The sequence below is a fragment of the Cygnus atratus genome, chromosome 4 (genome assembly GCF_013377495.2).
Source record: "Cygnus atratus isolate AKBS03 ecotype Queensland, Australia chromosome 4, CAtr_DNAZoo_HiC_assembly, whole genome shotgun sequence".
NCBI classification, from domain to species: domain Eukaryota; kingdom Metazoa; phylum Chordata; class Aves; order Anseriformes; family Anatidae; genus Cygnus; species Cygnus atratus.
The window spans coordinates 24702715-24840949 of NC_066365.1; the positions used below are offsets into that span (position 1 = coordinate 24702715).

Sequence of the window (138235 nt, forward strand, 5' to 3'; positions counted from 1 at the left end):
AAGACAGAAGTTTTCAAATCAAAACTATATAGCATTCCTTCATGAAGGGTAAAGACTGCATTCACTTCCGTCTGATAAGGAAGTCTCAGAATGTAATACAGGCTTATTTGATCAAATAAACATTTATACCAAAAATAAATCTCAAATTATTAGCACATCTGGAACTTACTAAAAGAAACAAGGAAGTAACAATGAACTAAAACTCCTGATGCAAATTCTAAAAGGAAAAAATAGCCATCAAGCCTCTACTTTTTAATTAAAAAAAAATGCCCCAAACCAAATATTGTATTTTTTCCAGTTTCAGTTAGCCTGTATTAAAACACATCTGAGGGTTTCATCTGTGCAGGAAGAACAAGTCCTAAATATGTTTTGGAAAGGTTTCCTGTAAGACTTCCCCCCAAACTTTGGAAGTCTTCCAGAAAGCAAGAGAAAGAGCATATGTTTGATTTACAAACAGAAACACCCGGAGTAGCAGTAGGTAGAAAGATGAGCTAAAGGGAGAAAGTAAGCTTCATTTTGCACAAAGATTGTTTTGAAACTTTGTCTTCAGTTAAAAGTCTTGACATAATTCCAAGACTTAATTTATTTTGCCTGGGAGATCATCATTTTAAGACAACTGTTCCAGTTCTTAACGGAAATTTAGCCAAAAGAAAAAATAAATATTTTAAATTAGAGATGCTTATTGCCAAGAACATAAAATGACAAGTAATAATCTAGACTCAAATAGTGATCATTATTTGTAATGAACATTCAGTGCTATGGTTCTATAAAATACAAGCTTATTTCTCAGCATGTCCTTAGTCTCAATTTGGAATCTTTTCAGGGGAAAGAATAAATATTACACTTTTTTCACTTATAATCCCACATGAAAGACCAATTCATAAGGCATTTCCACCCTTCTGTGACATTACAATGTTAATTTATATTTTTTAGTGCCTTGATTCAAGGAAATCTTTGGGAAAATGTACATAATCCCAATCACCACAATAATTATGGTTCTGTACAGCTTGGGAACCTGAAATTGACTTGTTTTATGCATATCAAAATCATATGTATCAATTTCATTATTGAGGGAGCAATCCATGCAGTAACTAGTCCTCCTACTAGTTTACTTAAATTAAGGGAGACTTGATGTGGGAGGCTAGGCCTCTTTCTCTTGTTTGGGACATAAGCTTTGCAAACAGAAAACTAAAAATAAACTTCATTATAACTAATATCTGATTTCCACTGAAGTCTTCCATACGAGCCTAATCTTTAAGGGTATAGCATTAGGTATGTTCTAATGCTGTGGCTTTGGGGCAGGATGGGGTTATTCTGACAAATAATGATTTCCTTCCTCCAGCATTGAACTGCTCTAAACTTTCTACAGGATGATTCTCCAAGCTTGAACTTCCCTTTTAGCCAAGTCTATTTGCTTTGCATCAAGAGATGTTGACAGTTTGCAGCTCTGGCTCCAGAAGTGCAGATGGTTCAATGAAAGTGAAGGATAATATCATATGACTTACTGTTTTGGATTTTTTTTTTCCTCCAGTGCAAAAAAGGAACAGTTTAATGTCAGGTCAGATCTGTAATTTAAACTGATAGGGACAGTAAACACAGAGTTATGCTCTTTCTTTGAAGGGGACAATAAACAGTAAGACAATGGGGCAGGTAAAGACATATAAGAAGTAAAAGTGCTAAAAGAAAAAACAGGCCAAACCTAAAACACATCTTTAAAATAAGCAGCTTAATTCCACTGTGTATATAGAAAGCCATTATTCTGAACTGCATACCAAATCTAAGCTCAAGTGTCTTCTGACTTGTGTACAGAGACAGTCTAACATACTATTTTCAGGGATTCAGAGGATAAGATGGAGATCTTGAGTAAAAATAAACCTTAATGAAAAAACTTAACCACTTTCAAGCAAGCATGCTTTAAGCAGTGAAGCATTCACAACTTGTATTGTAAAGGACCTGTATTCAGGTCCTTTAATTATTCATAAACTCTGTGCTAATTCACGGCTGTCATCTGCTGGGCAAATCTGATGGAGATTATTATCACTGAAGAGGCAGAATTGATTTCTTAGTACAGAATTGCACTTTCTCAGCTTTTACTTTCATCAGAGGGTTTCTAGCCCTCCTACTTTCATCCAAAAGAGAGATCACTCAGGGAAGGAAAGTCATCTGCTGATAGGTCTGACACCTGGGCCAGGATTTCTGGATGGCTTAAGGCTTTAGATTTAGCCTTGTGAAGCAGAGATTTAGCATAGTCATATCCAAGCGGAATGTAAAAGATCCATCAGACACTCTAATCAAACCCTTGCCACTTCCCTTTCTGTATCTTTCCACTGGACAACCATGAATACGAGCATTTCAGCGAAAAGATAAGCTCCAGATATACCACCACACAACTGCCTCTCTTCAGCAGTCACCAAGAACATATTCTCCCCATAATCACCCATTTCACTGATTTCAGACAAACTGAAGGGCCATTTTTTTAGCTCACATGATGCTCCACAGAAACAGCCCAAGATACTTCATTAGCACTTTTCTTTGTGATACATGTTTGTCTGAGCAGCCACAATCTTGAGAAACTAAAGAAAGAAGAATAGGAAACAGGGATCTCAGTTACACGTCTTTGACCTTTCACTATAGCACATGAGAATAAGCACACTTCTGCCTGCTTTCAGAAAAATTGCAAAACCAACTTTCAGTGCACTTTCCCACAGCTGCAAACAAAACCTACAGAAGAGAAGAGGAAATAAAGATATTTTTAGAACACTGGAATTTAAAACTTCAGAAAAAGCTATATTTTACCTCATCTAGATATTTCTATTTACATAAATGACTAAGAGTTCAGGATGTTGTACACCGTCTGACTTTGAAGAGGTATTGCAGCAATTAACATAGCAAGTAGTTAACCTTATATACACATGAATGCTGCAGTTCAAGAGACCCACAGGTGGGCAGAGAACATTGAAATCTCTGCCACTTACTCTGGTATAGCTCTTATAAAAGTGAATCAGCTTCCTTGTATAGAATCCTTCTGGCAATTTCACTTCAAACAGATATAGTGTTCCTTTATGGAGCTCTTTTCTTCTCTGAATTTGTAAGGCTGTTTGAATACATTGCCCTCAGCCATGCTTACAAATTAGTTGCACTTATCAAAAATATTCCGTTTATTTTGACTGAAGAGAGTTACTTTCCTTGGTATGCATTAACAAAAGGCTAGAGAAAATGAGGCTATGTTTTCACACATGCCCGGTGCTTGAAATGAATGTTACATCAAGCACTTCATCTTAAACTCACCTTTTCCTTGAGAAAGAACAGTACATATTGACATTTTACAGGGACTACCACGCTTTCATTTTTACACCTTCAGTACATGAGTGTATATTACATACATCTCACCACACATATTTGTATCTACATAACTACACACACAATAGAAATTATTTTTGTATTGGAGCAGCATACATTATCTATGCATGTACCTGAAGCTAGAAACATTTCAAAAAGTTGTAAAGCATTATTTTTCAGTGACATTCATCTGCCAGATGTTTGGTGAAGTTAGAGAATACACTTAAAGCTGTATGAGCTGCATTTCGTTATGCAAGTTTTATCTAGCCAAAGTCTAATTTACAATTTCATGTTTCTTCTTAGTTCTTGAATTATACCAAGATTAGATTCTCTTTAATTTAAACATTTTCCCATTAACTGACATAAAATCTCAGGGATATATATACTATGTCAAAAAATTCACCTGCTAATATCACCTTATCTGTTAGAATATCTTATGCATTATTTATGCTTATTATTTATCAGAAGTGGATCAATTTCACAGTCAGTGAAATTCTTGTGATTCTAAGTACTGAAAACTTCCCAAAAATTTCACAACAGCCTTTGTGGCAGGAGGAATTTACTTTATTCCATTTTTTTTTCCTCCTGTTTTTGTCTTAGCTGCTAGTATTACTTTATGCTCATGGGGAAAGAAACGTCATGTGGGGGCATGTAAAAACAACTTCCCTTTGAAAGCTACTCACCCAAAGAATAATGACAAGTAGAAAAGCAGAAGAGAGCCTACATTGCCATCACATTTATTGAACAGAACAGCCCACTGAACACAACAGCATTTTGCTTTAAAAAAGTTAGCGTTACAACGTGTCCAAACCCAAAAATATAGGTTCTTTCATGATAAGGAAGCCCACCTCAGGGACTGTGTTGTATTTTGTGATTGAAAAAATGATTATATGAGTAGTGTCATTATTCCTCATCATTCCTTACTTTGCCTAACACATCAACCATTCAAAAACAAATAGAGAACAAAACATTTCTGTTAATTACAAAATTTGTATAACTGAACAGAATTGAAGAAAAAGAAAGAGCTATTTCTTTCACGGTAGATATTTGCCTATGGTGCAAACTCTGTGGCTGAAAGAATTAGACTCATCTGTCTGAGCGACAAATAAAACTGTCTGTATACTTACTGGTATGAATAGTAAGGTTGCTTTTGGCTATTAATTTCCCCTCACTTTTTCATCATACCATAAACTGTTGGAAAAAAATAGGTTCAGTAATTGCTCTATGCTGGAATATTCAAACTTAATTTCCAAGGATAGTTTTTCAAAACATTTGATCATGAATAGCATAAATGCTAAGGTAGCATAAATGGAAATATAGGGTGCAAAAAAGATCTGTGGGGTCTGTTTAAAGGATATGGGGATTAAACATTTATTAGATTTTATTAACAGCATTTTTATTTAGTGATAGCTGGAAAATCAGTCTGTTAAATAAACTAAATATATTTAATTCCTGTAAATTAGTGTAGGCACCAGGCCTTGGTGCTACATTTACAACAAAATATTTTTGTTTTAAAAATAAAATGGAACTTGGGCATTTAAGCATTTTGTAAAAATATCTGAATGCAAAGCAGTTCTTAAAATGCATGCTCAGCTGCAGGCAAATGCTTATATCCCATCAGTTTGTGAGACCTTAACAAGTATACTAGTCAACTGAATCTGTCTAGATCTGTGCTATTGACAAGAAGTCATGTATTATCATACAGCACCAAGACATTAACTACATAAAGATCCTGAAGGCACAAAACTCCTTTTTGCCAAATATTCCGGTGAGGACTACGTGTTTTGGACAGCACTTGTAGTCAGGGAAAGCAAGAACTATGCAAAAATCCCCACAAAAAAAAGAATTTTCTGCCTCACTCCAATGCCTCTTGCACAATATTGCTCTCTGTGTCCTGGAGAAAAGCAGATTTTGTTAGCTGTTTTGTTCAGCTTTGCCTCCAGCTTCCTACAATTTCTGGATTTTCAGAGAAATGTTCAAAGTGTGTTTTTGTTTTTTTTTTTTTGGACTATCCCCAAAAAAAACTAACGCTCATCTCAAGATTTATTGGGTCACAGCTTCTGAGCTGCACAAGTCTGGAGAAAATGCAGATGAAAGGGTTGGCTTACATGGATCTACGCTGTAAATAACAGTACACATCGTTCCAGAGCACAAGTGACAAACTGTCAAGATTTGCTAATGGTATTTAAAGACATGTAGAAGCTGAGAACTTGGGCTCAGTTTCTAAACAAAAATACCACTGTCACACTAAACTAACTGCAAATACTTTGTTCTCCAGGGACAGGTAACGGAGTCTCCAGTCCTAGAAGTACTACAAACAGTATTCCAGAGGAAATGAATAGAAAACCAAAGAACTTTCAAAATTATTTTTTCACAGTCACAGGTACAGATTAACACAAATCTACCTACAAAGCATTATAGTATGAAATCATCCTAAACTTTTGATATTTATAGAGATTTGCTTGAGAGGGCTTGCTTGCAAAATTTTATGTTAGCAAAGGTATCCTCAACAAATATTATGGCTTAACACTCATTTTAATCAACCTCTAGAATATAAATGCATTTTAAACCAGCAAATATCAGTGTTATATATTAACAAGCATCATGTATACCCCCTTTTGGAACACAGCTACCTCTATAACTTTACAGCTTTGTGGAATGATCTAGCCTACAGACTGTTAACTATTAGCTTTTATTTACCTTTTTTTCTGCTTTTTTTTTTTTATATATAATTTTAAAAATTCAGAATGTGTGAACAGGCCTCTAAACATCCACTAAGCAACCTGCACCAACTACTGGATCCTCCAAATTTGTCTGATATTAAAAATCAGTTTTTGCAGTTGATTAACAATTCTGGCAGTGGCGTTTGGCAGAGGAGCTGGAGACTAAGTCCCAAAGCAGAAATGCAAATTACAGTAATGTAGAATGAAAATGTATTTTGATTCACAAATCTTTGCTTTGGATTTAGCATGTACTCATGTCTGATTAAAACCCAGAGACTGAAGTACAGCTATTATAATTGGATTTCTAAAGCCTACTCTAATTTTTAACTTATTAGTAATTCATGCATTTTGATCGTATTTTCACTCTCTAGTAATTCTTTAAGACATATCTTTGAAAGTGAGCTGCATAAGAAGTTCTATGATCAGACAGATTCAAACCAATTCAGTAGCTTTGTTTATAGGGCAGCTGCCAAGACCTGAGTCACTGAGTCAGCCTGTAACATGCCCACTTGTATAACTTGTGTTCTTTGGCAGCCTTTGAGGGTTTTGTATATCTGTCATTGGATACACAGCTCTACTCACATATAAAAAAAAAAATGAAGTGATTTTTTTTTTTTTATATAAAATTAGTTTTTAAACCGCACTCATTAAATTTAGTGGACATCAGTGCACCACCTTCTTACCTGGTGGAGGATCAAAGGAGAAAAACTTGAGCCTGGTAAAAGCCATAGCTCTTGCTATACATCACACTTTTGATCAAAAGAAGAGCTTTAAAACCCACTAGGATACGGTATCTTCTGTGATAGCAGAACCTGACAGGTATACCAAAAAAGCCAACTAAATCAGTTCATCACAAATACCAGCAACTGTAGCCTGCTGCAAACCTGTAGCCACATGTGCAGAGAGCAAAAGCACATTCTGTCTCTCTCTCTCTCTCCTTTTACCTAATCAAATTAGGGAAAGGACAGGCAGTGAACTTCAGGCAGATTGTTTTGCTTTTTAAGCAAAAGTTGGATGTAATACCAAATACAGTAATATTTGGTCTGCACCATTCAGAGATCTGTCCCACTATTTTCCTGCAAATTTCACACCTCTGGGAGTTGTTTCCTAACTAAATGGCCCAAGAACAACAAAAAGAAAAAAAATACATGTTTTTGAGGGATGATTTGAAGGACTTTAGAGTTTGATTTTCTTCCTCTAAAGTCGAGAAAATGTTTAGACTTTTTAAACCTTCAGCTTTTAGTCTCAGAGATAGCACTTTGGTTTTGGACCATTAGGGTTTCTAGTCAACAGCTGTTATTTTTTCCTCCTAAAACAGAGGTTTGTTTAGTGGAACAACCAACTCTTATCAGTTTGGTAACTCTGCTATCATCTTTAGGTGGTATAATACAATCCAATTTCATATCTGATTTTAAAGCTTGTCAGAGCTTGTTTAGCTGTTCCTATTTATCTTTCTCTGGAAAAGAAAGGAAATGTTTTGTTTGCTTTCTTGTCTCATTCTGCCTTTGAGGATTCCAATGGGTCAGGTTGAAATCCAGAATATTAATTACCTTGCATACCATTACACCAACACGATCTGGAGGAAACAGATTTTTCTTGGTTTCCTGTTCTAAACTGATGCGGGTTCGGGTCAGACAGAAAATTTGATAGCTGAGGACTGGGGCCTCTCTAAATGCAGTTCATTCTTCCTTACCTCATACAATATTGATTTCATGTTATGTTAGTGTCAGGCCAAAGTTAAATTTTTCATATTTGACCTTTCCACACCTAGAACTTTGTGTTTCTACACTTTGAGAGAGGGTTGTCTGATGGTCAAGGATGAAAATATGAAATAGCGGTAGCCATTAAGAAAGGAAAACTGTAGACGTTGGGGTCACGTTGATGGAAACAGAACCTGAAGGTTCTCCCCATATTTAGAATCAGACAAGTATTGAGTTAGTTTCAACGCATTCTGGAGAAACATGTTTACCAGATGACTAAATAGAGAACAATTTGAAGACCAGTGTTTTGAGACCAGTCCAGAGCTGGAAATGAAGTGTCAAAATTCTTATGGAGAAAGATTCCACCCAAGCTACAGGAAAGCCTCATCAGAGACATCTTGTCTGGGTCAGAGTACTGTATGATTTTCTATGCATTTCTTACTCTTTTAACATCTTCTGAATCGGCATGGTGCTTCTAAAGTTATTCATTGCACAAGACTGTTGCATAACACAACTACCCTGAACTCTAATCTGTTGACAAATTACTCATGACAGATGGTGGTAAGCAATGGCATAAAGACCCACTGTACAGTGGACAGCTAGGAATTTGCTTGCTAAAGGAAAAGACAGTTCTAGGCTTTGGGTCAGAAGGAAGAGAAAGGCAAAATCCATTTTTGGATGTTCTCGATTTATCTTGCAATCACTGAGTGTGGCTGCAAAGTTCCACTTCCTACGTAAGTGTAGTGGGTTTACATGGCAAGGTTTTGGTAGCAGGGGGCCATAGGGGTGGCTTCTGTGAGAAGGATCTAGAAGCTGCCCCGTGCTTGGTAAGGGCCTTATTGCTGACCAGAGCTGAGCCAGTTAAGTGATGTTGTTTAGCACCTCTGTGAGAGCATATTTAAGACAGGGAAAAAAAAACGCTGCGCCACACAGCAGCTGGGAGAGTGAGAGGAGTGAGGAACAGCCTTGCAGGCACCAAGGTCAGTGAAGAAGGAGGGGGAGAGGTGCTCCAGGCGCCGGAGCAGAAGTCCCCTGCGGCCTGTGGTGAGGACCATGGTGAAGCAGGCTGTCCCCCTGCAGCCCATGGAGTACCACGGTGGAGCAGGGTTCCACGCTGCAGCCCCTGGAGAAGACCACAGTGGAGCAGGTGGACCTGCACCGATGGAGGCTGTGGCCTGTGGAAGACCCCCGCCAGAGCAGATTCCAGGCCAGACCTGTAGCCCGTGGAGAGGAGACCTCACTGGTGCAGGTGACCTGGCAGGAGCTGCTGCCTATGGGGGATCCAGGTTGGAGCAGTTTGCTCCTGAGGGATGGACCCCATGGTACGGACCCATATCTGGAGCAGTTCTGAAGAGCTGCTGCCTGTGGGCAGCCCACGCCGGATCAGTTAAGCAAGGACTGCATCCCGTGGGAGGGACCCCACGGCACAGGGGATGAGAGTGACCGAGAAGGAGCGGCGGTGAAGAAGCGCTATAGACTGACCATAACCCCCATTTCTCCGTTCCCCTGCGCCGCTCGGGGTGGGGGAGGTGGAAGAGGGTAGATGGGGGGGAAGGTGCTTTTGGTTTCTTTCCTTTGTTTCTCACTTCTCTAGCTTGTTAGTAATAGGTAATAAATCTTACTATCTCCCTACGCTGAGTCTGTTTTGCCCGTCACAATAATTACTGTGCAATCTCCCTGTCCTTATCTCAACCCTTGAGCCCTTTTCATCGTATTTTCTCCCCGTTCCTCTTTGAGGAGGGGGAGTGAGAGAGCAGTTGTGGTGGAGCTTGGCCGCCCACACGAGTAAAACCACCACAGTAAGATGCAGAGGTTTAGAAATTATACATGGAAGAATAGGCTTCATGTTTTTATCTCATACTGAGCAATTGATAACAACAGTGCTAACTGCAAAGTAAGAGGGGAAAAAAAAATATAAAAAGCAGAAACAACCAATACCAGCTATGAGGTTGGCCACTGACTGAAATGTTCTGCTTCCATATGCACATCCTGCTGTGCTGGGGAAGGAAGGGAAAATACTGTTTATGGCAGAAAAACAAACAAACAAACAAAAAAGGTTTTGCTAGCAGATGTCAGAATGTCAGAAGCAATGATGACATTGTGCATGAGTTACCTTCTGAAGTGGTACCCTTGACAGAGAGAAAGCATATCTAAATCAGGCTGAGAAAGAGAAAGGCTTTTCTTCTAAGCTGCCCTGGGGACAGCTGTGTAAAAGGCAGTATCAAATGGCTTTGTAGACCCTTGTACTGCACTAAGGAAACTCCAGATTTGACAGACAGGAGTGGAGTAGAATAATCTGAATGTCTATATATCCCTCTAAGGGGTGTGCCCAGGAGGAGATCTGGGGACATTACCGTATCTGCCTCCCTCCCATTTCCTTGGCCTATAAACTGGCAGGAACTGATCAGCTGATCTGCAACAAGTGCATCCCTTGGCTGACACCTCTGGTCCTGATTCTGCAGCCTGGAAATCAGGGACAAAGCACCACTGCAAGCTTACAATGAAGGCTGGCAAGAAGGACTGAAAGACACTTGCACTCATAGGTCCCTGCTGCAGCACAGAGTCATATTTGGCTTTGCAATGGCAGACAGTTTTCAAGATTGTAAACAAATTAACTGGGATTACTTTTAGTAAGGAAGGCTTCCTCACATAAAAAGATCAAATTGTTAATTATTAAAATATTTTCATACTTCTAACTTCCCTGTAATCTCTTATTTCTCTGAAGACATTGTTGGCTGTGCTAGTATCACATTCAAAAGGCTTAATATTTTACTAAGGTAAAAAGTGAAAATTTCATTTTATCCAAATGATAAAAAGTGCTTTACATAAAAATGTTATTGTCAATGATAAACATAATCTTAATATTATTTTTTTTGGTCTATTTTTGAGTAGGAGTATTAGATGGACTTCTATTGTTTTTCTTGACAGGTAGGAAAGCTCAGGCAAAATACTTCCTTTTTCAAAGATAATATAGAATCATAAAATCATTTAGGCTGGAAAAGACCCAAAAGATCATCAAGGCCTGTTACATCACAGAAAATATCTCCAGTACTACCAACGTGAGCTTATATCATTTACTCTCAAAAATCTCATGATGAGTTTGAAAGTAAAACTCACTTTGACCCTGTGACTAGCCTATTGTGTATGAGTAGCAATTTTGTTTCTAAACTAGTAAGTGATTTTAAATATGACTTTCCTTTTCTCATGAACACTGACTGTCATACATTTATCATAATACATTGCAGAGAGATTAGGCTTCAATGTGCAATATGTTTAAAAGCAAAGAAACTGATTGAGGAAAGAGATGAAAGATAATTTATACTTATTAATATTTAAAAACATCTACATAAGACTGCAACACAACTTATTCTCTGTAAACACTTAAGATAGCCAGAAAGGTTTTTGAAGGTCACTTTGCAGCTTTGGTGGTCATATTTATATATGCAGATAGGGCTGAAATTTAGGATGACAGGTTAAAAGAAAAAGTAGTATCAAGAATCCACACTGCCCCTGTTCTGTCACTGCGAGACATTCATCCCATTTGGTCATGTTACACGTTTTCTCAATGAGCTGTTCTGTAAATAAGCCAGTTGCTGATAAAGTCACATAAGTAATCCACAAGATTCTCCATGGTATTTTGTACCTCACAATACATCACTGACTCAGCTTTGAGAAGGCTGAGCAAGTTCACACTACTAGGTAGCACCACCATCAGCCTTGGTATGGGATCATGGAGGCATGAGGATGACTTGCAAGACCACATCCTGACCACGCAGGAAGATGTTTACATGTACGTGACCAGGTTTATATGTTCTGCTTTTCTTTCCTACACTCAGCCTGAGGAGGAAAGCCTACTGGATTAACTTTTAATAATACTTAATTTCCAAACCACAGAGGATAGCCGCCACTGCAGAGCTGCTGAAATTTTTCAGGAATTAAATTGTACTTTTATAATTTTGTCTCTCTTTTGACTTCTTGATTTTGACTTGCACTGTGAAATTCTTACTTCCTGGGACATTTCCACATGAGAGTCATCTTCAGCAGAAATAATACAACATAAAATCAGTAGTCCTAACTTAAATAAAAGCATCTGCAACAGTAAAAAATTAAGACTCATTGTATGTGAAACCTGACTTCCTGCTACAAGAAGCCTTGCTGACCTTGATCGTGAAATTCTTTCTCAATCCAGCCATAGTAAAGACGAGGAACCTTCAAATGATAACAATACTCAGCAGCTTCTGTCTGGCATTGGCAAAGGGATTTGAAGATCAAACTAGAAGACAAAGAGTGAATGATGAAGACTATAATAAATAAAACTGAAATTCCAAGTAACACAAAAAGTTACAGTAGAAACACTACACAATGTTTTCTGTTTACATCTCTCACTCACCACTTGTATTGACATAGACCCTAAATATTTACATGACTAATACCACAACAAAACCAAAAATCTTTCTCAAAACACTTACGTAATTTCATATTCTAAGAACTTTTGGTTTGCATTTTGAAGGAAAAGTTTGTCAAATGTGCAGACTGTTTATCTCACCAAACCTTTATTTCTATTAACTCTGGAAGCTACTTGTCTAAATCAAATGTGAAAGCAATTGCTTTGCCCTTACTGTTTATTACCAATAAGAATGGGAAATGAATTAATTTAAATGCAGAATAAGAAAAGAATATTTACAGATAAAATTTAGTTTTGTAAAACATTCGGGAAAAGTCAGTAAGCTGCAGGAAACATGCAGCTGGAAAATGAGATGTCCAGATAAGCAATAAACTTATTTGTTTTTGATTTTTTTTCTTGAACATGATACAAGTTTGAATTTGTCAGAATCAACTGTGAAATACCACATGAAAAAACATGTGGTTGAGTCAAAAATCCAACAGTAAGATATTTGACAACTGTATCACCAAAAAAGACCTTTTAAGAAATATATTTATAAAGAGATTAAAGAACGTATGTATAATACTCAAACATAAATATTAATGAAGTACCCTGAGAAAGCAGTGAAAACACTGTTGGTTGAACTGTAAATAAGTGCTGAAAACCACCTATTAACTACAGAAAATAGCACATGTAGAGATAAACATATGTAGTATTTGACCTGTATTAAAGAAGGTAAAATTCCAGAGATTAGATTGTTTTGATTCATTATCTCAGCAGGGTAAAATTGTTTCATATACAGTGTGTTTGTATGGACTTTTTAATCAATCTATATAGCCCTCCAATTAATTATTAAAATGCCTAAAGCTTCTACAGGTACTTTTTGTAGTTGACGTAACAGAAAGAGAAGTGAAGAGGTTTGCTTGTTTTTATGTTTGCTTTTTTCCAGTTTTGTTCAATCCTATGAACAAATATTCTTTTCAAACCAAAAAAGCAGGGTCAGCCAATCACATCAGTTAACTGTTAAGAAAGGATCTACTGTTAAAAAGTTATGTAATTCTGTCTCAGATGCTGGTGTACTAATGGCAACGTCCAAAAAAAAAAAAATTATCAGGAGCTATGAATTCATAAACATGAAAACAAAAATCACTCACCCTTTCTTCACCCATTCAAAAGCTCTTCTTGTGTCTTAATATGGGGATACCTCCATCCTATTGCCCAGAGACTTCTACGATCTTTCAGTATTTCCCATCCACTCTACCTACAATCACCAGACTTTTATTTTTATTTTGTTCCTATATTCAAAAGGATCCAGGAGGAAAATTACTTCCTGCATTTATGGCCACAACTCACAACAGCCCTAAGCTATGTTCATAATGACATTCCTTATCCATTGTAATCTTGGCTTCCTTTTGTTTGCTGTTTCTTTGGGGAATACTTTGTATAGTAATTAATCTAATCTTGGGTTGTCATTTTTGTTTGTTGCTGTTTGTTTCCTCTAAAATACTTCCACATAAAAAATGTATTAAGACAGGAAAATTAATTTACATTGCAAGAAACAAATCCAATAAACTATGAAAATCTAGACATATGTGAAAATCAGACATTATAAACAGGGCAGAGCCTGAACCCCAGAACTGGCTACAGTCAGGCAGATGACATAAATGGGAACACTCAGTAGCGGGTTTACAGTGCTTGTTTTTTTTTTTTTTCTCAAAACAGGAAAAAAAAAAAAACAGGGATAAAAAATGTTATGAAAGCCCCAAAAGTAGGACAAAATAGACTTTTCTGGTTTTACTGCCTACAGGAAGAGGAAGAAAAATATCAATTAAAAAAAAGTTACATCTGAAATGCATGAAGCTTCTCCTGCGTGTTTTATGAACTACTCCTTTGGCACACAGGCTTTTTATTCAGCCTTTTTGGATCTGTTTTCTCCATTAAAACTAAAAGCAATGCAGAGGGAAAGTATGCTTTATGTAAACACAACAAACATATCAGAGTACACAGGAACTTGCAAACTTCCATATCCTGTCTCTGATAGTGGTCACTATCACTGCTGTAGGAAAGCAGGAGAAGACCCTCGAAAAGCCGTTTGCACCATCTGAAATCAATCCATGCCTAAAGACCTCTCTCTTTAAAATAAATGAAAAGAACAAAAAAAAAAAAGAAAAAAAAGTGAATAATCCTGCAACTCCTGTAAAGAAGCAAGCTGTTCTTTAGCCCTTTGGATTTCATGTTTGATCAAAATTCTTGACTTTCTGGTGCATTTCCAAGAAGCATCTCATTTCTCCATCACAGGACAAGATGTCATCTCTTGCTCAATTCTATTGCCTAATGATAGAAGACCATTCTTTTCACCAGCTAACGGACACAAACTTCAAGTGCAGGACTGTCAACAGCAGCAAACAGAACCAGGGAAAAATACCACGCCAACTGTCCTAAGTTTCTTTACACTCACAACCACCCTCAAAGTGTATCAATAAGGTTCAAATAAGGCCGTGGTTTTGATCACCAATAAAATTCAGATTATTACACAACTTTCTACAGAAACATGCTAACAATATCCAAGCAGTTTCCCTTATATACCCTGCCTTATCCATGACTATCTACAGGCCTTCAGTGAATCTAATGCTGCTTCTCAGCAACAGACTACCTAATTTGGCAAAGGCATTCTGACCTTCCTAAAAACATCTTTAATTTTTAAGGCATGCTCAGAAAACAATCAGAACTACTTCACTTTTTTCCAGTGCTTTGGCACTCTATCTCTAAAAAATCATGTCTTCTTCAAAGATCAAATGTGAACTAAAAAAGAAAATTGAAACGGGAGCTTTTTCAGGATGAGTGTTTTATAATCCCTGTGGGCAAACTGAAAGGGAAATTCAGCATAAAATAGGTTTCATTGGCCTTTATAGTATTACTCTTTGTAAACTCATTTAAATTTTCCATCAAGAACTTCAAGAATGTTATTCTCTGTTATCTGAGGCCACAAATTCCATTTTTTTTTGGAAAAGTCATAGTTTTTAAAAAAGATAAGAAGTAGCAATGAAAATGTGTTTTTGTAGTGAGTGGGAAAGTCAGTGAACTGGTAGTAGGATTTAGACAAACCTTTGGAGTGAGTTTTCATTTTGGAGTTCACCTTAATAACAGATCGTATTTCTCTTGTTGCTGGGTATTAATTCATCATAAAATTAGAACATTAGTATAGGATTTCAAAGTCAACTTTTTTTCCCTTTATCCTTGTCATGCAGTTCCTTTCACATATTCATATCTTAATTTTGTTTTACATATTTTATCCTGTTGTATTGGCTTCTAGCTCAGCAGACCATACTAAATAATTCCTCTTATTCTTTGTATCTGTATAAGCAAAAGATAAGCAGTTACAGCAACTTGTTTTTTGCCTTCTCTTCTTGTCTTTTTCTGCCATTTTTATGAACTAATCTTTATCAGGACAAAGATGTGGGCCATGCCCCAGCTGGGTGTGAAAGAGGGACAGCAAAGAGATAGGCCACACACTGCTCTTAGTGCAAAGGGAAATAGCTCTCAGTTAATATCAGATACACTGGGACACCGCATAAATGTGCAAACTTCCCAAATTACTAACACTGCCAATGCCAACTATTCTTTTTAATAAATAATTAGTAGCTGACTGACTTACATTAATTTTCCACATTAAAACAACAACAAAAAAACACAATGTGAAAATTTATTATACAATGGAAAGAGATTGAACAAAAAACTGTTCAGTCTTTTGAGATGTTGGATACCTGTGTTATTTTCTCCATAAATATTTTGATTAATTCAGGATCCCCACAAAGGAGAGCCTCACTATGAATCACCTCGAGTTTGGCTGGCTTTCTCAAGGCCACAGGAATGTTCCCACTCTGAAACGTACATTTAATTGGAAGGAATTCATCAACTGTTTAGAGTAGGAAAAAAAAAAAAAAACAATAATCTCCATCTGTTTGAGAGCAAAGTACTTTTTAGTATACTTTGCTCAATAGTAAGTTATCTTGTAATTTTTTGATGATTTCTCTACCTTACTAAGAACTTGAAATATCTTCAGCATAAAGAGAAGTGGATTCTCAACTCTTTTCTGTTCTTCTTTCCCTTTTCTTCTCACTCCACACTTAACAATGTGAACCTTCTTGCATATATAGAAGCTGCTAACTATTGTCTAAGAAATTTTTATTCATGAAGTCTAAAATGGTTACAATTTATTCAATTATTCAAGCTGTAAACTTTCCAGGAAGGGGTGTTTCTACCTGACAACACCTATTACTTTCAGAACATGAATGGGTTAAACTTTAATGTGTTACGATGGAGTCCAGTACTGCAGAGCAATCTAGTCATCCCACAATGAAAAAGAACACCACATTGCAACACAAACGTTTCTGAACAGCCTGTACAATTGTCAGTTGGTATCACGTCAATGCTAATTAAGGAGATTTGACACAGCTTTTGTAAGAGGGTATGGAGAAAGACATCTCAACTTGGGGAAAACTAGCATTGTTTTCTTGAGTAATATTCAGTTTTAGGAAGTATCCGATTTATATAATGCTTACCAGATCTACCTGGAGGGAGGGATTGTACCCAGCTCTGAAGGGACAGGCAAGTTAATCTCCTTGAATGCTTGATGTCTTGCAATATCCATTGAATAAATGGATATTGCGAGAAAGAAAAACAGTATTTCTACACAGGAATTGAGCTTACGAGGTAGAAAGATTCCTTTGTGCCTATGGTAGACAAATTCACCAAGATTGCACGTGTCATTGTAATAGTGCCACTCTTTTCAGAAGAGTTGTTAGATGGGATGTAACCACTTACGTACCTTATTGATATAACAAATTCTGCAACACTAAAACATAAAAAGATGGTAAAGTTCCGTAACCACTTAGTTGATCAAAAAAAAAAAGCAATACTTTAAACTTATTTTAAACAAAACAATATATATATGTTCCTAATTCCATCCCTATTTTAGATATCTCCTTTGTGATATCTTAAATGGTAGATACCCGTACAGTGTCATATTAACTTCTTCCATATGGGCAGATTATTCATTTGAAGCCAAGGATTATCCACTTTTGAACGAGTAAAAAGAATAGATCAATAGATCAACTCCCATGCAGCCCAGTACTTCCAAGTTCATTAAGAGTGCCTGGATAAGAAAAGCTTAGAGCAAGATAACACACACATCCCCACAAAAAAACAAGTAATGAGAACAAATAAGAAAAAAGTGTGCCCTTGTGGCCAAGAAGGCCAATGGGATCCTAGCCTGCATCGAGAGGAGTGTGAACAGCAGGTCGAGAGAAGTGATCCTTCCCTTCTACTCAGCTCTGGTGAGGCCACACCTGGAATACCGTGTGAAGTTCTGGGTTCCCCAGTACAAGAGAGACATAGAACTTCTAGAGAAATTCCAGCACAGAGCCACGAAGATGATTAACGGATTGGAGCATCTGTCCTACGAGGAAAGACTACGTGAGCTGGGCCTGTTTAGCCTAGAGAAGGGGAGATTGAGATCTTATTAACCTCTCTAAATACCTGAGGGGACAAAGTAAAGTGGATGGGGCCAAACTCTTCTCAGTGGCAGCCAGTGATAGGACAAGGGGTAATGGGTATAAATTGAACCACAGGAGGTTTCATTGCCATATGAGGGGGCACTTCTTTACAGTTCAGGTGACAGAGCACTGGAACAGGCTGCCCAGAGAGGTTGTGGCGTCTCGTCTTTGGAGATATTGAAAACCTGCCTGGATGTGACCCTGTGTAACATGCTCTAGGTGACCCAGCTTGAGCAGGGGCATTGGACTAGATTATCTCTGGAGGTCCCTTCCAACCTCAGCCATTCTGTGATACGCACTCAGCATCAGCTCAGTCCAATTTATAAATCAGGTTCACAGAAAGACAAAAATCTGAAGCAAGAAGGATGGAAGTAGTCCATCAGAAATAAATATCTACACAATATTTCCTAGTTAAGGAAAGTAAACGCTAGTCCTTAGCATTTGATACTCTACGGCCTTTTTTGGAAAAGGATTTTTTCCTGTGAAAGCAATGTATGGACACAATCCAAACAGCTCTCTTAAGATCTTATGTCAATTGGATATTTTTGGAGGGGAGGGATTTAGTCAACGTTTAACATGTTGCATTTGAGATATCTGAGCATTGAAAGCGATGACAAATCGCAACTGTACTTCTGAGTTCAGATATGAAGGTGTTTCCACCATGGTACAGGAGAATTCTCTTTCTAACAAATAGAAAAAACAATAAAGATGTTGGATGGTTGTTGACCTAAATTGTGACCTCAAAGCAGGTACAAGGTCACTGAGAAACCAGTAATGAAAAGGATGAATTGCAGTGCAAATTACAGCACTATCTTTCTTTTGGACAAAGAGAGAAAGAAAAACACAGCTTAATAGCATGCACTGAAGACATTAATTTTACAATGACCCAGACAAAAAGAGCATGTGTGTATTAAATAAAGGGAGACGTGCAGTGGTTGACAAAGCATTTTTTCTGGAAATGTTTGTGAAGTAGGTCTTTGACCATTTAAACACCTGATGGTAGAATAAATAAATAAAATTAAGGACATAAACAAAGCCAGTTAGGTTATTCTTGGGGCTTTCATCTGCTTCTAAAATAAATGTAACATACTAGTTCACACAACAGAGCTATTTTGGCTGGACAAGGGAAGAACAGTGGTCACCATGGTCAGAGGCACGGCACAGACAGCAAAAACAACAATTGTATGTACATTAAATAAACCAGGAAAGGATTACTGTCTGTGACACACCAGGCTAGCTTCCAATTTGAGCAATGTGTAGGGAGGTTCATAATCCCTGAGGGCAGAAAGCTCTGTATCACTTTGGGAACCAGTGGGAGTGTATCAAGATGTGCTCAAAACAACAGTGGTGGTTCTCTTACAATATACTATGCATCTCTAATTGAAAGCCTTCTGAGCTTTTCTACATGCTCTCACATGGCTCACGATATTGCTTTTTCACAATTCTGTAATTTAACACAAGCTCTTTTCTTTATCACGGTCCTCTCAAGTCTGTTTCTGACCTCTTTCCTTTGATCAGATAAAAAGAACATACATATCATCTGCAGTGGCAAGAATGCAGAAAAGCTCTCTTACAAGTGGACGAGCCAACAGGGAAGACAAGACATGGTCTGACAACTGAGCAAAATAGTGTCACACTTATTCACCTGAAGCAGTGAATCCTCCACAATCTGGAAGCATGTTGGGACAGCAGCTGGGTAGGATTCAGCATTAAATTGTAAAGACAACTTCAGTGCAGTAGGGTTGTGCACTGACAGCCACTGCAGGCAGAGGAGCATGAGGTCCCAGTCAAAAAGTTGGCAGAGAGACAAAGACTGCTGCAAGTTGGAGGCGCACACATGCCTACTCCCTGTAGAGCAAATTTCTTCTCTAGTCCAGTGAATCTACTTTAAAAGTGGTTTTCCTCTTTTCCAAGTCCTTTGACACTTTAAATACTACAAATTAAGCATTTAACATCAGCTGTTAAGAAAATTCACTCAGTATACAGTAATTTAAGGAAACCTCAAGCATAAAACAACAGAGTGAAGGACTGGAAAAAAGGTCCGATGCTGCAGTAGCAAAACAGTACAGTTTGTCACTGTATCAGCACTAGAGAGTGTGAATACTCACAGCAAGGAAACTCAATGTGCATTTACTAAGTCATCGCTTACAAAGCAACTGTTGGTATGATATTCTCTCAGTTCCTTGTGCTGCTTCCCCAATATGTACAGCAAATGCTGGCACACTGCAAACAAAACTGAAAATGTCTATTAATGTTTATTAGCAGCTTCTCTTTATTTCAAAGGATGAATCATCTCTTGGCTCCCCGAAACTCTGAGCCACTCCTGCAGTGATTCATATTCACTATTATTGTTATAGGAACTCCAGTGAGATATGCGAGTCCATATTAACATAACACATCTGATTCATCCCAAACAGCTCACAAACACTGAGCACAGTAATGATGCCAGGATGTACAGGACAACAGAAACAAAATCAGAAATCTTAATATTTTTGGTAAAGAACTAGTAACTGTATAAGGCTCTGGATAGCTGTCAGCAACATTCTGCTGCTCAAAAGTGTTTTTTTTTGAAAGAAAGATTGAATTATTATGTACAGAGCCCTATGAGGTCTTAAGGCAACAGAGGAGGAAGCCACTTGTACGCAGGCAGGGCATCATTGACTGGGAATTTCCTCATTTGTGCCCTTGCATCAAAATGCATGCTGACCTCCAGGAACCATTTTGATCATTCAGCTTTCTCCAGAATTTTGAAGAACCTACCAGTAAATGTGTATATGTATACCTGTAATTCTCCACTGAAGGATTTTGCTATAAGCATACCACTACCATTGATAGGTGCTTGTAACAAGATACACTGCAAATCAGGACTGACAGAGCTCCCTGTTCAAGTCTTCGCAAATTCAAAACTACTTTACTAGACAAAAGTAAAATAAGAGGAGCAATTCCTTAAGCTGCTTATTTAAATTCCTTAAACAAGCAGTTGTTAAGAATTTCATCGACAATAGAAGTAGCAACATAGCAGCATGATCCCTTTAATGGATAATTTAGCTTCAGGTTACAAATATCCTGCTGCGACTCCTATCAGTAACAAGTTAGTATTCAGGTCACAGGTAACACAGCCTCAGCTCTCAGCCAGCTCCATTGCAGATTGATTACAGGATCTACTGTAAAACAGCCTCCAAGTCCTGTGGAGTGTTTCTTCCCTCAGGTGACCTTTGCCTTTCCTGTTCTTACCACTGAGAAACTGAATAGGACAATAATCCACAGGTCCATCAAAACACAAGATGACAAGATCATAAAACGTACACCTGAGCTTGTTTTGTCTGGAATGCACAGACACCTCAGAAGTGTTATTCTAAATGAATGTATTAAATAACAAAATAAACCAAAATGTCTTTCTATCTAAATTGAACATAGTGTTGGGAAGGCTAAGGCAGAGAGGGAAAATAACTTCTTACTCAATTGCAGAACAAAACTTTACCCTACTTCTCACACTTACACTTAGTACATAAAATGTTAAAAAATTGGCTAGTGAATTTAACACAAAATGTGATTATCAGACAGAATGCTTCACCTGCATTATTGAAGTCAATATTCACAAACAATTTTCTTAGATGATACATTTAATTACTAGTAATCATCCCTCTTCCCTCTCAAAATCAAAGTCAGACTTAATTTTATTTTATTCTAAGAAATAATCTTCACTGAGTGTGATGTCCTGTTCTGAGCAAAGACTGTGTGCATGCCCTCTCATGTTCTGGATCAATCAATAATCATTTACGCTCAGTGTTCTTTATACTGTGCTGAAGGCTAATACAGAAGAGAAGAACTGTTCATGCAGACTTCCTAATTCAAATTAGAAAGCATGTCAAAAAGAAACCATGATATAGGAGATTTAAAGTTACCTTTTGAGCCAGTAATCTACACAATTAACTAAGGGAGAATCTTTTTCAAAACAGAGAATATACCTGTGCTCTAAAGAAAAGATATCTCAGGACCTCGGCTTTTTATTATTATTATTTTTAAACCTTCTTTGGCTCCTAAAACTCATTGACAAATGCATCTGGCTTTCTAACAATTTTAACATACCTCTTATCTTTACTTTTTTTCCCACCACACAATAGCTGCCTGTCTACAGAAAAGGCTTTCTAAGACTTCCTTATCTGCATTTTTCTGTATTTCCTATTTTTATTAACTATTCTGATAGCTCTTCCTCCTACTTACCAGTTCTCTTCAGTTGTTTCCTTTTGTGCTTTTAAGTTCACATCTTCAAAACTCCCAGTAACACCTGTTCTTTGGTGCTTTTAATGTAAAATTCTTTTTACAAGGTCTCAGGACTAGGACGATTATTGCTTCTCTCCTTATCCAGCACACAGCTTCCCCATTGAAATTCTGCTCTCTTATTTGCTGTTGAAGCTTTTGCCATCTGAACAAATGGAAAAGCATACAATGTTGTATAACAAAATTGAAAAGGGCTAAATGAAACAAAACAGCAAATGTAAACTCAGCCAAATCTTGCAATAACATAGCCTAGTAGACTATGAATGTGAATATTACTAATAAAGAAAAAAATAAATAATTCACAACTGATGTAAAAAAGGTGTGAAAATCCAGACCAAACAGAGGGTGAATAAGGTAAATCAGGATTTAGCCAATCCATCTACCTAATCCATTTTCAAACTTCAAATTAAAGAAAATGACTTCATTACTGACTTGATGAAGTAAAATGTTTTGAAATAGAGCAAACTGAGCACAGACTAGGCTGACACTGAGCTTGCCAGGTTATTGACACACTATGATTCAGCTTTGAGACCAGGCTGTTGTTGACCTAATAAAGAGACCTAATTCCAATTTAATTCCTCTTGTATTTAAATATTTGAATTATTACAGTTTTTCACTGGCTCATTAATACTGGAATGCAAGGTATATGCTATCTGTCACGCCTCATGTGTCATCTTTGGCTTGACTAACAAATTTCAGCCAAGTAAACTCAATGTGGGTTTGTTATCTCTAGGTATCTTTGATTGTAAATACCTCAGAGCAGTGACTGAGACCTCAACAAGGTACTGAAGTCTACTAAACAAACATCAGTAGTTAACCTGTACAGTAAGTTTCCATGACTTCACTGATTGCCAAACGCATTTCACTCCAACAATTACCAGACAGCTATGGAGGCTCCTGAACATGGTATTGACATCAAAAGTTGATTTAAAATTAAGCAAGGTATTGAAACTGTTCGATAACCAAGGTAACATAACATAAATCCTACTGGCATCAAAATTGCAAATATATTTGCAGCACATCTTTTGGACTAGCTGTTGGAATTAGCCAATCAGATATTTTTGGTTGGCTACCTTCCATACACTGGCAAGATATTCTTTCCATCATAACTCAATACACTTATTGAGATGCGTAGCACAAAAAACAGCTGTATCACTAATCAGTAACATACCTGTGTAAAGCACTAAAAGCCTCAACACTTCCCTGAAACCCATACAGATTTGGCTGTGCCAACCAGATAAGATGTAAGCCAAAAGGAGAAAGATAAACAAACTTGTTATTCCTCCAAGATTGTAGCATAGTTTTCGTGCACTGCTACAATATGGCAAGGTAGTCAGTACAGTTAAGCAAAATTAAATTTTACAAGGTGATGATAGATGGCTCTTTCTCGCTTAAGCTCCCATCAGATTTTTTCCTCTTTCCCATGACTGGAGTCAAATCAAATTGTATGAAGCCTAAATTGGCACGTTCTGGCTTCCCACTCCCATTCTACTCAGTAAGGAACAACACAGCCTAAAAACGAATTAATTGCATTGTAAGAGCACATTTGAATGTCTATCATGCTGTTAGGTTGCACTCTGTAGTAATCACCTGTTTCCCACCCATTCCTCAAATATACATATATATATATATATATATATATGTATGTATGTATGTATATATTTTAACTTCTACTTCATAGATTGTTAATAGATAATTCTACAAACTGAAATTTACAGAAATAATGCACTAAAGGTTCAATATTTTCTTGTTGCCATTCTTGGGCAAGGCATACTGACCATGGTTTGACCTTCCTTCTTTTCCAGCTGTATGTTTATCTGTTTAGGTACTGGGGAACATTTTTGGGTGGTGGCAGGGCAAAAGTTTTAATCAAAGTCAAGAAAATGAATTACCAATATTTTGCAAATAACAAGATCACTTATCTTAATTGAAAAGTCTCAAGTACTGTGTGTGTAAAAGCCCTCCAGAGTACATATCAATGGACAATTTTTATTTCAGATTACAGTGAAATATCATTGGATGCAGTATGCAGAAATTCTCAGATGTCTCATTACTGAGATAATGGCTTTTTTTCCCCTGTCTGCTTGCAGTTATTTCAAGTTCCCTCACCATCTTCCAAAGAACTGGGATTATGCAACTGCACGCAATTTGTAACCCTATATTCTCATAAAGTGTCCTTTTGACTGGAAGAATCATTTATCTTTCCTGCTCTAAGACAAATCACATATTGATATTAGCATTCACCACATAACTGTAATGCAATGTGTAGTGTTTTATTATGTAGACAGTGAGCTAGAAAATTTCTTTTAAGTGCCTAAAGATGATATTGTGTCCAATTTTCTTAATTGCTTATTTCTGACATTTCTAAATATTCTACACACAAGCATTTCCAAAGCCCTTCATTTTCTTTTAAAACTTTTGCCCCGGTTTTGCAGAAATAAATAAATAAAAAAAAAAAAAAAGAAAGAAAGAAAACTTAGATCTCACTAACAAACTACCAAGTAAATTAAACTACATTATTTGGCCCCAACAGAAAAAAAAAATCACTCTAATGATAAAGGATTTAAAGTTTATTTCTTGACCTAAAGATGTACTATTTTTATTGAAAAACATATCAATCCAGCAGTCATTCCATTATATAAAGGGCAGCAACCTACTGGGCTTGATTGTCTCAACAACATGATGCACATATAAAATGTCCATGAAGGAAACAAGTTATTCACAGACCCACCTTCGACAAACAAATGAAATACAGAAATTTGCAGACACTTTTTCCCCTGACTTTTCACATCCCAGTAAATGCTGGACAAAACCCTTTGTGTTTGGAATGTCCTATAACAAACTTGAAACTTTGAGAATAGCTAAGAATTTCTTTCAAAATAGAGTATTTTAGATTTCCTCTCCTAAGAAAGAATCTGGGAGGAATGGTTAGTGTAGACCAGGCTTTGTGTTGATATAGCCAATGCTACATTTTTTTTTTTTCCTCTTTTAAATAAAGAATAGATTTATGCAGTTCTCTGGTATTTGAATTTGCTTACTTGCTCAGTGTGGTTCCATAATTCCTTTTTTTTTTTTTTCCTACCAGCCTCAGATAACTTTTTTGTTTCATGACTTTGCACAGTTGCATTTAAAATCCCCATTGCATTTCAGACAGATGTCTCTTCCACAGTCAAAAATTCAAACAACTTCTTCACTGTTTATATGTTGTTTTCAAAGTCTAAAGATTCAGAAAAAAAGATAAAAATGCAGTGTTGCACTAGAAGTGTAGGGAAGATTAATTTTTGCATTAAAACACATATTCCTAATTTTTCCTAATCAACAGTCTAAAAAAGCAGTCTAGCATACAGGCCTGAAAAAATATGGCATTTGGATGCCTCTCAACTCTGTTAAAAATAACACATATCTGCACTGTGAAAGCCCTCCTTGCTAACTCCTAGATCAAAGAATCTCTCAGATACTCTATCCAGCTCTTTCTGGAAAGCAGTGCTAACAGCCATCTTCAAAAACCCTCCCAGCTACATTTTCCAGTCCTTTGCAGATGCAGCAGTTGCTCCTGTATGAAATGTGAAGCTCTCAAGAGACATCTACTGGACATCCTCTAAAACATCATATCCCACCCCCCACCCCCCCCCCAAAAAAAAAAAAAAAAAAGAGGAAAAAAAAGAAAAATATTTTTTGTCAAAACAGTTTTATGATTTTGGTGTTCTCCAAGCCAGATTGCTATATGAAGTACAGACTTCCTAGCGCTTCCTTATGAGATTTGTACAGTACCTCCATGATTAAGAAGTTCTAAAAATCAGAAATTGGATTTATGGTGCACATGAATTCCACTCCCCAACAGGCCTAAGACCAATCAGTCCTGCTGAATTAAGCACATTAGAGCAAAATTCATACTAGTATGAACACTTATAATAGGCACCTGGTCAAACTGAGCAGAAGCATTAGTTAAAACCCTCAACTAACTTTTAAGAAAACAAACAAAAATTGCACTATCAGTCTCATCTTGAGAAAAACATGGGACAAATAAAACAACGATAATGCTGTGGGTATGGGGCATTTTGTTCCTCAGTATCACACTCTCTTCTCCAGAAAACCAAGATGTTTAGTTTTTTCCTTACGGAAGCTTCTACTACATATGCTTTGATGACAAACATTAGCCCTAGTTTTACCTTTAGGCTAAAAGATACAAAGGTTTCTCATCATCTTCATTATAGGTGTTTCTTCATTATACAGCACATAAATAGCCATCGCATTGCTCAGAGTGCTTATGGCTTTTAACTACAAAATAAAGAAGGCAAGAAAGTAGTTATATATATTTTAAATAAACAATTTTTAAAAATAATATTAATGGAAGTTACTAAAATTCTGTATCTCTCAGAATTAGACTAACTGCAATAATACAACACCTACTCAGTAATTATTTTAGTTATAAATGGCTAAGTTATCACAACACCGTGTTGTTGTTTTGTGTTTGTTTGTTGTTTTTTTTTTCAGAAGTTTATTTTAAAGCACAAAAGTTTAAAAAAATGCACCTATACTGCCATCTTGTGGAAAGCATGAATTTTGCATTGATTGTATATTTTCTGCTGGATCAAACAGCATTTCAAAACAGAATTGCCTTTTCTTTTGGTATGATGCTTCTCCCTATTGAAAATACGTGTTGGTGGGCAGGGAGGGTTGGTTTTTTTCTTTTAATTTGATAGTACATTTTAACTTGAACTCATTTTCATATAAGATGCAGAGGATGAGTTAGATACTGCACTCAATTTGCAGCTTTAAGTATAGCTTGCCTGAAATCAGTAACTTAGAGACAAAGAAAATGGTATGTGCTGTATGCACCTCGATGACTGACTCATTGGACATTCTCATTTTCTACAACCTCTTTCAACCACATCCTCTCCCCTACAATTTAACCTTTAGATGTTAGATGGCTCCATAAGGTCCCCAGTAACACCTGTATAATGTTTCTTGCCCTCAGAGGAGATGTCACTCAGTAGAATTCACAGCCAGACTGGGAATGGGACCAACTCTTCAGTGAATATGAAGGAAGCACCTGTGTAAGAAGTTCTCCATCACCCTTTATGGGTTAAAAAATAGAGTGTTTCTCCGCTATGGCCTGTAACAATCACAGTGTAGTATTTTTTACTCAGGGCTGATGCATAACCTTTTAAAATTAGGGTTATGTCAGCCAGACTCAGTACAAGGATAAGAATGCGTGATTTTCTATCTACCTGAATTTCATTCTGTTGATACTGATAATGTTGAAGGAACCATCCATCAAAATTTAAAAGCCAAAATACTACAACACGGGATACAAACCTTTGCAGCATGAACTGTAACTGCAACCAAACTAGAGGTGAGATCTTAAATCTGAAGTTTTGCAAATGTGCTCCAATGCCTCTTCTTTTTATGACCTGTCAATTTGATATATTTAACAAATGTGTCATTATGCCTTCCACACAATCTCCTGGACCTATTCTGTCTTCAGTCTAATCCCCTTAAACAATCCTTCCACCTCCCTCTCTATCACACCTTTACAGGCCACGAAGTAGGAATACATCTTGGTGCATGCTACAGTCGCCCCCAAATACCATGGCAGTCTTGAGGTGCTGAAGACCATACAATATTTTCTTCAGGCAGCATTTCTTGTCAGTAGGAGAAAGACTACTGAATGTTAAGATCCTGAATGACACACAAGAGGTCATTTTGGAATTGGTTTTGGTTTCCCCCCAAAACAGAAACAAACCTATGTTGATCATGTCTGGGGCAGAGTAGTGGGCAAAGACAAGGAGCAACAACACTAACAAGACGGAATGCATTTTTTTGGAGAGAAAACTTCAGTAAATGATGAGAACTCTCCTCACTTAAGATGAACTACCTAGAAAGACGAACAACCATTGTTTCTACTCAAGACAATATATGCCAGTTATCACTGGAAAAGCAAAGAGAATCCAAACGTTGGTAATCTAAGAACGCACATATGTAGCATTAACAGTTAACTGTTATGATGCAGTATTTTATAAAATAGACTTGTAGAGACATTATCAGAGTTATCAAGGTTAAGAGACCTTGAAGTCTTAATAAAATTGTCTACTTCACGATGGCAGACTTCAGAATTAGTCATTGTTTTTTCATTCATTGTATTTTGTCTGAAAGCTGTCAAGGTTCTTACAGTTAAAGCTGAACATAAAAATAAAGGTACACTCATCCTTATGACACATAGAACCACATACCTGGAGGAGGAGTTCAACTTCCAATCACAAAAAGCAGTTATGTTTTACTGCAGTCATATACAAATAAATAGAAAATAAACATATTCCATATATATATTGGAATATGTTTATAACATATGCTTTAAAACATATTTTATAAAGCATATTTTTATAACATATTCCATTTTATATAAATAAAAAATAAACAATATTCCATCCACAAGTGGCTAGTTGGATTGGGAACTTCAAAGCATTCACTTCTTTCATAGTGCCTAGGTTGTGCTGGAGATTGCATGAGCATGAAGCAGTTATATAAAAAAAATACACCTTATGCTATGGTCTCATCCTACAAATTTATCATTTTTTGCACAGTGTATGAAATCTGCCCAGCCTTGCATATCTGTTAAGATGGAAGTGTCAATGCGCTTTAAAACAGAGTGCTTCCACATACATGTACTATATTAAAGTTTTTAGAAGCAGTAAGTACAAAGATGCTTACATATTCACAGTTATAGGAGAAAATTCTAAGGCTTTGCTAATCTAAGGATGTGAATTAGTTCCTACCCATCCTGGACTTCTTCCTTCCTGCCTCCTCAGGCTCTTCCTAGCTACCACCATGACCCAAACCATTCCTAGAAGCTGCAGCTCCTCTTCATGTACAGCAACACCACAAGCATGTTCTTGGCACAATTCAGAAACCCTCATTTCCACCTGCTGCAGTTCCAGTCATGGAAAACAACAACAAAATTAGTAAGAAAATTATGCATATCAAGTTTATTTCAAGTAAATAAATATCATTCAATGAATATGCCTGATACTCTTCAGCATCTAAAGAGCATAACTTATTTACTCAGAGACCTATCCAGGGAAGGTACTGTTGACTAGGATAGGTTAATATTCATAACAGCATGCTTTTTTGGTGCAAGATAGGAAAGAGAAAGGGAAATAGATATCTGTGGAGTTTCAAACAAAAATAGAATAAAGCCAGGTAAAAGCGTATAAAACTCTGGTAACACCTGTATATTAAATTTCAATGAGTGATAACAAACATTAAAATAATTATTTTCAAATATGTGTACAGAAGAAGGTATGCGTACACAGTAAGTGCAGCAAGTTTAATATCAAATATATATTCTGCACCTTAATATGCCAGCTATCTCTGTATTTCATCAGAATCTGTCCTGACCAACATATAACAAGTTCTAGTAGTGTACGTAAATAAATCTTCAGTAAAACATTTCCACTTCAAACACAGAACTTGGCACAATATTGGTAAGATTGGCAAAGTTAGACACTGCTGTTTCCTGGACATGATATAACATGTATTGGATACATGCCTGTTAAATAATTCTAGCAAACACATCGTGGACAGACTGAGGTACCGCAGGCATTTGCAACATGCTGCCTTGAGCTAATTTAATTTTTACGATATAAATTAAAGGAATACATGAATCAACAAAAGTTAAAGTTTGAAGCTGCTAAGTTTGAAGCTGTATGACCCTTTGACCAACATCAAACTAGTTACCCTTATTCATGTTGCCATATGATATTTTCTTATTGCATTATCACAAAATAAATAACATTTTAAGCCTATTCCAAATTATAATGATGAAATTATGGAACAGACTTGTGGTAATATTTTTGTCGCGGTTTCATTTTTTTAAAAATAGGTACATAACATGGAAGGAAGGAGCATGTTATCCCTCATTTGCTGATATGAGTAGACTTGTCTCTCACTTTTTATTCCAGGTGCTTTCATTTGGAGGTGCCAAGCACTACAAGAAAATCAGCACCCTGGAAAACTAGAACAGGGCGAATTCACCAAAACTGACTTCACTGTCAATTCTTAATAGTTCTGTATTGTTCACTACATTGTCCTTAATTTAATATTTGAACAGCAGAAACTATGCTTTTCTGCGCGAACTTAGACTGCTCTACCCTATGTGAGTTTGACTGTAGAGAATTAGAACCAATCAAACAAATGTTTTGAGATGATACTTGAAGTCTCTTGCTGCAATAATACTTCCTAGTCTCTCACGGTTACCAGGATAACTGAATAAACTTGAATACATATAGCAAAGTCAATTGGGCCCTAAATAATGAATCATTTACAGTATACCTCTCTAAGGCCTCTGCTGTTCTCTGCAAGACTCTCTCAAGTCTATCAATCAGACCGCTTAGCTTTAGAGAATACTGAATATGTTGTTGTTCCCAGGGATTACACTCCTCTGCAGTTGCCTGCAAGAAAATTTATTTAATTTTAAAAAGCGGGTAAGAAGCTTCATGTACCCATTTTTACTTTCTAATATTTTTTGTCAAAGTATAACCTGGAAAGCTGATACTATACTATGAATGCAAGATGAAGAGTAGAAGGCCTTCAAAATCATCTTGTTTCTCACCTATTTTGGAAGGAACAAAACAAAACAACAACAAAAAAGCATACCTCACAGTTTTGACAAAAATGTTTCAAATAAAAATACTTTTCTACCCTCATGCTATTCTTTTTTTCTGTTCACCATTCAATCAGCCAGAGACAACAACAGAGTGGGTTTGCCATGCAAGAAATCTACTTTTAAAAAAATAATTAAAAAAAAAAAAAGTTGTATTTAGGTTTCTGCATTGCCCTTCTTCCAAAGATGAACATCCAAGCAAGGATAACATCACCTGTTGTGATGGGTTTGTCTTCCTCCTACTTTGAAAACTAATTCAGGGCATCTTTAATGCTTTCCTTTAACTCTGAATAGAATTTGGTTGCTGTGCTAAGAAGAGCAGTGACAGGAGATTGTGAAGCCACCCTGCAAGACGAGCCCTACCTGCCATGCTTGCACTCAGCACTGAGGTAGGCTGCTCAGAGCCTGGGTGAACAAGGGCTTCGGTTATGCAGTCTCCATGGTCTCAAAGCTGCAGAGACGTATGTGCAGCACTGAAAAGGGCAGGATTGCAAATATGCAGCACCCTCCTGATGGCCATTATGATGCTAAAGCCCCAGTCTTCATACATAAAAATCTGAAGATCTATTTTTATTGCCTTAGAGCTAGACATCAGAAATCACTTGAACATTTTGGAGCTGTCAACTTTGCTTGGCTGTAAAGACCGTGGCTCTACATTCTGTTCAATAGAGAATTGATATTAATTTACAATTTCTGTGTATCATTTAAACATCCACCTTCAGGAGATTTTGTGCCCCTTTTCCTCACAGCATACTTGTATAATTTCTCACAGATTCTGCAGGACTCACAAGTTGTAAATATGTGTATTAAGATGTGAATAACCACCTTCAGGTCAGTAAAAACAGAATCTATTCTGAAAAGCTGTAGACATCAAGAAAGCTAAATATTTCTGGGCTCCTTTAGGGTCTTCACTTTGCATCTCAGGAAAACTACTTTTTTAGCACTGCTTATGAAGTGGCACAATAGTACACAATTGCTCCAATGGTATACTCTTGGATACTGAAACTTTCTTAGTCTGCAGAGATCAGGGATGTTCTTTAAAGGATTTATTTTTAAAGCTTTCCTCCTAAAATTTATGATTTTGTTGTGCTCAGTTCCATAATTACAGCTTGAGCCTTTAGATACTCCTAACAGTAAATCACCGCAGTGCTTAAATAATCACAATTTAAAGAGAAAATGAATGGTTTATTCAGAGTCAGCAATTACTGCACAAGATAGCATTGGCACTGACTTAAGTGGAACAGTATCAAGTCTCACAAGAACAGTCATTCCTGTAGTCTAGGTGACTTCTAAGTCCAACTAATTTTACTGGTAGTTTTCTTATGAATCCGTCATTTTTTTGCACATTACAGAATGTTTATATTACTCAAAGCATTCATTAATGTAATAATCAAGTATATTCTCTGGTAATTTTCATTTAAGTAACAATCTTATTTTGTTTAGATGGTGTTTAAAACACAGATAGGAAGATGACAGTATTTTATGCTCAAGACATATTTAAATTGTCCAGCCAAGATTAAAGCTCATAAAAAAATGAAGTGACTATTCTTTTAGTGCATACATACTTATCTATTTATCCATCTTCTTTTTAGTGCAACTTGAAACACCACCAAGAGCTGGGAATGGAGAGACAAGAATAGGTCAAAGAGCAGCTTTAATTCTGAACCACGATCACCACCCCGAAAAAAAAGTCTTCCCCCTTTCTCCCTCTCTCTGATGAAAGTGGGTTATAACTTCTGCAGGTGGCCAGAAAATGGATTGCAGTGAACATCTGCACATCTCAGTCCGTGAAAAAAAATTACAAACATGCTCACTGTCTTGCTAATGCTCTTCCTTTAAGCCAAGGATATTCTCATGAAATAGTGATATATGTATCAAACAAAAGGGTAACAAAAAGAACTCAGTTGAATTAAGAACTGTACAAGATCCTTGAGACTTTAAAGAAAACCCAACAAACCATTTCCTCAAGTAACATAACTTTTAATTAATATACTCTTAGATACCCTTCACTTACTGCACAATGACCTGCCACAGATATCACTACACATAATAAAAGAAAAAGTTAAACTGGTGAGTACTGGTACTTAAACAACCTTATACATGTGTGCAAGACTAACATGACCATAAAAACCCCGTTCACCACTAATAAATCACTCCTTTTATTTTAACAACACTAGCATAAATCCAGAGGATAGGTTACTGTCTAGATTTACAGTGATGTAGCTGAGGTCAGTATTTGGTTACGTATGTTTTAATGCATGGTTATTTCTATGTAAATTTAAAGCTTTGGAATTGTATAGAATTGATGAGCCTGCAGACAATGTAAAGTAAAAGTTCTGCTTTCAATTTGCCTGTACATACAATACTGTTATTGTCTGTGCACAAAGAGAAACAGGTTTCTATAGCAGACCTAGTTTGAACTTTACATTTAAAGATACGTATTCGGCACAAGAAAAGCAAGTGCACAGTGCAGCAAGAACAGCAGTTTCACAAGCCACCACCAAACTGACTTTCACTACTGTCTTGCTCTGTCTCTATACAAGAAAGATGTGTAGTTTCAAGAGGTCTCATGGAAGAGAAAACAGATGACCCTTTAGATCAATTTTGGAAAGAAAATGAAACAGTCATATTGAGTACAGACAGATCAATTTATACCACAAACTACAAAATGTTGCAGAAACACTATAATTGAATGTAGCAAAAAAAAAAAAAAAAGACTTTTGAACGAAGAGGTGTATTTCATTTCACATGGATAGGGGAAGGAAACAGAAAATAGGGAAGGAGACCAAGATAGTTTTTCTGTCTGTACTCTGCTAGAGAACAGCGGACATGTCCTCTAGATTACTGACTGGAACAGTCCAGATCATGTCCTTGAAAAAGCTTCTAAAAAGATACCTGTGTAAATTATTTCAGTATTCAGCATTGTACTGGAAAGCACAAATCAAATAATTTTAGAATCATGCTGCTGTGCCATAGAGATGGTCCTTCTCCTAGCAGTTTACTGCCTATCACGTTATTACAACCAACTAATGGAGATAGAGATCACAACAAAGAATGTAACTGATTTTATCATTTTCAATCTTTTTTTAAATTGTAAAGCTTGTTTTGAGAACATCTACCTTTTTATTATTATTATTTCTGTATCCATAAAATGCATTAACTTGTGTGTTAACTGGGTTCTGAGAACACTCCTGGAAGGATTTTATCATACATGAAATTATGATTTCTAGAGTCCTTGTTTTTGTACCCAGAATTTTCCTCATATAGCTAGAAAATCTCTGAAAATACAACTCTTGCAGAGATAATGTGTCAGAGATAAGCAAAAGTCAATTGCTTGCAGGAAACATTTTTAAAGGAAGATGAAAGGAAAAGAAAAGGTGTTTATGCTTACACATAGGATCATGATATGTCCAAAAGGTTTTGTATGCTTCAGTGTATCGTACCTCAAATTTGAAACACTGCATAAAATACTTTTACCAAATGGCATTCTCCCCTTTCTTCAGCAAATATATTTGGTTTATGCAGGAAAATAAACCACTAAACTCCTACTTAGCCCTTCAATGCTCTCCTCATGGAGCTCAGATGCACCCTTATACACCAGCTTCTAACAAGCCAGAATGATTCCAGAGAGCCTTCAATGAAAAAAAAAAAAAAAAAAACACAACCTTTAGAAGGAGGCCCTAGTTAAAGTATTGGCAGCACATAAACTTGTCTTTTTAATGGCAACCACTCTACATTGTTTAGCACATTTAGCAGGATTTAAAGGTGACTCTAATATAGCCACAAACTCTCAAAAAAGCCTGTGAGGTGGAGGAAAAAAAAATGGTGAGAGATGAAATACATAGTCACTGCCAGCAGGTCCTGGGCAAGCGCTGCATGAGCAGGTGAAAAAAAAATCTAGTGACTGTGAAGAGCTTGATGACAGCTCTGGGTCCACTTCCCTTATTCAACTGTTTCCACTTATATTCACTTCTGCATCTGTTACATATTTAGGGGTGTTTTTATTAGTAGCTTTGGATCCCTTGAAGCAGGTGAGCATGTGTTCAAAAGACAACTAAAAAAAAATGAGGAGTTAAAAAGAACACATGAAATGGTTCAGAGAAAGTAGACTAACAAGGCATGCTCTCTACAAATAACAGCATACACATTTTAATTGGTTTTATGCCATTTGAATAAAGTGAATAAAACAGTTTTATTTTAAAGTAAACCAGGTGAAATTAACTTGACTCAAGTAATCTCTCTTGCCAAATGTTTCCCAAGATAAATAATAGAAAATACATACATAATGCTTGCAAGCATCTTCCATACAATGAGCTTTCATAAGCAATCTTTCGCCCCCACCTCTTCCCACCCTTCTTTTCTATATGTTATTTAAAACCCTCTTTATAATCTTACCTGTTTTCCTCCGTATATATGTGTCGACAGAGGTCCCAGTCCAGGAAAGCACCTGGTATGCACTTGGGGTCCAAGAGCATAGTTGTAGCAAGAAAATTAATTCCAAACAAAACACTCTTCCTGAACAAGAATATTTTGGCCAGGGGTGATGCATTTATGTTTTTGTTTTCAAGCTATTCTTGCAGAAAAAGACAAAAAATTATCATGCAGGCTGTTCTCCAAAATGCTTATCTTTTGGGTTATATGTAGAAGTTATTGCTTTGGGGCAGTTATCTTTGGATATATATGTAAAAATATTACGATAAACTATAACAACAATGAATTTCCTTTGTACTGTTGAGATCTGACCAGAATTGTGTGGGACAACACAATCCAAAAAAATTATATTTCCATCTCTAAAAAGTTTAGAACCTCTTAAGCACTTGATCAGCTCCTCCTTCAAAGGAATACAAAGGAATCCAAGCATCTGTATGAAAGCGTAGTTACATGATACATCGTCTTGGCTACAGTCAACAAAGCCAGTTTAAGATGTTCCCATGCCTTTTCTCCCTCAACCCAGTTGCTCCTTCCTTCCTTTCACCTGCTCCCTGAAATAAGCCTATCACAGAAAACTGTTATGAAAAATAACAACTCCTTTGGAACTTTGGTGTTTTACCCACAGTAAGACATCTTTGTGAGGAGCATAGATCAAAACACTCTTCAGATGATAAGTACCCGGATGCATTTTTCTCTTTTATAATACACAAGGTGATGATGTATAAAGTAATCCAGAGGAAATTGACTGGGGCACAACTACAAAACCAAATAAAAAAACAACAAAACAAGCAAAACAACAACAACATGAAACTCCTCTCTGGCAGTCAGAGAGCTTGCAGAGACAGGTGACATTCTGGTTGTCTTCCCAAGAATGCATACCTTATTACTGCAGTGTAATAACTGTGAAAAGTTACAAGTGAACTGTTACTGAAGTAACTGTTGCAAGAAAAACTGGGTTTATGTTCATTTTTGTCACATATTTGGCAAATTTTGGCAACTACCTCTGGAATGTTAAATCAGTGAGTGGCCAAGGAAAATTCATACAAAACAAACTAGATAAAAGTGAACTTATTTTGATGAAGTACAAGAAAATTATTCAGAAATTCAGCTTATTTTTGCTTGCAGAATGCCAATGCAGATGTAGCCATTCCTCTGTAGCAATTTCTCTGCACCTGTTACTGAACCTCAGATCATTGAAGGTTTTAGTTTTGTTTATAATCTAACAAAATTTGGTTCTTAAAACTATAGAAGGTTTATATCTTAAAATTGTTCACAAGCCACTTGCCTAAATCTAAATATCTGGAAGCTTGTGGGGGGGGGTGGGTGGCAGATTTAGAATAAGAAAATTATTCAAACCACTCATTTTCTAATTGCTATTCAGTTATTTAACCAAGCAAACATCAGCTAAAACATGAATTTCCAGAGCAAAAATTAAAAAAAAAAAAAAAATTATGAATGATTTGAATAGGTGAGAACATATTCAAATGTTGCCATGTAACTGTTATTCAGGTTACCTGTTAAAAGAGGTATGGTTTAAATCTTATACAATTTATTTTCCTATATTAGAGGGCTTGTTCATCATTCCTTATTGCCCCATCCATATAGGGCGCACACTATATGATCAAATACATATGTGAAAATAACGTTTAATTACACTGGTATTCATAGAAAAAAAATAAATAAAAAGTCCCACTACCCACCCAGAGTGTGGCAGAAACACAAGGCACAATGATAGAAAACTCTGAAGCAATCTACCACAGAAAATGTCTTCTAAGACTAGTTTCCCCCCTCCCTCCCAGTATTGTTACCTTATTTATGTGCTGAAACTTTTAAACTATATTGCTTCTTCCAGACTTAATTCCTTAAAGAACTTACTAACAATGATGAATTGCTTATTTATTCCACAGCAGAAAAAGAATGTATTTCATTCAGTTTGAACTATTTCTGGTGCCACATTTACATGCACAATTTGATCATCTGTGTACACTACGTTGTGGGTAAGTAAAAACATTACAATGTAATAGATGTGGGACAGAGAAAGCAATATTTGAGCTTTCCTACAGTAATATAGCATTATTAATCCTGGCTGAGAGCAGTCTCAATTTTGCACTTAGAAATTACAGATACCATATGAGCGCCTTTACTGGTCAGCCTAAAATAGGTACAACTCCAAACTGATTCTGGAAGTCCTAGGTTTCTCAGTTAACAAGACATTTATCATAAAGCCAAAACAATAAGTGACACAAAAGATAACTTGCCAGAAGCCCACACTCACGAAATAATTTTATGTGTATTAAGCTCAGAAGTGCATGCCCATCATTTTTCTCATAGGGTTCATGAGTATATTTCCTTACTAATTTCATTACTTCAATAGTTTAAAAGACCCAACTTCTCTTTAAAGAAAGCCTTTTAAGGTTTAATCAAAACAGGGTTCTACAGAAAATGAAAATTTGCTAAACTTTGTAAATATATACCAATTTCAATATTCTTAAGGCAACACCCTATTTGTTGGACAAATACATGAGTTCAGCAATAATGTTAGGATTTACACAAGCTACAGATACTTTTTCCCAGCCTGCAGAAGACTGTAACACTTCAGATCAAGACTAAACTGATCTCCCTGGTTTTCTTTAAGGCCTTTAAAATTCCTGATGCATTCTGAAAATAATTAAGCAATTCATTTATTCTTTATAAGTAGTCAAGTCAAGAACATAAACTTATTCATAAAACTACACAGAAAACAGTCCCATAAGACTACATTTTGTTCCATCTCTTCTGCCTCCTTTTTCTCCTTAAACGCAAGTGTGTTCTCCCTTCCTCTAATATTATTCAACCCCCACACCATGAATTTCGGTCTTCTAAGGTTCTTTACACCTAGCATTTTAATCAGGCATGATTTGCAGAAGCAAATCTCCCTGTCGTCTGCATTTACTATGCTTCAGTTTGCACCACACAGAACTCCCACAGTTCATAAAGTGAGCTCTAGGGAGTGGCAGCTAAAACATCCAAGCAACTATCTATGGGACCAGATCAGAACTAATCAAAAGTAAAAGATGCACTGTGTGGAACACATTACCAACAGTTTCACTTCAGAGATCTAGTTTTACAGTGCAAGAGAAAAACGTGAGAAAGACATAGCCTTACATCAAAACACACCTCCCCCCTAGCTACAAGACTTCTTTTTTACCGTAATGTACTTTCTGAAACACATTCACATTTAATTTTTTACTAGTCTGCCTGCCCAGTGCATCTATAGTCATCCTACATGTTCCAATTCTAGGCTAACTTACAAGGCAAAAGTCAATATTAAAGACTTGAACTAAGCACAAAATGAATTAAATATTTATACAAAACAAAAGAACAAAACCGGGTTTGTGAGGAAAAAAAAAAACTTCATACTTGTCTGGACAGTAACGAAATGAAGTTTTTCAATAGGTTTTGAATCTATGCTCTGAAGTGGGGTACAAATGAGCAAGGACTGTTTTAATAACAGTACCGAAAGACTTACATGTCACAAAAAGCATTTAAAAATATTTGAAGTAAACAAAATAAGGTTTAAAATGCATATCAGTTCTTTAAGCCAGAAGCAGAGCTGACTCACATCAGCTGCAAAGAATAAGACCTGTATTTAATATATAATAAATGAGTCTAACTGAGGAAAAAGATACAGGGAGGGGAAACAACAGTATGTATGTGTCAGAGCTGAGGATTTAAGGAGCAGAAAAGATGAGAGCATGGCCTATTTAGAGAAGGATTTGTCAAATTTTGTTGGTTCCCTCCAAAACTTGAAGAAATTCGGTTTTCTCCAAAACGTATTTAGGAAGGCAAACAGGAATAATGCACTACAATGTCATTACAAAAACAAATGAAAATTAAATACATCATTTTAATTAAATTTTAGTGATACTTTATCAGAAAAGGTTTTACCCATTTTCAAGAAAAATTACAAAAAATGCTTTTGCTGATAATCTATTAGAACTTGCTTGCTGCTTTTGTGAAACCATAATTGATCACCTTCATTATTGCACGCAAGACGTTTCACAGAGCTGTAGAAATGCTGGGAAACACTTGTTGCTTTCAAGTTCCTAAATGTTCTAAATATATCTCAAAACTCCATTTCACAGAGAAAATAGCTCGAACAGAAGAAATTATCCAATATATTTGTTTCTCATTCAGGCAGCAGTAACTAATCTTCCTCAGTAAAATATCCAAATACAACAATGGACACCACTAAATGGTGTTATTAGAATTAAATCCTCAATATTCTGCTGTTTGGACAGACTAGCATTATATTCTTAACAGATGTAGTGTTGAAACGGTTTTATACTCTTCAGAGAAATTGCATAGTGTGATTTATCACCCTAACTCAAGTGAAACTATACTGAATGGAGTGCTGTCAGTGATAAATGACAATTCCAGCTGATTGAAATTTACTAAAGAAAGCAAAAGTTGGCATTATTGTACTATTTTAAAGCTCAAAAAACAGTCTGGAGTGGTGAAACTTGCCAGAGTTTCCTATAACTAGTGGCCATGCACTATCTACTTTAAGCAAGGGAATTATACAGTGTAGATTACCGGGCCTGAGGCCACACACAGTGTAATTTTTGTCATCTCTGAAGAAGGATTTAAATATCAGTACAGATTTATGCAGACACAAATTTTCCAATTGAGATATCATTGGTATACAAAAGCACTCAAAATTTTAAAAAAAAAAAAAAGCAAATAACTTTTGCCAAATTCTTGCAAACTGGAGCCTAGATTTCCAACATACTGGGACAGAATCTCTCTGCTACACACACACACGCACAAAAGCTAAGCAAAAGGTAACTTTCACTAAAAATGACATTTTAATTCTTTGAGAGATAAATCAGTTTTCCAAGTCTCTGAGTGGTGTATATAAACTGTGAGGATTTAAAGCCTGCACATTCTTCTTCCACTGAAATAACTTCCAGGAGAACTTGAGGTCTATTTTGGATGGCCAAGCCAACACAAAAAGAAAAAAGTCCTGTTCAAATTACTGCAATGTTCCTCAAATGACTTTACTGATTTTTTTTTTTTCCAAAAGAATAAAAGAAAAGTCATTTCATTCATTAAAGAGATCAGATATTTAAACCTATTGCCCCCCTTGTTTTTAAAAACATTTTGACCTTAATATTTCAGGTTTTGAAGTTCTAGTCAGCATTGCATTAACTGTTGCACTAACAAGTGTTAATGCAGTTCCTGCCTTTCCTCTAAAGAGCCATAAAACCACAGTGCTTTCAGAATTTAGGTAAGGATATAAATCTTGGCTCCAGGTGTTTCTGAATCACTTTCCATAATCTGAAATGAAACTGGTCTTGCCCAACTCTGACTAAATTTCTGAGTGCAGTTTAGGTTCGTACTAAGTTAAACTATCTTAAGAATGACTATGTAAAATAAACCAAAACTTACTGACATATTTACTTTCTGGAAGGTATGTTAAATGAACTTTAAAACCAGATTTGAAAATCCAGCTGTAAAAGGGGTATGCAAAAGTGATAAATGAGGGCTGAACACCATCCAGATCACATACTTTGTTGGAAGAACTACAGTAAGCAAGTAAAAATTACACCCTAGAGTAATGATTCAGTTTAAATTAGAATTTGCAGTTAGTCTTCCAATTAAAGTCAATAACTATCCTGTGTTTTGCTATACATCAGAAAAGGGTGCTTAGTGGGTGTAAAACAGCCCAGGGTAACCAATATAAACAGTGAACTTTTCAAACATTCCCAAGCACAGAATGTAAAACTTCTTCACTGCCAGCCCTAACAGAAATTCTCTCAAGCCTGTACCTACTAATCACGTTTCTATTTTCAATGAGGTTCTGAACCTCTCCAATGAAATTTTGAACCTCTCCCTTATCCCTCCCTCCCTGCTTACTAGATAATCCTCCCGCATTATCTTGACTGATTAGCAAGCAACTCAGTCACTCACATTATGTTCTGTGCTTCAATCCCAGGAAGGTAAAGGTTCAGTGATATACCTCTGGTTTACTTAATTAGAAAGAAAACTAACCTAAAATGTTCTGTGAACGCAGTGCTGAGGTAGACTGCCTGAATAATCCTCACATATAATTTGCACCAGCCAAGACCTTTCTTGACCACAGACTGCATTCTCTACATATTTCTGGAGACATATTTCTCTATATATTTATCCCAGAACAACAAACGGGTAATGGAAATTTCCACCAGAAATGCTGGAGTTTAAGATTAGAAGCTAGTAAAATATCCATTATGTAATATATATCCATTATAAATATATATAATTCATATCCAAGTATGAAAACTAGTCAACAAGATTGAGTCCTGTGGTAAACCTGACACCTGTTATTCACATGACTCAATCACAGGTGTGTACCACAAGGCAAAGAGTGTCTTGCAAACCTATGGTAAATATGTAAAATATATTCTTAAGAATATAGTAAGGACAATGCTATACAGTAAAGGGAGAATGTTGGATTACTGTGCATCAGTAATTTGATGGACTATTAGCAGTTTTTCAAAAAAAAAAAAAAAAAAAGACCAAAGCCACAGAAACAGGCTGTTGTGGTGTTCCATTGTTCTGTTATTTTATATATTTGTACATTAGAATATATAAAAAGATATGAACATGCTTATGGTAGTCTATTTTGTACCTTCATTCTGCTCTATATTTGGAAATGGATTTACATATCCCTTAGCAACTATCAGAAGTGGAATATTTTCTGTGAGGAAAACATTTTATGTTGAAAAGTGACATTTTTCCATTGCTTAAAATAAAAATGTTATTAATGTGTGGGGAAAGGTGACAAAACTTACATGTTATTAAACTTACATATTTTGCATCAGCAAAGATATAAAGCATCATCTACAGGAACAGCTGCTCCAAAAAAAAAAAAAAAAGACGTTTGCCAGACACTCCACAGTTATCGGGTATTTTCTTTCCTGAATATAAAGGAGATTGGTAGTAATTCTGAAGTCATATGAAATATGTCAGCAAATGCTAGCAAGTATTGAATAACAACCGAATATAAGAGGTCAATGTTAAAACAAGTTTTAGAACAGGTTAAGCTACTTCTTCAGCATGAGTCCAGCAGAACAATGCAAAACCTCTCAGTGCACAGAAATACACTTCATATCCAGTTTAAACTTCATGTAACTTTCTAGCATGAAAACCATACAGAAAAGCTAATTAAAATTACAGTTAATCAAAAAGCCTGTATAAAATCCATAAAGGTTTTTAAAACACTTTAAAAAGTTGTTAAACTCAGACGTGTCTTAAAGCGTACCTCAGGTTATCACTAGAAATCATAAGCATACGTGTTACGAAGGGTCAGGGGAACCAAAACCAATACAAGACGACATGCAAAAATGAATGTTGGGTTAGAAGCATCGGGGGAAAAAAAAAAAATCTACTGTCTACACACAGTCAGTCAACAATTCTTAAGGGCACTCACTTCTCCTTCAGGGCCTTAGTACCAAGAACATGGCCCTACTGTAGTCAACTCACCTTCCAACATGGAAGAAATATGTTAGTGGGGATTTAGGAAGTACACACAAAGGGAAGATCCTTGGAACAGTGAGGAACTACTCGCCATTATACAAGATTTTCCAAACCATCTCACCACTCTCCACCTACAAAAAAAAAAAAAAAAAAACTTCCTAAACTTCCTAAACTTTCTTGAGGAAGGTGGCCTTTTCATCTAATGCTAGTTTCAACAGGATTTGTAACTAAGGTTGAGAAATTAAGGAACGTGGTTGAATTTACTCACTTCCAAAAAAATATCCTACCTTGTGATAAATTCCTTAAGCAAACTACAATTTAACATGTTCTCAACAGTTTCTAGATAGAGGTTGAAACAGAATCAGGGATCCTCACAGGAAGACAACAAAATAGGAAAAAAAAATATTTTGAAACATAAGAAATCTAATTCTGAACATTAAAATAAACAGTGGTATAAAAAAAATCAGATTCAGCATTTAGACATTTATTAGGCATTTATTTTAAGCTTCTTAATAGTAACACTATTTGAAAGTAGAAAAATGAAGGTGACAAAGATCCTAGTTTTCTGTGTGAAAGATTTGGAATTTTTTTCCCGATGCAACACTAACATTCAGGTAACTACAAGCAGAATAAAACTAATTATGAGATGCTGTATCACACTATGCACAATGGTAAATAACCTTTCTCATGCTTTCTCCAAGTGAATGAAGTATCCCATCTTTAGTCAGCATCAGCAGTTAGGCTTTCTACTGAAGCGACAACTATCATCCACTACCTTGCTAAAAAGAACCCTTCTCCTTCCCTGTTCTATTCCATTTAGAAACGCAATGTGAAATCTTAATTTTTCTTAACTCTCAACTTTTAGATCACCCTAAGCTTTGAAAAGTCTCTAGAAGCAATCAAAATGAAGGTAATTCTAATGGGGAGAAAAACAAACAAAAAATCAGCTCTTTGGAAAGAGGTTGGAATAGCAGGTACTTGCATTAAAGTAAAGCAGAGGAGGGAGCCACAGGGAATATTATGAGTAAGTAGTGGAATATTTTCAATTTTAGAAAACAGAAGAAGCGACTTGCTACAGGAAGGGAAATATAAAGCAGGTCAGAATGTTTCTGATTACAGATTATGAAATACTTAATTGCTTTAGAAGTAAAAACTAGTACAGCAAGTTTGAACAGTTTTAAAGAAATGCACATTGATACACTTGTATGCAGATCATTTTAAGAATCTGAAAATAACTAACAAGGTAGCCTAAGGAAGAAGAGTTGAACTGCATGTATTGTGCTGAACAGATTATTTCTAGAAAATTATTTTGTCACAAATGTGACCTATCTATACAGCAAAGAAGTGCTGAAACCTCATGTAAGCAGAAGCAGTTTGGACCAGCTGTCCTTCATTATGGGTTTCTAGCTTAGCTGAGGGTTAGGCCCTGAAGTCTCTGCTGACAGATGTTTGAATAATACTTTATTTGGTTGATTTTCTAAGAAAAGGCTGGAATGACTGCCTTTGCTGACAGGAACCTTAATAGTAACTTGAATTTGCAATGGTACCTGTTCCTCACAGGTCATCTGATGCAATTTTAGCTATGTAAGTAAGTAGCTTTGAAACTTCCTCAGTTTCAAAGAGATTTCTAAGTAGCCATAAGGTCTCAGGCAGACAAGTTGCTGAAACTTAGTTCCAGTGAGAGAGCCTCAGAAATCTAAAAGAAAAAGCCTCAGAAATCTAAAAGAAAAAAACTGCATAAGGTCTTCCATATTAAACATACATCATGGTTAAGGGAGTTGAGTGGTCACAGTTTTTCTCGTTTAAAGGTGTTTATCTTTTTAATAGGAATTTACATGCAAAATCATTACCCCTAAGTTAATGTTGCTTTTAAGTGCCAAACACTAAGTTATGTTACACTGCTGAAGGTACGAGATTAAGTTCCTTTTGAAGGTTGCTGCACTTAGTCTAAATCTGCAATTATCTGTGAAGTAAGCACATTCCTAAGAATCCATCAAGTTTATCTATTTGTCTTTTTGCACTTTGTTGTGACAATTGCCTAATTTTCTCCATGCCGTATAAACATTAGATATGCAATACTTTCAAAGGACTCAGCAAAGACTCAGCAGTAACTTTCTTCTATAGCATCTTCATTTTAAAGGGATATTTGAGTGAGACTTTATATTTGCTCCCAATATTCTATATACTATGCTACCAATATTCTTCATTAATTGATGAATTGTTCATCTACAGCTAATATGACAAAAAGAACTCAACCACTGACACAAGAAAGGAAAAAAAAAAGAAAGTGAACAGGTAAAATTATTTCAGCTGTATAAATCAGAGAGAACAGGTAAAGAAATAGAAATATATGGAGGTATAAGGCTGCAATTTGGAAAAGATTCTGAATATAAATTAGAGGCATTCCCGAATATTTATTTTTTTATTTATTTTTTCTTTCAGACAATCCTCTGAAATGTCTAGAGAGCCTATTTGGTTAAGAGTCAGATAATATACCGACAGTCTCATTGTTTTCCAGCAGAAACTTAGAAAAGGTAGTAAGAAACAATGCAAAAGACAACACAAAAATAATGAAGTAAATTTACAAGAAGGCTTGGGACTGTTAGGATAAAGATTTAATGTGTATTATCTTTCTTACTGATTTAGCTGAGCAGCCAATGTTATAAAGTAGAAACATAACTCCAAAGGCATTCATAAATGTTCTTGAAGATAATATCTTGTGAGACATTTTTAGCTGATAATATTCAGGTTGTTAAGATGAGAAATACTGAAAAAAAATACATATTGAAAATACTACCCAAGTGGAAAAAAAAAATACTGACAAAGTTCAATGCTGACAAATATAAAAATATATATGACAGTTCTAATTTTGCAACAATGGGTTCTCAGTTCATTCTGCTTATTCAAAAACGAGATACAGAATGCACAAATAGGTTCAGTCCCTTTTGAAAGTCGCAGAGACATTAAATTTTGCTATGAAGAATTTTATTACCCAAACACAAAGTAGAAAATCCAAGATGAAAATATGGTTTATAACGAATCCTAGACTTACCTCTACAAATAACATTGAAAATGCTTGTGCTAGTTCCCAGCTGATCTGTTTATGTTCTGACAGCATTGTTATCATACTTGGAAGATTATTGTCTATGTCTTTACTCTCTACTGTCTCTTTCCAGTCATGCAATTTACACAAATATAGTTACAATTTTACTAGAATGCTCAACTGATATATTTCCCAGCATTACATTTTCTAGACCTCTTTCATGGTTCATGTTCTGGAATAGCCTGCAGAAAATCCATAGCGGTTTCCCTTTTCTGAAAAATATCCTAAGCAATAATTTCCACCGACACAATAGGATGAGGTAACAAAAGCAGCACTTTTGCCATAGTAATTGACTGACCTTGTCTGTTTTTTTCCTCAATTTCTTCTAGATATACTGGAATGCAAACACCATCACATTGTAACTGCCTCTTTCTGAAACGCAAGGCATAAAATAAAGTATTTGGAAGCAAGATACTAACACGTTCATTTGATACAGTAATAAACACCATAAATAATTTCTTTCTTACTGAAGTAAAAAAACGGGTTAGCTTAAATGTAATGTTATTCAAATAAGATGATGCAAGGGGCAAGGGTTTAAAGTAATAGGCATGCTCAGAGTCATATTAAAATAATATTGCTGGAAACTATTTCTGGCATTTCTTAAAACTTTGGCTTTTAGGTTTCTCCCTCCTCCCAAATAGGCATAGAACAAAGATACAAGAAGATAAAACCAGAAGGGAAAATTGACTTTAGTACTGGTAGTAGAACCAACAATCTCGTTCTTCTCTCTCTTCCCAGACACATATTCCAGACGTTAAATCCAAGAAGCAGTTTCTGAAACAGAAAAGTGTATCTTTACTTTTTAAAGAAGGAAAATATTAACTGGCCAGGTATAAGGAAAGTAGTAGAGAGGAAAGGGAAGGCTAATAAAACTCACTTTCAGCTACAAAATTAGTTCTACCTGAACTTGAAGACTATGTGATTGACTTGCTAATACTGATAACAAGAAAGCTGGAACTAACTGGGCCCATGCACCATTATGTGCAATCATATTCATCACTGACATCAGGAAAACATTTCTCATCAGGGGAGTAGATACACATTTAGAGATGCAAGAAATGCAAAACAGCAATTTCTATAGAGCTTTTAAGAAAATATTCTTGGGCATCAACCTTTAAAATTTACAAAAAATTAAATCAAATTACTAGTTTTTTTGTTTTGTTTTGTTGTTTTTTTCATAATACTGGCTCAGTGTTATAAACAAGTGCTCAAAGAATGAAAAATGAACATAAAATCAAATTTCTCTTAAAAAGAAAATCCCACAATTATGAAATATTCTCTATATTGCAGAGAGCTTTATAATTTTAAAGTTTAAGAACTTAAATTTTGTGTACTAAGTAAATTGTATAATTCAATATGTTCATTTAATGTTTTTCTGGAGTTCACATTTCTAACCTATTGAGAATTTCCATGAGGAAAAGACAGACGATATTGTCAGCTTACTGGGAAGGTCTTTAGTCTTTAACCTTTCCTGAAACACACAGGCCCTGCTGCAAACTCACACCATCGCGCCATTATTCAAAGTTGTTATCTTCTCCATGACTTACAGAACCGTAGCTAACCTTTTCCCTGATAAGACAACGTTGGCTACTGTTATCTAAAAAAAGCAGCAAATGTCAGTCTTATATGAAAAAAAGTACCTTAAAGACTAAACTGTTTATATTACAGTAGACACTTCTGTCTACAACTGCCAATAAACTATACTGAAATAGAAAACTTGTATCATAATTTATATGTTTTATTTAGATGAACATGCTATATTTCCATGGTTCTATTTGCTGTAAGAGTTTGTTTTTTTACCTTGTATAATGACTAACACTGGAGCAGTAACAACAGAATGATCTTTTAGTAAATTATCTGACTTAAAGTTCAAATTTAGGACCATTATTCCTGCATGGATAGCAGGTTTACTTTACATGGAACAGGGTTTTATTACTTAGATCATTCCAAACACAGACCCAATTTTATCAGGAGAGTACTAAGCCTATTTTAAAATAGAAATTTTGAGTTTGAATACATTCTAGGTTAGCAAAAACCCATTAGTTTTAACGTGTTACGAAAAAAGAAAAAAAAAAAGCAAGAATTAATCCATAGTTGATCATATCATTTCTGTTGCAAGTTATTATTTAAATAAATTGTTTTGAATCTTTTTCTTCACATTTTTGGAGGTATTTTTCCTTTAGTGCCCGGAGGAAAATACATAAAAATATACACATTTTTAAAAAAAATGAAAAATACAGGAAGCAAAAAGGATTAAAATTGCCTCATTGTTTATGTATGCTATTGGAATATACACATCCTTACAGGAATAATTTCTTTCTCATTTCACACAGAAATCTAAAGTTATACTTGCACTCCTCAAACTGAGAACTTACCTTAAGGGGCTCCTCTCACATAACTCTTGTGGGATACGTGGGATACTACAACTACATAGCGTGAGGTACTGGGAACACCACATAACTTTAGATCCCCCATTCAGTTAATGATTTATATGCTGCTGTCCATGTTGTTAAGACTAGAGTTATCAGACTGGCCTGGTTATCAGTACAAGGAGAGTTCCAGCAACACAAGGACTGCTGTGCTCAGGACCAGACTTCCTGGGTCTCGCAGTCCATGCTGACCTCAACATTACCACTCTGGTAACAATTCAGGACCTGTGCTACCTTATTTACTCATAGCATGAGTATGCTTACATAGGCTACAATTACAATTTTATTTAAATGGACGGAGTGAGAAGACAGATTATCTGAGCTAGCTTACTCTGCTGAGTGTACCTGGGCTTTAAGTATCCACATTAAAGCTTGCTCTGGCAGACAACAACAACAAACTCCAATCATTCTTCCCAACCTTCCAAATACTACGTGTATCAACGTAACAGAAATAGTGTTAGCATATCTAATGTGACTTGTACTGTGAGAAAAATGCAAAGACACAGCAAACAAATGAAGAAAGAGATAAATGAGTCCAGAAAACTTAACTGAGCTGAATTTCTTTAGAGCTAGCTATCGGTGTGCTGCTGAGGGTCAGAAATGAAAGGTCTGTTATCTAAAGTCTGAAAACCCTCTCTGACATCTATGCAATTTTAAATAACACGTTAAATTAAGTCATCTACTCTCATTTATAGGTCTGTGACTTGTACAAGCTTACTCAAGATAGCTATTGTCTCATTTTGTCCTCATAGTGACTAAAGGCCTACAAAATCATTTGTCAAGACAATATTAAAGTCCCAGTACTGGGACAGGTTAAATAACCTGTAGCACTTTAAAAGCTTGCAAGGAAATACAGAAACAGGTTTATTACACACTTCTCCTGAGGTCAGAAAAGGCACAGGAAAGCAAGAGAAAACTTGCAGTCAACCATGATGAAAGGATCTTTAAGCAACACATATCTGTTACATCAGTTAAACCATATGGTCACAAGCCCCTAAATAAGAAATGGTTGGAACTCCTTTTGCTGTATCTCAGTCTTGAAAATAATTCATTTTATGTACTAATCACTATTTCTGAAGTGATCTTCTTACTGTGCCAGTGTTTGGTTTACTCTAATCTGTTTATTTATTTATTTTTTCACTGCAAATTCTAATAGTTTGGAAAGCATTGGAGGGTATTTAATGGATTAATGAAAGAGGCTGAATATTACCAATTCACTGATTAAAGAGTTTTGAGTCTTACAGAGCTAAGAAGAATGACAGTATTAATTCTGTTACACTTCCTACTACATTGTTTTTATTGTTACACAGCCATGTAGTCATAGCCATCTTTTCAAGACAGGAAAAGAAAAAAGATACAGACTTATACCAGAACACACAATTCTAGCTGGCCAGTAACACCTAAGAAAAAAAAAAAAAAAAAAACAATGTTTTAGTTTTCATTGTATTCAAGGTGACTGTGATATCTGTTACACTAGGCCTGACCTCATATATATCCTAAAACATAACAGCACTCAAAAAGCACACTGCAGACCTAATGGAGGCTAAGAAGAGACTCTCTGAGGAGGTACTATAATGGGAGACAAGGTACCAAAATATTCACTCACCTCGTAAATCATAAAAGAGGAAAATTAACCCATGCAGGCAAGCTATTAACAAGAAAGCCCTTAGCAGTGAAGGGAATTTCAGTCCCCAGGAAACTGAGGGCAATGTGTAATAAATACTGTAATGCACCAATTTCACAATCTCTTAACGCCAAAAGAGGATAACCTCACCACCAGTCTCGCTTCTGGGTACCCCCAGCTGCGTGCACCTGTCCTCTCCCTCTGGTATTGCCTTGATTTTGTGCCTGGCCAATGCAGCTTGGCTGAATTCTGTTTCTCTCTTGTTTCTGGTCTCCCCCCCGTCGAACTGGCCCAGCTCACACTGTTTTGTGTCTGCAGCTTCCTGACAGCAATTCATTAAGAAGGACAGTCCCTGTCCTGAACCAATTCATTAAGGACAGTCAGAAGGTGAGGGCAGAACCGCACTGGAAAAAGAGGACTGACATTTTTGTTTTATCAAAAATGATGTTCCTACAACAAGCTTCTGCAATGGTGCTTCATATTCACGCAGCAGGGAAAGTAAAATAGCTGGTATCTTTGAAACTTCACTTGCAATGTGAGAGGGAGAAATATGACCCTGAATAGCCGCCTGTATGGCTGTCAGCAAAGGAGGAACACACACAAATAAGCGAATTATATTAAACTTTGCATTAAATTTGAACTGAAATACTAGCATAAATTAATATTAGCACTGAACATCGGATTTTTTTTTTCTTTTTCTCTCAGAGAAACAGAAATCCCATTCTGACCCCCACAAGTCCCTGATTCTTTTCACCAATCATGCATGCACTGGATGCAAACTCCTTTTTGGACCTTGCTAGTTATGTTCTGAAGCATGAGATTTTAATATTTTTGTTTTAACAGAAAGCTAAATGCATTCTGATAAAACCATGGAGAATGCAGAAGGGATTACCTAAATCTTAAGAGTTGAACAAAAAAAAAAAACAAGCTTTGAACAGAAACATTGATTCCAAATCCAAAGCCAACTATCTCCCTCCAAAAGGATAGCATTGTTTTCTTCCCTCAAGTACAGAATATGTCATTTTCATTTTTCATACCACTGTTCACAACCTCCCCGCTTGTAGGGGGGTTATTGGGTAGAATGCTGAACTTTTGAGAAGTCTAGGAGTCTGAACCATCCCCTCTCCTTCCGCACATCACCTTTAAAGATTCAGTTGTAGGGTCCCCCACACACCCCAGAGGATAAAAAGAGCTATTCTACTGTATTACCATCATACTATAAGGTAATTTTCCTACTCATTTGAGCATTTTTAATTTCAAATGGTTCTCAGTGTTAGTATAGTTTTAATTAAATGCAATTCCTCTTTATTTCATGTTGCTTGTTTGTCTGATACACTGCATTATGAACTTACCCTTGTAAGCATTACTTGAATAAAAAGTGTTCTGCTGATACCTGCTTTTAGCAAATCTGGAGCATTTTTTCTGCTTCCCTTGTAATTTCATTTTTAACTCACAGAAGAATCTCCTGCAATACGGACCGCACTTCAACAATGAGGGAAGACTTTCACCTTTCATATTCTGAACACACATTTTTAAGCCCATAAACATCTCTACTAGGACTCCAGCTTCTCTCCTTAAACAAGAGGTGATTCCTGCATCATGATGATTAGTCTACCTTCTTATACGGTAAAGCTGTACCCTTACGGCAAAGCTCACTGAGTGTTCACAGATGAAATTATACTCTTCACTTATAAGAGAGAAGCAGCAATATATGTATTGATGTAATGTAGTGATCTAACAAAACTTAACTGTTAGTAAGACAGGGACTTAGCAAGACTTGAGATGGCAAGTTACACTTGCTTATTTACTGCACAGAGACCAGGGTAAGCTAGACATGTCAGAGAGACCTTCCTGTTGAGCCATAAGGTTCAGAGTGGATCCCCTTGCTTTCTCAACTCCTTAGACAGAAGAGGTAAGAGCCTAAGTGTGCCTGAATCCACTCCTACTCCCAGACTTGGTCAACAGTTTATGTCTAAGGATTATTTGTGCACAATCTAAGATATAATCTTAGCAAACTTTATAGTTTAGTAAGCTACTAAACACCAAGGAGTTGCAGCAAGGAATCTCTTGCAAGGAGTATGGGATCTCTGCATTAGGCATGACCTTGAGAAGTGTCCCTACTCTAGGGAAGATGTGTCCTGCAGCCAGCTGCCATGCAGAAGAGCTCAAAGTGCTCTTGGCTTCCTCACTATTTATGGGGTAAGATGATGAATATGAATAGTCATAGATTTGTTGGTGCGTGCTCCATTGGCTCTCAGCTGCTGAGTCTGTCAGTTTCTCCAGCACCCAGTTTGAGCTGATATTGTGGTCACTACCTGCCTGAGCAAGGTATTGTTTGCTGTGGCCAATGTTTAAGCAAGACAACAGCCAAATTGAGGGCCTGGGGGAAGAACACTGCCACAAGCTACAGATAGATCACACCTTCCTGTTGTTCTAGTTCAGTGTCAGTTAGTACATATTTGTCAATCTTATAAGTTGGAGGCAAGACTATCAGATAGGTCACTAAATAAAAATCCAAACAGCATTATCAAAGCCAAGCCTGTCACAAAAATTTAATTGAAGTCCAAACTCCTGAAATCAACTGCAAAATAACTAAAGACCATCAATCCCTTTCAATCCCCTCCAAATCACTAGAACAATTTTTTTTTCTTCCTCCCTCATTCTAAAATAACCTAAAGATTGTATCCTTCCTTCTGTGCAGGTACGGGAATCTCTTATACTAGGGACAAAAAAACGTTCCAACAGTGATGTACAAAAAAAAATCATACAGAAACTTAAGTCACGAGACTTAAATCGTTGTATCACAGCTTAAAAAATGATTTGATAAAGTATTCAGTCTAGCAATCCCCCACCATATCAGCACCTATTTTTCTGTAGTTCACACAAAAGCACAACTACTTTATCTGAAATTATCGCAGCTGTCAACTACTTTTATAACTACAAGAAGCTGGAGCTTAAGTTACTACTAATACATAAGCTCAAGTAAGTTCATGAACTCACCCCTCAGTTCCTTCCATAGGTTCCAATGGAATGGTTTCAATTAAGAGAACTCCTAAAACCAGACTACAATTTTTTTTCCATTAACTTTTTTCCTAAGTAATTCCTAAAGTGGGCATAAACAATGAACCAAACCTCATAATACTCTCAGGAGGAAAACAAGAGGAATCTCTTAGTTTTACAGTTGAAGAAAGCAGATATAAAATAACTATAAATAACTTATGCAACAATATATGGATAAAGATTCTATGTAATCCCGGATCATAACTCAGTCTGATAGGAAAGGTATAGCACAGTCAACTTTATCACCTATGAAACAATCAGGCATGCACTACTAAAAATAACTGGTGTCTTCATGTATTTTAAAATTCGCTTATATTGATATCACTTAAATTAAACAACATTAATTGGTCTAGCTTGCCACTTTACAGTCAAATGAAGGTTGAGAAGATTTGCTTCTTTTTATAATATAGTGTGACCATCTAAACAGAATATTATTTGATATGCTTTACATGTGCATATATGTTTGCAACATAATACAAAAGGTTTCCAAACATATTCCCTAAGGATTTGTTTTGCATTTGACAGTACATTTTATGGTCACTTTATTTAGCAAGAGGGTAGTAATTTATTTTTTAATTTATTTATTTTTTTTTAAAACACAAAGAAAACTAAGCGGCTAAACCCACAAGGCTGGGAAAAAAATCAGAAGCACATGTAATACAAAGAGCTATTTTAAAACTTGAAAGCAGACTCAATTCCAGAATTAGATTCCCTGTAATGCTATTCTACATGTTCTTTCAGAAGCATATTGACCCTTTCATTTGGTCAGTTCGGACATAAATTAAACAAACATGCAAAAACAAGATTTCATGAATGTAAATGTCAAGAGTTTGCATGAGAACTTTTTCACTTCTGGTTTACTATGAGCTCAGAGAAAAATTCTTCAGCAGTAACAACACTAACCTGACACATCCTCTCTCCTGCTGCCCAGTTACCTGTTGATACCACAGCATGCTGCTCCAACTGGAAATTTAGACACAAATGTTTGTATGCTGTGTCATAAGGTGGATCACAGAGCTATCCGTGGATGTGGATAGAAAAAAAACAAAATACCACAATACCCTGCATGTCATATTTTCAGACTAGTATACGTAAGTCACAACAGCTAAGAAATACAGTTCACAGCACAGTCAGATGGGAATGGGGACCAGAGGGAGGAAATCCCTTAAGCTGGTACTACCAATAGTTCAGCTTTACGAAACTATTCTCAGCATTCACAGAAAGCATTCAAGGCTAACTGTATTTCCCTTAATCCCAGTTCATATTTCAGCATGCATTCAATGAAGTGCAGCAACACTGGGTAAGATGAGAATAGAAATACAAGCATGAAAATTTAAGAAGACCTTGCAGTATTTTTTAGAAATATAATAGTATCTTTTATTAAAATACCCTGAGGTATAATATTTTGATAATACTTATACCAAGAATTAATCCTTATAAACCTAACGGGCAAAACTATACTCTGCTGGTGGTGGAGCCTATCATCAGAAGTTATTTTATTTTATTGCATATAAAGTTTCCTTCATGATAACTGGAAAGGTAAAGGTGAGGGGAAAAATAACTCATTTTGCTGCACTAGAACACCATTGCTCCACACTACTGCTTGTTGTTGTAAACCTATAAATAGAGCAGTTTTCTCCCAGATAATAAAAAACATTACCACTTCCAAATCAAGTATCTGCTCTGAAAGGTGTCTAAAGAGAATGAGTTTCGTAACCAAAAATACAGCATCTTCTACACTTAAATAAGGCTACATTGCATATACAAAGCTACTGAGTTTATTACACCTCATGAAATAAGCTGTGATACTCATGCAAAGAAATACCATATAGTTAATAGTATGATCATGTCTTTTCTCCATTTGAAATGCTCAAATCACAAGCATTTTAAATAGTTTCCTTCAACTGCTCCAAAATATCACATGCATTAGGTAGAGTACCTTTACTTAAGGGTTCTGTGTTTTTATTTCGTTATTATCTGTGTTTTCTTTTTAAGCTTTCAAAAGGTTTATTCAGGCATTAGATCCAATAAACTTTGACTTCTATCTCCCACCACTCTTCCCAAGACTATTGGGATCTCTAAGTCCAAGCATAAAAATATAAAAGTATGTTCCCCGTACCCACAAAACCCAAGCTTTCCAACTAAAAAAGAAAAGTGCGAAGAGTGATGTTTCTTGGTTAGATACCTCCTGCTCCCCAAATCAACCAACCTCCCACACCCAAAACTGCACTGATTTACTGCAAAACTGTAGGAGGCCATGCATTGAATAACACAATATGCTCAGAAGTATTTTATTATGTCTGAAAGTGGTAAGGCAACACTAAGACATTCATTAATTCCATTTTTTTTTGGCAGTTCTGCCAGTTGACAAATTAAACAAGAAATATAAGACCAGAAGTCAGTATTGGACAAAATTAGTCTGTTGTATTTCAAATGCTGCATATTTTAATTGCAGACTGAATGAGAAATGCATCCTACATTTAAAGCCTAAGGAAATTAAGTTAAAAACAAAACAAGAAAAAAAAACCACATGTATTCTTAAGAGAAAAATATTAACCTTTCAGATTTCTTCTTAAGCTGTAGTGAAGATGCATTCTTTTATACCACAATGGGAAATAACTTGATTAAATTTTACTCACATTAAAAAAAAATCTTGTTTTCTTATTCCAAGTGAATGATTTGCTGTACAATAATGAAATGCCTAGGTATTTAGAATTAGATTAACCAAAGTACACGTAAAAATATTGCCAAATATTTTTTATAACTACCCTTGTATTGATTGTTCCTCTGGCATAGCTGCATCATCCTAATTTTACAGAGAACAAAAAAACAGACCTCTGTTGCACAGCTCTGCCTAGAGACTACAGAAGCAACATACTACCATGGTATATGAAACACTTTCATATACGATGAAACATTTTTTGCAGATTTAATATCTTTCTTAATAAAGCTTATTGTGCTGTCTGAGGGTTATGGGTGAACTCCTTAGGTTTTTACCATACAGAGTTTAAAAAAGTTCCATGAGAGAAACTGAGAAGGAACTATTGGCATAAAGTGTTTGGAATGATAACTGTAATGTCAAATACACAATTTTAAAGTGCAACATATTACAACTCAGACTGTTAGAAAAAGCTAACTTCCTATATCAAAACAAGCAGTTGATAAAAAATAAGCTGGTTTAACTTCTGAACATTGATGATTAGGAAAGAATTTTAAATATCTCTAATAAAAAGTAACTAAATAAATTTCATTGATATTAGCAGCTTCTCACATTTTTATCACCATATTTTATTCCTCCTCTGGAAATCTAACCTTTACAAAACAAGAATGCACCTCTCGAATTTTAGTGTCGCCGTATGCCTGATTTTAGCTGTACCTAGCTTTTCATAACAAAACAAAAATAGATGTAATTCGTCAAAAAAAAAAAAAAGCCAATGGGAAAGGGGAAAAAAGAACCAAACAGACATTAGTTGCCATAATAACAACTTCAGCAACGAAGAAAACAAAACAAAAACAAAACAAAAAAACTATTGCGAAGCATAGGGGCACCAGACAGCTATTTCCCCAACTCTACACATATTCTTGTTTTTAAGAAATTAAAAGGAATAGCTCATTTGAACAATCATATTTGATCTTCCACAGTAAGAAAACTGCCACCCTCATCAAGTATAGCTAAACTGAAGTCACATTATTACTATTTTACCAGCAGCACAAGCTAAAAAAAATAAAAATAGAAAATACGGTACTGGAGTATTTATTCAAAACTCTTTTAACAATTACACCAAGTTAACAGACGAAAAAAAGCAACAAAATTATTTTGACTTTGGAGTTCAAAGATGTCTCTACTGTTAGAAAGAGCGAAGGAAAAACAAGTAATCTCTCTCCCCACAGAGTCTGGACTGCAGTTACAGAAATTTGTCCTTAATGGAACTGATTTCAAGAAAATGAGTATTTTGTATCAGAAAAATTTAAAGGAAAGAAAAATATTTTTAAGGACACGTTTGCTTTTGGACTACTTGAATTAAGCCTGACATAGGATATATAACTAAACCAGGACCAAAACATATAGAAATAAATCAAAGAATAATTAAGATAACTGGATACATTCGTAAGGAAATAGGGCGCACAGTAATCATGGCCCTCAGCTTGAATACAATTCTGATGATGAAAAACAACTCAAGTTAGACTTAAGCGCTGGGGTATAACTGAACTCAGCTTGTCTCACAGTTCATTACAACCAAATTTGAGTGATCTGCAATACAAATTAAGTACCAGATCTTGAACATCAAAAGTGACATAATACAACATATATTCTAGTATCATAGACTCCAATGGTTTTCTTAGTAACTATGACTTAGAGCACTGGAATTCCTCAACTTGTATCAGTATATGTACTATCCCAGAATACAACTAAAAGATCCCATCAGACTGCCTTTCAGTATTACAGGTTTGGAGTAAGATGATTGTTTTTTATAGCACATTTTAATTTCATTAAACAAATTTAAGTGCATATTGATGCTTTATAAGGCAGAGTAAAAACACATAATGGGAATAAATTAAGTTTTATAAAACTCAATCTGCTTAAAAACCAACTAAAAATCCTGTTTTACTGGAGGCTTAGGTTTTAGTATTTTACTTAAAATGCAGTTACATTTTATTATCTTAAAAAATATTTACTTATTATATAACTGAATGTACTTGTGCATTACAAGGTGGAATTACTCTACTGATACTTAAGGAAATAATGATGTCAAAATTCTTATGTATAAAAACAATAATAAACTAATAGTTAAATTCAGTAACTTTAAGCAATAATAGTACTTCAATTAATGAGCTATAATCATAGAAAATTTATCTTGATCAAAAGAAATTTTTTTCCAAGTCATTGGAAAGAGGTAGTAGGCATGATGGAAACTATAGTAAAGAATATTATCTGGATGAATTTCATTTCAGAATGCTTCCAAAGTTTCCTCTCACTCAACAAGATTCACCCAATGCAACTGGTTGCACATTTAGAACATCAATTCTTAGACTACTATAGCAATGCTCAATTGGTATAACAACTTTCAAAAACAGCTGCTATTTTTGTTCTTGAAATGCATTTTCCATCATTGCACTTCTGTGAAGTTCTATGACGTGACTAGTACTGTTTCCAATGATATAATCGAATAATTAAAAAAGTGTAATTCAAAAACATAAGGGATTAGAATGCACTAAAAGTATTTATTTTCCTGAATACAGAATAATCTTCCAGAACAGAATTCTGTTTAAAAAAAAAAAAAAAAAAGTGTGAGAAAAATACCTTTAGAAAACCAGTTCCACTGCCCTAACAGTAACGCTCTTGGCTTCACTTTGATCGAAGTGAGAGCTTGCTTGGTCCTGAAAACAGGAGAAGCAAAACCTTTAATTGCAAAGGCTGAATCACATTACATAGAGAAAAGTTTCTCAAAAAAGGAAATAGTTGAACAACTTTGGGTTTTCAATTTTGCAGTACTGAACAGAAATGATATTAAATTGCACTCTAACACTTTTTTCTAACATTGCATCACTCAGCTGTTTTCAATACTAAATCCCTGTAACTTGAATCATTTTCATGGACTAACACCTTCTCAAACTGAACACACCAACATACACAGGTTCATTGTTTTTCTCATTCCTGCCATGAACTTTACCAAATACCATTCATAATTATTTTAATTAAATGGCTTTTCCTCTTCCAATACAAGACAAAAAAGGAAACTTTAAAAACGAGGTGGTATTTCAAAGTGTTTGATCATTATTAGTTTAAAGCAATGTTTTTGACTGTATACTTTTTTCCTACTCTGCTTATTATTTTGTATAAATTATTTCCACAAGATGGTGCTGCAGTCCTATTTTAGGAAGATAACATCTATTTTCTATTTAATTGGTTTCTTCTCACATTTAGGAAAAAAAATCATTTCATTGTTAGGTTAACGAAGTGATTTACAAGGTCTGTTTTCAAAAAGGGCAAAACTAGTTCACATCATCTAACTTATTTATTTATTTATTGGAAGCAAGTATAGTGAAGAAAACGTTCTAGTGCAAAATTCCAAAAAAAAATCTAATGTTCCAGTTTATAGAGCATAATGGATCCACATACGTTGCTCTTTGTATGTAAAATAGTCAACTTAAATTCCATATGGTTATAGAAAAGAATCGTAATTACTGTTAGAACACAAATAATTTTTTACATCATAATGTCGAACAGCTGCTTTTGCCTTCATCTACAAACTCTGCCAAAAAAAATCCAATTTTTATGATATCAAACTCCAAAAATCTTTTACACGAAGTGGGTATTATAGCACAAAGAAATCCTGATATGATAGGCCACCCATTTACAACGGGTAATAAATCTTATCATATCCCACGCATCTTTGTTTTGATTATATAATGTTTATGAAAGTCTTACATCTACTTATATCTCCAAAGGGAAATTTTAATACGGCTTCAAATCATAAAAGTGTTTTGTATCTTTGTATACTGGATGGTCTCCATCTGTGCTGCTGGTCTTAAAATGTGTTCGGTAAGAGTACTAAAACACTCAACACATCTCTCGCGGTCAAAGTCTACAGACTGACTTGCACATTTCAGTGCTTAGGATCAAACTGACCCTCACTTTGTCAGCGTTAATGGAATCCATAATGTGTTGGTGTGCTCCAGCTAGGTATGAAAATTTGTTTTAAAAAAACAGTCAAAAAGGTGCATATTTAAAATCATGTATTTAAGTTTTCATTAAGACTTACTTAACAGTACAGATGGTAAGATGGTATGTAAGAAAGCCCCTTGGGTACAATATGCAAGTCCCAGCTGGAGTGTTTCCAACAGGATGTAAACCATGGTCCTCAAGCTCACACTTTAAAAAACATATTACTTAGCACACTGCTAACAAATGTCAACACAAAAATACACTGCTCTAATGACTTCACTTCACAAAAGGACTGGGGTGGGGTGGAAGTTATTTGAACAGTTTTTAAAACCAAAAGTCAGGGAGGAAAAAAAAATACACAGATGCATTAGAAGATATTTATTCAAAGGAGTATAAGCACCAGTGATCATTACAAATTCAATATATTAAAAATTTAATGCTGTACAAACATACATATTAGTTTTGATATCCATAAGTCTACAGAGACCAGGTCTGAAGACCTGTTCTTTCAAGTCTTCTCAGAGGCATTACTTGAGGTTTTCAACAATTCTGAGGTTTCTTCTATTCTGAAATTAAAAAAAAAAAAGTTTATACACTTGCGCATACTTATTAAAACACAGTAAAAGGCAAATCAATTATTTCTTACTTTCCAATGAATCCAAAATACCAATAAGCAGCATTAAACTAAGTGGCCTGTCATCCCCCTTTTCTTCTGCAATTGGTTTGCAGACTAAAATGCCTACCAAATATCAATAAAACCTAAGTATACACAGAAAGAAGTAGCCCACTCAAAATTAGAGGAAGTTAAATCACAAAAAAAAAAAAAAAAAACCTACAGTTTATTTAGGGCTGGCATTTGTAGAATGTACAAATTTCTAGCTAAGAAAATATTATACAGCAATTCCTCAAGTGTAATAAAAATATTTCTTACAAAAAAATTTCTTTACCAATCTCAGCACTAGCATGAAACACACCTTAATACAGTTAATGCAATGCTTAGCCTAAAGTTGGTTTTACTTTATTTTTTCCTTAAATAATAATAAAGCAGAATGGAAATGTCATAGTTTTCAGGAATAAAAAGTTGCTCATTCCAGAAACTTCTATCAAAAGATGCTAATATTCCTATTCCTTGTCAATCAAACTCTAAACACTCTTTAATCTCCAGTTAATACTATTAACAATGCTTTCTATTACTTTTTAGAAACCAAAACAGTGACTCTTCCCAAAAATACAGAACTGTAAGTGGATTTATTATCCAGTGGAGTCATAAGGAAATGCCACACCTGATGTAGAGACCTTTGAGGTTTGGAACACATATGTACGTTCTCCATAAGCCTTAGTCCAGTACAACTCCCTCCTGGGAAATGAATTCCTGCTGCCCTTTCCTATTACTTACATTTTACTTATCCTTTCCATTCTTTGTCTTGTTGTCTCCTGCAATTTAAAAGCAACAAGTTTAGTGAACTCTTCAAAGCTAACATTCCTCAGATGGACTTTCAACCTGAAAAATTCATTGAGAAAATGTAACTTTAAGCACTGTTTACATATCGAAAGGATTTTTATGAGACAGACCTAGACATAGTTTTGCATAGTTTCCTTGTTTTTCACTAGTAGTATATACAACTAAAACGAATGCTTACTTGTTCTCTTGACCCCAGAAAGGAAATCAACTAAGCACTTGCCAGTTTTACTTACCTTTGAAATGTCTGTCAGACCATGAGAATTAATGGTCATGGCTTTGGGAGATGGGTCTGTGGATAATAGTGAACTGTATCCAGACGACTGATGAAGACTCTCTGGCATCTCCTCCTTCCTTTCTGTATCTATAGAGAAAGACTCATTTTTATGTCACCTTTGCCTTTTTGCTCCCTTACTGCAAGGTCAGCTATCAAATAGCTTGATTTACAGTATGTAATAACAGAAGAGAATGCATTGTTTAGAGAGGAATAAAAGCTACTGGTGAGGGTCCAAACTAGTTTTTTTCATTTCTTAAAACAAGGGTAGGTAGAGTATATTATGTATAATGCAAGACAAATTCCAAAAAGATCATTTAGGAAAGCTACCTTTTATCCTGACTACAGTAAAATCAACACTTAAACTTTAATTACTGGATCAAATATTAAAGAGTAATTTCAGAATGTTCACATTATTTGTACTGGGAATCACCTGTTCAAACATGTTTTTTAATTTGTGCAAGGTAACCTGTCTTTTAAGCAGCAAAAATATAAAGTCATCACTTATTTAGCTAAAAATAAGTTTTTTTGTCTCCCTAGCTCTGCTCCCATCGGACTAGTTTTAGGTCTGTTTCTGCTGTATGGATGCTGCATGCTATCTTTTACTTTGGGAAGGCTTTGATATTCTTCAATTCAGAATAGTGTTGTCAGGGAAAATAACATTTTAGTACTTAAAACAAGTGTTTGTGTCCTTATTTTTAATCATGCAATCATCCACAGATAAAAACTCTGGAACATGTTCAGCTACGCTACTCTGTACTTGAAACGTATTATTTTAATCAATTAAAATTAAAAAGTGTTCCTTCAATACAGTAGTGATTCATGAAGAGCACTACAAGCAAAAAATGCATTCTGAGTACTGCATATCCTCAATATAAGAGTTACGACTGGCTGCACAGCCTTTAAGCCTACAATTTTCTGGATCATATTTTGGAAAATCCAGATGAATTCTCTAAGGCTGAAAACATAAAGGTTACCTTTTAAAGACCATCAGCCTACTTGCTGACTATGAAGTCCTCAAGTGTCAATAATATATCATTGAACATACAAAAGCAAGTAAACAAGTGGCAAGGTTTTTTGCTTTTGTTTTAAGTCTCTAAAAAGGTCTATAAAGAGGCCTTCCTAATTTCCATGGAAACTGGATTACTCAGATTAACAGAAGTAGGTTCCTAGTTACCTTTCCAGTTTCCATCCAATATCCCAAAAGGGGACAAAAAGGCCTAATAAATGAGAATACGAAATGCAATACTCTCCTAACTAATGGCGATAGGGATAATAGCCGCCATAGAGGAGACAGACCAAATTAAAGTGATGAAACACATAGGCTAAGAAGCTACCATTGAGAAAGAAATAAGAATTACTCAGGAACTAGAGAATATTTTTAGTTTTCTTCCCACTTAATGCTGTTTCATTGACTACTTGTGTCTTCCAAAATTCAGCTGGAGACTGAAAAAAGCTTTTGCTGTGGTCTTCAAGATACGAAAGCTCAGTGAAAAAGCTAGTGAGGATAGCTGTTGTTTCAAAAGGGATGAAACTATAGAGAACGTTCAGTACAGATTATGAACAAAAAACTTCAGTTTTCCCTTTATAAGTAAAGAAAACTTAAAATGTGCAATTATTTTAAATATAATAAACCTGTGGCAGCAAATAATTTATTTTGTACTTGAAAATATTATTTTTTAAAACATTGTAACTGCTTTGAAGTGCAGCCAACATTATTGCTTTTCACAGCTTTACCTACAGCACCTTAAATTTGCATCTGAGACTTTTGGTAGAGTGTTACTTACAACTTAATTAATATGCCATGCATTTGCATTAATACATTTAAAACAATTAGAGTAAATACAGCTTCTAAAGAATAAATTAGAAACACGAAATTGCTAGCAGATTCATTTCTTATCTGAAGCATGCATTTAAATTAAAAGGTCTCTAAATCACAATTGACTCTCTAGTTAAAAAACCACTGTTTTAGCCAAGGTCAGCAAGAAGTGCTTAGCATATGACTTAATTTTAAAAAAAAAAAAAAAAAACAACAAACATTAATACTCACCAGGAGAAACTGGAATCATATTAGAAGTACATTCTTGACTTACACTGCTGAACGTTGATGACAAGTCTCTCTGAAATACAAGTTTACTGCATTTTAGCCTTATATCCTGTTTTAAGGCATCTTTTGACTGAACAAAGTTATACGTAAGTACCAAATATGCATGCATTTTTCTACACCAATCCAAGTATGTTAGCACTGCACAGATATTTTCACAGAACTGCTCTTCAGCTTAAAAAAAAAATCTTAAATTTCACACTCACATTGTGTTTAAGAATCCCCTATTTTATGTAGGATTTATTAATATTGCTGTTGATAAACAGGTCAAAAGCAAGTCCAAATATAGTGCATATAACTTAACAGAATGAACAGTTACACTGTACTTGGCCTGTGCTAACAATTACATCTTGATGGTGGCTGCTGTGAAGTTTAAAGTAAGCAAACCTTCCACTTACAGTTGATAATCAGAAATGCAGCTCCTCTGTCCTAGAAATTAGTGTAAAGATGAACTGAGATTCATTCCACCTAAATGGTTAGAACTCAAAAACCTAGTTTAAGCTAGTTTTTCAGGCTCCTAAATGAGACCGTTGTTTCAAGAAAGGTTCTCAGTTTCATTCAATCTAGCTTAGAAAAAGTTGTTCATGAACAAGGAATCAAAACTGATGTTCTACTCACAACAAATGCGTGCAATTTCCTAATTTCAAAGTTTAAAAAAACTCAAAAACAGACTTTTTTTTAAACCAATAACTATTATTATAATTTCAAATCTCACCCTGCAGGAAAATATATCACTTTACATACTGGACTAACTGTATCAGTTAACAGGGAATTATATCCAAGTAAATGAGGAAGAATTAGTAGGTGTTGTGTGGGAAGAAGCTGAAGACAACTGCAATTATAAGTCGTTAAGAGAAGGCAGAGGAAAAAAAAAAAAAAAAGATTATCTACACTGACAGCTTCTGCCCAATTCCTTTCATTGAACAGGTTTGGCAGCTTTCAGATTTTCCCAGAGTTAAATGCACAGCTGCTGCTACTTTGGCAGCAGTGCAATACAGATCTCAGAGTGGTCCTGCTATGTTGGCTAGATGCCAGAAGTTCCCTGAAAAATGCAAGAGTAAGAAGAAAGCCGTAGATACAGAAGCAATGCAGAATTACTAAGAACAACTTGGATGGAATTTCCTAAAAACAAAGCAGAAGCAATTCTCTGACCCAAAGGGTTATTTCTTGGCAGTTTTCAAAAGTCTGTTGCAAAAAAAAAAAGTTACAGTTCAAGACTTTCTTTTTTAATGTAAAAACTGCTTCTTTTGCTTTGAAAGAAGTAACAATACCACACACAAACTAAAATCAAAATTATTTCTGCAGATAATTTCTTACAGTAACATCTAGTAGAGACATACAATTATCTTACTGGAAATTTTTGAGTGGTATTAGTGTTAAATATTTTCACAGCAAGTATTCCAGACAGCTGAACTACTTCAATACATATGATACCAGAGTAATAATAAACCAAATTTACAGAAATGAAGGAAAAAGCCTAGTTTGAATCACAAGCCTTCCCATTCTGCTGTCAAAAGTAGCCATTGAAACTGTTAAGCAAAAAAAAAAGTAATTGATAATGTCAGTCATTATTGTCTGAACTACACCCTTCAGAAATATCCCAGCACTTAGTCTGAACACTTGTCCATTTCACGACTTTGTGTAACTAGCGCACTTTCAAGGAACACAGGAAAAAAATATATTAAAATGTCTTGTATACAAGTATTAGCAACATTTTCATATTGCAGGGCCAGAAATACACTCTGAGGACCTGATTACAAGTAAGTTCAACATTCTTACAACTACAGAAAAATGAAACACTGATCAACTATTTTTCATAAGTTTTCAACTTCTGAAAAAGATTCTCCTGGTATCCTTTGGATACACATGCAAATACATTTTGAAATCAAGCATGCAACGACAAAATTGATGCTACAGGTCACTGCAGCTCAAAACACATGTACATGTATGAAATTACGTAACGTGTGTCTTTATACAAAGGCATTTCAACACCATGAGAAATAAGACCGTCTCAATGTAAGAAAACACCTGATTTGCTCTGACATATACGCCAAATATAGCCGCATCACAGTTACAGTACCTTTTCACATTTAAGAATACAATGAGCATCACAGGTAAGGCTGAAGGAAAGGGGAGGGAAGAGCAAAAGGGAGAAATATCAGTCAGGCTATAAATTTAAAAGATAACCATAAAATAGTAGTAGGACTAAAAAGGGAATTAACTTTTCCCATTGTACCGCTTATTTTTGACAACTTTAGATATATAGAACGAAGACTTAATCTTTCGGATGTATATGATTAGAGATCAGTCTGGAGAATTAAAAGATATGAATTCAGCTGAATCAGTGGAAAAAGTACTACCTCATAGATTACTGCAACAACAATTGCAGTCCGGTATGAGATAAAATTTGATAATATGGACCAAAAAAAGCAAGCTTAAATGTGTCCCTAACATAATGAAATCCTCCACTACAGAAATGGTAAGTTTTCAAAATATAGTATAATTGCAAGTCTACAAAAGCTTCCTTCTAAAAGTTCACTAACAAATAAAAACCACACACGGTCATTACTCATGAAAATATGCTGAGCTATACCTGCTGTTCCTGAAAGGAAACCGTTTCCAATGGAGAGCTTTGCTTCAGAGCATGAGAAAGCAACAGAACTTCACAGTTAAAGAAAAAAATATCACCAACTCCACAAATAGCACTTGTATTCAAGATCACCCCTTTAAAAATAGCAAAGGGCATACATCAGGAGGTGAGAAAAGCATAAACAGGCTGAGAGTGTTGTGTCTGGCAACACTTCTGTTATCTGGTAACGGCTACACAGTACTAAAAAAAAATATTTTGATAGTTATATCTGCCTTTTTTTTTTAGGGAAGAAAAATGGAAGTTGATATACCTTTCTGGACTGCACCAGCAATTCTGTTTCAAGGAGCAAAACTCGGCTCAACAAATTATTCCAGTCCTTCTCGTCTATAGTAATCTTTCCTTTCAGTCTCTCTTCTAAAGTATGTAGCCTATCTTCAATCCAATCTAGTTTATGAAGCTTTTCCTGGCAATCAGCAAGCTGGCTCCTTAGGAACTCAATCTGAGAATTATCTTCTATGACCTGAAAATATGGATAAGAACACATTCTCTGATTTTGACATAGATATAATTCATAGTTTGATCAAATAAGCTAAGTGGAGTTTTCCTCATGTTCAATAACCACATTCTGCTACATTAGAAAGTAATCTTTTAGAACTGTCATTAACAGCATTCACAGATCTAAGCTTTTTATAGAAATTTAACAGAGTTGTCTCTTGTAAAGACAGTAGAATTTGACTTTTTTATCCCTCCCCAATCATTTGTTATATATCTACTAGTTACATTTAAGAAGAATCCAGCTATCTTTTTAAAAACCTCCCCCCTTTAGAAAAGTCCTGTAAGAAATATTAAGAATAAGAATGCACGTAGACATCTTAAATAAAAATTCTTACTTGTTCACATTTAACTTCCACAACATCTTCATCTATGCACAATTCTTCATCACCTCCCTCGTCTGGAAGGGGTGGTGGATGAAGCGGTGCTGAACAAAGGGGTGCTGGATGAAGGTCATCGCTAACTTCACTTCCAGAGTGCCGTTCTACTTGAGGTATCTTTTGAGCATGTCAAAAAAAAAAAAAATCTCTGGTGTTGATCTTTACAAGAAACTCCAATTCCTCTGACAGGTAACAGAAAAAAAAATCTATCACTTAAACACCTAGCCTTTTCTTTTTTTTTAATCTAACAAACTTATCCCAACTGGTTGCAAAACATAGGAAGCAATAGCAGTTTAATTTTTAAAAAGTAATCACATACACGTGAAAGAATTGTAAAACAAATATTCACACAATTTACCATAGCTACTGAATACCTTGGTATTCCTTGAACAGTACTGAAATCATTAATGGCCTTTCTTATTGTATAAAAGGACATTAATGATGTCTAAGGTTATTAGATTTCAAAGTATGAAAGGAGGCATGAAACTCACAATACAAATACACAGTTTCAACATTAAAACTACCTCTATACCATTCAGAAAGAAAAAAAAAATAACTAGGAAGCTTGGAAGTCTTTTCCTTGGCTACTGCCAAAGTAGCCCGATTAGCTACATGTTTCACTTCCTTTGAATACTTTCCTCCAAGAGAGCAAAAGACAAATGTTGCCCTTCTTTCCAGCTGGAGCAAGTCTCATGATCTCTACCTGTCACAACACAAAATACTTTACCTAATGATTAAGAATCCATAATTACTAGCTTTATGCAGTATCTTAACACTTGCAGATTACTACATGCTTTAGTGAAGCTAAAATTCTTCTCTTCCAGGGAATTCTTAATACACTTGCATACATACTTGCATACATACCCAGAGTAAAAAGTATTTTGAAACCTACACTGAAACCAGCATAATGTCAAGCCAAACACAATTCAATCTCCAAAAATGATGTATATTGTTTTTCCCAATTGAATCTTCATTTTGATTACTGTTCCTCCTTTTTTGTATAATGCAACTAACAGACAACAGTACTTGATTGGTACTATCAAGACTGAAATCAGCTACTCAGTAAAAGAGAAACAGTTTTCTCTGTAATAGCTTGTTGTGGTTTAACCCAGCAGGCAGCTAAGCACCACAAAGCCATTCACTCCCTCCCTCCCAGTGGGATGGGGGAAAAGAATTGGAAAGGTAAAACTCATGGGTTGAGATAAAGACCCATGAAGAGATAATAGATAATAATAGATAATAAAAAGAGAGAAATAATAATCGTAATAAATAATTACAACCAGTACAAAACAAGTGATGTACAATGCACCTGCTCACTGCTCTTGAACCAATGTCTAGCCCCTTCTGAAACAGTGGCAGCCCCCATCAGCCAACTTCCCCTGTATTAATCGTTCAGCATAATGCCAGGAGGTATGGGACATCCCTTTGGCCACTTTGGGTCAGCTGCCCTGGCTGTGTCTCCTCCCAGTTCCTTGTGCACCCCCAGCCCCCTCACTGGCAGGGCAGCATGAGGAGCTGAAGAGTCCTTGGCTCTGTGCAAGCACTGCTCTGCAGCAACTAAAACACTAGTGCGTTACCAGCATTATTCTCATCCTAAATCCAAAACACAACATCATACCAGACGCTGTGAAGAAAATTAACTCTATCTCAGCCAAAACCAGGACATAGCTACTATTTCAGTCACCCACATTTTGAAAAAGACACCTAGTGTGATCAAACATTAGAACCTAAGTGAAAGCACATATTCTAGAAAGAGCCTGGGAGATTAGATTATAAATCAGATTAACATTTAGACATACAATGTAACAACTACATTCATACCTGTTTGGAATTTAGAGCACTGCCGTTGGGACCAGCAGGGACAGTACCACAATTTGACCATACTTCACACTTTAAAGGTCTAAGTTTCTTCCTTGTTTGGGATTTAACCTTCAAATTGAAAAGGGGGGTGGAGGGTGTGTCATTAACGGGCACAGCACACAAAGACATTTAAACCTCTGCAGTACAACACTGTCTAAATAAATTATATACTAAATTAACAGACAAAACAGATCTTAAAATGAATGCATAATACTCGTAACACCTATGCAAGGCTGCAACAAAGTTGGTCACAAACATAAATGATAACTTGCAACAAAGTTCATAGAATCACAGAATGGTTTGAAATGGAAGGGACCTTAAATATCACCCAGTTCCACCCCCTGCAGGGGTGATATTCCTAAATATCACCCAGTTCCATCCCCTAGGCAGGGACACCTCCCACCAGACCAGGTTACCCAAAGCAAACTGTTCAAGGTTGCCTTGAACACTTCCAGGGATGGGGCATCCACAGCTTCTCTAGACAACCTTTTCCACTGCCTCACCACCCTCAGAGTAAATAATTTTATCCTAATATCTAAACTAAATCTACCCTCTTTCAGTTTAAAACCATTTCTCCTTGTCACACTACACTGTGTGAATGAGTCCCTCTCCTCCTTTCTTGTAGGTCCCCTCCAGGTACTGGAAGGCCATTCTAAGGTCTCCCCAAAGCCTTCTCTTCTCCAGGCTGAAGAAGTTGAAAGACTTCAACTTCAGGAACAAAAAAGTATGTAATTATGCCCCCAAAAGTGACAAATGAAATAAATACAAGTTCTGTTTCATATGATTTTATAACATCTTCAAACTCCTGTAAAATATGAAGACTGATTTTTTTTTAATCAAAATGTCTTTAAATACAGCATACAATGATAAAAATACCTCAATAATGTCCATCAAATGTGATTAATAATCAGATTTAAGATGCGTACCACCAAAACACAAACACAAGTTCATATTTAAATTAAATGTTACAGAACTTCAACATAGCAGAGGATTTTGCTTTGTTTCTAAACTCTGCCTGTAAAGTCTGAGTTACATAAACATTCACTATGTTGAGAAATACAGGAAATACACCACCTACTGTGAAGTTAAAATATTTGATTAATCTTTGTTTTAGTAATTCTATTTTGTTTATACTACAAAGCAATGTCAGCTTCACATCTTTTGTATACCCAACAGCACTCTAAAAATCTTAGGTGGAACTTCATACTAAATTTTCCCCCTACTTTGACTATCAGTAATGCTTCATCTTCAGATAAACTCATCTTCACCTTCTAACTGCAGCACCAAGGATATGTCAGAAGAAACATACCTCATAATAAAGTTACCATTTGATCAGTACCTTATTCAAGTTACTTAATTCCTTATGCTTTTTCACCACACAGTTGATAATGTCGCAAACAATCTGTATTTTTCGCTCTGCAAAGCCAAACTGAAGAAACTGCTGTTTTGTTAAAACCGGTTTATATTGAAATTGATCTCGAAGAAACTGCAACAAAATAAAGTTTGCTTTCAAAATCACCATATAATTTATTGTAAAAATAGCATGCTCAGGTTCTTATCTTTCCTTCATTCTGCAATTCAGAACTAATCCTTTTTTCATTTGTTTGTTTCCATACTCTCAGCTGTTTCTTCTAGCTAAGTTTTCAATATACCTCTTCCAGAAGTATTTCGTTCACATCATGCTTGCAAAATTTATGTCAGTCTAAAACATTAAGTTATTATAGATGTTAATATTTAAAAAATTAAACAAAAGATAACCTTCTCACAGTGAATGCACAGTAACAGCTTGCGTTGATCTCAGCAAATGAGTGAGAGGCCTAACTAAGGCTTACACAAAGACTTTGTAAAGGATTCTCTCCTATCCTCAGATGGAAAGCTAGTATGAATAAGCCAGTACTAGTTAATACATCCAGACTCCATTTATAAAACATGTTTATGTCTATATTTAAGAATAGTGTAAAATTATTTTGATTCACCTTAAAGAATTTGATTCCAATTTATAAACTCTTAAGAACTAGACTTTTAATATTAATTTGGCCTATGTTTTAAAATAACTGTTTCTTTGTTGTGTCTTTATTACAATTACTGAAGTTTGCCTTTTTTTTTTTTGCTGGTTATGATTTCTTCTAAGGTCACTTCTCGCTACGTAACTTATTGTGCAACAAATGTTTCCGTATTCCTCACACCTAAAATAAAACTTAATTATGTTACTGCTTCTATGATTGCCCTAAAATTAGAATTTGGACAACAATACCCTTTCCTATTTTCAGGAAAATCTAAATAAAAACTTGCCCTAGCCACTAGCCATCTTAAATCTTAACCGAATTGCAGTTCCTATTCACAGCCAAAAACTTTTACTCTCACTAGATGTTTCGTTTTTATGAGCCCATGCACAAAATTGTGTCTCTTCTGCAAAGAATATGAATACAGATACCTTATAAATAGCTTCAATAAAACGCAAGTCGCTCTTTGCTGTAAGCTCCACATCACACTTTACCAGAAGTTCTGCTATGTGAGTTGAGAAAGATGTAAAAGAATAGCTGATGATAGGTAAAAATGAAGTTGGATCACCCTTCACTAACCTGTTGAGATACAAAAGTATTTTACATATCAGGAGAGAACAAAAGCCCTTAATTACATGATTACAAACATTTTACTCGAAAGGTGTTTTAATATTGCCAGCATGTGACACCCAAGTTATACTGTTTCTCCTTAAGTTTTTCCTCTATCTATCTTGATTCATAGCAACTTACCAGGTATCTCATTCAGCAGTCCTTACTATTATCTGTAAAACTCCTGAAACAATGATTTTCTGTGACCTCTCATATCATTCTAATATTGGCAGGTCTAAAGCCCAAGAGCATTTCTATCTCAGCATTGAACACGTTATTTGTGATTTTCACAGGATGAAAATTCCTGAGAAAAGTTTTGCTAGCACTTACAAAGAAATAAGGAAGATGACAGATTAATCAAAGAAAATAAAAAAACACCAGAAGAAAGAGCAGCAAGACAGTGGCAGACGTTAGAATTATTCTAAGGATTGCTTAGACTCGCAAAATTGCATTACCTCTTCTTAAAGTCCCTATTTATCAAACCTCAACTTTTCATAGACATACCCTTTGTGCTTACTCATCACTGGATGCAAAGCTAATATTTATACATATCTTGGTTACACATCTTGTTGTCATCATGTATTAGCATAATTTATTCACACTGCTACTTACATTGTATAATCTACATCTCTTGGATAATTTAACAAGCGGAGTCCTTGCTCTATTTTTCTTAAACTTCCTTTTAGGTCTCCTGTTGCCATTATTCCAAATTCTATTCTTCTTTCAGATTATGAGATAGATGTGATATCGTACACTCTTCCCCTTAAAAACAACAAAAAAAGAAAAAAGCATTAAAATTACTAAATGCAATAGAATTGTCATTGAAATTTAACAGGTATCTGCTCATCTTTTCTATAGGCCACTATTTCCAAAGTGTTACAATACAACACAGAGCTATGGCTCAATACTAATACCACTCATCTTCCTCATTCCTTCAGTATCAGGATCAAGTAGCAATGCCTAATCCCATCAACTATCAGACCTTTAAAGATAGAGATCTGAATGCATATTAAGAATTTAGGACTGGCTAAATCAACTAAAAAGGAGTGAACAAGTTTCTTTGCTGTTTCAAATCAGACAATACTTCTCTATTTAGATGATCCATTAAGAACACTTAAAATTGTTCACAGGGAAGTGTGGCAACAGGCTGCCCAGATACTTCAAGATAAGACTAAGCTAACTGGAACTATAAGCAAAAGGTCCAGTTCAACTTCTACGTTGTCACGCTCAAGCTGAGAACCTGCTTTTAATTTATTATGAGCTTTGCTTCACAGAAAAGACTCATCTAATGACACAGAACAAACTACAAAGAGGTGCCTCTCTCTGCAGAACTATCCTACAAGGAAATTGAGGACTGCAAGAAGAAAAAAATGACAACAAAACAGAATCAACAATGCAGGAGATCACCAACACCCAGAACAGCTTTTTCAAAGGGATAAAGTACAGAAAATTTATACTTTTAAAGCAAGCAGTACTGATTAGTAAGTTCTCAGATGGAGGTAGGGGAGACTGAAAAAAAAAAAACTGCCATGAGAAATCTAAAAAATTGGCAATGGAGAGTTGCTATTTATCCTTCAGGATAATTACCATTATCCTTCATATTTCCCCAAAAGCCTGCATAAAAGTAATGATTTCAGCTATAAAGCCTTAGAGCAGAAATTTATCATTTGTTTTTCTGCTAGAATCGGGCAGATGACTGTCTGGCGCTATCTTCATGGAATGCCTTTTCCTGCCAGAAAACCACTACTTTGTGTTTTACCAGGCAAAGCAGTGAGGAGGTATTGCCAGACAGCACATGCATGAAGATATTATCTCAAGATACAGAATTCTGTGAGGTAATTTGTCTTGCTGACGGGTAGGATTCAGCCACTACAAACCTGAAGACCAAAATAGAATTATAGCATCATTAAGGTTGGAAAAGACATTCAGGATCATCTGGTCCAACCATCCCCCTACTACCAATGTCACCCACTAAAACACATCCCTAAGCGCCAGGTCCAGCCTTTTCTTGAACACCCCCAGGGACGGTGACTCCACCGCCGCCCTGGGCAACCCGTTCCAATTCCTGACTACTCTTTCTGAGAAGAAATGACTCCTAATTTCCAACCTAAACCTCCCCTGGTGCAACTTGAGGCCATTCCTTCTTAGTCCTATGACTAGTTATCTGTGAGAAGAGGCCGACCCCCAGCTCCCCACACCTTCCTTTCACGCAGTTGTAGAGAGCAACAAGGTCTCCCCTGAGCCTTCTCTTCTCCAGACTAAACAACCCCAGCTCCCTCTGCCACTCCTCAAACAGCCTAGGTGTAGCATTGCCAGAAAGGAACTCAGGCGAGCACTCCACCTTACAAATCTGTTACCTGATATTACAAAGAGCTGAAGCAAAAAGACACTTTAAAAGGAATTTAAAAAAAAAAAAAAAGTAAGAGCCTGCAGTCACAACGCACCAGTTTTTTTTATTATTATTATTATTACTGTGCCTCATTGTACTTAGCCCAGTAAGCCTGAAGAAGATGCCCCCCCGCGCGCCGTCCCGTCCCCACAGCGCTGCCTTCCCGACGGGGCAGGGCCGGGACCCCCGCCCGGGGGGCAGGCCAGGCCAGGCGCTGCCTCCCCGCCGTGCCCCCGGGTGTCCGCAGGGCGCCGCACCCCGCCCGGCGCGGCCCCGGCACTCACCACCCGCCTCAGGCGCCCGCCGCCGCGCGGCCCAACGGCTGCTTCCGCTTCCAGCGCGTCCCTCCGCCGTGACGCCACTTCCAGCAACAACAGCCCCAGTCCGGCAGGAGACGCGGCGGCGGCCTCCCTGCGCGCCCGAGGGGCTGCCGGGCTCCCCCCACCTCCTCCCCCCGCCCAGCCCCGCTCTGCCCGGCGCGGCTCCCGCCCCGGCTGGCAGCGGGCTCGTCGCGGCGGCGGTCGGGAGCCGAGCCCGCACAGGTAAGGGGCCCCAGCGGGCTGCCCTCAGCGGGGCAGCCGGCGGCAGACGGGCGGGCGGCGCGGCCAATCGGAAACGGCGGGCGAACGGGAAGGGCCAATGGGGGCGGGGGGGCGTCGCCTCCCCCGGAGTAGAGGGGACTGGGGCGGCCCCGGGGTGGCCAAGGGGCTGCTACAGGGCTCCCTGCCGGTGGGCTTTGATGGCTGCCGCACGGATCCCGCCGAAGATCTGTGCCCGGCCTCTGCGTTGGGCTTTATCCGGCCGGGTGACAGCCACTGAGCCCCTCTGGTTTAACCCGGGCTGCGCTCAGCTCTTAGTGCCCTGTCTTCAGGTCTCCGAGAAGGCTTTGGTGAGCCAGGTAAGGGGGTGAGGCGAGGGAGACGCCGTTCGGTGGTGCCCTGGACACCGAAATCAGGCTTGGCAGATGTGGGGCAGGCGCAGCCAGGGAGGTCAGCGCCTTACAAATAAGCTTCATGTTGTTTTCCCTGCCTAGTTCGTGCGATCAAGCCATCAAAAGGTTTCCATTACTAGATAAAGTTATGTAAATTGGAGGGTTGGAGCCCACATTTGAGCGACTTACTGAACCCGGAGGTTGAAAATGGACGTTCAAAATAATTGAAAAGTATACTTCTGGGCACCATTACTCTAAGGGCCACATAATAGCAGTGAGTCGACTCATCGTGTGTTACGAGTGAGTTCTCACAGCGTTTATCCTGGATTACTGCAAAGCCAAAAGCAATTGCTTGATGGGGGAAAGGGGACACAATCCAGCAGACGGCATGGCCACACACACATTAAAGCCCGTGAATTTCCAGCAGCCGTTTCTGAGTGGTTTGGGTTGTGTCTCTCTTCCCGTCATCCCTGAAACTTCTTCAGTTGGTACTTAACATAGAGCATCAATCAAAAGTCTGTTTACAATATTTCTGCAGTGGTATCATGTGCCTAAGTATGTGAGTACGTTATAAGAGCTCTAGTTTCTTGACAGTTTTGTGTGTTTGTTTTTGTCTCAGAGCCACTTTTTAGTGTTAAATAATTTAGAAGTGGCTGTGTTGTAAGTGATGTGTCACGCTTAGCGTTGCGTAGGGTGATAAACCAGCAACAAGTGTTAGTGCTCTTGTTAGCTCAGTATTGCTCAACAGAGTGTATTCTGTGAACAGGAACTGCTAGCTGGGTATTGCAGTAAAGACAGTAAGCTAGCAACTAAAATTTGGATATTTGATTTAGGGCTAGGTAGAAAATCTTGATCCCCTGCAACCATGACTGAGTTCTTTACAGGTGCTGCATACAAAACAGAAGGATAATCTGATCTTGAAGAGGTTTGAAAGCAGTTATAAAATTGCTAGATCCTTACCAAGCACCTTAAAGTTTGCTTGATAACTCACAGGGCACAGCCTTTCTACAGTCTGTTTCAGATACTGCTGTTGTTCTTTCTGTCTTGTCTTTTTGGTATATTACGGTTATGGAATTTGTCACAATATGATTCCTAATGTACCTCAGAGCCTTAAAAATTTCTTGTTGCTACTTTTTTTTTTGCCTTTTATTTAAAGTATGTCCAAATCATTAGTACTTTTGAAAGACTTTTTTTATCGGTTTGCAGTTAACAAACATATATAGAAATGTAGCTTTGTTATAATGATGGAAACTGATGTCAGAGTAGATGTCAAAAATACTAGCAAAATGCATTCCTTAATGACTTACAAAAAACTACCTTAATGAGAAGATCTAGCAGAACTTTCCTTTCTCCTTACTTGACATACACAGTTCACATAGGTTTTATTATTTCTTATTATGTAAAATTTCATGTTTCATATTTCAGTACTGTTGTATTTTTTCTTGCTGACTTTCTTGCTCATATACAGTGCCTAGCAAAATGGGAACGTCATCTTAATTGAATCCTCTAGTTCAGTGATAGTAACCCTTTTTGAAAGGCTGTATTTGCTCAGAAATTTTCTTTATCTGCACTTTTCATCCCCTAGGAAAGTATCCTCCTAGCTCTTGGCTGTTGTGTGGCCTACCCAAACAAACTGGTTTTGAGCTTCGTTCTTTACTGCACAAATATACTCTGCCTGCTCTTTGCAGCAATAGAAGCAGCAGCTGGAGTTGGGAGTGGCAGGAGACTTGATGGGTTTATGCTTGTAGTCCCAAATACCAATTCTGGCACACCTATCTTTGATTCATTTAATAGCTCTTGATTTTATTGCAACTGCACTGGTGATCCTCCTATGGGATTAACATTCCTTCTCCTTGGAGAGATTTAGCTGTTCAAAGACATAAAAAGGTGGCACTGAGCAACTGCAACTCTGGGAATGATATCGCTTTAAGAAAAAAAAAAAATGTTGCTACCTCTTATTTTAATCTAGCTGGGCAATTAAAGGTATAGGCAGAGTCCTTTGTCCTGTAAATGTATTTAATTTACAGCTGGATTTTGCAAACATCAGCATGAATTACCAAGGCCTCTCCATTGCTTATGCTTTTTTTTTCTGTATTTTCTGTAATTTCTCCATTTTTATCACTCGCCTTATCTGTGGCCTGTTTCTTTCTGCGTATGTAGAACAGTTTCCATCCATTTCCAACTTCTAACAGTTTTAAAGCCCCATTTTTAATTCCCTCTGCTAGTAGAATATAAATAACTTTAAATGCATGTGAGATCCTATCAGACCATATGGGTTTCTTTCTCGAAAGTCAGCATCAGGATCCTGCAGATTTCTAGTATGATTACTTGGAGTGGTCTGTCATTATAGCAAAACCCAGAACATTAGATATATCGCCATATACACACTACTTGTGATGGGATTCAGACAACATTCCAATAATGAATTAGTGTGATACATTATACTTTAATTTTCCTTCTTAGTAAATGCAGGTTATTACTGAAATTTGAATTGTGGCTTTCAGAAATCATCAAACCTGAATAACATAGAGGATCTGTTGTGTTTATTACAATCTGCAGCCAAGTTTGACAAAAATAAATAAATAGATGCAGTGTACAAGTCATGATAAGTAAATAAAGAAGCCAGTGAGTTTTTTTTCTTTGTGTGAGGTGACTTTTAATCTTGTCTCTTACATTCAGTCTAAGTACTTCTGGGGTACCTTTTAAGGGTTTGGGATATGAGATTGTAATGCAGACATTGAAAAGGCTGTAGAGAGGGACAGCAAAGAGAAAGGAATAGACACCACCTTGTGTTCCAGTCAAGACTTCTTCCAGGCTTTCAAAGCAGTGGCCTTACATTTTGGAGAATTGTTCAACATCGTAACTGAATTTACTGTCACAATGATTTCAGAATTCAACCTCAGTGTTGCCTTACATTTATTTCTTTATTCTTTGTCACAGTGATTTAAAAAAAAAAAAAGAAAAAAGAAAAACAAAAAAGAAAAATTTAGGTAGGTCACTGTGTTTCCTACAGTTCTCAGGATTTTCAAAAATATTAACTTTTTTTGCTTTACTTTTTTTTTCTTACCTTTCTATGTTATCTACCAACCATCTGATGGATCTTTTATAAACCAAAGGTTTTGAGTTCTCACAAACAAGAAAGTGAATCTTTAATATATAATCACTGAAGTAAGTTAGAAATATTGTAGCTAAAAGCCATTCCTAAGTTGTTAAGTGTTGCCTTAATGTCAGCATATTTTTATGTGCTTCCCAGTCCTGAGGACAATTTCATTTTTCCTTACGTTTTATAGCATTTCAGTATTTCTAAATAAGCTTTTTTAATTACATTTTAAAGGAAGTGTGAAAAAGATAATTACAAATATTCTGATGGTTGAGTCTTCTTAACTTGCATCAGACATAGATAATCTTTGGTACTGTTTGCAGAAGTTTTTTTTGTTAATTTTGTAACTCTTCAAGCAAGGAAACATTTGGAAAAAAATCTTCTAGTTTTTGTTACAATTTTTGCTTTCAGTATTTATTCAGTTGCTCCTTTGGAGACAGATTAAACTGTCAGCATAACTTTGACAAAAAGTCACTTTTTTGTTATTCAGAACAAACCTACAATTTTAATTTTCTAATCTGTCCTACAAATATTTTTAAATAGCTGAGAATATTTAACTTGTATTTTTATGTCCAACAGGCTCGCAGATGGGTCAGGGACTCTGGAGAGTTGCTAGGAACCAGCAACTGCAACACCAAGGTTACAGTGGACAAGGCTATCTTACCAGAGAACATGGCAGGAGGATAGCTACTAACAGTGTTTCCAATGCAAGCCACCGGAAACAAGCCCAAGGAGGCATTGATATCTACCACCTGTTAAAGACAAGAAAATCTAAAGAGCAAGAAGGATTCATTAACTTGGAAATGCTGCCACCAGAGCTTAGTTTTACCATTTTGTCATACCTGAATGCAACTGATCTCTGTCTAGCTTCGTGCGTCTGGCAGGATCTTGCTAATGATGAGCTTCTCTGGCAAGGGTAAGCAAAAAAAAAAAAAATTACCTGGAAATAGTAAAAACAATTATTAAACTTAAATGTTGTCTCAGAATGCACTTTGTATTGTTCAAACCTTAGCAAAGGTTTCCTAAGTTAAAAGGAGAAATTTGAGTACAATTTAAAAATGTGTTATTCTGGATTTCTAATTACTATCAAGTATTAGTAGATGTTACTATACACACAAGTGTGCTTGGTGTAAGCATATATGTGTATTACTGCAAACCTGTTGTTTGATTATGTTGTGAGGAAAAAAGAGGGCTTGTCTTCCCTTTTGTATTAACACACAGCTGAACTGTTTGTATTATTACTTCTCTGAACTTCAAATAAATATCTAGCTCAAGCAAGCAAATATATTCAGCTGAAGCTCCAGGTAGAAAGGAATGAGAACTCATGTACTTTACTTATCTTAGAGCAACCTAAACGTTTGTTTTTGGAAGACAGTGACAGAAGGAAGGGGGAAAGAAAAGGTAATTTCTGCAAATATATCATGGAACTTCGGCAGTTGAACAACAGCTGAAATGCATTTATACAACTCGCAGAGGTAATTCTGCTTGTTTATATGTCCAGAAAATAAATAATAGAATGTTCTATCAAATAAAATAGTATAGGATCAAAATTGAATTACAGACACCATCTTTGATATTTGGTGTTTTACAGCACTAGGGAAGAATCCTATGAAAGCATACCTAGCTTAGAGTAGATGGTCAGCAGAATGTGTGTCTTCCTTCACAACATAGTCTTACCCCATAACTTAACTGACAGTAAGTAGTATTAATATAGTAAATGGGTTATTGTTCCAGGTCCTGTTTATTTTCTTTTCTTTGTGCTCTAGGTTTTTTCCTTCTGTCATCTATTTATTTGCCCATCTGCATTTGAAGCAGTTTCCCTTCCTATTATGCTTTATGAACTGCAGTAATAGAATAATGCAATTATGATTTCTTAGACACAGTTGTTCTGTTGTTGGAGACTGTTGTCTTGACAGAAAATATGAATTCTGGTGAAGGTTCTGCTAAGCTTCTAAGTTTATGCACATCTTAACATTTGAGTAGGTATGCGTTGTACTGTTTTTGATCCTTAGTTTGAAAACCATGCAAAATACGAGTAAATTTCCAGTACTGAAGCGTAAATGTACTATAGCTTCTTAATTAAACAATTGTATGCAGTGTATATTCTTAACATGCTGGTAGAAAGTGTATTTCCCTCAGAAATATTTCATCCTGTGAAACACCTCATATATAGATATATATATATATATATAAATAAATATTTAGTGAAATCTTCACAAATATTCCTTCCAAGCATACAGTTTGGTGGTGAAAACCTGTCCTTATTTAGCAAATTTATAAAAGTCTCAGTTCACATAATATCTGCAAACATCTTACTTTTTAATATTCCATTTGTATTGGATGTGTTTGAGTTTAGACTTCAGCAAGTCCTGTGGTTGTAGTTCTGAACTCAGTCCAAATAAGACTCAGGTTCCTGATCTGAAAACCAAGTTTCTTCCACATTCTCAGCAGTTACCTGCTGAATTCTGACTATTGTGGTCAATTATTTACAAAACAGATGCCTTAAAGCAGAACTGCAACTGAAATAAGGAATCTATATAACAAACAGAGTGCCTAGGAAGTGATAGTTCAAGGGAAGTTCAGATGCTGTCATCAAAGAAAATGAGATGAGGGACAGAAACTGATGAAACTGATACGGAGTCAGGGTGGGATAGAAAGAAAAGAAACTGGGACCTAATGGAAAATATAGATGAAATACACATGGAGGGGTGGGGTCGGATCACATAACCCAGACTGGTCAAGACTGGAAAAAGGACAGGTAGAAAGTAGTGAGTTGCATAATTTGATGCAGATGTGGCATCTCACTCACTGCAAAACTGGAGCACAAGAAACTAAACACAATATTTTAATCTCTGATACTGCTCCAGGAGAACTTGTCACTTGTTACCCACTGTTCAGATACTAGAGTGCCAGAGGTCCCAGCTGTGTGGATGTCATTATGATGCCACCTACTGGGATGCATTTTGAGATTGCATTCAAATACACCAAAACCTGCAAAAGAAAAAAATCATCACATAATTGAAGACTTTAGCAACACACATGCAAAAGGCTTAAGAACTAAGTGCTACAATCAAGCTTTTTCTTATTGTTTGGGTGTTTGGCTTTGCAGCAGTCATTACATATTGATTCTTTAAATGTATGAAATACAGAAAAGAATTTTGATAATAGACTAATTCTGTTTTCATAGGTTGTGCAAATCCACTTGGGGTCACTGTTCTATATACAATAAGAATCCACCTCTAGGATTTTCCTTTAGAAAATTGTATATGCAGCTAGATGAGGGCAGTCTCACCTTTAATGCCAACCCTGATGAGGTAAGTGAACTGTTGCTGACAGTAATAAACAGTTTAATTATGACTGTTGTTTTATAGCCATAGACATATTAGAAGCAAAGTTTTAATAGGTATTGTTCTACAATAGGACTGGTTAATACTAAGATACAGCCCCTTCTTGATCATTTTTGCATATGGTACCTCTGCACATCATTTACATGGCTTGCCTCTTAAATGCTCTGTACAGTAGTCTGACCTATGGATGCCAGAAACTCATAACCATGTATTGGCATGGGAACAAGGGGGAAATCCTAACTGAAGAGGCAGTGAGAATCTTAAAAAGGGTAATAATACGCATACATAAACTAAAATGCTGCTTCACAGTATGGATTTGATCACACTTAGTTGACTTCATGCAAAGCAGGATGAGGTGTAAAGTGACAGCAATTACTTCTGTGACAATTGCAATTTCTTGTAAAGCATTTTTAAACTTTCACTGTCAAGGAATGCATCTTGAAATATTATGGAAGAAGATTTACTCCTGAACTACTCAACAGATTGGTTTGATTTCTGTGGACACTTGTTCTGCATAAAGCTAATCTTTTTTATAGTATATAATGCCATATATTTATTTTCAAAAAATACCCCATGTCAAACTAAAAGGTTTCCATTTATTAATTCATGTAACTAACTGGAAAAGTCAGTTTCTGCCTTCTCTCTGTCACCTTTCAAAGAAGAAAAGACTTTGAGAGTAGACATCTTTTGCCTGGGAAATATATAGTTAATGCCAAAGTGACAAAGAGAGTCTTTTGTGTACAAAACCAGACTCCTCCTGCTTCATGTTTCCTAGGAAGAGTTGGTAGACAGTACTGAACAAAAGGGAATATTAACTTCCTGCATATATTTATACATACACAAGGAAGTGGCAATTGAATAAATCCAAAGTAGGAAAAGAATTAAGAGTCATGAAAAGATATACTTCCAGGAGCCAATAGTTCACTCTGCTGATAAGATGCAGAAAACATGAACTTATGACCGCAGGGTGAAATAAATAAAGCAGTCATATGAATCATTACAATAATGGGATTTTGTTTAAATTCTTGCTTTATCTCATATTCTGCTTGATAAAGAAACACACTACTTTTATTAGTCACAAATTATAGTATTCTGTAATTTCTCTCGTAGAGCTCTGCCTTGAACTTTGATACACAGTGCTGAGATGTCTTATCAGCACCTTGCTGCTTGAGTGATAAGCATTGATTTTCAGCAGTATTTTAATGAATATAGTAATAAATATAAAGCTTTGCAAATGAAACACAATGTGTTTTCAAGGATATATGAAGTTTTAATTGGCAACAGCCTTGCCCACCCAAATTTTTATTTGCCTTTCAATTTGTTTTAGGATAATTTTTCATTTCATATTTCAGTTTATAATATACTTTTATGTTCCAACCTAATTTAAAGTAATTGTGCTAGGTTTAAAGTACTTGGAGCCATCACAAAATGCACTGAATAAAGGTGTTGGTATTTTTCAAGGAAATGAAGATGAGCAAATTAGAGCTACTTTATAGTATACCTAAACTAGGTATTAAATTTGTTATGCTACATTCCTTCTGGTTTCATTATAGTTATATTGTACAGTGGCGATACGAACAGTCTGTGTCAGGCCTAGTAAGAGATTAAAACCTCAGGATATCTCCTAAGGGCTTCTGTTCCTCTCTCCCTGTGGAGCACCATAGCCTGGCAGGAATCATTCAGGACCTGAGTTTCAGGAGAATTCACAGATACCATTGCTTTTCTTGTTTACAACTGTGATATTGGCAGAATTATTATTATAAGGACAGTGTGACTGGAATATATGATATGACATTCCACTATGACAAATTGTGTCATGGAATTTCCTGCCAAACTCTGCTTTACATTTGATAACAGACCTGGTCAAAGTACTATAAAAATAGGAATATTTACAGCCACAGGAGCAAGATTCTCCAAAGGACACCGCCCATGTCATGAAAATGGGTAACCAGGCTCCACAGCAACAGCTCCAGAGCTAGCGGTGGCTCACGGGGTAGGGAAGAGCATCTACACACTTTGTGGTAGGATTCTCTGGTTAGCCATTGTTGTGTGCATGGTGTTGTGATATCTGCTGTAATTTAATGTATCGGTTGTGTGCATGAGCTTGCATAATTCATAGCAGGTGCTCACATTCTGCTGAAAGGATGTGCGTAATCACATTACACAATCTGAAAACCTTCCAATGCATGTTTGGTTTCTGTTCTTTTGTTTGTTGTTTGGTTTTTCATCATAATGGCAGCATCACTGTAGCCAAGATTTTGGAACTTTTTTTTGTTTTCTTTTGGGAGAAGGGGTGGCTTAGTGTTAGTATTAAGACTTGAATATGAATATTCTGTTGTTTAATCTGCCTACATGGTCTCTGCTGTATTTTATTCTAAAGAGTGTATGGCATATGCAAAATGTTTCTCACGCAGTGCTCATTCCATATCATGTATGCTTATGACTCAGAGCTTGTAAGCAACCAGAAGTTATTTCCCACTTTTTTGTATAGTGTTTCTGACTCCCTGCAAAATACACTGTCAAGTTTATTACACGGGGCTATGCTATGGATTTAAGATTGGAAATGAAGGTGGAAACATACTTTGGTCAGGAAAGAAGATCTAATTTTTGTTTTATTCTTGATGATAGCAGTTCTTACAGATTCTGCTTAATAGCATTTATTTGTACGGATTTATTGGAATCTGGACAGTACTAAAGCTCTCAGCCTCCATAGAGGTCAGGATATCCTTTATGTAGCATAATAACAGGAAAGTACAGTAAACAGAGACAGTGTTTACACTGTACTTGGCTTTCCAATTTATGGAAGTTGGCTCGTTCATTACCAGCTGCCCTTAGTTTTTACTAGGGAGGTGAGTTTTCTGTTCTTGGTTATAAATGAATTTTTAGTGAGGTGCATAAAGCTACCTTACCTGGCTTTTAATTAGAGATAGTCTGTAGATAATAGAATATTTACTGTGCTGTATATTTCTAGCCAAATTTTTGGAACCCATTTCATAGTGATCTACTAAGCAAGCCAAGGATGAGATCCATTGATTTATTTCTCCTAAGAATATTAGAAGTATGTGCATGTGACAGGGGCAAGAAGTTCTATGTGATTTCAACTTCCATTCTAACTATGTGAAAAGGTGGAATGGATGAGAGAGTTGAAACCATTTTGAAAACTGTCCTTTTAAGTCAAAGAACTTCAGTCATCTAAATTACCAGTTATGGAAGCTGTGTAACATGAAAAATATTTCTACAATTAAAAGATTGCATCACAAGTGTGTATCACCGAGACTGTATTTTAAAGACATACCATGAAGGAGGCTGTTGAAGTGGATGTTTTATATTGTGTCCACATTTGTCACCAAATAAGTAAATCACTGTATGACTTGATAACTTAGGAAAAGAACCTTATAAATACCTATTGGAAAATATAAAATCAGTACTTGTGTTCTGTTCTGGAAGAATCACCATGAAATGTATTAAGATACTGTATTTATGTAGAAAAGAAATGTAAATAATAATACTGTACATTTCTAATTATCATTACTAATCATGTTAGTGTTACCTAGAAGTCCCAAATAGAAATTGGGGATAGAAAAGGCCAGGGACCTTTATTTATATACAAAATAAAAGCAGAGTCACTGCCCCCCAGAAAATCATCTATATAATCAAGCTAGTAGTTAAACTTGAATTCCCGTATTTCCTAAGCATTTAAGAATGTTTACATTTATTTGGTGATCAAAATCCTCCTTTTTTTTAAAAAATATAGCACAGTCTAGAAAGAAATCTGCATTTCATGTTGATATTTACATAATCCTACCAAAGCCTGAAAAAGTCAACAGAAAATGCTAATGTTGATATGCTACTAGCAATTTCCTTAGTCATCTTTTAAAACTACATAAGCTGAACAAATAGAGCAGTGTACAAATGTTTATATCAGATTTCAAATATTAAGTGAAATTTGTCTCTATTGACGAATGTATTTGTCATATATTTAGCTGTAGTATTTTTAAATGTCCATTAGGTAAAAAGCATCATGATCTCCTACTTCTGATTTGGCAGACAATTCCATTTAAATATTAAAAACAGAGAACGTTATGTGTAGGAGGAGAGGAAATGTGATTTCAAAGAGTTCTGTGTCACCAACGTAGAGTACGGTTGGTTTGCTTTGTGTGTGTAACTAAACAGAAAGGTCCAAGGCAACTACAAATGTTTTAATGTTAACTACTTTACTGAAAAACTCTGGGAGTACTATTAGAAGATAATAAAATCAATGCAGAAATTAAACCAATTTTGTAAAAGAAAACTTTTTGATTTTTAGCTGTCCTGTATGGATATAAATGAATGGAAAGACTCTTGGGAACTAGAGGAAGTAAGCTAGAGGTGTCAGTGCTGTAACAGAATAGATTGGTAATATAAGCATTTTGTGACTGGAAAAAAGAAAAAAAAAAAGAGCAATTATAGAAAATAAGTTATGGAAATACAAGGAATTGTTTTTCTTGTTACTGTTGAGCTATAGCTGTGATTGCTGTTTCCACATACGATCTAAGTACTCTAATCCATGAAGATTTTATCCAGAGCTGGCTTCTTGGCCATGGAAGGCAAGGTGTCTTTAAGGAATCTTTCCTAACTCTATAATGCTGAGAATATCATAGGGACAAACAGGTTCCTCGCAGAAGTTAGAGAGCTGCTGGCAATCTAGGCTGTTGTGCTGTTCACCTAATTACTCTTCTTCCAAACCAGCTCATCCTGTTCTATTTCCTAAGTGTTAAGACCTCTTCAGACCTGGTGGATAGTGGCCCAGATCTGCCTAGCTGAATTCAGTCAAACGTTGCCTAGGAGAATCACCAGATGACTGAAAAATAATCTTAGCATAGATTTTAATAGTGTGTAGGACTCCTTATTTCAGCTAGTATACCTGCCACAAGCAACCATTTTAGCTTCCTAAAGGGATTTATTTGAAATGTGGGTTCTGAGAGGAATTCAAGGCAGAGTTTACAGTGTTACGGAAAGCAGATTTGATGACATGCCTTAAATCTTGAAAATAAATTTAATTTGCTGTGAGCGAAAATTTAAGAACTTTGAAGAGAAATCAGGTTTCTATTGCTGCGAAGTATTTGTGGTTGCTTAGGAAGCAATAAACAGCAACTAAAGATGATGGCTTGTGTTGAAGTGTATTTTATTTATGCCCTGTTTATTTGTGAAAGAGATGAGGAAAATGAATAAAGAGACTGCATTCACATAGAGAGAGATTGTCAAGTGTTGTGTGGTCGGGAGAGAGAGGGAATTAAGAGACAGGATAAAAACGTTTTGCAAAGACTCATTAGAGTATCAGGTAAGGATCCTACACTGAGTTGTAATCTAGTGCACAAAGGAAATGACTTACGGCATTTACTGACACAGAAAAATCAATCCCCTATTTGTCTTGTTTTCATGTTGTTTCATCTATGAAGTGCCAGGTATTTTCTGGATATGTTGCAGAAGTGTTCGTTAAATAGCTGCAGCATAAATGCTTTTAAAAGTAGAGCGTTACTGAAACTTCTTTGACAGGGTCCAGTTTATATTACCTTAAACAAGCACTTCTTAGTGAAGCAAATGCTAAAGTCTCATTAAGTCAGGATATAAGTAAAGGAGGCATAGTTAAGCCAAAAGTGTAAAGAATAGTGAAGCCCTGGTGTCCTGCTGTTAGTCACATATACACTGTCAAAATACTAGAGAAATTAATAAGAGGTTCATACTCATTTTGGTCTCCCATTTTTACATTCCCATTTACCTCTAATTCAAGAAAGTACTAATTCATTCAAGTACTTAACCATACATTGCCCATCCTTATTTCAAACAGACTTAAATATAATCTAATTTGGACTTAAATGCAGATGTATAATGCAGTACATTTCATTACTGTCGCAAATAATTCTTAAAATCAGGCACTAAAACTGCTGGTTTATTTTGTTCTTAACTGTATAAAACCTTTATATTTGTATTTGTTTTAGAAAACACTCTTTTAAAAATAAAGTATGCTTCTGCACTGCTATTTTTTGTAAATATATAAGCTAAAATTATGGACTGGTTAAAAAAAAAGGTTGGATAATACTACAGGTGTTTATTGGCTTTTCACTTGTCATGGATATCTTAAGTATCTGACTCTGTATCTCAGGGCATATATTCTAATTTGTTTTTTTACTTGATATACGTGAGATTTTGTTTTACTGATCCACTTCATAAAACATCTCTCCAAACCTATGCTCAGTACTTTATTTCTTTTTTAAGCAAAATTGCACAGCACTGGGAAGTTAGTTTATAGACTGAACAGGTTTCCCCTACGTGTTTATAGATGTAATGTATACAATGTAAACTAAAAGGGCAGACTTACAAAAAATAGTGGTCTCATTTCAGAAGATTTCAGAAGTGTTTTAAAGGTGATACAGGTAGTGGCACTACCTTGGTGTACACTGCCTACACAGAGATGCACTCCCCTACACATTTTACATTATTTCAACGTTATGGTGTAATAGATACTGTAATTAAGGAACGTAAAATTTCTGTTTAACCAATTCTCAGAACTGCTCCCACTCCCTGGCAAATTAAATGAAGCTAGTTGGTTAGATTTTTGTTGTTGGAAAATTTGAACATTTTAAAAATCCATCAGTGTGGTTTTGATCAAAGGGAAAATAGTTTTCATGCTTTGGGATATTGCAGTGAACATAAAGAATTCAGGATATCGTTGAAATATTTTTTATGAAATATTTTTATTTTTAAATGAAATTTGGCATGTGTATTCTATAAGAAATGTGTGCTTGGCAAAGTGGAAAATTCTGGAAATAATAATATATTAAATATACACAATAGTTCTATCTTTCTTAAGGTATTTATATATTGATGCAGTGTTCTTATTTATGTGTATGCACATTTATATATGTTTATATTTACCTCTGCTTTGAAATCAGTGTGCTTGTGTTTATTTGCATTATTACACATTTAAACAAATGCATTTAATGCATCTATTTGAATGTGATGCGTCATATACATGTGAGAACATTAATGTTTTAGTCAAAGATTTAAAAGACAAAACACTATGGCTAAGATTTTCTTCTCTACAAGAGTTATGAAATTAAAAGTTATGGTCCCTGTAGCGTTTTAAATACAATTTTTAACAGTATTAAATCCGAAATATTAGTTTACACTGTAAATGAGATACTACAGAATTATGGGATTCATAATTTTAAATGTCCTGCTGTGAGTATATGTAAAATCTCAACCATAACAACATATTAAGTTTCTTTTAGATTGTATTGTGCATGTTGAAATGTTATTGAGAGGAAGAGGAATAATTCTGCTTAAAAACATATATATATATATATATATATATATATATATATATAATTGTATTATGTTCCTACATTGCTAAGGACAGTGCTTGTTCCTAAACATAATATGAAGATTAAACATATTTATATGTACATATCTTTTATCTCAGGGAGTCAACTACTTTATGTCCAAAGGCATACTAGACGATTCGCCAAAGGAAATAGCTAAGTTTATCTTTTGCACAAGAACACTAAATTGGAAGAAGCTGCGAATCTATCTTGATGAAAGGTAACTTGAATTTCTTGCAAGGCGAAAACTGCTATTCTCAGTGTACAGCACCATTCAACAATAAATATTTTGCTTATATTAATATAATTTTATTGATATAAAACTACATGAAAACACAGCTAGGTAATGCTGTTGCTAAATCTGAACAGTTTCTTGGTTCTAGAATTTGTGACTATAACACCTTATAAGAACCCTTGAAAATATTACTTATAACCAATGTATCAATCTCATACAGTGTGCTATTTCTCCATTTTTGCAATTCTTCATATAAATTGTGTGTAAGCTGTAGTGTGCATTCAAACTGCACATGATAGTTTGTGCTGTATGATGTTCAGGACTTGTAGATATTTGTTGCTTTTTTTGATTTGGTCTTTCTTTTTGGTGTTAAGCATGAAAAACAGTCCTTTTATGAAGTGGTAGTAGCTTTTTAATTAATGATGGATTGTCTAACCACTATTTGATTGTGGTAGGGAACTCTACCCCCTACTGTAGCATGCTTTTCCACCTCAACAGTGCTTTCTTTTGCCCATCAGGGTACCTTCAGGTTGGGGTGGTGCAGTATCAGGAAAGAGGGGCATCAACTACCAGTTCAAACAAAAGTTGTAAGAGGAGGAAAATAACAACTGGACTTACACAGGATGAGCAGAGGAACAGCAGCATTTACAGCAGGAATCCTCTCCTGCTTCTCATCCTATTCAGCCTGTACTACTAAAGAACTCCTGTTATTAGAAGTCATTTTTTAGTATCATCACCACTGACAGTCCTGTGCTATAAAACTTCAGATTATGAAATTGTGGTATAATAGAAGAAATACAAAGCCATTTATCAGATGAGACTGCAAGTTAATTTTAGCAACCCCTACTGCCATTCATCTTCCCTTCATGGAGTGTAATCAGGCACTGAAAGTTAAACTAGGTTTCTAGATATCCCTCTTAGTATTGAACTGTTTAATAGAAAGGACCAATGTAACAGAATATTCTTTGTTTCACTCAAATTTATTTCCAAATTTGCTTCAGATGTCTTCTTCATGTCTGTTTGTTTAGGCTAGTCTGAATGATTTTGTTGTTTCTGTGCGCAGTTGAAAACACTTCAGAGCATTGCACTCTGATGGACTTAGACTTTAAAAGGGCTTTGAGAGCAAATTTTATCTAACTTAAGCTGGGTTTTAACAAGATACTGCTATAACAGCTTCTACTTAGGCAACAAAATCTGCATGATACACAGAAATGTATTCCCTTTACTGTCTCTTTAAATGACTTTGTCGGATAGCTTAAAGGAATTGAAGCCTTTATGTGTAGTATAAGTGACTATGTATATAAAGAAACGTAAACTGCTAATTAATGTATATTTTTATGATAATTGGTTACTATTGTAAGTGCCTGAAGAACATTTATATTACTATCTTTGTATTGTTAGTGATAATTTTGTCTTTCAACAAAAATAAAGCTAATAAACTATTCTAAAGCTCAAACTACTCTAAACCTTTTGTATCGATTTTTAAACCTACATTTTCATATGTAAATAGGTAAAAGAAACTTCTCTAATCATGTGGGATTTTCTTCTACCAGGCGAGATGTTTTGGATGACCTTGTGACGCTGCACAACTTCAGAAATCAATTCTTACCAAATGCACTGAGAGAGTTCTTCAGACATATTCATGCCCCTGAGGAGCGTGGGGAGTACCTTGAGACTCTTATAACAAAGTTCTCTCACAGATTCTGTGCTTGTAACCCTGATTTGATGAGAGAGCTTGGCCTTAGCCCTGGTAAGCAAAAAGAGCTTTGATTCAGTGAATCATGTTATCTTGTTATCTTTCCTTCATTTTTTCTGTGTTTAAGCTCTGTACTCTCTCTAAATTCCCTCTTGCAAAGACTTACACACTTAACATTTTACCCTGTGGATAGTACCAGAGAAATGAGGGAATTTGGGGCCTCACTGAAGTTAATAAGCATTTCTAATTGGTTGCTGGGGAGCCAGTTTTCAGCAATGGGTCTGCTTTTAAAGATGTTTAAAGATAAGCTTTAGCTGGATGTTGACCTTAGTTTATAAAAACTTCAAGAATCCATTTAAATGAATGTATATAGACACATCAGTGACTTTTGGATATTGTAGAAATATTAAGAGATTTGTAATTGTTCATCTGGCAATGTGCTGATGTTATTACTTTGAAAATTGGTATACTAAATTTTATGTTGGTGGGATATCCCTTTGTATTTTTATGTACCTATATGTACAGTTACAGGCCCTGATGCTGAAGACTTGGTAAGATTCTTGGACAGGAAATAATATTTGCAATGATCACCGTTTCCTTTTATATTTTTTTTCTTGTCTAGATGCAGTTTATGTACTGTGTTACTCTTTGATTCTACTTTCCATTGATCTAACCAGCCCTCATGTGAAGAACAAAATGTCAAAGAGAGAATTCATCCGAAATACGCGACGAGCCGCACAGAATATTAGTGAAGATTTTGTAGGGCACCTTTATGACAACATCTACCTTATTGGCCATGTGGCTGCCTAAAAGCACAATTTGCTAGCACTTAATATTTGTAATTTTCAAAAACTACATCAGTTCAAGAAATTGATTATTTTGTAGAGATGGGGGTTATTTTAGTGCTGGTCATTCTAACCTCTGTATGCAATCAAAGTTTGTGTGTGTAAGTGTGTGTATGTGCAAACTACCTTTTCTAACTGTTTACTGTGGGAATGGAAGGATTTGGAGATTTGTTTTTCGTAATTTTTTTAGTTTTGCACAAAACAATGCCATTAGTCTGACACAGCTATTTACAAATGTTAAAACTGACATTACAGTCTAAGCTGACAGTGGTGGATTTGTGCATTAGATCTGCTTGAAACTTTAATAAGTTCATTCTTTTTAAAATGCCATGTAATGTGTACATATTTAACTAAAGAGGTTTATAATCATAATTATTTTATTGTAAAATATTTTAACTAAAATTTCTCCTTTTATCTCTTAAGAGTGTACTTCTTTCTTTTGCATTAAGCTTTTTCTTTTACAGTGCTAATTACCTCAGATACATATGTTAGAGAAACATTGATTTGAATACTATAAGAAATTTTATTCTAGAAGGTGACAGAATACTTGTAAAATATCTAAATTGATATTTAATGCTATATGACTAACTTGAATAATAGCAATGTGCTATTCACTCAAATTTAACGAAGATTACAGCCTCTGTTTTAGATGAACCCTGATGTCAGTTGGCACAGCCTAGGGAGAATGTGTGTTTTACACATAGCTAACCTATATTGTAGGCACATTGGTGATGTAGGACAACTACATTCAGCTATTTAGCGCTGTAAGCAAAGGAAAATTTCAACAGGGAAAGTGGTAGAGAGCAGCTAAACATGTTGCTTCTTTCAACCACTTCCCTCAGTGTAGAAGTGTCAATGATGGAAATGCCTAGGCAAATTTATACCAGATGACTCATTGTTAAAGCTGTTAAAAACAGTGACTGTGCACGCTTAGAGTGGTTACTGTGCAAGTCTGGAGCTGTTGCAGACTGTTTGGCCAACTGAGATACTGAAGTATTCTTTCTGAGTCTCTTACGTAGCTAGCTTTTTAAATACTTCTAGATTTATGAAAATACTTGAGAAATGGTTTCAAGTCAGGTCGTATCTTACATTCTCTGAAGCGTTTAGAATATTAGTGCATTTGAAGTGAAAATGAAGTTAATGAGGATTTTTGCCTGGTTTTAACTTGTAGTGCAGTGCTTTTCTTAAACTGACATCATATGTAGTTGAAATACGAGTCATTCCTTAATCTTTTCCTGATTGTTTGTTTACATAATCCTCAGCTATCTCTAGCATCTGGTTTCATTGTGGTAACTAATAGATTTATCATTTTTACCTACCACACCATGAGATGAGGTAGAAAGATCTTCTTAGTTCTGTTTTAGAGATTGCTGTGGATTTTTTTATTTTTTTTTTTAAATGTAGGAAGCTTATGGCAGAGACAGGAATTGAATGCAGGTCATACTCCTCATAGGCATGCACTTTGCCCACACTGCTGCTTTATCTTTGGCACTGAGTGGTTATTACATTTGTCTTAGATGTGAGAAAAGCAATGACTGACAATATACTTACTTCAGTCTACATAAGGGCTACATAAATAACGGGGAAAAACGTAGCTACCGCTGCTTCTTCAAGTATTTAGCATAAGCAAGATTTTGTTCATAGCTCTGGTTCACATGCAAAAATGCACTCAGAAAGAGTTGTATTTTTTTATTAAATTACCTTTAATCAAGTTTAAATGTCATTTGTGTTTGTGTAGCGTACACTGCCAGCAGTATTGCAGCAATCTTCCAGCGAAGTTTTACAGTATCATTCCCCTCTCTCAGGGTCCCTCATTGCTTCACCCTGTGTCCTTTCATGTATTTCACAAGGCCCAAGGGTGCATTCCTTAATCATTTATTAATCTCAAACACGAAATGTTAAAAACATTATATTAAACATTGCCTTAGGCAAACGTCTGTCCCTGTTCAAAAAAAAAAAAAAAACAGGAAAATTGTAATGTAATCTGTAAAACCAACAATAAGGACAAGTCTCTGTGTGCTCCTTGAGGTGCTCTTACATGAAGACTGCAGATTACAGATTTCTAGAAAACACCCCTCAGACATTACGCACATAAAGAGAAGAATTCAGTGAATTTTGAAGTTACAACTAATCTTATCTAGAAGAGTTTTCTTCTGGGACCACAAATGCAGCTCAAGGTCTAATTCTCTTCTCACTGGCACCTATGTTGACATGAGAGATAGTGTTTTAGATTTTGCACTGATATGAGAGTACAATTCGTTAATCTGCATTTTTCTTACTTTCCAGTTACCCTCGGTTCCCATCATCAGGCAGATACAGAACAAAGCGTCCAGGCAGGCAGAATATGTTATGTCTGGGATAGTTGAGTACATCTATTAACAAGGTTTAGAAAGCTTCAAAGACCAGGGTGATAAATTAGAAACAGGACAACATGCTTAAAGTCCAGGGGGAAAAAAAAAAAAAAACTACTCATGTACAAATAACAGCATCTGATCTTCTGAGTATGATTTTGAACAGCATTAGTTGATTAGCACCCAACTCATGCTGTACCTTATGTTACCAATTCAGAGTGGAACAGAAAACCTCAATGTGCCACATGTGAATTCCCGTAGAGGTAACCAATAAACAAAAAATGACAATAGACATCTCATCTGTTTTGTTTTCTTTTGTTTTTTTTTGAGGTTTGTGTTTTTCTCCAGAGTGGCAGATAAGTAATTTTTATTTATTTATTTAAAAAATCTAGAATTTTCTTGAAGTTAGGCAATTTTCTGCCATGTTTTACAAGAAAAAAAAAATCTTAAGCAGGTGTAAAACCACTCTTACAAAGAGAAAAGATAAAGTTTGAATTTCCTTAGTCCTCCAGAAGTCCTCTAAAAACAAAGGTTTGGGCAGTGTCTTCTTCAGTATACACTATTGCTTTCTCCATGTACATTTGAAAAGAAAATAGTGATAGCTACTACACTGCCCTAGGTGTTACTAAGCACTGTACTGTTGGTTTGCTGTGAAAGTAGCTACTTGATCAAGCACTTCAGAATACGTAGAGGATCTCAAAACTAATTACGCGAATGTGATCATACTATTAACTGCAAAATGATTCCCAAGCTAGTAGGAGATTCCACCACTGCATGCCCTTTGAAATTTGGCCATGCAACTTACAGATTTGTACCAAGAGAAATACTCTGTGACTGCTCGTTAGAAAGCTGTGGAAGAACTCTCTCCTGACAGTGGAATTGGGAAAATCAAACTGGAAGGTGGTATGTAAGTGATGTTGCCTGCACACTTAACTGTGTAGTAGATACACTAAAGGAAGAAAAGAGCCTGTGGCATAGCAAATGCTCCAGTCCTAAAAAACTAAAGCTGTGATCTGAATGTCCATTTCTGAAAATTAGCTGACTTTAGAATACACTTCAGATGTGATGGAAAGACAATTGTTCTTTGTTCATGTGTAGGGGAAACTGTGTCCACTTGAAATATCACATAATACAAGTTTTTTGGGGCTGGATTAATTTCTGAGTCTCATTGCATTTGTTTAAAGAATATGATGTATATTACATATTCATGTAGCTTAGTTAGAGTCTGTCTGACATTCTACATTTTCTTGTGTTTCTAACTTGAATAGCTTTCATTCACATGCTAAATAACAGATTTATACAGCTTTGGCTTCTCAAAATAAAACAACCTTCAACAAACAAAAGCCCAAACACTTGTAAGCGAGACAAGTTTGTCAATTTTGAAGCAGACAAGAAATTTTCACTAAATAAAAATAAATTCTAATTAGTCTCTTCAACCTCTCCCTTCCATTCCCTACAATGGAAAACAAATATTATAAAACAGCTTCAAAATAAAGATTTAGGAAAGTGAACTGTTTACCTGGACAAATAAATGTGACTGTTTCCTGTGCAATATACTGAAATTTAGTAATGTTCATTGCATAAACAAATTTATAGACTGGAATTGCTCTTTTTTGAAGTGGTAATAACTTAGTTCTCTATTTAAGGTTTTTGTGCCATATGATATTTTTACAGTTCTATTTTTAAAAGTATTCAATTACTTTAAAGTAGTTAAGCAACGACTGAGCTATACTAACTTTCTTGTGTTAGAAAGTCAAAACAACAATATTAAGTATTTAGAAAAGTTGGATTTACTTGCCTTGAACTGGATTGCAAATGAACATTTAAGAGAAAGATTTTTCTTTCTTTTCACATATTTCATGTAAATATCAAAAGTAATAAACCTTACGGTAGATGACTTGTTCTCTGCCATTGTAAAATCTATCACTAATCTCAAAAGCACTATTAAAATAGACAAAGGACAGACTTAGAGGATTTCCTGTGTCTCCCATAGGCACATTACAGTTTCAGTTTGGCTTAAAGGGAAATATGCAAACTGTTATAACCTACATATAATAGTGATTTTAGTAAGATAAAATTTTATGTGATCTTCTAATATTATTTATCAGATGCTAAAAGTTAAGACTTACCGTACAATGGGTGTAATTACATCATAACCAAATAGCTAGGATTAGCTACAGAAATGAATTTTTATCTAATAAGCTTCAGAGATCACATAGTTCCTTCATCACTTCAGTGCTTTTGTTAACAGTGATGTTAATGAATTTGCATTTTTTTTTCTTATTTATCTAAACAAGATTCGGGAAGATACAAACTATTTGCACAGAACACTTCCATTCCCTATGTGCAATTTTATTCCATTAAAAAGCAACTTTTTTCTATATTTGCTTTATGATTTAGAAAAGCAAAAATCTACAGTTCACTGAAAAAAAAAATAAGTGGGTTTAAATATGAGAGATGTTCCTGCGTAGCACCTATTATAGAAAACAAGAACAAAAAGCACTTTTCAGATTTCTGGCCATTAAACAAACTCATTATTTTTCAGCTTAAAAATAATACCTATTTGGTATTTAGTACATGACAGAAATCAAGAATATTTATCTGAAAGCAACATGGTCAGGATATCGGTTCTTCTCAGAGAGGGTATTCATTTGTAAAAGTTAGCTTTCTTCTTGGCAGAGTTGGAGAGGAATGTTGGATTTAATTTAAAATGATTAATGAGATTTTGTCAGACTCCCTGCCTTTACCACCACTGCAGTTTGTCAGCACAACAACCTGGGAAACCCGGACGCCACTCTGTCGCCCAAAACAGCTTTCCAGGAAAAAATAAACCTGAGTAACTAGTGCCAGGTACATGTCAATGGTATTGTCTTTCAGCTGTTGACAGTTTAACTCTGAGTCAGGACATTTACACATTCTGAGGAAGTGAACCTCATTCGTTATTTCAATGTCTGGGTTTGACAGTGGATACCAGCATAAACATAAGTTTTCCGAGGAGGCATAGCCTTTATTATTAACCTTCTGGAAAATCCTCTAATCCATGCAGCTGAGAAATTATTTAGGGGGGGGGGGGGGGGGGGGGAATCAAGGCTTTTTTAGATAAGGGTTTGGGTTTTTTGTTTTGCTTTGTTTTGTTTTTGTGGAGAAAGACCAAATATGCAACCTATCTCGTTTTTGGCAGCGTTAAATTCTGAGGATCTCATTTTCTAAGCCCTGCTCATGGGAAGAGGCTGCCAATTTGCAAAGAATGCGCTCTTGGACTTGAGGCAGATGCGTTTGTTAATAGCCAAAACTAAGGTATGCTAATATCCGAAAACTAGTAAGCTCACAATATTTTTGATACGTAACCATTGCATAAGAAAATGAGCGTATCTTTTGAAATGTAAGGCACATACTGAAAATTATTTACAATGTGTCTCCTTCATTTTACCTGTGGAAATGTATTCTGTTGGACTACAGCTGGACCATTGTGTTCTTCTTAAACATCCTATATAGAAAAACTGAAGACTTTAATTTCAAAAGCCGGCTTTCCCTTTCCAAGAAAACATTATCTATCTGTCTGTGCTGTGCAAGCCTTTCTGCAGTCATGTAACCTAGTGCCAACAACATGACTTTTCATTCAGTCCTGTGGACCTCTCCGCAGATATGTTCTATCCACTGACTCCTCAGGCTTCACAGAGGTTTACGTGGTAAAAAAGATTTTTAATACTACTCTGCTACACCAGAGAGAACATATTCCTTACGGCATGATGCCTCAGGTATTCTTTACATGACTTTCATCTCAACATTTTCCTAAGTGTTAGAAAAAGTGTTTTCACAACTGCTCTTTCCCTGTCTTCACATCAAGAATTCAGAATAATTACTGCAGTTACATGTAACACAATCAAATTGAAATATATTTTTATAACTGGAGAACTTTTAAATGGTCTCATTTACTTGCCTTCTGCAGCATTAATCGCCTGCATGACAAAATAAGCAAAGAAATTGATGAACTGCTTTAGATGTGTTGTGTGTCTCTCTTTGCATACTTCTTAATGACAGTCAAGATCCTGCATTTTTCACATTTAATATAACTTCCTATTTCTATATCCCACTTAGTAATATATATCAATAAATTTATTTACTATTGTTGCATGCTGTCTAAAGTGTGGCAGTACCATTTCTTATTTGTACTTAGTTTTGTCTTAGTTTTTTTGGTGTTTCTTTTTCCTTTTTTCTTTTTTCTTTTTCCTCGCAAAGCAGCAAAATTTATAGTAATCAAACAAACAAAAATCTATCACACTAAAAATATGATAAGAAATGTTTGAATCTTTTTCCTACATATAAGGTTTACATATGTGGTAAAATGCAGAAGTCACATGGTTAGTAATTGACTTTTGTTAAAACTTCATTTTCAACTTTTTAATATAAATTTGTTTTAATATATTATTTCCTTTTCTTGGTACTAAGGAAGCCCATGTTGCCATATAGTTTTATGTCAATAAATTTGTTCTCATCCTTATTCCAAAGTCATCCACAGATCAATCCTACAAATGCTGATTTACAACCTCTAGATTACTTTAGAAGTTGTCCACTTCATGAAGTGTGCAGAATTTTACATAGAATATGAGATACTTTAGTGCTAAGCAGGCCACCAAAAAAAATGCACTTAGAGAGGCTTATCTACATTATTCTTTCAACGCATTTAACAAGATACACCCTATATGATCCTGACCCCACCACTGTCAAAAAAAAGCAAGCGAGGAGTAAAAACAGAATGTCAGTAGAGTATGGAAAAAGTAAAAGCTTAGGAGTATCTCTAACCTCACCTTCTGGCAGACCTATGGTCTTAGTTTAGCACTCTGTCTGAGCTGATAAGTGACCCCATGATATCAACTACTACATAGCAACATTCTCAGATCTTTTTGGACAACCATCCTTTACTATCCATAAAAAGAAACAAAACTGGAGGCTTTATGCTTACTACAAGTAATACAAGTAAGACCGTTACTTAATACAAGTAATGCTTTGGTCAAAAACCATTTAACCTTGGAGAAAAGAGAGAGAGTCAAATTCAATATCCATGATGCACATGACGCCTGTAAAATAAATAGAAGAGCCCCATCTGTACTGGCAACAGCAAAACATTGGTCCAAATGAAAAGGTGTCTCAGTAAACTATTCTAGGGTACAGGTGTACCACATAATCTAGCAAAGGAGAATTTGTCCGTTCATAGACTGATAAATAATAATAATCTATCCAGGAGAACATGGCCGACAAATCCACCCACATTTATGATCTATATGATTGCTCTGGCTGGCACTTACAGTCTTTGGTGGGCCAGTAGCATTGGCTTTGGAAGTAAGAATCACAAAGTTATGCTGAAAGGTTAAAGAAAGTGAAGTTGGTTGGTTTGTTGACAAATTTGTGCTGTTTCTTCATTTGAAAAAAAAAAAAAAGTGGATAATTGTTCTAGCAAAATGCACACACAAAAATAAATCAAACTTGTCCATCGAAATTTGTTTTTACTTTTCCTAGCTTTCTGAAGGGAGCTTAGGTATGTTCCTCCTGAAGGAAGAATCCTCTGCTATGTCACCAGACAAACTCTTCACATGGTTCGCATTCCTGGTATCTCATAACTGTTGTTTTTCTCTCAGATTAGAAGAACACAAGAATTAACTCAAAGATCTCAGTTTATTTATAGTATTATTAACAATGATTTATCGGGGTGGAATCTTTGGTAGTGAAAAATAGTGTGTTTTCACAATCTTTCCATAACATTAAACATTTATATGTTTGCCAATAGTTTTTGTGAATAAAGATGGTGAACTTCACATGAACCCAAATTAATCCACTGCTAATTGAGAGCAAAAGAAAGTCTCCTTGCAATTATCACCTGAGAAGATTAATGTGGAATCAGTGCTACAGTGCTTACATAAAACACCACTTGCATTAAAGTTATTAAATATTTCTTAAGTACTTCATGTACTATTTTAATTGCAAATTTTCAGTTAAGACTTCTATCCACCACAGATCAAGACATGTTTCTGTCAAAGGACTCCATAATCCATTGCTACAGAAAACCATGCATCAAGTTCACAAGAGTAAAGCTTTGATAGATGACGCACTCACTTATATGATGACAAGTGGAAATGGTTACATAAAAATGGAAATGTCCTTTAAGCAAACGAGTAATCCAATCCATTTTAAACATAGTACTTAACAGGGAGAATGGAGGGTGTCTTAGATGTAAGCAGATGAAAAGTCCAATCCCTGTTCTGCGGACAGACCCATTTTTAAATGTGCTTTTAAGTCTCAGAGAAGCCAATGAAACTAACTTTCCCTACTACTTATGTCTCTAACTTCCAGCCAACTTGCAAGGGCAGCATCAAAAACCAGTCCACTGACATCAGTAATGTTTGTTTTAGGCTCCTTATATGATTTGTTTTTAACAACAACAACCACAGAGTGAAAGTGAGTTTAATATCAAGTTTATTCTTGATTGGAAAATGTGCACAACAAATGCTGTAGCTGTAACAGAAGAAAAATATGCCTGACAATGGCTCCACAGAGGGAATAGAGTCACAAGATCACTCTTGAGCAAGACCAATGCGGTGGTCCCCAATTTTACAAACTTATTTAGCAGCTTTCACCACTGGGGAAAAGTTGCCTGTGATACTCTCTGCTGAAACTCAGCTCCTGCTCCCTAAGCATCATCCCCCTAACAGGCCAAAGCAGCCCAGGACTTTCCCTGGTGCTCACTATCCAGAGGAGAGAGGCACAGGTCAGGATCGTGGCAACATAAGAACTGCACCCTGCCATTTCTGCAGCACCAGCCCCCTCTGTTTCAGTGAAACTCCTAGTTTCCCCCAACCTTGGTGTCTGCCTTTATGTCCTGGAAGTTGATTTTCTCCTACCTTGATAGGTAACTATTCTCTCTGCATTGCTGGGATGCTTCAGATCTGCTGGGCACCTCATGTTAAGGATGCTGTGTTCACACATGTCCTCCTGCAAGCAAAAGGCTCAGTGTCACAAAGAGGGGGCTGTGCAGAGCTCTTACTATCAAAAGATCGTTAAAAATACACAGTGCATTTGCAGGGACCTATCTCTGGACGTAAATATGTTTCAAATTAAAGTAAGACTAGAAATGACTGCAACATAAAGAATGCTCTGCTGACTAGAAAATCTGGTAAACTCATGTCTTTTCCAGATATATCTATTGCATCATATTTTTAGACGACCAGTTTTCATGTTTTTTCAGCCACATATTCTACAAGTTGAGTCCTTGACTGTAAGCATAATGGGATTTTTTACAAGTCTTCAACTTTGGATGTTCATTTTTTTCTTTTTATTTCTAACATTTCCCTTGCTGGTATTAGAACATATGGTATAACTTAACTTCCTCAACAATATCTGCTACTTTTTCACCTTGATTTCCCAGCTTTAGATCTTCCAGATACAGTTTCCCTTAGAAAAGGGTCGTAGAAAAATAATGTGTAAATACTACAACGCTGACGAGGGTTTCATGTATATATATTTATGTCTTGTATATACTCTAGGCTCCTGGTCTGCTTGCTTGCCAGCATGATTGATTGACTGTGTACTGAGAGATGTTTATAAAAACAGGCAGGTACTGTATTTGAACATGTGCGCGAACACCCGAAGCAAACCAAAGCGATCCCGCTGTGAGCTGCATTCCTGTGGGCTCCGATGCCGAGTCTCTGGCCGCCGACAGCACTGCTAGAACTAATTCCGTGTACTAATCCCCTTCCTCCTTCTCCTCCCTGGGCACCAGGGAGGTGCAGCGGGCGGCACTGGCACATTGCCGCCGAGCGCCTGGGGATGGAGAGGGAGACCCGAGCAAATTCAGGCTCCGGGCAGGTCCGGGGGGGAGCAAGGAGCGAGCTCGGGGCTCGTTTCTCCTTCCCTGTTTTAGGAGGGTCCCCTGTCGCCACGGGGTGACAACAGGGTCACCTTAGAGCGTGTCAAAAAAAAAATATATATATATATAATAAATATATACATATATATTGGAGGGGGGGGTTAAGAGCAAACTATTTATTTTAAAACTCCTGGCCGGGCCGAGCCCCGCCCCGCCGGGCTCCACCTGCCTGGGCGCGGGGCCGGGAGGATTCCCCCCCACCGCCACCCCGGGGCTTCTCCATGTGGATCCCATTAGCATCATTTGCTCCTAGTAGAAGGGGGATTAAAGCGATTAGAATGAAAATAATTAAATGATCTTTCAATTTACCCGGTCGTGCTGGTTGCAAGTGGAAAGGAAGAAGAGACTCTGCTTATGGTAACCGCGGTAGGGCTTGGGATATTATTATTATGGACGGGGTTATTTTTAAAGGGAAGGAGGAAAGGAAAAATAATAATTAAAAAACAACCACCAAAGAAAAGAAACTTCGCAACTGTCAACTATTTTCCAAACTCCAGATTAATGCTGGCCAGACCTCTGTCGTAACGTGACCCTACTGCTTTTTCTAATGTGTTTTCCGATCTGTAATCGTTTGTTATGTCTCAGCGTTGAATAATGAAAGCAAAATAAAAACCAAAAATGCTCTGATGCTCTGGGTTTTTTATGTTATTTTGGAGCAGGGAAGGTGGAGATTTTTTTGTCTTTTCCTGCGGCAGTGACAAGTGAAATCCCTATGTTTTATCATTTGGAATAAAACCATAATCCTGACGAAAGTCTTTAAACATTCAGAAATAGCAGATGGTTTTTAATCTGGGGGAGGGATAACCGTTCCTCCGGTTTCTCCTCTTGTTCAAGGAGAGTGCTCTGAACAAGTGACAAAATTGCTCATCCATAAGCTCACGCTACCTCTGCATACCCGCATCTGAACGCCCCCTTACCTCGATTTTCAGTGATTTCAGCTGCAGCGAGACCATTCAGGACTGAGAACCGAGGAAAGGCAGCAAGGCACGGGCTAAAATCTGTCGCGAGCGCCTTCCTCTTTTTTCTGCTTTCCTCTTTAAAGCCACGTTAACATCGAGGAGATCCTCAGGACATAGGGGCCCAGCTGGCAACCCAAAAGGCAGCGGCCCCGGTGCCGGAGGAGGAGGAAGATGAGCCGGGGACACTCAGATCCCGCAGCTACCTAAAGACACGGCGCCAGGGCGGGTAATTCCTTTGCCTAATTAAAATCCCCGCGGAAGAACCTCAGGACCTGTAGGGGAAATGCCATTTCTGCTCTCCCTGCGTGTGCGAAACCCTCCCGGCACCGGTGCGGGTGCTCTGCTCTCAGCCGCTCTGACCCCAGGCGTCTGTCCGCGGGCAGCGCTTTGCTTTCGTTTGGTTCTTCTGAAGCTGAAAAATTTCCCTGTTGGTGCTGTTATTTTAAAAAAGAGTAGATCTTTCAGGGTGAAATTTAAGTATAAGCGTTTCTTTGATGCGACGGGGAGGGAAAATCCCGTTTGTTGTCAGAAGTTAATTTTCAGCTACTAGAGAAGTTACTGACTTTAAATATTTTCCTTTCCTCTATAAAAGTTGTTGGCCTGCTTTCATAGCTCCTAAAGAGCTTATCCGGCAAATCGAAGCCTAAACTCCGGCGTTCATTTGGCAGTAACTCGTTTAGTAAATACTTGTTATTACCGAGCCCTGCCCTTTGCCCAGCGGGTCTCGTCCACAAGCCAGGCAGTGTCACTTCTGCCCCCTGAGGTGGTCCTTTAACGCCAAGCCTGCGGGTGGGAGTCGCTTCTCGATTACCAATAAAACCTTTACTACAGCTCGCCCAGAAGTGTCTTTGGAGAACACCCTCCTTCTACTCGTGCGGTGCCCCAGCGTTATTTTTTCTAATGCCTCCTTTCCTGATCTCATTACCGGCCGCTCCCGTTTTGCTCTTTATGGACAATAAAAGCTCCTGCTCGGGGCGTGGGGAGCGCGGGAGGGTGCGGAGCAGGTGGCCGCGTGTTATCTCTTAGGCATTTATTTTTTCCCCAATCTCCCTTCCAGGAAAACAGCCACCCCGGCTCCCTTCCCACCTCCCCATGCTAAGGATGGGCAGCAGCCCCTCGGGCGGCCCGGGCCGGAGCCGGGGGGCGAGGAGGAGTCGAGCAGCAAGGAGGCAGCGCCTCGGGTCCCCTCTGGTTCCCTCTAAGGCCGGGGGCAGCCTCCTGCCTAGCGTGGGACCCGAGGGCAGGTCCGTGAGCGCCGAGGGGAAGGAAACAAAAAAGCGAGAGTGGCCAAATCTGGTTTACCTTTCGTGGCCGGGAGGGTAAATGCCATCCCTCTGCCTTCCTGCGGCACCGGCTCGCCTCGCAGATCCCCGGCTCCTCTGGTAGGCGCTCCCTCTGCCACCTAGGATGACACGCAGCTGCGTGGAGCACCGAGCAGCTGCCCTCCGCGCACACGCACACAAACACACACCCACGCTCTTCCCCATCCTTGGCCCCCACCCGCAGCCGTGGGTGGCGCTGGGGCATCCTCCCCAGGCTGCTGGGTGCCCTTACCGCGTCTCAGCCCCTTGAACTCGGGGAAATCCTTGCTCTCCAGCAATACTCGTCTTCTTTTTGTTTTCTTTTTGCTTTGTTTTGTCTTTCCTGAGGGGTGTGCTCGTCCTGCCCCCCGACGTGCGGCAAAGAAGCTGCCCACTCACCCACCCGGGGCTCCTCGGGAGCCGAGGGGCGGCGGGGGCACCCCGAGAGCCGCGGCTGGCCCCAGCCCTGACCAACGGGGGACTTGGGGGGGTCGTACTCGGCCGGGGCCCCCCTGTGCCAAGGGGCGCCCCGACGGCTCCTTAAAAGCCGCCGGCTTGTTTTAGGAGCCAGGCAGGACGGAGTCCTCCCTGACACGGGCATTTGATTTAAAACTGCCTCCTGAGAAATACAAATAAATAACTTCTCGGGGAGAAAAGAAACCCAACCCCGAGGCTGACAGGAGCTACAAACACTAAATATGTGTACGGACGGCAGAAAGAGCAAAAGTAAATAAATCTCGGTTACCTAATTGAAAGGCAGAAGCAAGCCCTTTGTGTACATAGGGCTTCAGGGAGAGGAAAAACCAGAGCACCGGGGACACGAGAGGAGCGGCGGGGCGCGGCGCCCGCCCTTTGCCGTCGGGGAGGCTCCGCCGCCGCCGGGAGATTTACCTTCGCCGCTAGCGCCAGGGCAGCCTTCCTCCCCACATCGCCAAAAAAAAAAAAAAGGTGGTGGGGGGAAATGTAATAGGAGTCCAGTATCAGGGAGAACTCTTCCCCGGGAGCGGGGTCGGCTGCTTGCGGGAGCGAAGAGGGATGCTGCGGCGGCACGGGAGGTGGGAGCCAGCACCTCGTCTCCTAACACATGGCCGAGGGACGTGCTGCGGAGCGGAAAAGGCGCAGAGAAAAGGGGATGAGTGGAAATACCACCTATTTCGACTGCAAGCGGCCCCCGCTGTTCCAGGAGCCCGGCCTCTTAGCTGGGAAGAAAGAGCGGCAGACGCGCTTTGATAGGGATTTCTGGTCTGTGTTTTAAACCCAGTGCCTTGGCAAGGGTGTTCGTATCCACGTTTCTCTGCACGGAAGCCAAAGCATCGAATTGGGTTCCCGAAATCAGTTACCCCGTAATTATTTGGGGAAAATTCCGAAGCCGCCCAATTCGGAGCCAGCGCGACACAGTACTGAAAACGAACCCAAAGAGCGGGCCAGTTGGTGCCTCTCGCATGCCCCCGCAAGTTCTTCTCCTCGCATTTGTAACGATGCCCCATATGGCCATACCCCGACCTCTTGCCGGGCACGGGGCAGTTTTGGGCACCGCACTCCGCTGGTGGCCACCCCTTGCTTGTCGGCTGCAGAGGGCTTGTGGTTCCGAAGGACGCTCCCGACACACGGTGTGAGACAGCAAACCAGTCTTACGCCTCTCAGTCCTATTTACACTCACAGTAATTAATAACAGCTGCAATTAACAGCTGCCATTTCGCCTCAGAGAGTATTCTCCGCTCCCCCCCGCCTGCTGTGCCAGTGACATAAAACAAGGCGAAGAGCCGCACTTGTAGGAGGAGCAACTCGCAAACATTTCGTTCCTGAGTGCGACCTTGCACCTGTCCCCCTCCAGGGTATCAAGGGCAGCTCCTCCTCACCAGCCCCAGACCAGTTTGCAACACTTCGGCCTCGCCATTGCCAGCCTCTCGCTGGGCATTGATTCCAGCATCACTTCCATTAAAGCCAGCGGGCTGGTGACTCCCCAGCCAGGGCAACCAGCTCTGATCAGCTGTATCAACTAAGAAAAAAATCAGTCTGTTAACAGACCTGTCCTAAGACTGAATTAATGTGCACATATCCGTATTTCTAATCACAAATATGAGTATGTACTCTGATACCTCTCCTGTCAATATCTGTATATTGTGGATGCAAACTGGAGTGTCTTTAGAATTGCTGTATAATATTTGCGATATGTAGGTGCCTATCTGGGTTTACCAGGAACAAAGAGGTTGGAAAGTGCCTCTTTAGTGTCATTAAAACCTTCTAGTGTAGTGCATACACCTAAGCATATAGTACAATTGCAGAAGAGCTATCACCTTCCTCTACTGTTATATTTTCCTAATGTCTCTATTTTCCAACTGCTGGAAATGATGTTTTGAATATGCTGGTTTGATACAGAAATGGAAAACTGTTCAGATAAATGTAAAACCCATTAATTTTTGAATTTTACCATTTGCAAGGAGTGGAAGAGAAAATATTCGAGGTGCACAGTTCAAAAAATTTGGAAAGAAAACCAAATCTTCTTACAGACGTTCTCAGATACCCACTTTAGAAAAGACAGTGTACAAGTTCATTTTGAAGAGCTAATTATGGAAATGTTAATGGATTATCTGCTGGACCGGTAACTATGGACTTTCTAAATGGAGATTTTGCTCCAAGAGATGCCCTGGGTAGCTGTCGGCCCTTGCAGCTGAGCACCTTGGCCGCTGTTAGGTAGCAGCTTTCACCTGGGGTCTACATCCTGCAGTTTGGAGTTTAAAGGGTGAGGTAAACAGCTATAAATCCGGATGTCTTAGTGAGAAATCCTGCATTATTCTGTCGTATGAGAGGGTAAGAAAGGTGAAGAGAGCCTTTTCTGGCTCTGCCTACAACATGGGTAGTTTTCACACTCATCCTAGCACCAAGTGAGAGAGTGGCCAAAGCCCTGGCTGGAGGGGAGGAGAGCTAGTTCTTTAGACAACTGAAAGTGGCAGGGTCAGCAATTTGCTGGCAGGAGAAATGTAATGCCTCTGGAACAAGTCAAGACAGAAAGGACTACTTGTAGGCAATTAAAGAGTTGGTCTGTCTATCCGACATACTTAGTTTCCTTTCCTGTTTTCTTAGAGGCCAGTCCCACAGACCTAGAATCCCCCCAAGTGGTCTCTGGTGTCACTTACTGCCTTGTGCAGGGCAATGGGGATCCTGGGCACAGGATCCTACAAGGACAGGAGTGCTTTTTACTGCCTCTCCTGGGCATTTGTCAGAGGAAGCTGCTGCAATGATCTGATCTGCTCCCTCACCTGGGGTGGGATGTGTCCTCTGGAGTCTGCTCTACTGGAACATACAGAGAGAGATGGGTGGAAATTTTAGAATAAGCATGAAAGCCACTTTCTTGGCTGGACGTTCATGTACCAGATTCCAGCATTCCTGCTTTTACAGATTATGGAATAGGTTTGGAGGGTGCTGACATGAGATGGTTGGTGAGCTGGTACCAAAAGCAGAAAATAGGTAGCCTGGGCTCATGAAGAGCAGTCCTTGTACTAGACCACGAGGGATGGTGCTGTGATGTGAGCTGGCTTGTACCACCAGCATAGCTCTAGAAGCAAGCAGTGCATCTCCATTCACCTGAGCTATCCATCCTGCCAAACAGCTAGTGAGCACTGTAGTGGAAGTAGTACATCTTAATATTCTGGCAGTGCTTATTGGTTTGGCTGTCTTGCAAATTTTGGCTAGATTGTTTTTAGGAAGTCACTATGTGCCTGTCAAGAACAGAATGAAAAGCAGTAACAAACACACAAAATTGCACAGTTGTATGTTGAACTTTAATTTATTTATTTTCCTTCCTGAAGAGAAACTCAGTGTATACAAATTCAGGAACATATCTTTGATGATGAGATGGCATTTGGACAAAACAGTGCACAGCTGAAATGGAGTCACTTTAAAGAACATAGTTTCTTTTTTTTTTTTTCATGTTATATATTTTTTTTAATTTTTATTTTTTAAGAAAGCACCATGAATTCCATCTTACTGCCAAGAACTAGATACTTTACTGCTACAAATTCATAAACAATATTAAAGGCATGCTGTATTTGAAAGAGCATCATGTTTCAGTTCTATTTGCCTTAAAAACAAATTATGTAAGATACATAAGCCCTTTCAAAAATGATCTATGTGTCAAATCTCAACCTTGAATTAGACTTCTGTTAAGGGCTTTCTATCCTGCTACAGAATCAAAAACTCAGCCATAGTTCAAAGTATTCAACCATTTTAGCAAACCTAAATTTGGCTATTCTTTTCCCTGGGATAGATAGCATTTGACCCTAACTACTATAAGGCACTGGCATGGAAGTGAGGACAAGAAGGAAAAACTACAGAACTTTTCTTCTCCTACGGTGAAGTATGATAGTGGATTATGTTGTTAGAGATGCTCCAGAACACATACAGTGGGTAAATCACTTTTCTCATCTTCCTAAAGTCAGAAAACATTGGTTTGATACAACGCTTAGTGCCTAGATACTCAGGGGTTGGTTATGAGGATAGTTAGATAAGAATTTTCAAACACACTAAATATTGTGTGACTTGTTTATGGCTGCTGAACCCTGTCCTTGGGACAAAAACTAAAAGCCACCACTATGGATTAAGCACAATAACAGCTTTAGGATTTATGAGTCACTGTTTTGGACTTAGTCATCTAATTGTACTTCCAATTTCTGTCCATACTACTTCAACTCCATACCTGTGTACTTTTAATTTCAAAGTTTCCTGTGTATCGTGAACTTGTCTCTGCAGAATCATAATTAAACCATGAGTTTAGAAAGTATAAATTTCTCTGCAGAAATCTCCTGAAGTTCCTCATCAATGGATGACCCCTAAAAATACCTTCTGGTGATCACTGGATCAGGTTCCTTACCAACAGCCATCATATCTACTTTAAATGAAAATAATGGCACAGTTGTGTTGTGGTTGCTCAGCTTATCCTGATGCCAAGGAAATGGGAGGCTGAGACTCATTGCTATTTAAAATCTGTAGGGGCTCAATCACACGTTTTATTATTATAAATAAATATATTATAAATAAATAAATTATAAATTTATTATATTATTTTTTGTTTGCTTGTTTGTTTGGGTGGGAGGGGGAACCACATTTACTGTTTGAAAGAAATTTAAGAAATTAAGTCAAAAGATGCATAAAGTTACATTTACATGTGTATTAGAATATTCCATGGAGTATTTTGTCTTGTAGATCATAAAAAATTGGGCAATTCTGTCCATCCCTAAGCAAGCCAAGTGAAAAGGGAACTGAAGTGAAGTGGGGCTAAAGGTGTGCCCCTGCCTTCTATGTTTCTGCTGGCCATTGGATGTTATTTGGTCACCTAACTGCATACCTGTGCTGGACCGCAAGCGTGGGATGCTGATGTACATCATCACTCTGAGTCCAAAGGGCAGGCAGCAGCCATTCTCAGCTGAACCAAGGCCCAGGCAAAGAGCTGCTCATTATGAGGCATTATCTCACTGAGAAAACCAGAGGCACCTATTGCATTGAAAAAAGCATAGTGTGACAAAGCTGGGCTGCATACGCCGGAGGATGGAGGCACCCTGTGAGCGGCATGGAGCTGTGCAAAGGCTCAGGAAGCACTGACGGCAGCTGGAGAAACAATTGCAGCCCTACTTTCTGAAAGGAAAGGCCAAGTGCCAGATGGCAGCCAACCAGAAGGGTCTGGTTCTAAACAAAAGCCCTGGAAAAAAAAAAAAAAAGCCCAAATCTAAAGAGGGGAACTAGTCTTCTGGGGCAACACAGATTCATTGTGAGGTATTCAAAAAATAAAATAAAATCCATTGTCTGTTGTTTTTCCAAAGAGCGACATTTTCTCCGATACCTGTAAGAAAAATATTACAAATGTTACTTTGCTTGTTTGTAATTTTGAAAGGAAAAAAAAAAAAAAGTTTTGTTCAAGGGGAGTTTGATGTGTTGTTTAGCCTGCTCTGTCATTTTTCTTGTCTCTCTTCATAATCCCTATGCAACCCAGAAACGGCCAGTAAAAAAGAGAGAACCTCTGCTTGTTTAATTACTTCCTGAAAATTTGACAACTACTACTTCAGTCTCATTGGATAATCTACTTTTAAATTGCCTAGTCTTTCAAAGACAGCATAATTATTTGAGTACACTTACTTCCCTAGCTATACATCATGCCTATCAAAATTAAATGCTTCCAAAATACCATTGCAGCGTTTTAACATTTCACTTCTGTAATACATTTAACAGTAAATTGATCCTATACTTCCTTTTTAAGAAATTTTCATACCTTGAGCAGTGAAGCACAGTTAGAAATTGGATCTTTATTCTCTGACTGGGGAATAAAGTCATTTAAAGAATGACAGAGACTCATAAAATGCAAAATATGGTGGTGATGTTCATGATATTTAAACATTCTTTCCTTTATTTCTGTTTAAAAAGAGACTATTTCATTAATATAACTCATTTCTGAACAAAATGTTTAAAGAAACGTAATCTCATGAATTTACTGTTTTGTTGTACATATACCCAGTAAAATATATGTATTTTTGAAGGAATTTTGTGAACGTTTTCTTTCAAAATGATAAAATGATTTATAAAAAGTGAATATAAAATTAAGTATTGTGCTTATTTAGCAAATTATTCCACCCATATTTTAACTGGCAAAAAATGTCTAATTTTAGAAATATTATTTTTCTATCGTCTGTATGATTATTTCTACTTATTTATCACCAGAAAAACAAAAAGTACTCTTAACAACATGTACTGATTAATCAACAAAATCGGTACTAATCGTGTGCTCCGGGTGCAGCCACTGCAACAGGAGTGTATATTTTTCAGAGCTGGAAGACTCTTCCCCCAGTACTAGGATTTCTTCTGTGAAAAAAAAGGAAGTGAAAAGCAGTCCTGAATCCAAACCCCTCTCAGGTTTGCTGAGCACTTTTGAGCATTCCTTTCTCAGGATATGCTGAATTTGAGTGTTTGTTTTTTGTTTGTTGTGTTTTCTTGTTTGGATTTGTTTGGTTTAGTTGTTGTTTTTATTTTGTTTTGTTTTGTTTTTTTCCTTGTAAAAGACACATCAATAAGCCAAATTTTCAAAAGAAAGAGGAATTTTGTTTGCAGGAATGCATGCAGAATGTGGTGGTGGATCCCAATGGTATATGCACCACACGTGTATGTGTGCATGCAAGCCAGAAGACTGTCTACAGCACATGTGCAGGTCAATCCAGCATGAGCAAAACCAAAAGCAAATGAGGTAAAGAAATGGCACGTAAAAAAAAGAGAAAAAGAAAGAAGCCCCCCTTGGTTCTAAATCATCACAAAGACTGCAATATCCTGTTATCTATTGTAGTAACATCATATACAAAATAAAGAAACAAATGTTGCCCTTCTGTGAAGGGAGATAATAAAAGATTGATTCATTAAAAAGAAAAAACAGAGGAGATCAGAAATACGTTGTTTTGAGAGTTATGCTCAAGAAAAGCACAGACTGACATAACTTCTAAGCAACACGAATTTCTTCATATTGTCTGTTTCTGTTGTCTTATGAAGGCAAACAGTATAGACATGAGATGAAAGACAAGTAAAAGCTATTTGATGTCTGTTTCCTGCAAACCTGTTTCTAAAACATACCATTGACCTAGTGTAAGAGTAATTTTGCATGCTGATGTTCATTATTTTTTCCTGCCACAGACCTAAAAAGACAGAAATAAGAGACTAAAAAGCACCAACATAATATGTTTTTTTGGGAGCTGGTAACAAATGCATTTTACCCTAACGATAGAATACTGCTTACCAAGAATTGGTGTTGATTTGAAACATCCATACTGAATGTCTCTTTAATTCTGTTGGTTACCTAATGGTTATTAAATAGATATTAGGAAGGCAAATGTGTCAAGTCATAACATTAAATTATGAGTAAATAGCTGCCTCAATTCAGGCACAACATTTTTTAATTTCATGTCAAAGAATTAAAAGTTACTTACCTGCTTCTAAAATTCAAGTCCATGACTTTATTGATATACCAAATCAAGTTTTTTTCTCCCTCATATCCTAAATGCACTTAAAAGTTCAGGAAATATTCAAAATGGCAAATCATATTAGAACTGATGAGACTTTTGCAGAAATAACAGTTAAAATAATAAATAGCACGCATAAATAAATCCTCAGCCCTTCCCCTCCTACAGGATCAAGGCAAAAAGATGTGACGAGAACAAATTTAGAAACAACCCGTAGAACCCACAAGAATGAACTTCAGTCCAGGAATATTTGCAAGATCTGGAAGAAGTGTGAGTAATCAACTATACATATGCTAAGAAAGTGTACATGTTAAGGCTGCTGAACAAAGGAATTGAATGCTGACAGTTGGACTCTCAGGGTCTCATTTAGCTGCTGAATGAAGTCTGGCCAGCAATTCCCACTAACACTGGTGCTCTGCACTTCCACAACTTGCAATACTTATCTAGCTGCCCAAGTAAGGTGTTTGCTTAGGCTGGAGGCATATTAAAGGAAGAGAATAATTTTCCATAACCTGACATCTGCATCCATGCTTTCAGCATACTTGGTCTGCTAACATGCATAGGTGGTGCGATTTTTTATGTGGGTAGCATAATAAATAGTAGCAGTTTTTACTTTTACAGAGTATTAAATGGCACACACAGTTGCTCTCCATTTCTCAGCTTTTTATTTTCTCAGTGGCTTAAACAGAGTATGTATGTAGATTAATTTATTATGAAAAGAACCAGTCAGAATTTATTTGTGGTAAATTAATTTTGATTAATGATATGAAAAATATAAAGATCTCAAATTTCTGTAAAGAACTAAATGTAAATGCTTCTATTCAGAAGAGTAGTCCATAACAGTTTTCTCTGAGTATCTCATGCTTGCTTAATATTTAAGGTCAGAATAGTCACAGTAGAATTAAATCACTGTTCTGAACAGAGCCATGCTCACACAGTGATTTATCAAAACGGATTAGATCTTAAAAATCAATCATTCCAAATGAAAGAATTCCAGGTGACATCCCACCTGGAGTTAATATCTAATTAAGTATAACAGACTCAAAGGGGGAAAAACATTTCTTCAGTAACTCACGCACATGTATCTGATATTTCCAAGTTTTCTTAAATTCTACACAAACTCTTGCAATACCTGCCAAACAAGTTCTATAATTTTGTTTCAGTCCCGGTTATCAAATTCATGTTAACCTGAATGCCCATATAAGATAATTAACCACTCCTAAAAATTTGATCTATTTTAAAAAACTTACCCTTAAATCAGTTTCCAAATAGAAATTTGACCTGGAGTTTTATAACAGTATTTTAAATTTCACTGATGGCAAGTGTGAATTTCAAGTTCTTAAAAATATCTGAAAAAGAATTTATTCTCATAGTGGTTTACAATATTAATAGCAGTGACAGTAATAATAAAATCTGCATTTAGTTTCTTTTTCCCGTTTTTGTATGCTTTTGAAACATTTGAGTTTTATTTCCTACTCTCAGCATTCCTCTAACGGGTCTTTGCAGAGCTACTCCATGACAGCTATCATACAAATAATTTTCTGGGTTTGAAATTTGTCTGGGTTACATGCATTTTCCTTAGGGCAAGACCCAGGGGAAATCCTCACGGCAGTGAAATCTGTTACACAGTTGATTATGATGGAGCCAGCATTTTGTAGAGCAAGTACATTTGTAAGAGCTAGAGTTTTTCTGTATAGGTAGAGTGCTATGAAAAGAGAAACAAGTCAAAAGTTAAATATCTTTATAAGTAAATACATTCAGTTTTTGTTTTGTTTTGTTTTTTAAATGGTGATTTTGTGACAATTTGCAGTAAAAAACCCCATTGGGCCAGAGATTCCTTCTCGCCTTGAGGGATTTCTTTTTACTTATTTATTTTTGACTTTGAGGAAGGGTAAGAATTATTTCTTTAAACAACTGGCTGAAGATTAAAATTAACACTGTACATTCCAATTATTATCAATTCATCAAGGAATTAAAAGAGTTGGTATCTTATTTTAATTAAAATATTTTTATCAGATAACCTAAGCCTCTAAAGCCATATATTTGATTTTAATTAAAAAAAATTCTGGTTGTGATCATTGTTCAGAATTAATATACCAAATAAAATATGGGAAGAAAGGAGGTAAAGGGAGGTTATATAGTGTTACCTGATAAAAGGAGACAGTAATATTTAAAATGAGGTAAGTGTTACACCGATTTATGATGTATTTTATCTTCTGGAGAAACCCTAGTTTATCGTAGTGTCGTTCAGTTTGAAACGTCAGCTGTATATCTTTCTGCTTTCGAATGTAACTCTAGGTTGAAAGGAAAAGGTTTGCGGTGATGTGATGTATAAGCAGATCAAAAGCTTGGCATTTTTTCTGGGATAATTCACTTTTATATTGAAACATTTTTGTTGTCATAAATGCATAAATATTATACATATCCTATAAATATCTTGAAAGAATATTAATTAATAACACTTAAATTGCCTCTCATCTTCAGAGTGCTGTACAAACATCTACTAATCAGAAAGGATGAAAATGTTATTTTTGTTTTAGTCCTGACTCAAATTTTCACGTAAACATCCCCAACCCTAACCCACTAGCACCAGACTTTCAATTTTTTCATGGTTTTGAAAACAAAACAAAATATCTTCATTTGTAGCCTGCTTTTCTTTGTATCCATACTATATTTGTGTCAAGAATTTTGCCAGTATAAAAGGGATTTAGTTTGTAAGAAAATAGAAATGCTCACGTGGTGGCCTTATAAACACAAATTTAGTGCCCAGGTAACACAGTACTGGTAATGGATCTATTCTCAGCATATACTCCCGTAAGTTGTAAATCAGATTTTGCTTCCATTGTGTATGTGTTTAAAAGCTGCAAAATCTTCCAAATAGTTCTTGTGCTAAAAATAATAATTATAAAAAAAATCCAAAAATTAAAAAATCCCCCAAACCCAATAGCAAAACAACAAGGCAAAGTAAATCAGTGTCTGAATCGCCCACATAATCTAATCACTCAAAAGCAATCCACCAGCCAAGGTTCAAACTAACCTGTATGTCACAGCTGGAGTAGGCAATGCGACAAGCAGAGGTGGCACTTTGCTTCAGTGACATATGATGCAAGAGAGGAAAACAATCTGCCTTTTAAAGATGGTACTGAATGTCGTTTCTTTGTGTATGTTTTTTTGTTTGTTTGTTTTTGTTTTTGTTTTCCTTCCCTAAAATTATAAGATATCCAGGATCCAAGAGTTCCTGCGGCTGAAAGAGGAAAGATGGCATTAATCTGCGGGTCAGCAGGATTTCATTTCTTTCAAGGTAGCAGTTCCTACCTCCTGCTGATTTCCAAATACCAAAGAAGCAATGACATGTCACTTCTCAGTGACTGCCCTCTAAATATGCTGTTGGCTTTCAGCTCTGAGAATTATGCCAGTGGACCATTTACCAAGTAACACCACAACCATGTAAGGCTGATCTCTATGCTTGAAGGCATTTATCCATCCCATTTCTGCATGCACACTCATATATCCCATACAGAATGCATTTCTAATGTTCATTTCTTAGTTCTAGTGGTATTAACTAAAGGAAGAAAAGTTACAGTCTTCATTCGTACTCTCTGTTGTTTTGCTCTGTATGAACTAAAGCCAGCTGCCCTGAGCACCGCTGTTTATTTCCATTTAGAGCAATTTGTAGGATAATATATAGTTGTAGTATAAGGTTTATAGTTGCTTGACACTATTGTCAGCATGCTTTATTAAAGAAGTGCAAGCCCTGAAGTCCCATGCCCTTCCACTTTTTATCTTTAAAAACTCTTACTTCAGGTTACAGTAGATTTATTCATCATGTTGTTCATTTCTGTATCTCTTCACATGTTCCCAAAGTAAATGGGATAATAATTATTGTAATCTATAAAGCTTTAACATATTTGCCTCAAGAGAGTTCAGTGTCTGGGCCATAGTGTTAACATCTCAGATGTAAGTACCAGAAAAGAAATTACAACTAAACCAGAAGGATAAATTTTTGTTATTAGTACTATTGTTGATTTTTTTTTTTGGTTTTGCGTGATTTTTTTTTTTTTAAGCCTGACTTGTTCCAGTTAAGTAAAAGAAGAAACTTGCATAAAACTTCCAGGGACCTCAGCTCACAGTTTAAGCTCATTACGACAGATAAGGAATTAATGGCTGTTGAGAACTCATATGTGTCCTGGGGATTTAAATGAACACAGTTCAGACGTGTATGACAGCAGGATTTCATTTATGCATATGCGATCACTAACAGTCTCGTCACATTATCCTGGTGGATCCACTGGGCCCATTCCACATCGGATGAATGCAAAAGGAGAGTCTCCCATTGACTTGGGCTGCTTTGGGTTTGGCCCACTGAAGAAAGCAGTTCTTGAAGTCATTTTCAGACCTTGTCTTGGCCAGACTCATTGGGAGTTCGGATCAAATTTAGAAGTGCCACTTGGGGCTTTAATTTTTGTCTGTTAGTCTTCCAATGAATGGCTTGCAGATAATAATCTGCATCATTTATGCACATACCCAGACAGATGTATATGCATGGATGCACACAAAGACGTAGACCACAAAGTCTTATTTAGGAAATTAAGTGTATGCTTATGCCATGATTAAAAAAAAAAAAAAAAACGAAAAAAAAAAAAACACTCAAGTCTTCTCAGGATAAGAAAAACTATTGGAAGACCTAAAACAGAGCTTTGATCCCATTCATTACTGAACTGACAAAGAAACAGAAGCATACAGGTTTCTCTTGACTCTTCCTTCAACGGTTCCTTACTAGAAAAGCATCTGTTTGGCGACTCTTTGATAAGTTTCTATCAAACTGTGAAATACATAGAACTTTGCAACATTTAATGTTCATGGAGCACTGGCAACAAGTTGATGTTTATTAAAAATATTAAGAAAAGAAAAAAGAAAAACAAACAAAACAAAAAAAAAACAACAGAAAATAAGTACTTATACAGGAGCCCAATTAAACTCTTTCCTGTTTTTCTCTCTCTGAGAGAATCTTAGCATTTTCCTGAAACACTGTGCTACCCTGATAATGAAAGAAAACAAATACATAATCAGTGTCTAACTTTTTCATTTGTCACTGCTTTACAAGCTCTGACTTCAGAGTTTTATACATCAGTATGTGGAGGGGAAGTTTTCAGACAAAACCATGCTTTTGCTCACAGCAGTAGAGTGCAAGACAAACATGCAGGCCAAATTGCTCCATCCTAATTGGTCAGGGTCTACAAATTACAAGGCACTGTAACATGCACAGAACTGTCAAAAGACACTGGGTCACCAGGGACCAGAAGAATTTGCCCCTGCACAATTCTGAAAGAAGAGTTTTGATCTCACTCTATTGCATGATTTCTCCTGTTAAGCATTTTGCCATTGGTTCTCACATTGGCTTTTAGTATTCATTCATTCATACCACCCACAAACCAAACAAAATACAACCCCCAGGCATTTAGCCCTATAGTAGCTGTTGTCAGCCCCAACAGTTTATCACCTCTGTTTTACAAATGGTGAACCTGGTGCATGGAGAGACCCCCCATTTACCACAGTCAAACGAGTAGAAACCTAAAAATAAAACTGCTTCTCAAGTCTCCTATAACCAGCTGCCAAGACCCTAGGTACATATCCATATTTTTCCAGCCACATACCGTGTCCTCAGAAATTGAGTGCAGAAAAACACCTTCCTTATTCAAATTCATTTTGATTCCAAGAAAGAGAAACTTCGACTTGTTTGCTGTGCTTCACTTGACATACTGCCTCCAGGGCAATGTTCAAAATGACCTTGCATAACAGTTTACATTCATAATCCATCATTGTAGAGAGAAATCAAAACAACAGAATCTTTCCCATTCCGTACTGACATGCTATTGTTCCATGCAGAGTCCTTGAGAAAGGATCGGGGATGTGTGCAGATTCAAACTATGAAAAACTCCAAACACCCAATGCTGGCAACAGGCATTTGTAAATTAGTTGCAAGAATCGAGTGGCTTAAAGTGAACCAAATAACATTTCTTTGAAGCTCAAAGGCCTTTTTAATGCCTGATAATGAGGTCACAAATCCTGCTGAAATATCTCAAGGATCACTTTTAGAACAGATTAAATACTAATATATGCAGATGTTATCCCCTTTTGCAAGTAAAAGAAACATTTTTTTCAGTAAAGACTGCCTTTAATACAAATTTCTTTCCCCTTCCAACTACTTTCTATGCCTATCAGTATAATATTCCAGGATCTTGCAAAACAATTTTATTACTTACCAGAACAGGAGAAATCTCACCCCCTCTTAACTTGAAGCTGATAATGAAAACCTCCCTCATTCTACTTGTCAGTCAAAAACCAAACCAAACCAAACCAAAACATTCTTGCTCACCTCACAGAGTGGGTGAATAAATAAATATGACACAGCAGGTTTAGTGATAAGAAGTCAACAACTTGATAAAAACCTTGAATTCTGAACTATTCTTATTATCACCAGATCTCAAACAGTTTTGCTAAACAGCTCCAGTTCTTTGGTGAGAGAAGCAAGGATGGAAGCTTTACAATAGCCTTCAGTGCTTCTTGATAAATAGCAAAAAAGCTCAGTGGAAATGTTCAACTTCTTTATGAGTTAAAAACAAACCTTTAATGTAGTTTTTGTTTACTGTGTCATAAGTGCAGCGTTGGAAGTTGTTGCCAAAGAATCATTGGAACAGGCATCACTAAAGCAGTGTCAGCCAGCCAGCTCTTTGAAAATGATTCAGTTCCTCTAGTCTTATGACTAAAATAATATCCAGTGGCTCCAGCTCGAAGCCTGGTTAATACATCTGTCCAGAACACATAATTACTCGGTCATAACATTCCCCCGGCCACCAGCCAACAAACCAATCAGCATTTCTTCCTAACTCACTAGAATTTTTGCTGCGTCAAACTGTTTGATCTCTAGGTAGTAAAAATGCAAAAAATTGAAGGACACTGCACTGGAAGGTTTTAATTTAACATAGTTTCTCATGGAAATTAAATCTGAAAAGAAACATGTTTTTGTTGACTTTGTTAAAGTTGAGATTTTCATTCTGCTTTGGGAATTATATTAACATATATATATTGCAGCCTTCTTGTTATCTCTTCACCAGCTAAGATTCTGAAATATGATCTCAGTTTCATTAATTGCTTTCACAAGGAAACTCGTGTTTATGAGAAAGTGAAGTGACATCAACAAATTAAAGGCCTTTAGGTTTACAACTACCAGGGAATATGTTATATACGCAATGTGTAGAAATGAGTCTGAAAGAGATGAAACACGGTCTATATTTATACAGATGCTACTGCCCACAGTTCTCTAAGCTTTACTTGTAAAAGTACATGTTTAATTTTTTGAAGCTAAATTTTTGAAAACTCAGATCCAGATCCCGAGGCACTGGAATCAATAAAATCTTTATATTGACTTCACTAGGACACAGGATCAGGAACACTGTATCATTATACTTACTTCCTCTATCATGTGCCAAAACCACAGCCAGGAAAGCACTTTATGCACGTTTCAGAGTAATTCAATCTTTTCTCTATAAAGATATGGTATTTCTAAAATGACAAAAGAAATTGCCAAAATTTCTGCAGTGAAGAGCTCAGGCAACATCCTCAGATGTGCAACCTAAAAGAACCCACATCATTTCCAAGACCATAGTATATTTATTGCTCAAGAGCTATAGTTTTATGTAGTGTCCTTTTTTTTATGGTGCATATAGATCAGTAAGCACCTTTAGGTCATGGACGATAATTAGAATTTAAAGGCACTACAGGAATACAAATAAAGAGCAGCGCACCACCCTTGTCCCCACTGAATACTAGTCACTCATTCTGGAGAACAGGAGACAAACAAACAATTTCCCTAATCTACTTGGCAAGAGCCACACAAAATGTGTACACGGGTTATGTCTAACCTAGTGCATGGGTGAGAAATGTCAGGTGCTCCTGTTCATCCCAAGAGAAAGAGTGTAAGGAAGATGATGTCTCTCATCTGGAATCCGCATACAGATTTTCTCCCCATAGGAAAGAAGACATGAAAGGAGGAGGGGTTGGGAGAATCTCTTTTTCATACAGAGTTAGGATGTGGCTGGAGTGACTCCAGAAGAAAACTCAAGAGAAACTTTCAGAGAAACTCAGGTCTCCTGATTTAGACTTTGCTCTTTATTCCTTATTGGTATCAAATCTCTCAGATTCAGCATGTACTCTCTGAAAATGTGAAATCTGAGGTGGATAAAATCCAAGCAGTGTGCTCTGAATTTTTGACCTATTATAAGACACAGATAGTAAAATATCTTACAGGTCTATAGATTTGTTCTGCAAGTGTCAAAAACTGCATAATCCATTTCGATATTGACAATAATTTGATGCACTTAGGTGTCAGAGAAGACTGCAAAATGATTCCCTATAACCACAAAGGATGTCAAGGAATTATGGGGTTCTTATCACATACGCCAGCTTTTGTTGGAAAACACCTCTGGTTTCCTGAAAACTATCTTACTTACAAGCAAAGATAAATTTTCACAAAACTTTTAACAAAATGGCAAAACACTGTATAACTTGCATCCCTCTAGAGAATACTAGATCATAAAGAGAGGCTAAAGATTCTTTCTTTATTTCTAAAGAATAGAGATTATTATAGAAAATAAGGATTAAGACCAATAGATTATATTGGAAACTGCAAGAAAAGTGTTGCTTGAATCCATGCAAGCTACCCACAGCGGTCACCTCTTTGTGCAAATGCACATTTATCCAGCTTTAATTCTATGATCCCACTTTAGATTTTCAACCGAATTCCTGTTTTATTTGGTGTAATCATAACACTGCCTTTATTATGTCATCTGCTTTCCTTGTATGCTTAAGTATTACACAGAAGCATATCATCCAAGCCCTGCCTTGAATACAAAATCCATGAACTTCATGTTTTTATACCCACTTCCATGTTTCTGCCTCACAACAAGTTTAATGGAGTGCTTTGCAGATTTATTTCCATAGTACCCTACTATTAAGACCCATGAGGTTATTGACATTTTCATTTTCATCCTCATACAGAAACCAAAACATCAAATCAGGAGCACTCACAAGTTTGTGAGACCATCTCAACGTACACAGTTCTGTGAGAAATTAGACTTTAAATACACAGAATCTGAAAAACAGCACTGAATGATTTCAGCAGTAATCACAAAGGCTCAGTACCTATGGAAAGCTGTCCACAGGTGTTTCAAATTAGTTAACATAAGAAATTATGAATACGAAGCAAATAGTATAAGTAGTACTTTGCTTTACCTCTCATCTACAGGAGTAGAAACCAACTAACCACCACCAACCACAACACAAACCACAAAAATAGGCCACTAGAAGGAGCATTCTCAATGAGCTATTTTTGTTTGTTTGTTTGTTTTCCTGTGTTCCTGTTGTTTCATCTCTCTCTTGTCTATGTGATAATGAAAAATTCCTAGAAACAGCCAACACCTTAGCTACAAAAGCCTTGTGCACCTCAGAGCATTGTACTGATGCACAGCACAGAACTGCACAGAACTGGCTTTCTGGCTTCAGTTATCATTGCCTCCCCTCTCCCACTTTCTATTCTTTTGGAGTACATCTAAAGAAAAAGGTAAGGAACATATCCTTTCTATCCCCTCCCCCTTTAAAAACAAACACACACACACACACACACACACACACACACAAAAGTGTTTTATCTTTAGTTTATCTTTAGAGAAGCAAAGCTAAATGCCTAGTCTCTGGGCTTGATCAAACTAGCGCTGAGGATACTGCAATTAATTGGAATAATCTTACATGCTTTAGGACAAAGGCATGAGCGCAAGTTTCATATTTGGAAATAGATACAGATTTCTGCCAAGCTTTGTCATGGCTGGGGTTTTACCTTAAAAAATTGTCCTTCACAATAATATAGCTACATGATTTTTTTTCTTAGGTACAATGTGCAGAAAGGCTCTATTGCAGATATAGCTCTGCCTTATGAGGTTTTACGTGAGGTAACAGTGGGCTTACTGCCATCATTCTTCTCTCCCTGGTTGCTTAACTCTGCACATAGCCTCAGAGGTTATTTTGGGCAAATAAATTTGTACACAAAACAGAGTTAAAAATAGTTAGTAACTCTTGTTCACTGGCGTCAACCTGAGTTACCTGCAATTGTCTGCACCTCTAGTAACACTTCAAATAAGAGAACAGGAGAGATTTCAGTAATGGCCCTACCCATCGGCCAAATTCATTTTGTATAACTACAAAATGTTCCAGGATGTTCGTACAACTACTATATGTTCCAGAAAACCAATGATGCCTTTTTCTGGGGCAGAACAAAATAGCTTTTGCTATTTTGCTGTCTTGCAGACTTAAGATATTTTCTAACTGGAGTTCATTACCTCAATGTATCTGCATTTCTTCAGTTTTAAGATATTTCATGACACAGAAAACCCCTTTCAGACTCCTTGTTCCAACAGCAAAGATTTGAGTCTTGTATTCATGACAGTACTTACATGGATGGGAATCATCTGATCAGATTTAAAAACTTGTGTGCTCACAATTACATCCACAGCAAAAGTTGTCGTCTAGATTATCTTTTATAGTTAATGAAATAAATGGTCAACGTAGGGTATGATTTCAAACGTCTCTCTCTCTATTGACTATAACTGTAAGTTACAAGCTATGAGCTCATATAGATATATCTCAGGTAAAATAATTTATCTTCAGTGTCTGCAGCTATTTTCACCAACTAATCAGCAATGGATATACACATAGCAAAACTTAAGGCAGCTCCATCTTCTTCGTTTATAATAGGAACAACAAAAATAGGATAATAAATATTTTAAATTCAAAGATATCAATTAAATTCTGCTGTTCAAACCTGATACCTGAATTTTCTCACTAAGATACTGTAGTCACTGTCCAGGTCCAGTTTTAATTACTTTGTACAAGCAATTGTTCTTATAGTTACAGCTAGCCAGGACTTCACAGCATGAAGCAAAGGACATGTTCTCTTGACATGATCACTTATATCAGATAACCGAGTGCTCTCATTAAAACATCACAACTCATTTAAGACATTGCACAGGGCAAGAAGTATCTCAAAATTACACTTCTGGCCTTCAGCAAGAGCAGCTTATAAATAAGACTATATTTTAGCAGGGTCATAAAAACAGGTAGCTGTTGCATAAACAACAGCATTTCTCAGCCAATTAATACATAACCTAAAACTATGAACTTGTTTTCATCTTTAAATGCATGTAAAATCTGAAGCCCATCCATAAAAGAGACACAGTGACATCCAAAAAGAAACATTTAAATGACAAGCTGGACACTTGCACAGAGCTCTTGGTTAATTTGGTTTAATTATGAAATCAAAGTGCAGCTGTGGGGCTGAACAAAGACTGTCACAATGGAGTATGTTCCCAGGCTTGTTGTGCAAAAGGACACGCCTGGGGAAAGGCTGCTGTGTATGCTTGTTCAGAATAGAAAGGTGGGGTTTTTGTTCAGGTTTCCTCCCCACCCTCCTCTGCTTTCTTTTGAATCATGCATTATATTCTGTTCAAAATTAAACACTTTCATCACAACTGGGGAGGTTTTTGTTTGTTTGTTTGTGTTTTGTTGTTGTTGTTTTTGTTTTCTCATTATTTCTTTCTATAATAAGCCTCTAGTGACTTAATTTGAATTAGGATCTGTGTGAAGAAGATATATGAACAGACATTACACAGCTCATGTTAAAAGTTAATATAAAGAGAAAGAATGATCCTTCCACCTCCCTTCCCTCTGTTTCTTACATTTGCAGGAGCTGCAGGACATTTCATGTTATGGTCCTTGCTGTGGTACTTCCCACTTTCAGGGAGGCGGTGCCTTCCCTGCTCTTCCTATCCCAAAAACCCAATTTGAAATGCAACGGGCATATTCCCATGGTCATTTCTCCACATCTTCCAGCCCACAGCTTTTCCCATCCTTATTCTTCCTTGCTTTGCTGGGACTAAGAAAACACATAGTTGGCAGTTCTTAGTAAAATATTAATTTTATATTTATGCATATTAAGTGAACAAAGCATTCTGAAAAAGAGCTTCATATGTCAATTTATTATGTCATTTAAAGAAAGGGAAAAGCTAGCAAATTGTTCTAAATTATTCCAGAAGTGTGATTTGTACAGATATAAAAAACAAACAACAAACAAACAAACAAAAAAACTTTAAGTTACAGCCAATAGGTTTATATACTTAAGGTTTTATGTACCACCTTATGTGGTACATGTGGTCTAATCCTCTTTTCTTTTCCCTGAGTATGCCTTGGCAAAAACCATTTACATAGGTGATGGTTATGTAAGGAAAGTTTTCCCTGCGATCTTCGTTATTGCTCAATGAGTATCAGAAGATTCTACTAAGTCCCACCCTGCCAAATGTCCATCTAACCACAGGACTGTGGTATCTACATTAGGCAGGTAGACCCCTTCTACCATTAGTGGAGAGAGGCATCTAGCATCCCAGTTCCCCCCTGGAGATGCCATTGATTGTGAATCTCAAATTTGGCAAAACTAAAGTTAACACAATCTCAGTTAAGTTTCTTTTATCTAAGGGACTTAATTTCCACCCCTGCAGAGAGGTGTGGTGCATCTAGGCCAATATCTAGAGCAGGTTTCATTATGGCACAACAGCCACAACCAACTCTGCCAAGTGGTGCACTCCTTCCTCCACTGCCACCCTTTCCAAAGTTAATATTTATCCTTCCACTCAGAAACGAAAATGAAAGCTAGTGTGTGACAGAATGTACAGTATGATGCAGACTACTTCATGTCATGGCAAAAACAGCTTGCAGACAGCATGCCAGTGATGATATCATTCATAGACAACAGTTAATTTGGAAACTGGAAAGGAGAAGCCAATATCTCTAGTGTTATGTGATTTTGTACTGAAAGGCCTATGCATAAATGCACACATGCACCAGACTGAAATCAAAAGGACTTAGTTCTGGAACTGAACACTAGGGAATGTGCAGTTGGGAACAACTTTGCATTGGTCAGTAGATGAGATAATTGGCTTTATTCTTTAACTTGTTATTGAACATATATTAACATTTCCTGACTTTTGCAGGCTTAAGCAGCAAGCTGGATACTAACAGAAGGCTTTCTTTTTCCCTGAGAATCTTTGCTGAACCATTTATCATGGTTTGTATTGGTGTAAAAGAAAAACTTAAATTACCATTAAATACACCTTTGACTGAATCCAGCCTACATAGTAATGAGCAACAATGTATTCTGGATGAACTCTAAAGAGTTTCTTGCAGTCATATATTCATCCCTTCACCAAGACAATCCGCTGGACTTCAGGGAGTATATATATTGAACAGTGTGTATATGATGCTGTATATATTACTGCTTCCTTAAAATAACAAGCAGAGTCATGAAAAAATATAAAGAATAAAGATGAAAGACATAACTGCTTAGTTTGGAAATTAAACATAAATTGAGGTGGAATTCTCATTATTTACTCAGGGCCTGATCCAAAGCTCTTAAAAGTCAGTGGAAAGAATATCAGCTTCACTAGGATTAAGTTGTGATATTTCAGTTGGATGCTTTAGAAAATTGTCTGGGAAAGCAGCACAAAAAAGTCTACCTAGAAGTGGAGAGGGAAAGGGCTTCCTGGATTATCTTGTACAATTTTTACCTGTGGGACAGTCTTGTTCTCAGCTGACAAGGACAAGCATTGCTTTTTCACCTCCATGCAAAAATGAAGTTTGTTAGAGTTTTGTGGCACTGTATCGAGTGTAAGGAAGGGCTAGAGAAGGAAATAAAATGGCTTGGATAGTTCTTACAGGGACAGGTAACTGGGAAAGGACACCTGAGAGCAGCTGTGTCCTCGGCCTCTGCTCATTTGTTTGGTCAGGCCGGCGACTCACCTGCTGTAGCTCTGGGAGCATGGCTGGGCATGACATGCTGCTGACACCCCTGCTGAGCAACGAAATCAGTAGTACAAATGAAAGCCACTTATTCTCAGGATTTCCAGCATTATTTTCTTTATTACTTAGTACTTCTACTAACACTAAAAATTGTATCCAAAATGTAGGATGAGACCTTAAAGTCAGTAAACTCTTCCCTCCCTCTAAAATGACATTTGTTTTTCTTTTTGCTCTTCTATTTATCCTTTGTTCCTTTGGAATTAAAGGATTACCACCACTAACAAGTTCATACATTATTCCAGCTGTATAATGAGTGCTGTGCTATCATTAAATTCAGCACACCAGAGGACCACAGTCCAAATATCACCTCTGGAGCACTGGCACTGTGTGACATTTCCATGGGACACACCCTTAGGCATTTAAATGTACTAGAGAGCATGCAGCTTCCAATTGGAGAGCCAGAAGGGAAAATAAATGAGTTGAAAGGGTATAACACTCTTGAATATGTGCCCAAGAATGTATGAAATGACAGAATGGGAACAGCTTTTTATACATGTTTCTCTATTCTATGTCTATGACAGTGTAAAATTCAGTACTGAATACTCTTTCCAAAGTGTCTCTCAAAGCTATTTTCCCCTTCATTCTTATATCACTTCCTCCATGACTGGAATCCTCATGCTGAGGAATTTTTGTCTTCATGTCCAGCCACGAACAGATCATCTTTAACACACTTCTTATTTATTTTATTTTGTAGTATGCTTTTTAGACTTCTTCAAAATACAATGTCTTTTGCTTTGAATGCATATAACCCTCCTGATCACAACAGGTTGCACAAAACGTGAGGGAAACAGAGCTATCATTATAATGTACAATCCTTTCCAGTAAAATACAAGCTACTTTGTTGCATTTTTCCCTTCTTAATTCTTTCTATAGCCATTTTACCTTTAAAAAATCAAAGCAAAAACTCAATAAAAAATCAGCTGTGGCCCATAATATCTCATTGATCTCATCTTCATCAGAGAAATAGCCATAGTCACATTGCCTGGAATCAAACTAAAGCAACTTACTGTTTAGTGAGATTATGTGAAGTATGTAGTCTCAGTGTTATATTTTCATCAATAGAAAGTATGATAGTAGTGGAGAGACTTTTGATTTAAAAAGTCTGGTTCTGTGCAATTGATTATTTCACAGATTTAATTCGTTAATAAAAATTAATTTCTTGTATGAAATTTTGATATTGAACTTTGCCTGCCCTGTTTTGATGGTAAGTCATCTGAGGAAAGAATAAAAGAAGGAATTTAGTGTTTGCTTGTAAAATCATTGGAAACAGAAACCTGAGCCAGCTGAAGTCTTACAGTAAAAAAAAAAAAAAAAAAAAAAAAAAAAAGGAAAAAAAAATTCCTCACCACCACATAGCTACTGTTTAATTGTTTATTACTTTGGAAATGTAGTCCCAATAGTTACATTAAAATCTGGTCCTAGGCCAGCCAAGGCACACAAGGTAGAGCTGGAAAAGATCCAGTTAGTTTACAGCATCACATTTTGCAGTGTCAAAGCAGCAAGTGTTTACTTTAGATACAAAGACATCATAATATCTTGTTTAAATTAAAGGATGAAAATATAAACAGACTGAGATAATTTTTTTTTATGTTTAGACTCATCGTAGTGGAAACAGCTTGCAATATATGGATAAAACTAAACAGATACAGTGGTCTTATTCTGGGAAGCCTAACTTTTACCTTCAAGTTCCTGTGTCTGTCCTGGCAAGCCAGCTGAGAAGTTCAGCTGCTTAAATTTCAGTGTCTGAATTTAAAGAAAAACTTCCAGGAAAGTAAGTCAACAATGCAAAGCAGGTGTGTGGAACTTCAGCATTCATGTAAAGAGCAATTTTCACAGGAAATACAGGCTGTTTGACTGCCAGGTCTATTTATGGCATCTTCAGTTTTTTCCCCCACCACATTTGCGCTACAGGTACCCAGAGAAGTATTTGGATGTTGAAATCAACACCATGTTTTTTTAGAATTTTATAAAGGGGTCTTCCAGAATAAAGGATGTGTCTGATATGTGTCTGATGTGTCTGATGTATCTCAGTCCTTAATCTCATAAATCAGTTGCAAATGGAGACCTGTCTGCTGCTTATGGTAGCAATTTCACCCCCCCAAATGCTAATATTGCCACCTCCACCACTTTCCCTACAGTGCATCAGAGCATGGTGGTTTGAACTGTCTAGGCAGGAAGCAATCTATTCTTTGAACAGGCACTTTCCCCTTTCCACCTGGCTCCCCCAGGCTAAACAATATTCAGGAGTTTTTCATGTAACATCATGTTCTGCAGTGTGTTTTGTTCAATGTATATTCAGGTAGGCTGAAGGATCCAGGGCAACATTGCTCAGTACTTTTTCCTGTGGTTTCATTTATTCTCAGGAAGCTGCTCCATCCAGCTTCTCACTCTTCCTTTCCTCCCCAGAATAAAACCCAACACAATGCCAAGAGAAACCCACAGTCACCTCACAGTGTTAATGCCCTTTTCCCTCAGTCACTGTCATACTGTAGTGCATGGCTGAGATTTTGGCCAGTGCATTCCTGGGAGGAGGTTGTGCCACCCCCAAAGGTGGCCATGAGCATGTATGAGGAGTTCATCTGATCTCCGAGGCAATAAAAACCCCTCTCTGCCCTGCAGCAATCACCCCCTCCATCACACCCAGAACGGTATGGGTCTGTGGCCAGCAAAGTCTGTCATGTAGCCTCTATGCCTCTAACAACTTATTAGCTAGCCATTTCAAAAACGGGAGGTCTAACACTATTTTACTTCTAAAATTCAATGGCGCACCCTTTATATCTATTTTGTTGGCCTGTCTCCCAAATTGCAAGCTTGTTAAGGGAAAGAGACATTCTTCTTTTGGATGAAGGTTAGCTTATTTTGGTAGTAATTACTAAATTACAAGACAACGTTACATGTATTTTAAGGATAAATTATATTTTGTGAAAGAACTTCAATCTTTTCTTCATGACTTTACTAGAGACATGGCAGTACATGAAATGTGTGAATGAAAATCCTGATTTTTTTTTTTTTATCATATTATTCTTAACCATGTTGTTCTAAATGATCTCAAACTGATTCCCAAATTGGGGTATGGATATACAGCTTAGCTGCTGAAGCCACAGAAGAAACTGCTACACCACAAAACAGATTAGCACAGCTTTATTTTTCTGGCAAAGCATATTTGTTATGAACTCTCCAATTAAATATTACATTTCACAGTATTGGTCTTTAAAGGAAACATTAGCAAAGACTAGGTTTCTGTCTTCCAGCTAGAAAGCCCTCCAAACTGTTCAGAAGGGGGTATTGTATCTTTTCTTAGCTATTCCAAATACAATATTCATTGCAAGGATTATTCAGAAGCTATCAAATAGGAACACGTCTCTGTCTTCAAGTCACAGAAGACTGTCATGGCATTAAGAGAAATTTAGCATTTTAAATTGCTCCGTCAAAATCAATTCCTACAAACATGTACTTAGCATTCAAAGAAGCTGATATTAAGAGATTTTATGAAGAAACCACTTATAATACAACACAGAAATGAACTCATAGAAGGATTCTTCACAGAAACCCTTGGCTTTACAGCAACCCTTGTTTAAGATTCAGGAATGGAGAAGGAGGGGAAAAGAATCACAGCATATGGCTTGTCAGATGCGAGATATTACAAGATCTGCTGAATGCAGGGTATTGCCACTTTAAGAGTAAATCCTTTTATTGCTTTTCTTTTGCTTGATAGACAAACTCTCTTTGCAGAGATTTGCTCTTGTTTTAATTCGTGCTTCAAACCCACAGGCAAAAGACTGGTTCATGATCTAAACACATACACATCTGTTACATACCGTGGAGTTGCACACGTATGCACCAGGAGCAACACTGTGGTTATACATTTATTTATTTATTTATTAGAAAAACATAGGAAAAACACGTGTGCCAAAGAAAACTGCCCAAATGCTCAGGAAAAAGAATGCAGAGGAACGAAACTGAAGCAGTCAGCACTGTTGCTCCACAGACTTTGGAAAAGTTGCCACTGAGGTCTGCCAAAGCTGATTAATGAACTTCTCCCACAGCTGCTTTTGGCTGTCCTAAATGCCTTTAGTAGCTCTGCTCACCAGGATGCTTAAAATGTGCTGCAGGGATCCAGGAGGCACTCACTGCTGGAGCTGAGTCGTGATGTCTTCTTTTCTTTCTTACCTCGCCCATGAAGAGAGGTGGGAGGCTGATTTTGCCCATAATTACAGGGGTTTATAGCTTCCTCTGAGCCCACCAGCAAATGATTCTAAGTCAGAAAAATATACAATTTCAGCTCTTCTCATAATACCTCATTTCCTAGTTGACAGGAACTAGAAAATAAGCCACGAAAATCAGATTTCATACTACTGTAGTATAAAAGGTTCTCTATATCAGAATACAAACCTGTAAAGAGCAAACACCATAATTACTAACTTTGGATTTCTGAAGAAAACCACTGTGCTTCACACATTCCACGCTAGCCAAGCACAGAAGGCAAGTGCTCACTTTCAAGCAAGTAATGTTAGAGGTGAGGTGGTGAGTGCAAAGGTTAATGCATGCTGCTGCACTTAACTAGATATAGGCTGAATGGATGAGATTTGATCTTGCTATTCACATGGCAACATCCACAAACACACATTGGAATGGTTCTGATGTATTATTATATATTTACTTATTTATGTATTTTTATCTAAGTTCCCCGTGTTTTCCTTTTCTTATTTGGAAGACATATCATGCTTCTTATTGCGTTAACTATAATTATATATATATATATTATATAATGCCTCAATATATATTATATATTGTATAATGCCTCAAAGATGCTGAATGGAAGCTAAAATGACAGATCTGAGTACTGATACATGAAAAATACATTCCAATACTTAATTCTGAAAGGTTTTGTTCATTCCAGATTGATAAATAAAGCAACCAATGTTATGAGTTTAAGAAGCTACTCATACAATTCGAGTAATCAAAGTTAAGCATGAGCTTCAGGGAAATTATGGCTTTATGACAAATACTCAGAATTTTCTGACACCGTAACTCCTATATACAAGTTACATTTAACACCCTCACTTCCATTAGTATGCACTATGTCTTTGAAAACAGATGAAAGTACATTTATTGATGTCATTCTAAAATATCCTTGTCCATTTCCTTCACTGCTGTTTAGTAATGAATCATATTTTGATATTAAATTTAAGTATTGTCTGTACGGGAAGAAGAGCAGAGTACAATGGAATCAGTAGAAAGTGCCAAGCTGGAGGAAAACAATTTGAATTTATCTGTCTAGCTTAACTCCGAAAATCAGAAACATAGTTCATGTCTGGATTTTCTTAACACTATTAAGCGAAGATAAAAAAATTCCAATCAAAACCACGGAATATTAGAGACAGATTTTCAAAGATGCTTTCAGAGATGCACTCGCTAAGCTTGTACACAGTTCTTGCCCAAAAGTTCTCGTGTTCACACAGATAATGACAGTGTGCACTCTGCACATAACAGGAGCTCATTTTTCATTTTAATCAGCAAACACACAAGCTATAGCTCTGATCTGGCAAGTTGGTATCATTTCTTAAATTTTATTATTGTTATTATTATTATTATTATTATTATTATTATTATTATTTTACAGTGGAAACCACATCACTGAACCAGGAACATATAATAAACTTTTGAGTAATCTATTTAGTTCTTTTCAACTTTAGGTCAATAAATTTAATATACACACTTTGTACCTTGTCAGGGAATGTCCCATACAAGGAAAAAAAAAAATGCAGATGGGAATCCTGGCCAGGGAAGTCATTTAGACATTTGTGGCCTCATTAAATCCAGTTGCAACTCACCCCTAGTTCCAATGGAGAAGAGGTGGTTCTGAGATAAATACACTGCACAAAACAACAGGGAAACAGAATATCAGGAAAGAGGGTAACGAATGAAATCCTGAATATGCTTATTCTATAAAAGAGCTCATTATATTATTTCTAAGCTTTGTTCATAAATTTAGACTCTCATTTCAGAATTTGCCATGCAAATTAGAATTACTGTTGAGCTGTGAAGAAAAGAGTAACCTTGAGATTGTACAATGGGCCAGACACAGGATTCACTTCACCCATTTGCTTGTGTGGAGTTTCAATTATATTTCAGTAAATTTATAGTTTGGGCCAATTCATCAAATAGTTTGCTTTTTCCTGTAAATAGAAATTTATCTCCAGTTAAGGCAACCCCCTCTCTTTTTTGGTTTAAATCCTTTCTAGTCCCTAAGATTAGGACTGGTTTCAGTCCAACCTTATGAGAATGCTTTCATGTTACTGCTTATATTTGTATGCAGTAATTACAAAAAGATTTTCTTAACCCGATTTTCTTAACCCTTACCCACTGATCCCTAAGAAGCCTTAAAAGCAGCTTTTCCATGAGAGAGTCCAGTCCACTGTACTTGCAGACCACTTTCCAATGTTTTTTAACCTTGTGTCATTTGGACTTCCCTCTCCAAACAGATACATTTCAGTAAGTGGCTCATTAGCATTACACAGGAGAAGAATCCTTATTTCTTTTTCCCTTTAAAACCATCATATCCTTTGCTATCTATCTCTGGTGTTTGTACTGATATTACAGCCACTTCAGTAAATTGAAGCTCTTCCACAGATCTCTACTCCAAATCAGTGCCAGCCTCAATTCTTTGGCTGAGGCAAATGCCAGACGTTGTTTATACAGTGGTAATCAACATGGTAAATTTAGAATATACCAGAATAAATTATGATAAATTTGCTGCCTCAGGATAAAGATAACATACGGGTAGAGTCAGTGGTTATCTCTTAAAAGAAGGGGGAAATTGATGAACAGACATTTTTTTTTTTTCCTTTCAGGCTATCATAATAAATGTTTTTTTTCCCCTCTGGGATTTGTAGAAAAAGAAGATGGGACATGTGGATCTCATGAACTCTGATGCTAAATACAGCTACAACTTTTGAAAGACTGTCTTCCCTATATTTCAAGTTGAACTCCACATTCGTTCCTTAGCATTAAGGGTTGTTTTCTTTTTTTTTTTCCTTTTTTTTTTTTTTTCCTTCTGCCATCTCTGCAGAGGCCAGGAAGTGAATTGTGTGCCATCAGAGAGCAAAGCAGTACAACACTCAAGGGGTCTGAGTGCATTTTCCCCCCAGTTCAGCCACACGACTTGCTGTTCCCAGAAGGGGTTTCAGAATCATCAACTAGTAGAAAATACATGTTTTTGTGTGTTTGTCTGTTTGTTTTAAATAAAGATACTGATGAAAAAAATATTTTCCTTGAGACTGGGATCAGGCTTCATTTTCATTCTCAAACTCAAAGATCAAGAATTATTTTTAAGAAAGTTAATTTACAAGAACAATTTTCCAGAGGACACCCATTCAAAATTCAAACTTTCTTCAGAGGAGGCTGAGATCTCTCTCTCTCTGCAAATACTTTTGCTGGGCCCAAAATTAGTGGGAGAAAAAATACACACTTGTGCCCAGGATGCAACTTTGTCAAAACTTCCGGGGAAGAAAGACAATTAGGATCCCACTGAATCTTAATCTACCTGTGAAGCTTGGGTGATCCTCACTAATAGATCCTACAAAAATGTCTTCATATGAACATAAAGGTCAATAAAATCCTGCTGCTGCAATCCACAGTCACCGAGTGTGTAGTTAGCCCTTTGTTAAACTAGCAGGCAGAATTGCATTTCTTCAATTTCATTTTCCATGTCTGCCTTTCAACTCCACCAAACTTTAAGTATGTGTTTAAGTCCAACAGGTTTTAATAGGATTTAAACACATGCTGTGTCTCACTGGAGGGGAAAAGGATTACGGGTGTGCCATAGTCACTTAAATTGTGCACTTTGCCAAATCAAAGAATCGACATGCTACTGCATTGGTACTGAGAGAACACGGAAAGGGGAAGCCTGAAGCTTGATAGTTTTTTTCTCTGTCTCCTGGTAAAGGAAAAGATGGTGGGCAGGCAAACAATCCTCGTCTTCCTTTTGACGTGTCACTCAGGTAGGGGATAATCCACACAGAGCAGACGCATCCAGGCCAGGGAGGTACCCGTGGGCACTCACAAATATACAGAACCCAAATGAACTGCAATAAGAGTGTGCTGCCCATGGCTATCTTGGAGATAAATTGCACACTGCCAGCTGGTATCACAGATATCTCAGAAGCTGCTGCAGTACTGCCTTCATACCTCCAGAAAACAGCAAAGTAGCAAAATTTCAACATCACATCAAGTTTTCTTAAAAAAAAAATAAAATCACCTTTCCCATTGCCCAAAACATCCTAACTTGTTAAAGAAAATCTTTGCTGCACACAATATAGTATGGATTGAGGTATCAGAGAGCTTCTGGTGAGGACTTGAACAGGACCCAGCCGTCTTGCTGTGCAGGGAAGCAGAGTTCCTGACCTCGCCTCTGTTCATCCCAGAGGGCTGCTGTGGAGCTTCTATATCCTGGGCAACCCAGAGGCTCAGGAAAGCCCATCATTAATCACTGACCCTGCTGGAGAGCAACTAGAAGCACTTACTTCTCTGTGCCTCGACCATTTCAGTCTTTTCCCACATGCCTCATTCTCTTTTTTTGCTCACTCATGGCAGCCACACAAACGCCATAACATTTCAGAAAGATATTTACAATCTCAGGCATCCAAGTGACCAGCATTTCCCTGTGACCTTCTCACCCTATCAATTAGCTGCTGAGTTTTTCCATGTTATGTTCTTACAGAAATCTTTCTTAGGCTTCCTTCTGTAGCTTAAACACCGTTGCTCTGATGCTCCCACTGGGAAAGTTTATATTTGGCTGGTGTGTGACTGCTGGTGAAAGCAGTATGCTGGCTACCTCGCACAAGTGCCTTAGCCCTGTAACCACATCTTAACCTGGCAGCACAGAGCACTCCAGAAACTTAACATGTTACTGAGCTGCAAATGTGACCTCAAATTTCCATTAAGTCCTGTCTTGAACCAAGTAAAATTATCCAGTTGGCTACTAACACTCCTAAAATTCACGTATTTGTACTCTTCATCACACTGAAACACAACAGCCAAATTTAAACATATAATCTGATAGGGTTTTTATTTTCTAACGTTTTTAAAAAAAAAAATAATGTGTATTTGGAAGCTGTGTTTCCAAAAAAAGCCAACACACACACACACAAATACACTCAGTCAAAAATGCAATAAGTGATCTAGAATAGGCATAGATAAATTGTTTTCAGTGTGCTTCGAAGATGGTTATTACCGCATTAGCAAGAATGGGGCTTTCGACTGAAAAATACTTCTGGGGAGAAAAAAAACAGTGAGAAATCTAATTTTAAATTGATTGACCTACCAAAGCCTATAGGAAGGATGAACTTTGAAACACTTCAAGAAATAATAAAGAAATAATAACATTTTTTTGATTCAAACTCTCTGATTCAATGTCTATATATATACACAATTATCTAAATTGATAGATGGAATTTGAATCAGAAAACTAGAATTGCAGGCCACAGCTAGTGCTTGCTGGCTCTCTTGCTATCAGTAATCACTACAGACATAACTATTCCCAGGTCTTTCAGCCTAGCTCCTGTCCTGGAGCCGCCAAGCAAGCATCACTGCAGGATTGACAGATAGCCCCTGAACACTTGCTGTAGCATACTGTCTCCTCCACCAGCTGTATTCATTTTTCAGGGTACAATCATTACAATTTCTCATTCTGCAATCAGAAGTTTCAGTGTGAATAGTCCATACTGTTTGAGGAATGGCCTTCCACACTGGTTTCCTGTTTTATTTTAGCGCTTGAAATGTGTCATTGACTCAAGGTCTAAGCCCAGTGTGAGGCCTCCTCATCCTAACTGAGGTAGGTCCGTGTGTGTAAGGACAGATTGAACTTCCAAGAATTTGCATTCTTTCAGAAGGATTTACAGAGACAAAAGCCAGGTAAGTGTTTTACTCTTCCTAAAAAATATCCATAAATTAGCACAAAACATGGAAAAGAACCGCTACTGTGGAGAATATTATTTTAGAGCTTTAAAGCTGAGTATTTAAAAAGTACCTCATAGAGTAGTTTAATAACTGAAAATCTGAGCCTAAGTGAACTGCTCAAGGTTACACAGGAAGACTTCTACCAAATGGGAAAATTAATGCATGTCCCTGAGTCCCATGCCAATCTCCTAGTAGTCCCCCTTCTCCCAGTCAGTCTTGGTATTAAAAACGTCCAGGAAAGCCTCCAACTGCAGGAAGTCTGCATTTCAGATGGGCCATTCTTGTGGCTCTGAAAAGGCATACCAAATCTAGGGGAGTCATTCACCAGGAAAAGAGAGAGTTAATTCTATACACATGCAGTAAAGATAGAATATATATCAATGCTTTCACACTTTTTTTTTCCATTCTACAGCTTGCTCCATACTTTAAAAATGTCTTTAAACTGAGTGACCGTGTATGCAAAGGAAAACTTTACAAGCAGATAAGTCTTCTAGAGCTGAATGTCTGCCAAGACAAAACTGTGTGGTTTATTTTAAAAGGAGGAGTGGCTATCACTCAGAACACACCATTTCTGTTTAACTAGTGGAGGCAAAATTAATGCTTACAATTTTTACTTATCATTAAAATAGAACTTTAAAGAAATAAAATCTCTCTCTCTCTCTCTTTTTTTTTTTTTTCAGCCTGTACTGAAAATAATGGCAATTTATTTGAAGGAAAGTTTTTGATTCAAAAGGAAGGATATTGTAAAGAACTGTTTTGTGGGCAAATAAAACCCTGATACAAGGAGCTCTTAAGTATAGGTGTTACACACGTGTGTATAATCCATGTTAGAGTACCACATTATACACATGAGACCAGATACAAAGGAAAACTTCTGGACTTTATTCAAGTTTGTGGGACTGTTTCTAATTCTATGTACAGCAAATCTTACCTCCACAGGTATGAGTATCTGCACTGACTTCAGTGCTTGCTCAGACTTTATATTGGCATAAATTAGAGGTGACTTAGACTCTCACTTTGGAACACTATATTCATTTCTATTTTAACTCTCAACTGTGAGTGTGCAAGTGCAAAAGCTCAGAAAATTTGTTTTATATTTGCTGTTATCAAGAAAAATTAACTAGAACTGAAGACATGATATTTCTTATGATTCTTCTCAACATACCTTTTCAAGAGCAACATGAACTTCTCGGTCTTTTTAGAAAAGTAGAAACAGTTTTTGCTCCAGTGGTAAAAACAGATCAATTCCGGGGAAAACAGAGCATGCTACAGGAGAGAAAAACTCACACAAGACAGAACCACATCAAACTCTTATCATCTGTTTCAAACAAAAAGAAATGCATGTTGGTACAGGTCTTCCTTTTCTTAGCGTTCATTACTAAGCTATTGTATGAGTCTTAATATATATGAGATGGAGTATATCTTCGTTGTTCTAGGAATTTTCTTGAAGTCTGTATAATAAGGAAACTTAAATTGATGACTTTCTACTTTATATAAGTTTAAAGAATTAAATCACTTACGTCACTCTCTCACTTGTCAGTAAAATAATTTGCTCCACACAACTGAAAATCTTTTGAAAACTCCTGCTAGTGCACAGGAAGGAGGGTAGCCACTAGGTGGCAATAGAAACCCCTAAAATAAACTCCTATTACACACCGTTTATGCAATATTTATCAATCTAATCTAAGAAAGTGTTAAATCAAAAGGAAGCAAACCAAATTTGTTATAGGTCACTAAGAAATGAAATTTTCTGTACAATGTTCTGTAAGGTTAATAGTGAACAACTTTTGTAGCATTGTATTAAATTAATTTCTCTTACTTTTTTTCTCCTGAGATCGTTATTTAACATGCCACATGGTAGAGAAATTATTTTAAATTATTATTCCATCACTATTGGAAAGTATTGTGATAATTTCTGTTGTTCTTAATACATTTAGCAGTCTGCCATCACTACTTAAGTCAGATGGTTGAAATTATTACATTTCTTAGTTTTAAAAAGATTAAAAGATTTTATACAGTTATTAACTTAGTTTCTGGTTGCATTACATACAATTCACAATTCTAAAATCTAAAGAACTCTTGTAGGAGACTTAAGAAGAAAATTACTCTTCAATTTGATCTTAACATACCCGAAATACCTTGAATTAAGGGATCATTATTTCAAATTTAGATCAAGTGCTTATATATTAGAAAATTCCTTGTCTTTATATGTGCAAGACACCACTTTGCTATAAATTTTTCACCGCTCATTTTCACAACTTTTGAGCTAGCAAATACAAAAATCATAACCTAATACACATGCACATTATAAAGAGTTAATACTGTAGAGTTAAGATTGCATAAATATAGGAGCATATAAATTTGTTGTTCCCATTTTCAAACACCAGATTTTTCAACTTCAGCATCTCCTTAACATTGGCTTTGTATATGATTTCCAGGGTTTGTTTTTGTTTGAACACCAAAAATGCCTGTGATGAACTCCTCCTGGCCATTACCATTGGGGTTCAAGTCCTAAACATTGATATGTTTTCTAGGTACTCTACTGGTGGGTGGTTTTCTTATTTCTTATTTTTGGTGATATAAATCTTAGCAAAGACAGA

The 138235-nt window shown here is 36.7% G+C and overlaps 2 protein-coding genes across 5 annotated transcripts; one reads left to right on the forward strand and one right to left on the reverse strand.

The window, feature by feature from the left end:
* Positions 1 to 59557: 59557 nt before the first annotated feature.
* CEP44 (centrosomal protein 44) lies at positions 59558 to 74053 on the reverse strand. Of its 2 annotated transcripts, none has more exons than XM_035557930.2 (11): positions 73734 to 73887; positions 71902 to 72051; positions 71112 to 71259; positions 70017 to 70163; positions 68639 to 68746; positions 66776 to 66934; positions 66196 to 66405; positions 63242 to 63311; positions 61154 to 61281; positions 60855 to 60892; positions 59558 to 60024 (listed from the first exon to the last, which is right to left on the reverse strand). In XM_035557930.2, the coding sequence occupies exons 2-11, from the start codon at positions 71988 to 71990 to the stop codon at positions 59967 to 59969; spliced, it is 1155 nt and encodes a 384-aa protein (XP_035413823.1). In that variant the 5' UTR covers positions 71991 to 72051; positions 73734 to 73887; the 3' UTR covers positions 59558 to 59966. The 2 variants fall into 2 exon arrangements, with proteins under 2 accessions (XP_035413823.1, XP_035413822.1); XM_035557929.2 differs by lacking the exon at positions 73734 to 73887 and adding an exon at positions 73963 to 74053 and having other exon boundaries at positions 59559 to 60024.
* Positions 74045 to 93975, forward strand: FBXO8 (F-box protein 8). Of its 3 annotated transcripts, none has more exons than XM_035557932.2 (6): positions 74045 to 74220; positions 78289 to 78625; positions 80897 to 81023; positions 88519 to 88637; positions 90206 to 90402; positions 90971 to 93975. In XM_035557932.2, the coding sequence occupies exons 2-6, from the start codon at positions 78297 to 78299 to the stop codon at positions 91156 to 91158; spliced, it is 960 nt and encodes a 319-aa protein (XP_035413825.1). In that variant the 5' UTR covers positions 74045 to 74220; positions 78289 to 78296; the 3' UTR covers positions 91159 to 93975. The 3 variants fall into 3 exon arrangements, with proteins under 3 accessions (XP_035413825.1, XP_035413824.1, XP_050566408.1); XM_035557931.2 differs by lacking the exon at positions 74045 to 74220 and adding an exon at positions 74337 to 74576 and having other exon boundaries at positions 90971 to 93857; XM_050710451.1 differs by lacking the exon at positions 74045 to 74220 and adding an exon at positions 77552 to 77599 and having other exon boundaries at positions 90971 to 93858.
* Positions 93976 to 138235: the final 44260 nt, after the last annotated feature.

Excerpts from the sequence above, each read along its gene's own strand:
- FBXO8 (XM_035557932.2), top strand. The coding sequence starts at position 78,297 with ATGGGTCAGGGACTCTGGAGAGTTGCTAGGAACCAGCAACTGCAACAC. Across the intron at positions 88,638-90,205 it reads CGAATCTATCTTGATGAAAG|GCGAGATGTTTTGGATGACC; the intron begins GTAACTTGAATT and ends TTCTTCTACCAG. Across the intron at positions 90,403-90,970 it reads AGAGCTTGGCCTTAGCCCTG|ATGCAGTTTATGTACTGTGT; the intron begins GTAAGCAAAAAG and ends TTTCTTGTCTAG.
- CEP44 (XM_035557930.2), bottom strand. The coding sequence starts at position 71,990 with ATGGCAACAGGAGACCTAAAAGGAAGTTTAAGAAAAATAGAGCAAGGA. Across the intron at positions 68,747-70,016 it reads AATTAAGTAACTTGAATAAG|GTTAAATCCCAAACAAGGAA; the intron begins GTACTGATCAAA and ends TTCAATTTGAAG. Across the intron at positions 61,282-63,241 it reads TATGATTCCAGTTTCTCCTG|ATACAGAAAGGAAGGAGGAG; the intron begins GTGAGTATTAAT and ends CTTTCTCTATAG.